This window comes from Oncorhynchus mykiss, chromosome 27 (genome assembly GCF_013265735.2).
Source record: "Oncorhynchus mykiss isolate Arlee chromosome 27, USDA_OmykA_1.1, whole genome shotgun sequence".
In the NCBI taxonomy this organism is placed as follows: Eukaryota; Metazoa; Chordata; class Actinopteri; order Salmoniformes; family Salmonidae; genus Oncorhynchus; species Oncorhynchus mykiss.
Window position 1 is genome coordinate 16,627,418 of NC_048591.1, and position 121,896 is coordinate 16,749,313.

The 121,896-nt window shown below is 43.9% G+C and overlaps 8 protein-coding genes and 4 non-coding genes across 18 annotated transcripts; 5 read left to right on the forward strand and 7 right to left on the reverse strand.

Moving 5' to 3' along the window:
* The first annotated feature begins 25,120 nt into the window (after window positions 1-25,120).
* LOC110507098 (olfactory receptor 1D2-like) lies at window positions 25,121-26,059 on the forward strand. Its single transcript, XM_036964635.1, has 2 exons — window positions 25,121-25,763; window positions 25,863-26,059. The coding sequence occupies exons 1-2, from the start codon at window positions 25,121-25,123 to the stop codon at window positions 26,057-26,059; spliced, it is 840 nt and encodes a 279-aa protein (XP_036820530.1).
* A 4,286-nt stretch (window positions 26,060-30,345) lies between these two features.
* LOC110507103 (olfactory receptor 6N1) lies at window positions 30,346-31,285 on the forward strand. The gene has a single exon (XM_021586971.2). It carries the CDS (start codon window positions 30,346-30,348, stop codon window positions 31,279-31,281), a length of 936 nt encoding a protein of 311 aa, XP_021442646.2. The 3' UTR covers window positions 31,282-31,285.
* Window positions 31,286-43,657: 12,372 nt separating this feature from the next.
* Window positions 43,658-50,479, reverse strand: LOC110507642 (40S ribosomal protein S3). The gene is made up of 7 exons (XM_021587755.2): window positions 50,117-50,479; window positions 49,518-49,648; window positions 46,729-46,822; window positions 45,927-46,021; window positions 45,132-45,319; window positions 44,462-44,665; window positions 43,658-43,730 (listed from the first exon to the last, which is right to left on the reverse strand). Exons 1-6 carry the CDS (start codon window positions 50,144-50,146, stop codon window positions 44,466-44,468), a joined length of 738 nt encoding a protein of 245 aa, XP_021443430.1. The 5' UTR covers window positions 50,147-50,479; the 3' UTR covers window positions 43,658-43,730; window positions 44,462-44,465.
* On the reverse strand, window positions 44,011-44,157 carry LOC118944800. Its single transcript, XR_005040117.1, has one exon. It is a non-coding gene; the product is annotated as a small nucleolar RNA SNORD15 (small nucleolar RNA).
* Window positions 44,825-44,972, reverse strand: LOC118944788. The gene has a single exon (XR_005040105.1). It is a non-coding gene; the product is annotated as a small nucleolar RNA SNORD15 (small nucleolar RNA).
* LOC118944787 lies at window positions 45,502-45,648 on the reverse strand. Its single transcript, XR_005040104.1, has one exon. It is a non-coding gene; the product is annotated as a small nucleolar RNA SNORD15 (small nucleolar RNA).
* On the reverse strand, window positions 46,269-46,416 carry LOC118944801. Its single transcript, XR_005040118.1, has one exon. It is a non-coding gene; the product is annotated as a small nucleolar RNA SNORD15 (small nucleolar RNA).
* On the forward strand, window positions 50,299-61,003 carry LOC110507104 (integrator complex subunit 4-like protein 2). The gene is given in 18 exon segments (XM_036965679.1): window positions 50,299-50,368; window positions 50,870-52,048; window positions 52,236-52,336; window positions 54,026-54,149; window positions 54,257-54,328; window positions 55,906-56,077; window positions 56,247-56,449; window positions 56,647-56,789; window positions 56,925-57,040; window positions 57,100-57,192; window positions 57,195-57,229; window positions 57,312-57,469; window positions 57,552-57,645; window positions 58,338-58,468; window positions 58,546-58,605; window positions 58,871-59,235; window positions 59,599-59,713; window positions 59,850-61,003. Coding segments are annotated over 14 exon segments (1,788 nt in total). The 5' UTR covers window positions 50,299-50,368; window positions 50,870-52,048; window positions 52,236-52,262; the 3' UTR covers window positions 59,184-59,235; window positions 59,599-59,713; window positions 59,850-61,003.
* LOC110507105 (mth938 domain-containing protein-like) lies at window positions 60,484-63,743 on the reverse strand. The gene is made up of 3 exons (XM_021586973.1): window positions 63,672-63,743; window positions 63,433-63,528; window positions 60,484-60,591 (listed from the first exon to the last, which is right to left on the reverse strand). Exons 1-3 carry the CDS (start codon window positions 63,741-63,743, stop codon window positions 60,484-60,486), a joined length of 276 nt encoding a protein of 91 aa, XP_021442648.1.
* A 4,229-nt stretch (window positions 63,744-67,972) lies between these two features.
* Window positions 67,973-78,405, reverse strand: LOC110507644 (pannexin-1). The gene is made up of 8 exons (XM_021587763.2): window positions 78,197-78,405; window positions 77,926-78,041; window positions 77,557-77,741; window positions 75,175-75,361; window positions 74,964-75,064; window positions 74,671-74,890; window positions 71,407-71,751; window positions 67,973-68,817 (listed from the first exon to the last, which is right to left on the reverse strand). The coding sequence occupies exons 1-7, from the start codon at window positions 78,375-78,377 to the stop codon at window positions 71,410-71,412; spliced, it is 1,332 nt and encodes a 443-aa protein (XP_021443438.1). The 5' UTR covers window positions 78,378-78,405; the 3' UTR covers window positions 67,973-68,817; window positions 71,407-71,409.
* Window positions 78,391-94,060, forward strand: LOC110507643 (spartin). 6 transcript variants are annotated; one of them, XM_021587761.2, is made up of 9 exons: window positions 83,550-83,858; window positions 84,324-85,144; window positions 86,945-87,142; window positions 88,865-89,012; window positions 89,145-89,339; window positions 89,907-90,065; window positions 90,389-90,479; window positions 91,258-91,307; window positions 91,823-94,060. In XM_021587761.2, exons 2-9 carry the CDS (start codon window positions 84,326-84,328, stop codon window positions 91,861-91,863), a joined length of 1,701 nt encoding a protein of 566 aa, XP_021443436.2. In that variant the 5' UTR covers window positions 83,550-83,858; window positions 84,324-84,325; the 3' UTR covers window positions 91,864-94,060. The 6 variants fall into 6 exon arrangements, with proteins under 6 accessions (XP_021443433.2, XP_021443436.2, XP_021443431.2 ...); XM_021587758.2 differs by lacking the exons at window positions 83,550-83,858; window positions 91,258-91,307 and adding an exon at window positions 78,391-78,527 and having other exon boundaries at window positions 91,784-94,060; XM_021587756.2 differs by lacking the exon at window positions 91,258-91,307 and having other exon boundaries at window positions 91,784-94,060.
* Window positions 94,061-98,827: 4,767 nt separating this feature from the next.
* On the forward strand, window positions 98,828-120,263 carry LOC110507645 (serine/threonine-protein kinase DCLK1). Of its 2 annotated transcripts, none has more exons than XM_036965412.1 (16): window positions 98,828-99,168; window positions 99,779-100,141; window positions 102,521-102,873; window positions 110,309-110,408; window positions 110,518-110,652; window positions 110,812-110,906; window positions 111,928-112,015; window positions 112,484-112,662; window positions 113,007-113,126; window positions 115,907-116,053; window positions 117,663-117,796; window positions 117,900-117,977; window positions 118,353-118,443; window positions 118,535-118,615; window positions 118,703-118,816; window positions 119,113-120,263. In XM_036965412.1, exons 2-16 carry the CDS (start codon window positions 99,781-99,783, stop codon window positions 119,374-119,376), a joined length of 2,340 nt encoding a protein of 779 aa, XP_036821307.1. In that variant the 5' UTR covers window positions 98,828-99,168; window positions 99,779-99,780; the 3' UTR covers window positions 119,377-120,263. The 2 variants fall into 2 exon arrangements, with proteins under 2 accessions (XP_036821307.1, XP_036821306.1); XM_036965411.1 differs by having other exon boundaries at window positions 98,829-99,168; window positions 118,347-118,443.
* Window positions 120,264-121,896: the final 1,633 nt, after the last annotated feature.

The window sequence follows — 121,896 nt, forward strand, 5'->3', positions numbered from 1 at the left end:
GGTCCACATCCTGGACCCCAACATCATCCGTGATTTCCATCTCTGCTGTCCAGACTGGCCTGCTCCTCGCCTTAGGGGCCACGGTCAGCCCGACATCGCCGGTCTACTAGCCACCAGTCCTGGCAACAATCATTGCGCACACCTGCTCCCAATCGTTAAGCACATCTGGACATCATCACCACCATGATTACTCTCCCTTCATATAGCCCTCATCAGGCATTTTGGTTTTTTGTTACGTTCAGTACACTTCTCCTGTTTAGTATTTTCTTCATGTTTATTATTATTAAACTCACATTCTGTACCCGCTTCCTGAATCTCCAGGTATACGTTATGCAGATAACTAAAATGACTTTGGAGCTGGCGCTGTTTTGCTGCACAGGGATGTATTATAGGTAATGAATGTGCAGAGGGGGGACTTCTGAAATTCAACAGACTTTGTGGCAAATCAGAAACATCAGTATACCCCAAGTTCAAATCCCAGGTGGGGTCATAATGAAAAGTCAGTTCTAAGTAATCCTGTCAAATATTTGAAAACTATTTTTAGCTGACCAGCGTACCACTTACCTGAACCCCCATACCATTAATTTTATAATGGTTTGGGACACCTGGGACCATCTCGTGGCAAAAACCTCAAGGGGACCATGACAACTTCCCAAGAACGTCTTAAAAATACTCAGGGACATCCCTGGGACAATCCGGGAACTAGAATTCCAGGGTACCATTTTACAACACCCCAAAAACGTCCCCGGACAAACAAGTAGCTAGACAACCTCCAGCAGCCCATGACACAACGTCCTGAGAACTTTAGATGACCATTTTGTGACGTTCCAGGGATGTCCTAACTTTTTTGCTTGCAGGGACGTTGCCTTGGGACCCTTTGCCCGAGAACACTAGTAACCTGCCTAAAGACTACCGACCTGTAGCAGTGTTTTGAACGGCTGGTCATGGCTCACAACACCATAATCCCAGAAATCCTAGACCCACAGCAATTTGCATACTGCCCTAACAGATTGACAGATGATGCAATCTCTATTGTACTCCACACTGCCCTTTCACACTTGGAGAAAAGCAACACCTATGTAAGAATGCTATTCATTGACTACAGCCCAGAGTTCAAAGCCATAGTTCCCTCAAAACTCATCAAAAAGCTAAGGACCCTGGGACTAAACACCTCCCTCTGAAACTGGACTTCCTGACGGGCCGGCCCCAGGTGGTAAAGGTAGGAAATAACACATCTGCCACACTGATCCTCAACACGGGCCCCTCAGGGGTGCGTGCTCAGTCCCCTCCTGTACTCCCTGTTCACTCATGACTGCACGGCCAGGAATGACTCCAACACCATCAAGTTTGCCGATGACACAACAGTGGTAGGCCTGATCACAGACAACAATGAGACAGCCTATAGGGAGGAGGTCAGAGAGCTGGCCATGTGGTCTCAGGACATCAATCTCTCCCTCAACGTGATCAATACAAAGGAGATGATTGTGGACTAAAGGAAAAGGAGGACAGAGCACTCCCCCATTCTCATTGACGGGGCTGTAATGGAGCAGATTGAGAGCTTCAAGTTCCTTGGTGTCCACATCACCAACAAAACTAACATGGTCCAAGCACACCAAAACAGTAGTGAAGAGGGCACGACAAAACCTATTCCCACTCAGGAAACTGAAATGATTTTGCATGCGTCCTCAGATCCTCAAAAGGTTCTACAGCTGCACCATTGAGAGAATCCTCACTGGTTGCATCACTGCCTGGTATGGCAACTGTTAGGCCTCCGACCACAAGGCACTACAGAGGGTCGTACGTACCCAAAATTTGTCAAGGCCCAAAATGTGTCAAAGACTCCAGCCACCCTAGTCATAGACTGTTCTCTCTGCTACCACATGGCAGGCGGTACCAGAGCACCATGTCTAGCTCCAAGAGGCTTCTAAACAGCTTCTACCCCCAAGCCAAAAGACTCTTGAACATCTAATCAAATGGCTACCCAGACTTTTGCATCACCCCCCCCCCCCCCCCCCCCCTTTACACTGCTGCTACACTGTTATTATCTATGCATAGTCACTTTAATAACTCTACCTACATGCACATTTTACCTCCCTTACCTTGACTAACCAGTGCCCCGCACATTGACTCTGTACCGGTACCCACTGTATACAGTGCCTTGCGAAAGTATTCTGCCCCCTTGAACTTTGCGACCTTTTGCCACATTTCAGGCTTCAAACATAAAGATCTAAAACTGTATTTGTGTGTGAAGAATCAACAACAAGTGGGACACAATCATGAAGTGGAACAACATTTATTGGATATTTCAAACTTTTTTAACAAATCAAAAACTGAAAAATTGGGCGTGCAAAATTATTCAGCCCCCTTAAGTTAATACTTTGTAGCGCCACCTTTTGCTGCGATTACAGCTGTAAGTCGCTTGGGGTATGTCTCTATCAGTTTTGCACATCGAGAGACTGACATTTTTTCCCATTCTTCCTTGCAAAACAGCTCGAGCTCAGTGAGGTTGGATGGAGAGCATTTGTGAACAGCAGTTTTCAGTTCTTTCCACAGATTCTCGATTGGATTCAGGTCTGGACTTTGACTTGGCCATTCTAACACCTGGATATGTTTATTTTTGAACCATTCCATTGTAGATTTTGCTTTATGTTTTGGATCATTGTCTTGTTGGAAGACAAATCTCCGTCCCAGTCTCAGGTCTTCTGCAGACTCCATCAGGTTTTCTTCCAGAAGGGCTCCATTTGGCTCCATCCATCTTCCCATCAATTTTAACCATCTTCCCTGTCCCTGCTGAAGAAAAGCAGGCCCAAACCATGATGCTGCCACCACCATGTTTGACAGTGGGGATGGTGTGTTCAGCTGTGTTGCTTTTACGCCAAACATAACGTTTTGCATTGTTGCCAAAAAGTTCCATTTTGGTTTCATCTGACCAGAGCACCTTCTTCCACATGTTTGGTGTGTCTCCCAGGTGGCTTGTGGCAAACTTTAAACTACACTTTTTATGGATATCTTTAAGAAATGGCTTTCTTCTTGCCACTCTTCCATAAAGGCCAGATTTGTGCAATATACGACTGATTGTTGTCCTATGGACAGAGTCTCCCACCTCAGCTGTAGATCTCTGCAGTTCATCCAGAGTGATCATGGGCCTCTTGGCTGCATCTCTGATCAGTATTCTCCTTGTATGAGCTGAAAGTTTAGAGGGACGGCCAGGTCTTGGTAGATTTGCAGTGGTCTGATACTCCTTCCATTTCAATATTATCGCTTGCACAGTGCTCCTTGGGATGTTTAAAGCTTGGGAAGTCTTTTTGTATCCAAATCCGGCTTTAAACTTCTTCACAACAGTATCTCGGACCTGCCTGGTGTGTTCCTTGTACTTCATGATGCTCTCTGCGCTTTTAACGGACCTCTGAGACTATCAAAGTGCAGGTGCATTTATACGGAGACTTGATTACACACAGGTGGATTGTATTTATCATCATTAGTCATTTAGGTCAACATTGGATCATTCAGAGATCCTCACTGAACTTCTGGAGAGAGTTTGCTGCACTGAAAGTAAAGGGGCTGAATAATTTTGCACGCCCAATTTTTCAGTTTTTGATTTGTTAAAAAAGTTTGAAATATCCAATAAATGTCGTTCCACTTCATGATTGTGTCCCACTTGTTGTTGATTCTTCACAAAAAAACACAGTTTTATATCTTTATGTTTGAAGCCTGAAATGTGGCAAAAGGTCGCAAAGTTCAAGGGGGCCGAATACTTTCGCAAGGCACTGTAGTATAAAGATGACGCCGACAGACATGGTAGCTCTGCTTCTAGCGCCTAAGCAACTTTGCAGTATTTTTTTGTGAGTTATTTCTTACATTATTAGTGTTATTACATACAGCCAGAAATAACTTTTGGATTTCAGTGGTGGTAACTCACCAACATTACGACCAGGAATAGGACTTTCCTGAATTGGATTCTTTGTTCCCACCCCCAGGGCAATTGAACTTGTCTCAGAGGCTGCCCCAAGATGCCGCCGTCGGAGAAGAGGTATTCGGAGTGGATTTGTGGTCCGACTCAGGAGGCAGGCACACCATCAGATGCGTCCTAGTGTATTACTCACTAATGTTCAGTCTCTGGACAATAAAATAGACAAGCTCAGGGCGAGTATCTCTTTCCAGAGACACATCAGGGACTGTAACATACTTTGTTTCGCGGAATCCTGTCTCTCTCTGGAAATACCGTCCTCGTTCATACAGCCAGCTGGGTTCTCAGTACATCGCACAGACAGGAATAACGAACTCAGGGAAGAAGAAAGGTGGTAATGTTTCATGATAAACCACTCATGGTGTGAATTTGAAAACTCAAGTCCTTTTGTTCACCCGACCTAGAACACCTCACAATCAAATGCCAACCATATTACCTCCCAAGAGAATAATCTTTGGTTATAGTCACAGCCGTGTATATCTCCCTCAAGGCAATACCATGACGGCCCTAAAGGAACGACACTGGACTTTGTGCAAACTGGAAACCAAATATCCCGAGACTGAATTTATTGTAGCGGGTGATTTTAACAAAGCAAATTTGAGGAAAACACTTCCCGAATTTCTTTCAACACATTGACTGTATAACTCGCTCTGCTAAAACCCTCAACCTACAAGGGCCTCCCCTGCCCTCCTTTCAGCAAATCAGATCAAAACTCCATTTGGCTCATTCCTTTCTATAGGCAGAAACTCAAACAGGAAGTACCCATGCTAAGGTCTATTCAACTCTGGTCTGACCAATCAGAATCCATGCTTCAAGATTGTTTTGATTACGCGGACGGGGATATGTTCCGGGTAGCCTCTGAGAAAAACCTTTACGTATACACGGACATGGTGACTGAGTTCATCAGGAAGTGTATAGAGCATGTTGTTCACCCTGAGGCTATTTAAACCTACCCAAACCAGAAACTGTGGATAGATGGCATCATTCGCACAAAACTGAAGTGGGAACCATCACATTTAACCATGGCAAGGTGACTGGGATTATGGTCGAACACAAACAGTGTTGTTATTCCCTCCGTAAATCAATCAACAGGCAAAATGTCACTACAGAGACAAAGTTGCAATTCAACGGCTCAGACACAAGATGTATGTGGCAGGGTCTACAGACAATCATGGATTACAAAGGGACAACCAGGCACGTCGCGGACACCGACATCTTGCTTCTGGACAAGCTGAGCACCTTCTTCACCAGCTTTGACGATAACACAGTGTCACCGGCGCGGCCCGCTCCCAAGGACTGTGAGCTCTCATTCTCCATGGCTGACATGAGTAAGACATTTAAGCATGTTAGTTCTCTGAAGGCTGCCCGGCCCAGACGCACAGACCAGGTGACTGGAGTGTTTACGGAAATATTCAATCTCTCCCTATCCCAGTCTGTTGTCCCCACTTGCTTCAAGATGTCCACCATTGTTCCTGTACCAAAGGAAGGTCACTGAACTAAATGACTATCGCCCCGTAGCACCCACTTCTGTCATCATAAAGTGCTTTGAGAGGCTAGTTAAGGATCATATCACCTCTACCCTACCTGTCACCCTATACACATTTCAATTTGCATACTGCCCCAATACATCCACAGACGATGCAATCGCCATCGCACTGCACACTGCCACATCCCATCTGGACAAGAGATATACCTATGTAAGAATGCTGTTCATTGACAATAGCTCAGCCTTCAACACCATAGTACCCTCCATGCTCATCATTAAGCTCGCAGCCCTGGGTCTGAACCCCGCCCTGTGTAACAGGGTCCTGCACTTCCTGACGGGCTGTCCCCAGGAGGTGAAGGTAGGAAACAACACCTCCACTTCGCTGATCCAGGGGCCCCACAAGGGTGCGTGATCAGCCACCTCCTGAAGCCACCTCCTAAAACGGTTAAAATAATGTCTGAGACTATAACAGAATTGATATGGCAGGCGAAAATCCGATGAAAATCCAATTAGACATTTTTTTTAAGGTCCCAGGCTCTTATTATGGGAACCTATTGTTTCTATGTAAATCTGTCTCCCAGGTTGCAATTTCTATGGCTTCCACTAGACGTCATCGGTCTTTATTCAAGGTTTCAGGCTTGTTTTTTGAAAAACGAACAAGTATTTGGCGTTTTCGTGAGAAGAGCACCGGAAGAATAGTCTTTCGGCGCGCGAGGGAGAGGGCTTACTAATGTCACGCCCTGACCTTAGAGAGCTTTGTATGTCTCCATTTTGGTTTGGTCAGGGTGTGATTTGTGGTGGGCATTCTATGTTATTTTTTCTATGTTTTGTATTTCTTTGGTTTGGCCGGGTATGGTTCACAATCAGGGACCGCTGACTATCGTTGTCTCTGATTGGGAACCATACTTAGGTAGCTTTTTCCCACCTATGTTTTGTGGGTAGTTGTTTTCTGCACCTGACAGGACTGTTTCGGTTTCCACTTTGTTATTTTGTCCTAGTGTTCAGTTTAAATAAAAGTCATGAACACTTACCACGCTGCGTTACAAATAATTTTCCTTTCCTATTGAACATACTACTTTCCGTATGAAATATTATTGTATATTTACATTTTAGAGTACCTGAGGATTAAATAGAAACATCATTTGACATGTTTGGACAAAGTTTAGCAGTAGCTTTTTGGGCTCCTTTGTCTGCATGTTGAACAAGTGGATTACTGATATCGGGGGCGCCAACTAAACTGACTTTTTGGGATATAAATAAGTATTTTATTATTATATAAGATCTTGCATGTTCATGAATGTTTAATATTACGATTATTTATTTGAATTGCGCGCCCTGCAATTTCCCGCTAGCGGGACGCCTAACACTAAGAATTGTTGACTTGCATAAACCTGGAAAGGGTTACAAAAGTATCTCTAAAAGTCTTGATGTTCATCAGTCTACGGTAAGACAAATTGTCTATAAATGGAGAAAGTTCAGCACTGTTGCTACTCTCCTTAGGAGTGGCTGCCCTGCAAAGATGACTACAAGAGCACAGTGCAGAATGCTCAGTGAGGTTAAGAAGAATCCTAGAGTGTCAGGTAAAGACTTACAGAAATCACTGGAACATGCTAACATCGCCGTTGATGAGTCTACGATAAGTAAAACACTAAAAAAGAATGGGGTTCATGGGACACCACCACGGAAGAAGCCACTGCTGTCCAAAAAAAACATGGCTGCACGTCTGAAGTTCGCAAAAGAGCCCCTGGATGTTCCACAACACTACTGGCAACGTATTCTGTGGACAGATGAAACTTAGTTGTGTTGTTTGGAAGGAACACACAACACTGTGTGTGGAGAAAGAAAATCACAAAACAGCAACATAAAAACCTGATTCCCGACTGTAAAGTATGGTGGAGGGAGCATCATGGTTTGGGGCTGCTTTGCTGCCTCAGGGCCTGGATAGCTTGCTATCATTCCTCATGTGTCACGTTCGTCGTAACGAGGAGACCAAGGCGAACACATTCTGAGATGAACACATTCTTCTTTATTTAAACAAAGAACACTAAACAAAATAACAAAACAAACGTGAAGCTATAAACACGAGTGCTGACATGCAACTACACATAGACAATAACCCACCAAACCAAAATGGCAATCTAAATAGGATCCCCAATCAGAGACAACGATAAACAGCTGTCTCTGATTGGGAACCAACTCAGGCCACCATAGACCTACACATACCTAGACATACCAAAACACCATAGAATACAAAAAAAAACTGGACAAGACAAAAACACACATACCACCCTCGTCACACCCTGACCTAACCAAAATAATAAAGAAAACAAAGATAACTAAGGTCAGGGCGTGACACCATGATTGTTGCACCGGTCTGATCCGCAAATACAGAAAACATTTGGTTGAGGTCAACCTGTTATTAAATCCAAGGTTTCACATACTTTTTCTATCCTGCACTGTAAAGATGTGAAAAAAAAATATTTTGTTAGTTGGTTCAGTGTTTTGTTCTTGATTAAAGAAGAATGTACGCACACCACGCTGCACCTTGGTCTCCTCCTTACAACGATCGTGACAGACCACTTAGAATGAAATTCATTATTTAATTTTTGCAAAAACAGCTATATGCATGTAACTAGAACATATGGTTGAATGTAGGCTACACATTTGGAGTGATATAAATTTAATAAACAAGACAAAAGAACAATGAACAGAAATATCCAATTCTGAATTTCAATTTAATTGAAATACTACACACATTTTTCTCCAATTTGAATATATATTTTATGTACATTTTCTGCCAAAATTGTCTATATTAATATTCTGACAATTAGAAATGATGTATTTTGAATGTCTTATAGGCTATGTTTAGCTTCAAGCAGTAACAGTAAGAGAAACTGTTGGCCCTTCCCTCTGTGATAAAGTAATGGTAGTGTTATCATTCTTTCAATTAGGCTAAGAGGATGAAAACTAGCCTCTATACAGCGCTACATTTTTGTCACGTTCGTTTGAAGCATACTCGGGACTGGACACCAGATCTGGACTGGACATTAGTGCAGAGGAAGGCTCCTGCCATGGAGCAGGACTGGACGCCATATCTGGACTGAGCACCGGTGCAGGAGAAGGCTCCAGCCATGGAGCTGGACCGGGCGCCATGCCTGGACTGGGCATCGGCGCAGGGGAAGGCTCCCGCCATGGAGCGGGACTGGACGCTGTGCCTGGACTGGGCACCAATGCAAAAGAAGACTCTGGCCTTGGAGCTAGACTGGACGCCGTGCTTAGACTGGGCATCAGCGCCGGAGAAGTCTCCGGCCATGGAGCTGGAGGTTCCGGACCATTGACCGTCACAGGACGTTCCGGACCGTTGACCGTTTCAGGAGGTTCCCGACTGTGGACCATCGTTGGAGGTTCCAGACTGTGGACCGTCGTTGGAGGTTCCGGACTGTGGACCGTCGTTGGAGGTTCCGGACTGTGAAACGTCGCCGGAAGCTCTGGACTGTGAAACGTCGCCGGAAGCTCTGGACTGTGAACCATCGCCGGAAGCTCTGGACTGGGGACCATCGCTGGAAGCTCTGGACTGGGGACCGTCGCCGGAAGCTCTGGACTGTGAACCATCGCCGGAAGCTCTGGACTGGGGACCATCGCTGGAAGCTCTGGACTGGGGACCGTCGCCGGAAGCTCTGGAGTGGGGACCGTCGCTGGAAGCTCTGGACTGGGGACCGTCGCCGGAAGCTCTGGAGTGGGGACCGTCGCCTGAAACTCTGGACTGGGGAGGCGCACTGGAGGCCTGATGCGTGGGGCTGGTACAGGTGGCGCCAGACTGGTGACACACACTTCAGGGCGAGTGCGGGGAGCCGGCACAGGACGTACCTGACTGGGGACACGCACTTCAGGGAGAGTGCGAGAAGCAGACACAGGACGTACCTGACTGGGAACACGCATTTCAGGGAGAGTGCGAGGAGCAGGCACAGGACGTACCTGACTGGGAAGGCGCACTTGAGGGAGAGTGCGAGGAGTAGGCACAGGATGCACCGGAATGGGAAGGCGCACTGGAGGGAGAGTGTGAGGAGCAGGCACAGGATGCACCGGACTGGGGACATGCACTTCAGGGAGAGTGCGAGGAGGAGACACATGACGCACCGGACTGGAGAGGCGCACTTGAGGCCAGAAGCGTGGAACCGGCACAGGTTGCACCAGACTTCTAACTGGATCCTCTGGTCAGATGGTCAGATGTTGAACAGAACACACTTGCACAACATCTCCACTCATCTCACTCTCTCCCAACTTCACCATTGCCTCCCTGACAGTCTCTGGCTCATCCCTCTGCTCAGCCACCAGCTCCATGTGCCCCCCCCAAAAAAAATCATGGGGCTGTCCTTGGGATTTCTGTAGCCGCGAACCCTTTCGTCGTCGCTGTCCTCCATAATCTCCTTCCTTCTGTCGCCAAGGAAGGGTTTCGCATCTCTCCATCACTTCTTCCCATGTCCAGAAATCCTTCCCTCTTTGGGCACGCTGCTTGGTCCTGGTTTGATGGGATATTCTGTCACGTTCTTTTTTAGCATACTTGGTCCAACGTGCAGTGTGATCTGGGTTCCACATCTTTATTTAGTGAAACGCACAAAAGCAAGAACGAAACAAACAACGAACCGTAACTAAGAGGTGTAACATACAATATCCCATAAAACACAGGTGGACAAAATGCTACTTAAATATGATCCCCAATTAGAGACAAGGCCAGCTGCCTCTAATTGGGAATCACACCAAACACCAACATAGAAAAACTAAACTAGAACCCCACATAGAAAATAATAACTAGTAAACCCCCCAGTGAAAATTTTGCAATATTGCGGGCAAGGGAAGTCCAACATTCGTTGACAGGCACCTAAACTAGTTTCAGCTATTTTATTTCAGTGCCAGGGTAGGTTGTTTTTTTTTGCAACATTATTTGTTTTGTAACAAGAGTATCACATTTGTCAGTTGTCTGAATTGAGCTTCTTGTTAAAGTTAGTTATTTTGTAGTTATTCACCTGTATTCAGTTACCCCTGGGGGATTTAGCTTTGAATGGATAGATCCTCCAATAAAGACTTCATGCTTCATGTAAAATGCTCACCTGCCATGTATGGCTATCAAGTTCACCAAGTTTGAAAGTGTAAGTTTGTCTTGAGGGGGCAGTGCGGCTTTAAGAAAATATGTTTATTGTGAATGTCAAATAACATGTTAGTTAACAGCCAAAGATATGTGTGTATTGGAGACGTGCTCTGATGTGGGTGTGTCTTGTGTATAACTTGAAAACTAGTCTAACCAGCTATGCTATGATGTCAAAAACAGTCAGAGTGAGGTGTTCTCTAATTTGTGTCAACCTGACGTAATGTAGCATGCATAAAAAAAACATGAGAGCAGTTTCTTTCTTTCTGGTCCTGACAAGAGAAAAAAAACAGTTGGGAAATCTTCCATTGAGACCAGACAGGAAGCTTTCAGCACCTGTTCTCCTCAACTTCTCTTTCGTCTGTTTCTTAACTCTGCTCCACAGTAGACTTGATAGGCCTATGAACAATGTTCCAACGGTACACACTATTTCATCGGTGTACAATCGCATATCAAGTCAAATCAAATTGTATTTGTCACATGGTGTAGACACTACCGTGTATTGCTTACTTACAGGCCCTTAACTAACGATGCGGTTCAAGAAATAAAGTTAATAAAATATTTACTAAATAATCTGAAGTGTAAATAAAAAGTAACACTATAAAATAACAATAACGAGGCTATATACGGGGGTACCGGTACCGAGTCAATGTGCGGGGGTACAGGTTAGTCGAGGTCATTTGTACATGTAGGTAGGGGTAAAGTGACAGCAGTAGCAGCAGTGTAAAATCAAAGGTGGTGGGGGTCTTATGGATTGGGGGTGCAGATGTTAAGGAGCCTTTTGGACCTAAACTTGGCACTCCGGTACCGCTTGCTGTGCGGTAGCAGAGAAAACAGTCTATGACTTGGGCGACTTGAGTTTTTGAATCTGATCTGATGTGCCAGCCACTTTTAAATCCTATTGTGTATGGATTTAGGATGGCTAAAATCAGACAGGCTTATAAAAACATACTACCAGTGGTCTGTATCCTGAAACATAAGCTAGACATTAGTGTGACCTTTTTTATCCTGATTGTTAGATTTTTGTGATGTTGACTTGTGTGTTTTGTTGCTTATACTGTAGGTGCAATAATGAATGGGGGTGAGGATGTTAAAAATAAGACTTGTAAAACATTTGCTGATTTGCATAATATTGTCATTTACCTTTTATTCACTTGCTGATCTCCATTGACTACCTTTAAAGCAGGCCTTAAGACTCATCTCTATGAGCCTAACCTTCTTTCTAGACTTTCATTGTTGCGTTCATGATTTGTTCATCTTTTTTTATGCACTTTGAGATTATTATTTTATAGTGAAAAGTACTTTAAAAAAGTAATAAATTATTATTATAATATATAAGAAATAACAGAAGTTCATTACTTTGAATTCCTTACATTTACAGTTTTGCCAAAGACTGCTTTATCGTGCTGTAAGGGCACAAGTCGAGACACAAATGCAGACACAGGAGGCAGATGGTTGACGCCCGAGCTATTCTCCAGGTACGTTGACAGCGGCGGATAAACGTCTAGGCAGAGGGTACGTTAACCTCTTGCTCTTCTTCTGGGAAGAGAAGAGGCTGATACCCCCTTGAACACTCAAAAGGGGAGAGTCCCATGGCTGAACAGGGAAGTGTGTTCTGGCATGCTCCACCCAGACCAGTTACCTCGGTCGGAGACCCTGTACACTGGGAATCCATGGATCTGGAAGATGTGCTGCACCATAAACTGGGCCGTCTCCTTGACAGAGGGCAGTTTGGGGGGAGGGATGAAATGGGCGGCCTTGGAGAACCGATGTGTTGCCATCAGATGGAGGGAGGCCAGTGACAAAGTCCAGAGAGATATGGGACCAGAGGCGAGGAGGGACAGGTAGTGGCTGAAGGAGGCCAGAAAGAGCTTGCCGTGGAGTCTTGTTCTGAGCACACACAGTGCACGTGGCGACGAAGGCAGAGGAAGGCTAGGGTATGACGGGAACCTGAATGACAGGTCAGCCTGGAGGAATAAGCCCATTCCAGGACACGGGACCGGACTGAGTTAGGGAAAAATAGCCGTTTAGCCGGGCCTCCTTCAGGTTCAGGCTGGTAACGTTGTGCCTTGTGGACCAAGGTTTCAATACCCCAACCCACTGAAGCCGCAAGGCATGAGGTAGGGAGAATGTTTTTGGAGACCGAGTGTGTGGCAGAGAAATTGTATGGGCGGGAGAGGGTGACAGGCTTCACATTTTTGGACCCTGGGCAGTAGGAAATGGTGAAGTTGAATCTTGTAAACAATAAAGCCTTCTGGGCCTGCGTGGAGTTAAGGCGCTTGGCTGTACGGGGATATTCCAATTTTTATGGTCGGTCCAAACCGACCATAAAAAGAATGGCTGCTCTGCTTCTTCCAGCCAGTGCCTCCACTGGTTAGAGAGGTGGAACTCACACTTCTTGGCTTTCACGAACAATTGTGAATTGTCCAGGAGGCGCTGAAGGCCTTGTCTGACATGAAGAACGTGTTATTGGGCAGAAAAAAAATAGGATGTCGTTAAGGTAGACGAATGCAAAACGGTTTAGCATGCCCCGGAGCACATCGTTTAGCAGAGTCTGGAAGACAGTTGGCGAGTCCAAATGGCATGACCAGGTACTCATAATGTCCGCTGGCTGTGTTAAATGCTGTCTTCCACTCATCTCCTTCGCGTATCCAAACCAGGTGGTAGGCATTCCGAAGGTCTAGCTTGGAAAAAATGGTGGCCCACTGGAGAGGTTGAAAGCCGAGGAGATGAGTGGTAGGAGGTCATTTTTGATCATTATATCATTCAGACCCTGGTAATCAATCAAAACACTCTAAAGTTTCCAAAACTGTCACAATATTGTCTGTGGGTATAACATAACTGATATTGCAGGCGAAAACCTGAGGAAAATCCAACCAGGAAGTTGCCTCTATTTTTGAAAGCTCCATGTTCCATAGCCTGCCTTCGCTCCATTTAAAGGGATATCAACCATATTCATTTTCATATGTCTTCCCCATGGTGTGAACAGTCTTTAGACATAGTTTCAGGCTTTTATTTTGAAAAATGAGCGAGAAAGATCACATTGCGTCATTGTATGGCTGGGTGCCAGCAGCGTTTTGTATGCCAAACAGCTTGGAGCAGCCATTTTATCTCTCTCTCCTATTGAAGAAGCTACATTACCGGTTGATATTATCGATTATATATTGTAAAAACAACCCGAGGATTGATTATAAAAAACATTTGAAATGTTTCTACGAACATTACGGATACTATTTGGAATTTTCGTATGCGATGTCGTGACTGCTCAAGCCTGTGGATTTCTGAACATAACGCACCAACCAAATGGAGGTATTTTGGATATAAAAAATAATCTTTATGGAACAAAAGGAACATTTATGGTGTAACTGGGAGTCTCGTGAGTGCAAACATCCGAAGATCATCAAAGGTAAGCGATTTAATTTATTGCTTTTCTGACTTTCGTGACCAATCTACTTGGCTGCTAGCTGTTTGTAATATTTTGTCTACTGAGGAGATGTCCTTACATAAACGCTTGGTATGCTTTCGCCAAAAAGTTTTATTGAAATCTGTGGATGCCAGGTGGATTAACAACAAGCTAAGATGTGTTTTTCTATATTGCACTTATTACACTTACACAAATTATATATTTTTAGTAATTTCATTTGAATTTGGCGCTCTGCAATTCAACGGTGGTTGACGAAAATGATCCCGCTAACGGGATGGGAGCATCAAGAATTAAGGCAATGAGAATGACAAAAACAGGCTCCAACCCAGGATGGAGCTTGTGGTCCAGTCATTAACAGGATTGTGTTTCTGAAGCCAAGGAAATCCCAAAACCACAGGAACATAGGGGGAAATCGATGAGGAGGAACTGTATGTTCTCACTGTGGTTTCCTGATACCCGTATATGAACGGGCACTGTGCTATGGGTGACTCTTCTAACAGGGTGGCAGTCCAGTGCCCTTGCATCCATGGGGACAGAGAGAAGTTGAGTGGGAATACATAATTCAGAAATCATGGTAGCGCCCATAAAAGTTTCATCAGGCCCAGAGTCAATGAGAACCTGGAGAGACTTAGACTGGTCTCCCCACAGCAGAATCACAAAAAAGGTGGGCAGGCGATGGAAATTAGGGGACTCCCAGTTTGGCTCACGAGAGTAGTGTTTTTTAAGAGGGCAAGTGGCTATATATTGTCCCGCCCCTCCACAGTACAGACAACAGTTAGAATTCAGCCTACGTGAGCGTTCCCCAACCAATAACCTAGCTCTTTCCAGTTACATGGGCTCAGGAGTATCCAACTCACCCATCGCCGATGATTCCCGGGGAACCTCGGGTGTTTTCGACTCTCCGCTATCTTCGATCGGTCCGACGGGAACGAAGAGGGCTGGAGTTCGAAAATGAGGGAACTCTGGGAAAGGAATCCCTGGCAGGTACCAGGATCGCATACATAACGCTCCAGAGGAGGTAAGCTGAGTTTTGGGGGATCCGGGGTAGGTTGAACAAATCCACTAGTATTGGAAAGGTTACTGGGTGGTTGGGAGGTCTCAAATGTGGCATGCTGCCTATGAGCTAATTCACAGATTTGCTCCGATATAGCCTTGAACCCGTGGTCATGGCGTTCCGTAAGGGAACAAAGCCCTTCCAAGAGGTCCCAAAGTTGCTCCTCATACCTCCCAATGGTGGCTCCCTGCAGGGAGACAACGTGACGAAGCTGGTCCAAGTCTGCTGGGTCTGTCATGGCCAGTTTGTACTTTAAGGGCAGACACAGGAGGCAGACGGTTGAGCCCCAAATATTTATTATAACAAAAGTAGTAGGCAAAAGGCAGGTCAGGGACAGTTGTGAGTTCATAAACCAGGTCAGAGTCCAAACAGTACCAGGCGATAGGCAGGCTCGAGGTCAGGACAGGTGGAGGTTAGGCAGGCAGGTTCGGTGTCAGGACAGGCAAGGGTAAAAACTAGGAGGGCTAGGAAAAAACAGACTGGGAGAAAGGACCAAGGAAAAGACGCTGGTCGACTTGGCAAAACAAGACAAACTGGCACAGAGAGACAGCAAACACAGGCATAAATACACCGGGTATAGTAAGCAACACCTGGAGGGTGGTGAAAACAAGCACAAGGATAGGTGAAACAGATCACGCCATTACAGTCTAAGTAAGTAACAAATCTAGAAATGCAAAACTGTCTGGTTCAATACACTGGATGTAAATGTGTAAAAGGTAAGACCACTTTATAGCACACCTGGCACCATTCTGTCCATCCCTAATGAAAAATAGGCCCTGTATGGTATATACAGTACATGCTTGGCGATTGTTTCACATTTTGAGAGAGACATCTAGGGAAATAATGTAGCATGAAAACAAACTACACTGCTCAAAAAAATAAAGGGAACACTTAAACAACACAATGTGACTCCAAGTCAATCACACTTCTGTGAAATCAAACTGTCCACTTAGGAAGCAACACTGATTGACAATACATTTCACATGCTGTTGTGCAAATGGAATAGACAACAGGTGGAAATTATAGGCAATTAGCAAGACACCCCCAATAAAGGAGTGGTTCTGCAGGTGGTGACCACAGACCACTTCTCAGTTCCTATGCTTCCTGGCTGATTTTTTAGTCACTTTTGAATGCTGGCGGGGATTTCACTCTAGTGGTAGCATGAGACGGAGTTTGCTGTGTCTGTCAGCGTAGTGTCCAGAGTATGGAGGTGTTACCAGGAGACAGGCCAGTACATCAGGAGATGTGGAGGAGGCCGTAGGAGGGCAACAACCCAGCAGCAGGACCGCTACCACCGCCTTTGTGCAAGGAGGAGCAGGAGGAGCACTGCCAGAGCCCTGCAAAATGACCTCCAGCAGGCCACAAATGTGCGTGTGTCTGCTCAAACGGTCAGAAACAGACTCCATGAGGGTGGTATGAGGGCCCGACGTCCACAGGTGGGGGTTGTGCTTACAGCCCAACACCGTGCAGGACGTTTGGCATTTGCCAGAGAACACCAAGATTAGCAAATTTGCCACTGGCGCCCTGTGCTCCTCACAGATGAAAGCAGGTTCACACTGAGCCCATGTGACAGACGTGACAGAGTCTGGAGACGCCGTGGAGAACGTTCTGCTGTCTGCAACATCCTCCAGCATGACCGGTTTGGCGGTGGGTCAGTCATGGTGTGGGGTGGCATTTCTTTGGGGGGCCACACAGCCCTCCATGTGCTCGCCAGAGGTAGCCTGACTGCCATTAGGTACCGAGATGAGATCCTCTGACCCCTTGTGAGACCATATGCTGGTGCGGTTGGCCCTGGGTTCCTCCTAATGCAAGATAATGCTAGACCTCATGTGGCTGGAGTGTGTCAGCAGTTCCTGCAAGAGGAAGGCATTGATGCTATGGACTGGCCCGCCCGTTCCCCAGACCTGAATCCAATTGAGTACATCTGGGACATCATGTCTCGCTCCATCCACCAACGCCACGTTGCACCACAGACTGTCCAGGAGTTGGTGGATGCTTTAGTCCAGGTCTGGGGGGAGATCCCTCAGGAGACCATCCGCCACCTCATCAGGAGCATGCCCAGGCATTGTAGGGAGGTCATACAGGCACGTGGAGGACACACACACTACTGAGCCTAATCGTGACTTGTTTTAAGGACATTACATCAAAGTTGGATCAGCCTGTAGTGTGGTTTTCCACTTTAATTTTCAGTGTGACTCCAAATCCAGACCTCCATGGGTTGATAAATTTGGTTTCCATTGATAATTTTTGTGTGATTTTGTTGTCAGCACATTCAACTATGTAAAGAAAAAGGTATTTAATAAGAATATTTCATTCATTCAGATCTAGGATGTGTTATTTTAGTGTTCCCTTTATTTTTTGAGCAGTGTATATTCTGTCTGAAATGTTCTGAGGACCAGTTGATCTACTGTATGTAACATGATATCTGTGTGCCAGCTATCTGACAGATGACTAGTTTTGGTATTCCTCAGAAATGTCGAGTCATACCAGAAAGGCAACTACCTGGGACACAGCAGCGCTTCTTCAACCTCAGGAGGCTGAAGAAATTCGGTTTGTCACCAAAAGCACTGACAAACTTCAACAGATGCACAATCGAGAGCATCCTGGCGGGCTGTATCACCTCCTGGTACGGCAACTGCTCCGCCCACAACCGTAAGGCTCTCCAGAGGGTAGTGAGGTCTGCACAACGCATCACCGGGGGCAAACTACCTGCCCTCCAGGACACCTACACCACCCGATGTTACAGGAAGGCCATAAAGATCATCAAGGACATCAACCACCCGAGCCACTGCCTGTTCACCCCGCTATCATCCAGAAGGCGAGGTCAGTACAGGTGCATCAAAGCTGGGACCGAGAGACTGAAAAACAGCTTCTATCTCAAGGCCATCAGACTGTTAAACAGCCACCACTAACATTGAGTGGCTGCTGCCAACACACTGACACTGACACTGACTCAACTCCAGCCACTTTAATAATGGGAATTGATGGGAAATTATGTAAATATATCACTAGCCACTTTAAACAATGCTACCTTATATAATGTTACTTACCCTACATTATTCATCTCATATGCATACGTATATACTGTACTCTATATCATCGACTGCATCCTTATGTAATACATGTATCACTAGCCACTTTAACTATGCCACTTTGTTTACATACTCACCTCATGTATATACTGTACTCGATACCATCTATTGTATCCTGCCTATGCTGCTCTGTACCATCACTCATTCACATATCCTTATGTACATATTAATTATCCCCTTACACTGTGTATAAGACAGTAGTTTTGGTATTGTTAGTTAGATTACTCGTTGGTTATTACTGCATTGTCGGAACTAGAAGCACAAGCATTTCGCTACACTCGCATTAACATCTGCTAACCATGTGTATGTGACAAATAAAATTCGATTTGATTTGATTTGATTTGAAACCTGTTGTCAAATACGGAAAGGTCAAATATCCTAACAAATCCCAGATAATTCCTTGAAAATAACAAATATAGTGCATATTCTTTATTTAGTTTTTATTGCGAAATCAGAGGACCAGATATACATTTACATTTTAATCATTTAGCAGACACTTGTATCCAGAGCGACTTACAGTTAGTATATTCATCTTAAAATAGCTAGATGGGACACCCACATACCAATCTTGTTTTTCCAGGGTCACTGTGACATGTTTGACTCTCCAAATTAAATAATACAGTAAGGTTAGTGAAGATGTATTGTATGTATAACACACATTGGTCATGTACTCCATCCATCCTGTAAAAAGCTGTCGAAAGTTTTGTAGTTCTGTCATAAGAAAGTTGTGCGAAACACCAGTATATTTTTTACTCCATGCATACCTTACAATGTGGAAAACATAAGCCAATAACAAGAGCATGAAAACATGTTTATTGAGTCAGTAGGTACCAGGTCATTAGTCCACTAAATCACCTCGTTCTCTGGGACCCAATTAATGCAGCTATTAACCTGTAGAGACCTGAGGGGCTGAAGGAGAGGCACGGCTGGTCTTGATTACATACCAAATGGAACCCTATTCCCTATGTTGGCCAGAGCCATTATATAGGGAATAGAGTGCCATTTGTGACACACATTCTGTCATTGAAAGTGTACTGAAGGCCTAGGATATCCAAGAGTGACAATAAGGGTCCTCACTTTTACCTCAGCAGGAATAGCTCTGGGCCTACATTTTAAAGTATAGCTATGACTTAGGGTCCAGAGTTACTCTGTTTTCCCTGGTTAGGTTATATGGTCCGGGAAACCGTCCTTTTTCAGAGGCTTTGGATTGGTTTCACCGAACCATTTCTTTCTTGTACAAGGTGCACAATACATAGCACACAAACTCCTGCTAAAGAGTTAATGATAGATCTGATAGCTATGTGAGCCCAGCACATTGGTGATGTCACATACTTCTTCTACAGTGTAAATTACCAGACTAGAGGGTCCCCACACATATAGTTGAAGTCGGAAGTTTACATACACCTTAGCCAACTAAATTTATACTCAGTTTTTCACAATTACTGACATTTAATCCAAAATTCCCTGTTTTAGAACCATTTCTTTCTTGTACAAGGTGCACAATACATAGCACACAAACTCCTGCTAAAGAGTTAATGATAGATCTGATAGCTATGTGAGCCCAGCACATTGGTGATGTCACATACTTCTTCTACAGTGTAAATTACCAGACTAGAGGGTCCCCACACATATAGTTGAAGTCGGAAGTTTACATACACCTTAGCCAACTAAATTTATACTCAGTTTTTCACAATTACTGACATTTAATCCAAAATTCCCTGTTTTAGGTCAGTTAGGATCACCACTTGATTTTAAGAATGTGAAATGTCAGAATAAAAGTAGAGAAAATGATTTATTGCATCTTTTATTTCCTTCATCACATTCCAAGTAGGTCAGCAGTTTATATACAATCAATTAGTATTTGGTAGCATTACCTTTAAATTGTTTAACTTGGGTCAAACGTTTTGGGGTAGCCTTCCACAAGCTTCCCACAATAAGCTGGGTGAATTTTGGCCCATTCCTCCTGACGGAGATGGTGTAGCTGAGTCAAGTTTGTAGGCCTCCTTGCTCGCACACGCTTTTTCAGTTCTTCCCACAAATTTAGGATTGAGGTCAGGGCTTTGTGATGTCCACTCCAATACCTTGACGTTGTTGTCCTTAAGAAAAAAATATTATTTTCAATGACAGCCTACACCGGCCAAACCCAGACAAATCTGTGCCAATTCCACGCCACACTATGGGACTCCCAATTCTCTCAATGGTGCAGCTGTAGAACCTTTTGAGGATCTGAGGACCCATGCCAAATATTTTCAGTCTCCAAAGGGGGAATAGGTTTTGTCGTGCCCTCTTCACGACTGTCTTGGACCATGTTTGTTTGTTGGTGATGTGGACACCAAGGAACTTGAAGCTCTCAACCTGCTCCACTACAGCCCTGTCAATGATAATGGGGGTGTGCTCGGTCTTCCTTTTCCTGTAGTTCACAATCATCTCCTTTGTCTTGACCACGTTGAGGGAGAGGTTGTTGTCCTGGCCCCATAAGGCCAGCTCTCTGACCTGCTCCCTATAGCCTGTCTCATCGTTGTCGGTGATCAGGCCTACCACGGTATAGCATGTCCCGGAGCACATCGTTTACCAGAGCCTGGAAGACAGTTGGCGAGTCCAAATGGTATGACCTGGTACTCATAATGTCAACTGGCTGTGTTGAATGATGTCTAAATGTCACGCCCTGACCTTAGATATCTCTGTTTTGTTTATATTTTGGTTAGGTCAGGGCGTGACTAGGGTGGGTACGCTAGTTTTGTATTGTCTAGGGTTTTTTGTATGTCTATGGTTTTTGTAGGTCTAGGTTATTTGTATGTCTATGGTGGTCTGATATGGTTCCCAATCAGAGGCAGCTGTTTATTGTTGTCTCTTTTTGGGGATCATATTTAGGTAGCCATTTTCCTTTGGTGTTTGTGGGATCTTGTCTTTGTTAGTGGCCTGTATAGCCCTAGTAAGCTTCACATTCATTTTTGTTGTTTCTTGTTTTGTTGGCGACATTCTAAGTAAATAAAAAATGTACGCTTACTACGCTGCACCTTGGTCCGGTCATTTCCAAGATGACGTTAGTGACACTTCCACTCATCTCCTTCGCCTATTCCAACCAGACGGTAGGCATTGCAAAGGTCCAGCTGTAAAAGATGATAGCCCACTGGAGAAGTTCTTGATCGTAATATCATTCAGATCCCTGTAGTCAATGCACGGACGCAGGGTCTTGTTCTTCTTCTCAACAAAGAAAAACCCTGCTGCGGCAAGAGATGCAGACGGACGGATGCCTCCAGTAGCCAGAGACTCCTCTATGTACTCCTCCATGGCCTTGGTCTCCGGGCCAGATAGAGAATATAGCCGACCATGAGATGGTGTGGTGCCTGGGAGGAGATCAATGGCACAATCATAAGGATGGTGCAGGAGAAGAGAAGTTGCACATGCCTTACTGAAGACATCCAGGAGGTCATGGTACTCAGTGGGAACGACAGAGACATCCAAGGCTTTTTTTACGTCCTGAGGGGGACGTCTCAACGACGGCTGTGCCGCTTTAAGGCAACGAGAATGACAAAACGGGCTCCAACCCAGGATGGAGCTTGTGGTCCAGTCAATAATAGGATTGTGGTTCTGGAGCCAAGAAAATCCCAAAACCACAGGAACATGGGGGGAATCGATAAGGAGGAACTGTATGGTCTCACTGTGGTTTCCTGATTCCCGTATTTGAAGGGGCACTGTGCTATGGGTGACTCTTACAATAGGGCGGCCGTCGAGTGCCCTTGCATCCATGGGGACAGAGTAGTTGAGAGGGAATACCTCATTCGGAAACCATGGAAGCATCCATAAAACTTTCATCAGCCCCAGAGTCAATGAGCACCCAGAGAGACTTAGACTGGTCTCCCCACAGCAGAATCACAAAAAAAAAGGTGGGCAGGTGATGGAAATTAGGGGACTCCCAGTCTGGCTCACCAGAGTAGGGTTTCTTACAGTTAACAGGGCAAGTGGCTATATGAAACAAAAATAGAACTGTTTGGCCATAATGACCATCGTTATGTTTGGACATCTCAAGACATCAGTCAGGAAGTTAAAGCTTGGTCGAAAATGGGTCTTCCAAATGGACAATGACCCCAAGCATACTTCCAAAGTTGTGGCAAAATGGCTTAAGGACAACAAAGAGAAGGTATTGGAGTGGCCATCACAAAGCCCTGACCTCAATCCTATAGATAATTTGTGGGCAGAACTGAAAAAGCTTGTGCGAGCAAGGAGGCCTACAATCCTGACTCAGTTACACCAGCTCTGTCGGGAGGAATGGGCCAAAATTCACCCAACTTATTGTGGGATGCTTGTGGAAAGCTATCTGAAACGTTTGACCCAAGTTTTAAAAATTAAGGCAATGCAACCAAATTCTAATTGAGTGTATGTCAACTTCTGACCCACTGGGAATGTGATGAAAGAAATACAAGCTGAAATAAAATCTCTATGATTATTCTGACATTTCACATTCTTAAAATCAAGTGGTGATCCTAACTGACCTAAGCCAGATAATTTTAACTCGGATTACATGTCAGGAATTATGAAAAACTGAGTTTAAATGTATTTGGCTAAGGTGTATGTAAACTTCCGACTTCAACTGTCCTTTTTATTAATTTATTTTCTAGTAATGTCCACCACTTTTCAAACTTATTATGTAAAAGTTTGGGGTCACTTAGAAATGTCCTTTAAAATAACATCAAATTGATCATAAATACAGTGTAGATATTGTTAATATTGTAAATGACTATAGTAGCTGGAAACGGTTGATTTTTTAAAATGTAATATCTACATATCCGTACAGGGGCCCATTATCACTCCTGTGTTCCAATGGCACGTTGTGTTAGCTAATCCAAGTTTATCATTTTAAAAGGCTAATTAATCATTAGAAAACCCTTTTGCAAATATATTAGCACAGCTGAAAACTGTTGTACTGATTAAAGAAGCAATAAAACTGGCCTTCTTTAGACTTGTTGAGTATCTGGAGCATCAGCATTTGTGGGTTCGATTACAGGCTCAAAATGGCCAAAAACAAATAACTTTCTTCTGAAACTCATCAGTCTATTTTTGCTCTGAGAAATGAGGGCTATTCCGTGCGATAAATTGCCAAGAAACTGAAGATCTCGTACAATGCTGTGTACTACTCCCTTTACAGAACAGTGCAAACTGGCTCTTACCAGAATAGAAAGAGGAATGGGAGGCACCTGTGCACAACTGAGCAAGAGGACAAGTACATTAGAGTGTCTAGTTTGAGAAACAGACGCCTCACAACTGGCAGCTTCATTAAATAGTACCCACCAAACACCAGTTTCAACGTCAACAGTGAAGAAGCGACTCCGGGATGCTGGCCTTCTTGGCAGGGTTCCTCTGTCCAGTATCTTTGTTCTTTTTCCCATCTTAATCTTTTCTTTTTATTGGCCAATCTGAGATATGGCTTTCTCTTTGCAACTCTGCCTAGAAGGCCAGCATCCCAGAGTGTGCCAATCTTTAAAAAACAATGACATTTCTAAGTGACCCCAAACTTTTGAACGGTAGCGTAGGTCCAACCGACCTCACATCTGCAGACCACGTGTATGGCATCACGTGGAAGAGTGGTTTGTTGATGTCAATATTGTGAACATGGTGGTGGTGGGGTTATGGTATGGGCAGTCATAAGCTATGGACAATGAACACAATTGATTTTTATTGATGGCAATTTCAATGCACAGAGATGCTGTAATGAGATTCTGAGGTCCATTGTCGTGCCATTCATCTGCCGCCATCACCTCATGTTTGAGCAGAATAATGCACAGCCCCATCTTGCATGATCTGGACACCGTTTCTGGAAGCTGAAAATGTCCAAGTTCTCCCATGGTCTGCATACTCACCAGGCAAGTTTGGGATAATCTGGAAAGACGGGTACGACAGCGTGTTCCACTTCGCGTCAAAATCCAGCAACTTTGCACAGTCATTGAAGAAGAGTGAGGAAATAATCCACATTCCACAATCAACAGCCTGGTCAACTCGATGCGAAGGAGAAGTGTTGCGCTGTATGAGGCAAATAGAAGTCACACCAAATACTGACTGGTTTTCTGATCAACACCCCTACCTTTTTAAAGGTACTGTATATGTGACCAAAAGATGCATATCTGTATTCCCAGTCATGTGAAATCCATAGATTAGGGCCTAATTCATTTATTTCAATTGACTGATTTCCTTATATGAACTGTAACTCGGTAAAGTCTTTTAAAAATGCATGTTACATTTACATTTTTGTTCAGTATACCTTTTCATAACGTTATTCTGCGACCAAACCGGTATCTGTACTGAACGCCCTCTTATGGTCCCGTAGTAAATGTCATGTTTTAATGTTCATTTAATGTTCTCAGAACATCAGTGGGATAACGCCTCGCTGAAACCCTTAAACAGCATTTCCCAAACGTTGACCTGGTGACCCCAAGGGGTGCATGTTTTGTTATTTTCCCTAGCACTAAACAGCTGATTCAAATAATCAACTAATCATCAAACTTTGATTATTTGAATCAGCTATGTAGTGCTTGGGCAAAAAAAATGCTTGTGCAGGACAGAGTTTGGTCAACGCTGCCTGAAATGTACCTAATGGGGACATTGCCTAATGTCTTTTGGACATCCACCTGTTTGCTGGGTTAAAACATAAATAGAGTAAATATAATCCAATTAGTTGCTTGTCATAAACTCAATGTAGATCCATCTCTATGGAGTAGTTACATGTTGACACTGAAACTACAATCCCATGTGATCATACACTACAATATATTTAGAGACTACCAGGACAAGTTATTGAAGCAGTATCCCTCTCTCAAGCAAGAAGACATTTCATGGAGTTTCTGAGCCTAAACAGAATAAAATGATTCACACTTGAATTCATTCACCTCCATACATGCTGAAGCCTTGTAAGGACTACGAATTGCTGCATTGACCAGAGGAAGAAAATTAACAAAAGCTATGGAGAACTCAACCCAAGTCAAGTTATTTTATATTTTTGGCTTACAAGAGACATTTATCAACAAATCGGTCTATTTTACCTTGTCTCTTATCACATACCTTCTCATCATCACTGTGAATCTGACTCTGATCATAACAATCATTCAGGAGAAAGGTCTCCATGAGCCCATGTATATCTTTCTGTGTAGTTTGTGTGTCAATGGATTGTATGGAACTGCTGGTTTCTACCCCAAGTTCTTACTGGACCTTCAGTCAGATGTTCAGGTGATATCTTATGGTGGATGTTTCACTCAAGCCTATGTAATATACACATCTGTCATGTGTGAACTTTCTACTCTAACAGTGATGTCTTACGACAGGTATGTGGCAATATGTAGACCACTACTATACCATAACATTGTGACATCTTTAACTATTAGAAAGTTACTCTTATTGTCTTGGTGTTATCCTTTATTTATAGCACTCATAGCACTTAGTTTAGCTGTCAGAATTCCTTTGTGTGGATCTCGTATTGATAAACTCTTCTGTGACATTCCGTCTATACTGAAACATGCATGTTCACCCATAACCATCAACCAGATTTTGAACAAATTTGTAATAGTGGTTCATGTTTTACAGATACTATTCATTGTATTTTCTTACTGTCAGATTGTAAGTACTTGTGTAACGTCAGCTAAGGGAAGGATTAAGTTCACACAGACTTGTGTGCCACATTTAATAACAATGGTTATTTTCATCACAGTTACCCTGTTTGACACATTGCAAGGATGGAATAGTAGTGTAAATATTACGCTCAATATGCGTAATGCAATGGCTGTGCAATTCCTTGTTATACCACCTGTCTTTAACCCTGTCATATATGGACTTAACCTCCAGCAGATTCGAAGGGCCATTTTTAGAAAGTGTAATGCACATAAAATCATTGATATGAGACGTTAGTTACATGATCTTAAACACCAGGGAGTCTTCCTGAAGTCAACAAAAATAAAGGTCAAATCTGCCAAAACTGTTGCATGGTTAAATGGTGCTTCATTTCTAGATACCTATATCAAGGGGCGCAACTTTGGTTTTAGAAGTGTGGTGACATAATCTGGCAGGGTTTTCTGGGGGTCTATTGCTACTTTCCTGCATTCCTATTGGTCGATCAAACGTAGTCTTTTCTTTCGACCCATCGATTTGTCAATTTTTAAACATGTATATTTCCATATATAGACACACCCTGTGTACCAATTTATATACCATTTCTACCAATTTGCGCGTCAGTTATGATATTCATATGCACATTTTTGTGGTCAGAGTTTAATTTAATTTATAATAGTCTTTGTATCTCAAAATCATTGTTGGTGGTTGATCTACATTCTACAATCTTAATATAAATGAAAATGATCAAATGTAAAGGCAACTTTACAACTTTTAACAGACACATCTCAACATCAACTGTTCAGAGGAGACGGCATGAATCAGGCCGTCATGGTCAAATTGCTGCAAAGAAACCATTACTAAAGGACACCAATAATAAATAGACTTGCTTGGGCAAAGAAACACAAACAATGGACATTAGACTGGTGGAAATATGTCCTTTGGTCTGATGAGTCCAAATTTGACATTTTTGGTTCCAACCGACGTCTTTTTGTGAGATGCAGAATTGGTGAACAGATGATCTCCGCATGTGTGGTTCCCATCATAAATCATGGAGGAGGTGTGAGGGTGCTTTGCTGGTGACACTGTTGTGATTTATTTAGAATTCAAGGCACACTTAACCAGCATGGCTATCACAGCATTCTGCAGCGTTACGCCATCCCATCTGGTTTGCGCTTAGTGGGGCGGCAGGTAGCCTAGTGGTTAGAGTGTCGAATCCCTGCGCTGACAAGGTAAAAATCTGTCATTCTTCCCCTGAGCAAGGCAGTTAACCCTCTGTAGCCTGGGCGCCGAAGATGTGTATGTCGATTAAGACAGCCCCCCGCACCTCTTTGATTCAGAGGGGTTGGGTTAAAGACACATTTCAGTTGAATACATTCAGTTGGACAACTGACTAGGTATCCCCCTTTTCCTATCATTTGTTTTTCTACAGGAGAATGACCCAACACACCTCCAGGCTGAGTAAGGGCTATTTGACGAAGAAGGAGGATGATGAGTGCTGCATCAGATGACCTGGCCTCCACAATCACCCGAACTCAACCCAATTGAGATGGTTTGGGATGAGTTGGACCGCAGATTGAAGGAAAAGCAGCCAACATGTGCTCAGTATATGGGAACTCCTTTAACACTGTTGGAAAAGCATTCCAGGGGTAGCTGGTTGAGAGGATGGCAAACGTGTGTAAAACTGTCATCAAGGCAAAGGGTGGCAACTTTGAAGAATCTAAAATATATTTTGATTTGTTCAACACTTTTTTGGTTACTGCATGATTCCACAGTTGTTATTTCATAGTTTTGATGTCTTCACTATTATTCTTCAATGTAAAAAATAGTAAGAATAAAGAAAAACCCTTGAATGAGTAGGTGTTTTGACTGGTACTGGTACTGTAGATATTTTTTAATCTTCACAAATCTTAATTCAACTCAAAGTTAGGGAGCAACCCTCAAAAATATTCAACTGAATTAGTTACATGATTAAGTATTTTCAAAGAACAAATTCTTATTTTCAATGACGGCCTACACCGGCCAAACCCAGACAACGCTGTGCCAATTCCACGCCACACTATGGGACTCCCAATCAAAGCCGGTTGTTATACATCCTGGATTCAAACATGAGTGTCTGTAGTGAGACCTCTAGCACTGAGATGCAGTGCCTTAGACCGCTACGCCACTCGGGAGATTATGAGATGAGATATGAGATCGATTCCATTAAAATCAAATCAAATGTTATTTGTCACATGAGCCCGAATACAACAGCTGTAGACCTTACAGTGAAATGCTTACTTACAAGCCCTTAACCAACAATGTTGTTAAGAACAATACCTTTAAAAAATAAATGTAACAAATATTTAAAGAGCAGCAGTAAAATAACAATAGCTAGGCTATATGCACGGGGTACAGAGTCAATGACAGGGGGGCACCGGTTAGTCGAGGTAAGAGGTAGGCTCCTGCCACGGAGCTGAGTTGGCCGCCGTGCCTGGAATGGGCACCGGCACAGAGGAAGGCTCCGGTCTTGGAGCGGGACTGGACACCATGCCTGGACTGGGCATCGGCGCAGAGGAAGGCTCTGGCCTTGGAGCTGGACTGGACGCCATGCCTAGGCACTGGCGCAGAGGAAGGCTCCGGCCATGGAGCTGGACTGGACACTGTGCCTGGACTGGGCACCGGCGCAGAGGGAGGCTCTTGCCCTGGAGTGGGACTGGACACCGTGCCTGGACTGGGCACCTGCGCAGAGGGAGGCTCTTGCCCTGGAGTGGGACTGGACACTGTGCCTGGACTGGGCACCGGCGCAAAGGAGGGCTCCAGCCTGTGGACGGTCGCAGGAAGTTCCAGACTGTGGAACGTCGCCGGAGGTTCTGGACTTGGGACCATCGCCGGAGGTTCCGGACTGGGGACCGTCGCCGGAGGTTCCGGACTGGGGACCGTCACCGGAGGCTCTGGACTGGAGACCGTAGCCAGACTGGGGAGGTGCACTGGATGGTGGGAGAGAGCGCATTCTGGAGAGAGATATGCCTTGTGCATCTGAGCCACAATCCCCATGTTCAAAGTAGTTGCATTTCCATGAGCATAGTTATCAGCTGTATGTACGATAGTGAAGTCCTTTTCACATTTTTATTTTTGTAACAAGCCATCATATCGGAATAGTCCACTAGGGACTTTTAATTTCCTTGTGTATTAATCAATGTGTAAGCTATCCTGTTTGTGAATATATATAATTCCATGTGATTATTTAGCTAATAAATAATCAAACCAATTTGTATGTCGCTGATTCATCATTTCTTATAATTTTTTCTTGATTTAACTAGGCAAGTCGGTTATGACCAAATTCTAATTTATAATGACAGCCTAGGAACAGTGGGTTAACTGCCTTGTTCAGGGGCAGAACGACAGATGTTTAGCTTGTCGGCTCAAGAATTCGATCTAGCAACCGTTCGGTTACTGGCCCAACGCTCTAACCACTAGGCTACCTGCCAGGGTTCGTGCAGATGCTAGTGTTCATGCAGATTTGAAGTCAACGACATTCGGAATGAGACTGAAGGTAAATAAGAATGAATTGACTGTAACTGATGTAATAGATCTTTATATCTTTAAGAGTTCATTCAGAAAACGGTAACTCATTAAATCAACTTTTTCTGTGGTGCCCCAGATTACTACTTAATTGTTATGTGGTTAATTTAATAGCGTAATAATTTAAGGTAATTAATTGATTTTATAAAATAACAGTCAAACACAATGACAGGAAAGACAACACAGGTGCACGTCCTTACTCAACATTGACAGGAGAGTTTCAAACGAAAAACAAAAAATAAATTGACAAAATTCGTCAATGGAATGAAATAAACCAAAACTTGGTTCTCACAAGTTTATCGTAGGTTGTGAGTTCTGCAAAACACACTCTGACATTGAGAACGATAAATGATTGCAATAATAATATATTCAAAGCATTAACAGAAATTACCGTAACCATATAAACATTGCGGATTAGTAATTATGATAATTAACAGTAAATGTAGGCAACTACTGGTGATATTTGTAATGGGGATATGATAGACATAGCAAACAATGCACACATTCTGGAGAGAGACCTGCCTTGTGCGTCTGAGCCACAATCCCCATATTCTTGGACCGTGGCAACCCTGCGGCCTCCTCATTGAGACAGGCGCGAATCAGTGTCTCATGTACCATAAAAAATATATATACAGTGGGGAGAACAAGTATTTGATACACTGCCGATTGTGTCCCTAGGACATCCCCTGTTTGCTGGGTTAATGCATAAATAGAGTAAATATAATCCAATTAGTTGCTTGTCATAAACTCAATGTAGATCCATCTCTATGGAGTGGTTACATGTTGACACTGAAACTACAATCCCATGTGATCATACACTATGATATATTTAGAGGCCAGAAGGACAAGTTATTGGAGCAGAATCCCTCTCTCAAGCAAGAAGACATTTCCTGGAGACAGCTTTCTGAGCCTACACAGAATAAAATGATTCACACTTGAATTCATTCACCTCCATACATGCTGAAGCTTTGTAAGGACTACGAATTGCTGCATTGACCAGAGGAAGAAAATTAGCAAAAGCCATGGAGAACTCAAGCCAAGTCAAGTTCTTTTATCTCTTTGGCTTACAAGAGACATTTAACAACAAATCGGTCTATTTTATATTGCCTCTTATCACATACCTTCTCATCATCACTGTGAATCTGCCTCTGATCATAACAATTATTCAGGAGAAAGGTCTCCATGAGCCCATGTATATCTTTCTGTGTAGTTTGTGTGTCAATGGATTGTATGGAACTGCTGGTTTCTACCCCAAGTTCTTACTGGACCTTCAGTCAGATGTTCAGGTGATATCTTATGGTGGATGTTTCACTCAAGCCTATGTAATATACACATCTGTCATGTGTGAACTTTCTACTCTAACAGTGATGTCTTACGACAGGTATGTGGCGATATGCAGACCACTACTATATCATACCATTGTGACATCTTTAACTGTTAGAAAGTTACTCTTATTTTCTTGGTGTTATCCTTTATTTATAGCACTCATAGCAGTTAGTTTAGCCGTTAGACTTCCTTTGTGTGGATCTCGCATTGATAAGATCTTCTGTGACATTCCGTCTATACTGAAACATGCATGTTCACCCATAACCATCAACCAGAATTTGAACAAATTTGTAATAGTGGTTCATGTTCTACAGATACTTTTCATTGTATTTTCTTACTGTCAGATTGTAAGGACTTGTGTAAAGTCAGCTAAGGGAAGGATTAAGTTCACACAGACATGTGTGCCACATTTAATAACAATATTTATTTTCATCACAGTGACCCTGTTTGACAATTTGCAAGGGTGGAATAACATAAATAGTACACTAAATATGCGTAATGCAATGGCCGTACAATTCCTTGTTATACCACCTGTCTTTAACCCTCTCATATATGGACTTAACCTCCAACAGATTCGAAGGGCAGTTTTTAGAAAGTGTAATGCACATAAAATCATTGATATGAGATGTTAGTTACATGATCCTACACAACAGGGAAACTGCTTTATATCAGAAGCAAGGATAAAATGCACCTTGGTCAACCAAGAAGTAGTCTTTTTTTTCAACTATTCGATTTGTCTACATTTTAAAACAGATTTTTCATATATAGACACATCCAATGTGCCTATTTATCTTACCATTTCTACCAACCTGCGATACAGTTATGATTTTCATAGGCACATATTCGTGGAACTGTTTCATTTAATTATTAATAGTCTTTGTATCTCAAAATCATTGTCTGTGGTTAATCCACCTTCTACAATCATCGATATGAAACATTCATTACAGGATCTTACACAACAGGGAGACTTTCTCATATCAGATGTCCACAAAAATAACGGTAAAATCTGCCAAAACTGTTGTAATGTTAAATGGTGCCTTATTTTTTGAAATTGCAAGCAGCGCAACTCTGGTTTTAGAAGAGTAGGGGGGTCTGGGGGTCCTCCCTACATTTTCTGGGGCATCTAATGCAAATTTCCTGCATTTCTACAAGTGCTGTACACGAAAACAACAACAACAACAAAAACCTTGGTCTTTCGACAAATCAACTTGTCAAAATTTTAAAACAGATTTTTTCATATATAGACACATCCAATGTGCCTGTTTATCTTAGCATTTCTACCAACCTGCGAGACAGTTAAGATTTTCATCGGGACATATTCGTGGAACAGTTTCATTTAATTTATAGTTTTAATAGTCTTTCTATCTCAAAAACATTGTCTGTGGTTAATATACATTCTACAATAGTAATCTAAATACAAATCTAAAAGGAACTTTTGGTGCCACTGTCAACTATGTCAAAATAGCCGGCATAAAGCCGACACATAAAAACAATGCATCCTGCATGCAGAACATATACTGATACAATTAAATATCCTATAAATCACATTGGCTATCCATGGCCTGTCTGCAACCATCTAGAAACACTGTATCAACTATCAACTGGGTCAGTTATTTTATGACGTTTCCACTGGATCAGAGCATTACCTTTTTACCTCTCATGCCGAGTGTTTCTCAAAAGGGAGAGAGCTGGAAATATTGTTCAAATACTATTGTCATTCTTAACGGATTCTAAAAACAGACTGTTTACTTGCTGTTTGAGGTGTAGAAAAATTACTTTGAGAAGCTCCACAGTTCATTAGTGGTGGTGAGTTAAGACAATCAGAAATACTATCAGACATATCAGACAAACTTGTTTCTCACAAGTTTATCATAGGTTGTGAGTTCAGCAAAACACAAATCCACTCTGACATTGAGAACAGTAAATTACCCTAACCAAATAAGCATTGCAGATGGGAAATTCGGTGAATTAATGGTAGATGTAGGCAGCTACTGGTGATATTTCTAATGGGGAATTGATATATATATATTTGTGACTGCTTGACAAAAAATACAAATGTTTTCATTACAGACCCCATTTGTCATACAGTATTCCATAAGGCACCCAGACCTTATCAAAGTTGTACAGTATATCCTTAATCTAGTGTACATTATTTGACATTTCTGCCATCCATTGTGACATTGTGGGAGGATGACCAACCTTCCAATTATTGGCAATGCATTTCTTAGTTGCTATACATGCTATGGTTACACAGTTTCTTATTATAACAGCCTCCAGTGTCAACATTTCCAAGCAAACAAAAACAGAGAAAGTGAGACAAAAGAACATAGTCTTTGCCAGAATGTAGCCAGCTCAGATGAGGCATGACAAAGAATTGCCTTGGTGTACATTTATACATTATATTGTTCAATAATTGAAATGACCATTATTCCCAGATTTCAGACTGTAGCCTACCCATCAACTCAAGATGGATATTTGTATCTATTCACTGATTATTATAATAGACTGCAAAATTCACCTGCGCTCTAAAGACTGGCCTTCCCTCGCTGTCTGATCCTGCTAAGACATGATGAGCATAGTGTTGTGTACTGACTGTGCACCATGACAGTGAAGCCTGTAGAGCTGTTTATACCATGTTAGTGTGAAAGTAGGGAATTATATAGGGAAACTGACAGATCAATAATGTTACATTGCTATAATGACTCTAATAAAAACTCACATTGCGCTGTCAAAAAACATCAGAATATCAGTGTTCAAACCTTTGGCCGCTGGTTCCATTTCATACACAAATCCAAAAGTAAAGTTTTTTTTAGGTTATTAAGTTGTGATAACGCATCTATGTCTTTATAACCAGGCCTCCTCAGTGTATCTCTCAAAATAAGTGGATAATCACGACCACTTTGAATAAAATTCATTATTTCATTGATGCAATAAGAATAATATTCATGTAACTAGAAAGTATGGTTGAATATAGGCTACACATTTAGAGTGATATAGTGTAAATAAACAAGATACAAGAAATGCCGAACAGAAATATCACATTCTGAATTTTTTAAAATTTAATCACTACGTTTTTAGAAATCCAAGATGAATGTATATTATATATTCATATTCTGACAATTCAAAATGATGTATTTTTACAGTCTTATGGTGGTATGATTGTTTTAGAAATGTATAGCTTCAGGCAGTATGTCAAATGATTTACACTTGTTATCTGGTCTCTACTCCTCCCGTTACGGGGTCTGAGACGCCGAAGCTTCCCACCATTAGCTCTGACAAATTGAAAACTCTAGTCATTGGCGACTCCATTACCTGCAGTATTAGACTTAAAACTAATCATCCAGCGATCATACACTGTTTACCAGGGGGCAGGGCTACCGACGTTAAGGCTAATCTGAAGATGGTGCTGGCTAAAGCTAAAACTGGCGAGTGTAGAGAGTATAGAGATATTGTTATCCACGTCGGCACCAACGATGTTAGGATGAAACAGTCAGAGATCACCAAGCGCAACATAGCTTCAGCGTGTAAATCAGCTAGAAAGATGTGTCGGCATCGAGTAATTGTCTCTGGCCCCCTCCCAGTTAGGGGGAGTGATGAGCTCTACAGCAGAGTCTCACAACTCAATCGCTGGTTGAAAACTGTTTTCTGCCCCTCCCAAAAGATAGAATTTGTAGATAATTGGCCCTCTTTCTGGGACTCACCCACAGACAGGACCAAGCCTGGCTTGCTGAGGAGTGACGGACTCCATCCTAGCTGGAGGGAGCTCTTATCTTATCTACCAACATAGACAGGGCTCTAACTCCTCTAGCTCCACAATGAAATAGGGTGCAGGCCAGGCAGCAGGCTGTTAGCCAGCCTGTCAGCTTAGTGGAGTCTGCCACTAGCACAGTCAGTGTAGTCAGCTCAGCTATCCCCATTGAGACCGTGTCTGTGCCTCGACCTGGGTTTGGCAAAACTAAACATGGCGGTGTTCGCCTTAGCAATCTCACTAGGATAAAGACCTCCTCCATTCCTGTCATTATTGAAAGAGATCGTGATACCTCACATCTCAAAATAGGGCCACTTATTGTTAGATCCCTTACTTCAAAGGCAATTATAGTCAATTAACTAAACACTGATCATAATCTTGATGTGTTTGGCCTGACTGAAACATGGCTTAAGCCTGATTAATTTACTGTGTTAAATGAGGCCTCACCTCCTGGTTACACTAGTGAGCATTGTGAAATGCTTGTGCTTCTAGTTCCGACAATGCAGTAATAACCAACGAGTAATCTAACCTAACAATTCCAAAACTACTACCTTATTGTTAAGGGAATTTTTATCAATGATGACTAATTATGTATACATTTCAATCAGGACAGACTAATCCGAATACTATTATGTTACTATACATGTACTAATCAGAATACTAAATGTTACTGTATATGTATGAGTTTTCATTCTTGATCCCAGTACTGAAAATAATGTGTGCGTGTGAACGTGGGCAAAAGTTAGAACAATGACGGTCTGTTCCTTGGTACAAATGAATGAACTATCTCCAGACTGTCTAGAATGCTTATCTACACTGACTGACCTTGGCTCTAGGCGAGGAGGGAAGGCTTGAGAGCTATAGGGCCTTCTACCAGTGTCAAGAAGAGACGGAACATTTAGAAAACGCTGACGTCATTTTCAGTTTATAACCTGTGGTAAAATGTGTATGAACTCAGTACTCTCTTGATTAAAGGCTGTTACTTGACTTTTAAGACCGGGGCTCTGTCCATTCCTATAAAATAAGGGTCTTACAAATCCTTATGAATTGACTGAGTGTTTAATTTAATTGGGTATTAAAACAGAGGAATTAAATTCCTTCAACACTTATACACACACAAGTGTAAAGGGATAAAGAATATGTAAAGTAAAGATATGAATGAGTGATGGTACAGAACGGCATAGGCAAGATGCAGTAGATGGTATCGAGTTCAGTATATACATATGAGATGAGTAATGTAGGGTATGTAAACAAAGTGGCATAGTTAAAGTGGCTAGTGATACATGTATTACATAAAGATGCAGTAGATGATATAGAGTACAGTATATACATAAATGAGTAATGTAGGGTATGTAAACATTATATTAAGTAGCAGTGGCTTCTGATGCAATTAAACTTTATGGCAGACGGAGAAGAGCTACAACTTAATCACAGCCTCAATTTTGTTCCGCACATTGAATATAGCTGCAGAGAGTCCCTGGAATCCTAGATTCAGATCATTCAGGGGAGAGAAAACATCACCCAGATAGGCCAGTTGTGTTAGAAACTCATCATGCAATCGGTCAGACAAGTGAAAACTTTAAGCTCATCTCTCAATTAAAAAAAAGTATCAATACTTTGCCCCCCAGAAGGGCACTTCTGTATGTTGTAAAAGCGTTACATGGTCGCTGCCCATATCATTGCATAATGCAGAAAATACACGAGGGTTCAGGGACCTTGCTTTAACAAAGTGAACAATTTTCACTGTAGTGTCCAAAAAGTATTTTCAAGCTGTCAGACATTCCTTTGGCAGCAAGAGCCTCTCGGTGGATGCTGCAGTGTACCCAAGTGGCGTCGGGAGCAACTGCTTGCACACGCGTTATCACTCCACTGGGTATCCCTGACAATGCTTTTGAGCCATCAGTACAGATACCAACACATCTTGACCACCAAAGTCCATTTGATGTCACAAAGCTGTCCAGTACTTTTTAAAAATCCTCTCATGTTGTCCTGGTTTCCAATGGTTTGCAGAAGAGGATGTCTTCCCCCCCATAAACGTAACGGACATACGTATACCAGGAGCTGTGCCAGGGCCGCCACGTTTGTTGACTCATCCAGCTGTAACGCATATAATTCACTGGCTTGTATGTGAAGCAGTAATTGTTTCAAAACATCTCCTGCCATGTCACGGATGTGTCGTGAAACAGTGTTGTTTGATGAAGGCATTGTCTATATAGTTTTTTTTCCCTTTTCCCCCAGCATTGTCCCAGCCATATCCTCGGCAGCAGGAAGAATTAAGTCATCCACAATAGTATGGGGCTTGCCTGTCCTAGCCACTCGGTAGGTCACCATATAAGACTCTTCTAGCCCCTTCTTATTAATGGTACCTGTTTTAATATATAATATGTTTTAATATTAATGGTACCTACCTATCTGTTGCTTTTATACCATGTTTTTATTCTCGCTGAAAAAACTCCCATGGATTATTTTTCAAATTGTCATGTTTAATTTCTAAATGTCTGAGAGAGTAATGTGTGTGATTGGATGTTAATTATTTGACTAGGCTACCTGTATTTGACATTGTGTTATTATACCACAGCCGGACGACGCTGGGCCAATTGTGCACCGCCCTATGGGACTCACAATCACGGTCGGTTGTGATACAGCCTGGAATCGAACCAGGATCTGTAGTGACACCTCTAGCACTGGGACGCAGTGCCTTAGACCACTGCGCCACTTGGGAGCCCTGCTTGATGTTGTATTAATATGGCATTAAATAAATGGAGCAAGCACACATGAGCTCCACCAGGTACCTTTATACACAAACAACTTTTAGATCCTGCAAGGATCTTCATCAGGTATTGTGTTATGAAGTTAATTATGAAAGATACTGCAACATTCATGAAGGGGTTATACAATTATTACATAATGGCAGGGCCCTTCAGAGAGGGGGAGTGACAGTTCCTTAATTGTTTGGCTGTATAACATGGCTACATTAAGGATCTGGCAGTCTCTCCTGATTTCTTCAATTTAATTTAAAACTTGTTTGTCATAGAATGATGCCAGGCAGAGTGGATGTGGATAGATTGAACTTTGTGCTTCATTTGACAGTGCATATCTTTCTGCCAAGAAGTGACAGGACTTTAAGCAAATAAAATCGCCTGTCTATGTAACGTAATACAACACCAGTCATTCATTGAGACAAATTCAGAAGCGAATAAACATTGCTAAAACAATTAAAATACGCAGTCCTCAAAATGACCTTTAGCAGATTATTATGCATTCATTCAGTGTTTCATTGTAATACATGACCTGTATTTAATCAAAAGCAGTAGCACTATTTACATTTCTTATTGTGCGCATTCAGAAAGTATTCCGACCCATTGACTTTCCCCACATTAAGTTATAGCCTTATTCAAAAATGTATTAAATGTACTTATTCCTAATCAATCTACACACAATAACCCATAATGACAAATTGAAAACATGTTTAGACATTTTTGCAAATGTATTAAATTAAAATACAGAAAAACTATTTACGCAATGCTATGAGACTCGAAATTGAGCTCGGGTGCATCCTGTTTCCATTGATCATCCTTGAGATGTTTCTACAACTTGATTGGAGTCCACCTGTGGTACATTTAATTGATTAGACATGATTTAGAAAAGGCACACTGTCTACGTAAGGTTCCACAGTTGACAGTGCATGTCAGAGCAAAAACCAAGCCATGAGGTCAAAAGGAATTGTCCGTAGAGCTCCGAGACAGAATTGTGTCAAGGCACAGATATGGGGAAGGAAACCAAAACATTTCTGCAACATTGAAGATCCACAAGAACACAGTGGGCTCCATCATTCTTAAATAGAAGAAGTTTGGAACAACCAAGACTCTTCCTAAAGCTGGCTGCTCGGCCAAACTGAGCAATCGGGGAAGAAGGATCTTGGTCAGTGAGGTGACCAAGAACCCGATGGTCACTCTGACAGAGCTCCAGAGTTCCTCTGTGGAGATGAGAGAACCTTCCAGAAGGACAACCATCTCTGCAGCACTCCACCAATCAGGCCTTTATGGTAGAGTGGCCAGACAGAAACCACTCCTCAGTCAAAGTTACATGACAGCCCTCTTGGAGTTTGGCGAAATGGAAACCTAAAGACTTTCAGACCATGAGAAACAAGGTTCTTTGGCCTGAATGCCAAGCATCACATTTGGAGGAAACCTGGCACTATGGTGGCAGCATCATGCTGTGGGGATGTTTTTCAGCCGCAGGGACTGGGAGACTAGTCAGGATCAAGGAAAGATGAACAGAGCAAAGTAGAGAGATCCTTGATGAAAACCTGCTCCAGAGCGCTCAGACCCCAGACTGGGCCCAAGGTTGACCTTCTAACATGACAATAACCCTAAGCACACAGCCAAGACAACGCAATAGTGGCTTCGGGACAAGTCTCTGAATGTCCTTGAGCGGCCACCCCAGATCCCGGACTTGAACCTGATCGAACATCTCCAGTGAGACCTGAAAATCGCTGTGCAGCAAACGCTCCCAATCCAACCTGACAGAGCTGGAGAGGATCTGCAGAGAATGCGTGAAACCCCCCAAATGCAACAACTGGGGACAGGGAGACTGCTAAGATCAGGATAGGTCAGAGACAAGGAGGGATAGAGACTGTTAGGGTTAGGATAGGAACAGCTTGGGTTAGAAACTGTTTGGTAAAGGGTTAGGACCTGTTAAGAATAGAGTAAGATCAAGCCCCACTTCACCAATTGTGTACTTTCACTACACAATGAAGCACAAATAAACATTCAATTAAACACAACAGCATGCAAGTGAGAATAACCGTAGCAGGTTAGGAGAATTACGTTAAGGATTAGCTAGTGCTACAGTTAACTAGATGAAGCTGTACTCCAACTAGCCACAATTATACAAACCATCAGTACCATACACCGGCAAAAGCCGATGGCGAAGTCAGTTTAAAAGCGACATCAAGCACGTGGGGTAATGATGTAGGGTCGGGCAGTGCAGAATACTGTTCAATTTGAGAAGGGCACACATTCCTCTGCCTGGTCATGTCATGGGCCATAGCCTGGTAATTGACTACCTCAGTGGCACTGAGGTGTTTCTATGGGCGTGGTCACGTCGAGTTTCAGGTGTCACTATTTCTATGGTTTCGGCCTGTCCAGGCATGGCCCCAGGTGGGTATCCGTGACAGGTTTGTACTGAAGGACAATTTTGCTGTCCCAACGGTGCTCAGTTCAGGGAAAGTGCATTTATATTTTTGTTCAGTGTAAAATGTAATGTTTGGGTCCCATGTTTCATAAGCTGCAATAAAATACCTGAGAAATGTTTCATAAGCTTGTCTCTCAAATTGTATTGTATTGTTTACATCCATGTTAGTAAGCATTTCTCCTTTGCCAAAATAATCCATCTAGCTGACCGGTGTGGCATATCAAGAAGCTGATTAAATAGCAGAATTACACATGTGCACCTCATGCCGGGGACAAAACAGGGCCTCCATAATGTGCAGGTGTCGCAACACAATGCCAAAATGTCTCAATTTGAGGGAGCGCGCAATTGACATGCTGACTGCAGGAATGTCCACCAGAGCTATTGCCAGAGAATGCGATGTTCATTTCTCTACCTTACAACCTGTTTCAGAAAATGTGGCAGTATGAACAACTGGCCTTAGCACATGATTACCATCATGTGGGCGAGTTTTGCTGATGTCAACGTTGTGAACAGAGCCCCATGGTGGCGGCAGGCTTACATACGGGCAGGCTTAAGCGACGGACAACAAATACAATTGCATTTATACGATGGCAATTTGAATGCACAGAAATACCATGACAAGATCCCGAGGCACATTTATTAAAGGTGTTTGACCAACAGATGCATACATATTCCCAGTCATGTGAAAATCATAGATAAGGACCTAATAAATGTATATAAATTAACATTCTCATAGGAACTGGAATTCTAAAATCTTAACTTGTTGCATTCATTTTTGGTTCAGTATAAAATAAGCTACTAGTAACAAGTAAATAACCCAAACACGGGTGCGGAAAGGATAGTATATTCTTTGATATCGGGGTTCATTACCAGAAGAGGGTTCTGTTGTTCTATAACACATCAGGTAATGATTTTCCATGACATCGACAAGAAGTTTTAGAACATGACCATGGGCTAAAACAAGCCAGGTTTATTTAACAATTGCGTTCTCGGTCCTTTGTTGGTACTGACAAAGTTCTGTTTTTATAAGGTATATTATTCTCCAAAAACTAAGGGATTATTAAAAATGTATTAAGTAGTTACTCAGGTGGCATTTCCTTACCTGGCCACCTACCCAGACTCCTTGCTACTTACCATTCACAACTGTACAAGTGCCATAAACCAAACAATTATCAAATTAATGAATTAGCATGGTTGGAACAGGAAGTTCCAACTTCCTGAACTATTAAGAGGCAGAGGAGACCATTCACACGGTCCCAGAACCCACGGGACTGAGTGTCTTTAATTTATCAAGCAAGATATTGAGCCCTGCCCATGTCTCTTTGCTTAATAAAAGGTTATCTTTTGTGCCTACAACCCAGCGTAACGATTTTGATGTTAAGGTAGACATGTTTAAGTTTTTTTTTAGAAACATCCGTTTAAGGGAATACTTTAGCTCCCCTAATTCTGACACTTCTATTGAACCAATAGGTTGCTCTCCTGCACATACTCCGACTCATTTTAGAAGCAAGTTCATTTATACCTCCAGCCAATCGCAATCACTTTATCGAGACATATTGCAGACCTGTGGAAAATGATGTTGGACATCTCCTTAAGAATAAACAGGGATCCAAATCTTTCCATAATTTACCTAAGAATGAAAAACAAGCTTTGCTTGATTTACAATATGTCAGTCCTTATTCGTCCCGCTGATAAGGGTGGGTCGGTTGTACTCATGGATAGGACAGCTTATGTACATGAGTGTCATAGACAGCTGCTTGACAACACCTTTTACAAGAAACTCAGAAGTGACCCCACTTGCCAATTTCAGAATACTATCTTCACTGTCCTAGATGGGTATTTAAGTTCTGGTCAGATAACCAAAAAATAACATGCTTTTTTTGGCTATTCAACACCCTAAAATTGCCACTTTCTATACTTTGCCGAAATTACACAAGAATGTTACACAACCTCCAGGGCGCCCTATTGTAGCGGGCATTGATGCAGTAACGGCCCCTCCATCTACTTTTGTTGACTTTTTTTATTAGACCACTCGCAGAACAGCTCCCCTCCTTTGTAAAGGACACCAGCAGTATGATCGCTGTCATTGAATCTCTTGATCCTCTCCCTGAGAATACCTTGTTAGTTACTTTTGATGTTGTCATTATACACAAATATTCCACACGAGGGCGGTAATTGAAGCTATGGAACATTTTCTTCTGCAACGTGACCCTAATGAACTACCTTCCAGTGCATGCATTGTAACATTGGCTGAAATAGTACTCACGCGTATGTAACGGATGTGAAACGGCTAGCTTAGTTAGCGTGGGCGCTAAATAGCGTTTCAATTAGTGACGTCACTTGCTCTGAGACCTTGAAGTAGTAGTTCCCCTTGCTCTGCAGGGGCCGCGACTTTTGTGGCGCGATGGGTAACGACGCTTCGTAGGTGTCAGTTGTTGATGTGTGCAGAAGGTCCCTGGTTCGCGCCCGGGTATGGGCGAGGGGACGGTCTAAATTTATACTGTTACACGTAACTATTTCATGTTTCTAAATGATTTCTTTATTCAGACGAAAGGTACTGCTATGGGATCCCCCATGGCTCCTAACTATGCTAATTTGTATGTGGGTTACATGGAGAAACAGCCTATTTTCAATCCTCTCAAAAATGTTTTCTTGCCTAACATCATTATTTGGAAACGGTATATTGATGATATTTTTGTTCTATGGAGGGGTGATGTAAAACAGCTCCAGGCATTCCATGCTTTTCTTAACTCCTGTTCTGAGCATCTGAGATTTACTATGCAATCTGATACACGTCAAATCAGTTTCCTTGATCTTGTGTGAAGATAATGTTTTATACACTGATCTTTACATGAAGCCTACTGATCGTAGCAGTTTGTTGAGGGCTGATCGTTGTCACCCACTTCCTTTGAAAAATTGACAGAAATGTGGCTAAGACGCAAAGAAAGTTCATGGAGAGGGGCTACAAGAATGATCAGATTAATATTGCCATTGAGAAAATTCAAAACATTACCTTTTTCAAGGTCAGTCTAGCAAAAAGACGCATTCTTGCATTCTAAGTGCTCTGAACAAATTAAGGGAATTGTTCAAACATTGGCACATCCTAAAATCCGATGATGGTCCGAAAACACATTACCGAGACTTTCTCTTGGTCGTATTCTCGCGGGGCAGAAATCTCAGAGACCAATTGGTAAACTGATTTACCACCCCATGATATTCCTGAACAATGTCTAATTGCACCCCTACTGGATGGAAATTACAAATGTAATGGCTGTGCTCAATGCAATGGCACTTATAAATGTAGATCCTTCAAACACCCACAAACAGGGTAATCGATCCCAATAAAAGGTGTTATTATGTGCTCCACTAAGGCAGTTATTTACCTTATAACTTGTCCTTGTGGTAAAAATTATGTAGGTAAAACAAAGCGCGAATTAAAAGTACATATCTCAAGAGCATCGTAGCACCATTAGGTGTAAAAACTTTACTTATCCAGTTGCGGCCCACTTCTTGGAGGCAGGCCACTCGATTTCGTCTCTGAGTTATATTGGCATCGAACATGTCACCCTCCCTAGGAGAGGGGCTGACCTTGAAAATGTATTGTTAAAACGAGAGGCTGCCTGGATCTTTAATTTAAAGACCCTTGCTCCCTTCGGTCTCAACGTAGACTTTGATCTGAAGCCATTCTTGTGACTTTGCCATTGTAATTGTTTGTAAGCTTATGTAGTCAACTTAATCTATGATCGTATGCTATCCATTTGTTGTTTGTATGCTGTTCTTTATGACATTTTAATATTTGATTATTAACCAATATTAGGCCACTCTTGGCCATGATTACAGACATGTCTTTTGACACTATATGAGTCATCCAGCAGTATTTGTGATTATACCCTGATGAAGACAGCTTGGCTGTCGAAACGTTGGTATTACATTTTTGCATCTGAGCTCCTAGAGTGTGCGGCTCTTTTATTTTCAAGTTTCCTACTCCGCTAGCCAGCACCTCGTCTTAATAGGTGTGCCTTTCTTTTTCTTCTAGATGGAACAGAAAGTTGACAGACAAGGTGTATTTTCCAGGTTTTATTTTTGTACAGAAAGAAAATGCAGGGTCCTGCTTTCATCTGAACAAATGGTTGACACCTGGAGAAGAAAAGACAGAATATCCAACATTAGGACACCATCCCTAACCCTACCAGAATCAGTTTGTGAATTATACACAACATACAGTAGCTTAGCTAAATGTGCAACAGTCTAGAAACATCCTCAGGGTCAATTCCGCCACCAGTATATTGTCTGACTCAAATGGCACCCCATTCCAAATACACTGTACTGCTGTTGAACGGAGCCCTATGGGTCCTGGTCAAAAGTAGTGCAAAATGAAGGGAATTTGAGACGCACATATTTGATACATTCAGGAAGCCCTTCTCAGACAAATGCCTCGATGTCTTCAACTGAAGAGACACGCTGTTCTGGGGAACTGAACCCAGAGACACAGAACGTGACCCTGACCCAGTGACCTCAGACAGGCTGTGTCCCATTCAGACTCGTCATCGTATCATCACAGAAGGGATGCGTAAACTAAACTAAAGTAAACAAACTGTGTATCCCACGCTGAGATAGATGCTTTGAGGGAGCATTTTAAAATGACACAATCATGGGGAGTCCTTTCACTACCACAAGCCTTCTCCACAATTAATACTTCATCAATCTAGATTTAAAAATGATCTCCCAGATTTCATTTGTGGTGTCCCCCAACAATGCAAATTTTGAGTCAATCTGGTTAAATTTGGGTCCTGAGGCAAAACCAGTTGAGACTGATTTACAGTACATTTCTACTATACGGTGGCTGGGTTAGTGTTAGGGTATAGTACCTGTCTATGCGGTGGGTACAGGAGTCGGTGGCATGGCTGCTGGGGCTTCTGGCTTGGCCCCCTTCTGCTCAGACACAGGGGTGGCGGGGATAGTCTCGTCTTTGGGCTCCACAATGCTCACATGGTCTGGCAGAGGCTTCTTGGGGCCGATCTTACCACTGGGGTCCCATGGTAACATGATTTTCACCTTGATGCCCAGCACACCTGACAGACAAAAACACATACATGAACACATCAGTGCCCTCTACCCAACAGTTACGCAGAACCATGAAGCATGTAGAATAGAGTATGAGGGTTAGCCTGTGTGTAGAGTAGCAAGAAAGAGGTTGATCATAATATAACTAGACTTAAGTAATTCCTGGCCCTTCTCAGACAAATGCCTCGATGTCTTCAATTGAAAAGACACGCTGCTCTGGGGAACTGAATCCAGAGAAACAGAACGTGTCCCTGACCCAGTGACCGCAGAGACAAACCGTGTCCATTCCGACTCGTCATCGTATCATCACTGAAGGAAAACATTTAATCTTCATAAGCAACAGGCCAAAGATGATACTGTTGATGACTCACCTTGACAGAGCAGAATAATCTAGGGGTAGGGTATAGGGGTTGATTTGGTATTCACCTGTTTAGGGGTAGGGTAGTAGTGTCTAGGGGTTGATTTGGTACTCACCCTGTCGGAGCAGGACGTGGCGTACAGCAGTGTCTACGTAGTAGTTGACTGGGTCTCCACTGTGGATCATCAGGCCGTCAACAAATTTCATTGACTTGGCCCTCTGACCCCTCAGCTTCCCAGAAACTACCACTTCACAACCCTTAGAGCCACTCTCCATGATGAACCTCAGCACACCATAGCAAGCCCTGGAAGAGGGATAGAAGGAGGAAAGGGATGGAAAGAGGGATGGTGAAGGTGGAGAAAAGACAGCGGGTGGAGGAGGGCGAGAGAGGATGAAGGGGAGGGGGGTGTAAGTGAGAAAGAAAATAGTTTTAATACTCATGGCAACTATGAGATCACATCTAACATTATGAGCAATTTTGCTGGCCCTTCTCAGACAAATGCCTCGATGTCTTCAACTGAAGAGACACGCTGCTCTGGGGAACTGAACCCAGAGACACAGAACGTGTCCCTGACCCAGTGACTGCAGAGACCGACTGTCCCATTCCGACTCGTCATCGTATCATCACCGAAGGGAGACATTCTACTTCATATCATGAGAAAGTTCAAGAAAGTGGACTGTAACAGCAGGGGTATGTTCTGCTCAATGGATTCCTAGAGACACTCATGTTAGCATGCTAAGCTAACCAGGGGCTGCCTAAGACAACAGATATAGAACCTGCTTACCTTCCCAAATCCTAACCTGTACTATTACAGAGTGAAACCTGCTCCTTTACAGGTTAATGCACAACTGACCATGAAGCAGTGTCTAGGTGCAACATGTTAGAGCTCACAGGCCAGGGTTCGTCTTACCTACGTACAGCCAGTCCTCCCAGCAACTTGTAGCGCAGGGACTCAGCCTGAGCAATGGCACACAGACCACGTGTTGCAACCTTCTCAGCATACAGCTAGAGGGAGAGAGTGGGGAAGTTATCCTTCTACACATACAGAGAGCGGGAGAGGCTACACAGCCTAAAGCTTGGTGTGGCTGCTGCAGTGTGATCACCGCGGGACCACCACAGCAGAGAAGTGTAGCCTCACGATTCACGCCGACTACTTCATACATCGCTGACTACCTTCTTCTTACCCAACTAGCCACCTGACTACCTAACAAGAAAACATCTGAATCCACACATTTCCTATACTGGATTGAGTCCTTCTCAGACAAATGCCTCGATGTCTTCAACTGAAGAGACACGCTGCTCTGGGGAACTGAACCCAGAGACACAGAACGTGTCCCTGACCCAGTGACCGCAGAGACAAACCGTGTCCATTCCGACTCGTCATCGTATCATCACTGAAGGAAAGTGGTTCCTGGTTAACAGTCTGGTGCAAAGGCAAAGCTAGAGCTTCTCCAGTCATAGACTACCTTCAGACACACACTTGAGGTTGGTTGTTGTAAGTTGATTAACACATTTAAAATCATCCCCAATGTGGAATTCACACTTGTTTAAATTTAAACTTCATAATCATATTCCTCTGTCCTCCAGAAGCCAAACCTCTTCTGAACCACAGTTGTCAGCTCCTTGATGTTGGGGTTAGGGAGTATGTTTAATGTTTACACGTAAGCAGCTGTAGTGTGTCCGGTGGATGCATGTCAGTAGTGTGCGATTACCTCCACGTTGCCCTCGGGGAAGCCAAACCTCTTCTGAACAACAGCGGTCAGCTCCCGGATGCGACGGCCCTTCTCTCCCAGAACATTCTGGGTCCTGAAACAACAATAATCCATTTCTAAATGTGCTTTGTATGCAATCAGTGTATTTTATCTTTCTGAAAGCTCCAGCCGTATTTAACAGGTTTTTAATATTTAAAAATGTTTGAGTTAGTAAACGCAGATTAGTTTGAATGGTGCAGGACAGTAGCTGGAAGGCGCCAGTGTTCTCATTATGATAAAAACACTTTGGCAAAATGGCTCTTTCTAAAGCAGACCACTTTCGCCAACCCTAACCCACCATATCTCTAACTCGCCACCTAAACAAGATTTTTTGTGTTGAGCAGTTGCACACGAGACAGTCTAATTTGCACTGGTCTCTGTGGACTAAAATACCACTGTCCAAGAAGGGGAGTGTGGCTAAGATGCATAAGAAACATCTAACTCCAGAATGTTTGGTTATGGTGATTTAAGTTAATGCATTCAATTATTATTAGTCGTTTATCGTTCTCATTATGGGAGTTGACACTGTTTGCAGAGCTCACAAAACACGCTACACTTGTGAGAAACATGATTTATGTCATTCCATTCACAAGTTGTCAATTTATTGTATTTTGTTTGAAGCGCTACTGTCACATAGAAGTAGGCCCAGGCTACCTGACCTGTGCCTAAATGTAGGCCATAAATGTGGCCATCTGCGAATGTCTGATAGTTAAGACAATCCGAAATACTCACCACCACTAATGAGCTTCTCAAAGTAATGTTATTCACCTCAAAACTAAATCCGTTTTCGAATCCATTGAGGAACTATTGTCATTCTCGATGCATTAGAAAAATATTTACAGGTCTCTCCCTTTTGATAACCACTCGTCATGAAAGGGAAAAATGTAAAGCTCTGATCTGGTATTTTATGACGTTTCGACTGGATTACTTCTTATTCCTTTCACAAATAGCCTACAGCGGTGTCTGTCCACTAGCACCTTCTGGTGAACACAGTCGATACAATGTTTCAAGTTCTTTCAGAAATGCCATGACCAGCCAATGTGATTTATAGGGTATTTTCTGCCAGCATTCTGTAATGTTTTTATTTATTTGCTTTATGTAGGCTACTATTTAACATAGTTGGCAAAATAAGTTTAATTTTAGATTTCAATTAGATAGAACTTTGATTAACCAAATGATAATGATTTTGAGAGAAAGACCATAATAAAATAAATGAAACTGTTCCACGAAAATCACAACTCATATTCAAAATGGAAATGGTTGCCGACAACTTCAGGAGCATAATGGCAAAATCTGCGGGGCCGGCAGCAGGAGGATGGTCGGGAACAGGGTTCTTAATTATTTAATCAAACAGCATGCTTAAAGCATCAGACAAGCTCAGTAGATAGTTGATTTTATTAAAAGACACGGGGTGTGTCTATATGGTCAACATTTACAAGGCCGCAGGGCCAGACAGATTACCAAGACGTGTACTGCGAGCATGCGCTGACCAACTAGTGTCTTCATTGACACTTTCAAACTCTCCCTGTCCAAGTCTAATTCCACCATGTTTTAAGCAAACCACCATAGTGCCTGTGCCCAAGAACACTGAGGTAACCTGCCTAAATGACTACCGACCCGTAGCACTCATATTGAAGACTCATGTTAAAAGAAACCACCAGCTTTCATATGTTCTGAGCAAGGAACTGAAATGTTAGCTTTCTTACATAGCACATATTGCACTTTTATTTTCTTCTCCAACACTGTTTTTGCATTATTTAAACCAAATTGAACATGTTTCATTGTTTACTTGAGGCTAAATATATTTTATTGATGCATTATATTAGGTTAAAATAAGTGTTCATTCAGTATTGTTGTAATTGTCATTATTACAAATAAAATAAAAACATTCAGCCGATTAATCGGTATCGGCCCCATGGTCCTCCAATAATCGGTATCGGCGTTGAAAAATCATAATCCGTCAACCTCTAGTCCACATCACAACAAACATGGTCCAAGCTCAACAAGATGGTCGGGAAGTGGGCACAACAAAACTTACTCCACCCCCAGGAGACAAACGATTTAGCATGTGTCCACTGGTTGCATCACTGCCTGGTATGACAACAGCTCGGACTCCGTCCGCAGGGCACTACAGAGGGAAGTGTGAACAGCCCAGTACATCACTGGGGCCAAGCTTCCTGCCATCCAGGACCTCTATACCAGTGTGTCAGAGCTTCTATCTGCAATCCATAAGACTCCTGAACACCTAATCAAATGGCTACCCATACTATTTGCATTGCCCCCCCACACCGCTGCTACTGTTGTTATCATCAATGTGCCACCTCACATTGACTCTGTACCAGTACCCCCTGTATATTGTCCCACTATTGTTATTTTACTGGTGCTCTTTAATTACAGCTTACTTTGTTATTACTGCATTGTTGGCTCATTTCACTGTATGGTTGTTGTATTAGGCGCATGTGACAATTTGATTTGATTTTGAAATACAACCAAGTTCTATTTTAGCACCTGCATTCCTTAGTACTTGTTAGCATTTTGTAATCATTATGGGACATACTTTCGGCTTGCGTTTGGGGGAAAATTGCCCCCTTGTGTGCACTACCGGTAATACAGTATATCCCGGCATGGCACGGTATAAAAATCTGGATACCGCCCAATCCTACCACTTACACAAATTAATTATACTACCAACAATCAACCTTTTAAAGCCTGAATAACACCACTAGCTACCAACATACCAGTAACGTTACCTTGTGGCCAGGATTATGATCTCGGTCCTGGTCGGGGTCACACGCACCTCCACACCGGAATACCCATCCTCCGCAAGCTCGCGCGTCAGGAACTCGTTCAGCTCGGCTTTGAAGATTCCGTCCGCGACAAACTAACGAAGGATAACACAAGGTTGTAGGGAACATGCTTGTAGTCACATAGCCACTAGTGAACGTGCATCAGGTAGCATCATTGGCCCACAAGTTACAGAGCTGGTGAACTGTAACGTTAGCGCCAAAGTTAAAATAAAGTATCCTGCCACATGTGTGACTAACATTAGCCAACTAGACACTGACCACTAATCTAGACATCACTTCAGAGTTGTAACTCTATTTTAATGGTGATTTTCTGGTTATGCTTACTCGCTAGCACGGTATAAAAGGCAACCCGTGACACGTTCACTAGCGGGGGATTCCTGTACCCGTAGCTAGTATCTGTGGTAATCCTCTTTAGTCTAGGGGACGAGGACGCCGAGCAATACTACAACCAACTCCGTATTCATACTGCTAACACATGGCATCCGAATTTCCTACAAATGCATCCGTTATAAAGAGCATTTTGAGACGAAATGTGAACTGACCTTCCTCTTCTTTGAGATTTGCACAGCCATCTTACTGGAGGCCGCTGACAGGAAAGAATTCGTTAAGGAACCGGAAGTATATTTATACCAAGAATTGCGTATTCCGTCGACACTTGATGACGATATGTTGGGAGCTTTAAAAAAAAAAAATACTAGTAGCTACCTTTAGCTAAACAACGAACGTTAACTTCGTTGGAAATGGCAGCACATCTCAAAAAGCGAGTTTACGAACAATTATCAGAAGTTGTCCAGGTTGGTAGACCATGATTACGGAAAAAAACTAAACATTCACCTTTAACCAACGTTGTTCTTTCAATAATAGCAAGCCAGCTAGCTAACGTTAGACTGCGTCTGAGTGTTTCGTAGCTAGCTAACAATAACAACACCGAGTTGTTGATAACATCATGCATCCTCTTTTATTAACTTTAGCTAGATATAGATATTATATTGGCCTCATAGAAAAGCTGGGTCACAGGGATCTGAGCAAATGGCCAGTGGTAGCTAGTTATGCTGGCTGGTGTACAATTGCAATCTTGTTCTAGCCTGTGTCCCAGTCTGTTTCTGTTATGATCATGCAAAGGACAGCAATATAGTGGGGAGGAGCACAAATCGATCTGGGCTAGCTTTGTCTAGATCCTAGCTATAGTTCGATCCCTACAGCTTTAGATATGCCGTTTAGCTATCCAGATCCGTATCATCTCATATCACAAAATGAAAAAGAAAAGGTAATCCATTGTCTCTGTTGATCAACAGCTTCTCCAAGAGGAGGCTCCAGCCAAGAAGCTCCGTCTGACCAAACCAATTAAGTCTGCAGCGCTGCACATTGACCTGTGTAAGGCCCCCAACCCCACTGATATCTTGTAGTACCTGCTGCACTTTGCCCGCAGCTCCGTGGAGGCAGAGAGTGTGGAAGGGGTGGTAAGCATACTGCTGGAACACTACTACAAGGTATGGTGTCTTGGCTTTAATCCTTCCATCCCTCCATCTTCTCCTTCCGTCCTTTCTCTTCTCTTTCTATCTATCCGTCATCTCTCTCCCTTCTCTTCCTCCTGGGACACTATTACAAAGTAAAGTAACCCTCCTATCCCTAGCTGCTCTTAGCAATGTGGGTGTATTTACATACACTAGCGTTGCTTTCAGTTGTATTGGGTTGCACAAAAACAGTCAGCGGAAAGACAGAAGTTCAATAAAATATAATGTCAACGTACTGTGCCAACATACTCGCTGCTTACCTTATGTCAAAATAAAAGTCCTGCACATGCGCCATATGTGGACAAAAAATAAATAACTTGTGGGGGACTTTTATTTTGACATGAGAAATGCAGATTAGAAGTGGGTCTTCTACAGACCCACGTTTGGAAAGTCTGTTTAGTAATACAATCTTTTAGATATTTTGTCAAATTCCCCCTGTCATAATGACCAACCTTCCTGCCCACCGGCACAGTAAGTAGAAATGGAATTGTATTTAACTTCTGGCTTCCCGCAAACTGTTTTTGGGCAACCCAATACAATTGAAAGCAACGCTAGTGTATGGAAATAGGCCCGCGTTGCCAAGAGCAGCTATCCTCTCCCCTCCTTCCATGGTCCCTCCTTTCTCCCCTCCTACTTTTATCCTTTCTGCCTCTCCTTCTTCCATCCCTTCTTTCCCTCACCTTGCTCCTGTCTCTTGCTCCTGAATCTCTCTCATACCTCTTTTTCATCCCTCTCTCGCTCATCCTCCTCTCTCGCTCATCCCCCTTGCTCATCGATCTCGCTCATCGATCTCTCTCATCCCTCTTGCTCATCCTCCTCTCTCTCAGCACCTGTCAGACACATATTTCGGCATGAGGAATAAATGCCTGCAACTCCTGAGTTGCCTGGGAAATGTGGACACGCCCCTAAATAAAGACGGACCGGTATTGGTTCCAGCTATGATTGGGGGCGGTGCTTCAGGTGTGTATATTTATTTGCGTTAACCAGGGTAGTTGAGTCAACAACAAAATATATTCACTACATAACATGTTTATACTTAATTTAACCAGACTAGTCCCCTCATCACATCACCATGTCTGTGAGAGATGTGTGTGGGATGTGCACAAGTAGTGTGTTATCAGTGACTATTTTCCACTCTCCCTTCCAGGGGTGTCTGGCGCAGTGTGTGTGAGAGATGCACAGAGCGTCATCAGTGACTACTTTTCTGACCAGGACCCAAGGGTGTGCACGGCGGCCATCAAAGCCATGGTATGACCTCACTTGCTCCTGTTATGTCCCAATATACATACAGTTGAAGTCGGAAGTTTATATACACCTTAGTCAAATACATTTAAACTCAGTTTTTCACAATTCCTTAAATTTAAACCTAGTAAAAAATTCCCTGTCTTAGGTCAGTTAGGATCACCACTGTATTTTAAGAATGTGAAATGTCAGAATAATAGTAGAGAGTGATTTATTTCAGCTTTTATTTCTTTCATCACATTCCCAGTGGGTCAGAAGTTTACATGCACTCAATTAGTATTTGGTAGCATTGCCTTTAAATTAACTTGGCTCAAATGTTTTCGGGTAGCCTTCCACAAGCTTCCCACAATAACTCGGGTGAATTTTGGCCCATTCCTCCTGACCGAGCTGGTGTAACTGAGTCAGGTTTGTAGGCCTCCTTGCTCGCACACACTTTTTCAGTTCTGCCCACAAATGTTCTATAGGGCAAGCCATTTTGCCACAACTTTGGAAGTATGCTTGGGGTCATTGTCCACTTGGAAGACCCATTTGCAACCAAGCTTTAACTTCCTGACTGATGTCTTGAGATGTTGCTTCAATATATCCACACAATTTTGCTTCCTCATGATGACATCTATTTTCTGAAGTGCACCAGTCCCTCCTGCAGCAAAGCACCCCCACAACATGATGCTGCCACCCCCGTCCTTCACGGTTGGGATGGTGTTCTTCGGCTTGCAAGCCTTCCCCTTTTTCCTCCAAACATAACAATGGCCATTATGGCCAAACAGTTCTATTTTTGTTTCATCAGACCAGAAGACATTGCTCCAAAAAGTACAGACTTTGTCCTCGTATGCAGTTGCAAACTGTAGTCTGGCTTTTTTATGGTGGTTTTGGAGCAGTGGCTGCTTCCTTGCTGAGTGGCCTTTCAGGTTATGTCGATATAGGACTTGTTTTACTGTGGATATAGATACTTTTGTACCGGTATCCTCCAGCATCTTCACAAGGTCCTTTGCTGCTGTTCTGGGATTGATTCGCACTTTTCGCACCAAAGTACGTTCATCTCTAGGAGACAGAAAGCGTCTCCTTCCTGAGCGGTATGACGGCTGTGTGGTCCCTTGGTGTTTATACTTGTGTACTATTGTTTGTAGAGATGAACAGATTTCTCTCAAGGATGAACCAGACTCATGGAGGTCTACAATTTATTTTCTGGGTTCTTGGCTGATTTCTTTTGCTTTTCCCATTATGTCAAGCATAGAGGCACGGAGTTTGAAGGTAGGCCTTGAAATACATCCACAGGTACACCTCCAATTGGCTCAAATTATGTAAATTAGCCTATCAGAAGCTTCTAAAGCCATGACATCATTTTCTAGAATTATCTAGGCTGTTTAAAGGCACAGTCAACTTAGTGTATGTAAACTTCTGACCCACTGGAATTGTGATACAGTGAAATAATCTGTCTGTAAACAATTGCTGGGAAAATTACTTGTGTCATGCACAAAGTAGATAAGAGCACCAAATCCATGATGCATTGTGGGTAAATTGTGACTGTCAGGCTGATCTACAAATAATAATGAGTGCTTATTTGTGATGTAAGTCAATTTGTAGATCAGTCAGTCAGCAGTCGCCTGAAATGTTGGCTGCAATGTCAGACAAGCCCAACACTACACACTGAACACAAACTCACTGATGAAAACAGCTGTGCGATGGTGACTAAAGGTGTCATCTGCCTATCCCGTCGTCCAATGAGCAAGTCCGCCTGGTCGACGACTCGTTTGGGAAGATCAGTCACGTGGTCTCTGATGGATCCTGGGTAGTCAGGGTGCAGGCCGCCAAAACACTGGTGTGTACACACACACACACACAAACCATTCTTTCACATCTTACTTTTCAGATAGTCATGGCTCTCCTTTCCTAACACTCCTCTCATCCCTCTCCTCTCTTCCTCAGGGTAACATGTTGCAAGTCAGTCCTCACTTCCTTGAGCAGACTCTGGACAAGAAACTGATGTCAGACCTCAGGGTACGTACAGTGTGTGTGTGTGTGTAAATGTCTCTTCAGAGGAAGCATACAGCATTTTATTTGTCATTTATTTCTAATAACGTATATTTCAGAGGAAATATACGGCTCACAAGAAGGCCAAGGAGCTCTTTGTAATCTAGATGTAATGTAATACAGTATATACTGTATGTAATGTAATCTGTATGTAGTGTAATCTATACATATTGTTATCTACACTAAACAAAAAAATAAACAGTCCGTTCAATGTTTCATGAGCTGACATATAAGATCCCAGAACTTTTCCATATATATGCACAAAGCTTATTTCTCAAAAGAAATGTGCACAAGTTTGTTTACATACCTGTTAAAGCATTTCTCCTTTGCCAAGATAATCTATCCACCAAATGTGAAGTCCAAGATGGACAAAGGGGGCGTTGTTGGGGCTGTGTTTCTGGACCTAAGGAAGGCTTTTGATACTGTTAACCATGAGATTCTCATCACAAAATTGTCCAAGTTCAACTTTTCCCCCCGATGCCTTGAGATGGATGAGATCATACCTTGAAGGCAGAACTCAGTGTGTCAGAGTGAGCAATGAGCTGTCGCCCACTCTTAGCTATGATGTGGGCGTGCCACAAGGGTCAATACTGGGGCACCTCCTGTTCAGCCTGTACATTAATGATCTGCCTTCTGTCTGTACTGGGTCTGAAGTTCAAATGTATGCAGATGATACAGTGATATATGTGCATGCAAAGAGCAAACAACAAGCTGCACAAGAACTCACTACTGTAATGTTCCAGGTTACAAAGTGACTCGTGTTTGCATCTCAATGTGAAAAAAACTGTTTGCATGTTCTTCACAAAGAGGGCAACAGATGCTACTGAGCCAGATGTCTATGTGTCAGGGGAGAAGCTTCAGGTGGTACCTGATTTTAAGTACCTATCTGATTTTAAGTACCCTAATACTTGATTCCAATCTCTTTTAAAAAGCATGTGAAAAAGGTCATTCAGATAACCAAATTCAACCTAGCTAATTTCCGATTTATACGAAATTGTTTGACTACAGAGGTAGCAAAACTGTACTTCAAATCTATGATACTCTCCCACTTAACATACTGCTTGACTAGTTGGGCCCAAGCTTGCTGTACAACATTAAAACCTATTCAGTCTGTCTACAAACAGGCTCTCAAAGTGCTTGATTGGATGCCCAATCGCCATCATCACTGTTACATCCTCAGAAAGCATGAGCTCTGAGTTGGGAAAATCTTGTGAAATACACCGATGCATGTCTTGTATTCCAGATCCTAAATGGCCTGGCTCCCCCTCCACTCAGTATTTTTGTTAAACAGAAAACCCAAACATATGGCAACAGATCCACAAGGTCTGCCATGAGAAGTGACCCCCCCGCGTTCAGGGACACATTATTACATTTCTGTTAGTCACATGTCTGTGGAACTTGTTCAGTTTATGTCACAGTTGTTGAATCTTGTTATGTTCATACAAATATGTTTTCTGAAAATAAATGCAGTTGACAGTGAGAGGATGTTTCTTTTTTTGCTGCGTTTATAATATATATGTACGTGTGTGTTATCTATATTTCAGAGGAAACGTACTGCTCATGAGCGGGCCAAGGAGCTCTATGCGTCTCGTGAGTTCTCCTCTGGGATGAAATGGGCTGATGATGCTCCCAAGGAGAAGGTGGACACCTCCGCTGTCAACCTGATCGCCTCGGGGGCCTGCGGAGCCTTTGTACACGGACTGGAGGAGATGTACGGTAAGTGCGTGTGTATCGGCAAGGGTGTGTGTGTCAGTGTTTGTGTTTGTGGGATGCCTCTGTGTGTGGTGTGATGTTTATTTAATTTTCTCCCGTGTAAAGGCTGTTAGAGGGAGAGAGAGTGTTGTGTGTGTAAATGATAATGTGCCTGTGTGTTTTTTATCTGTAGAGGTGCGTATTGCTGCTGTGGATGCCTTCTCTGCTCTCGCCCAATCATCTGCCAGCTTTGCTGAGATGTGCCTGGACTTCCTGGTTGACATGTTTAACGATGAGATTGAGGCGGTCAGGCTGCAGTCCATCCACGTCCTCAGACAGATCTCTACTAACACCCTGAGAGAAGACCAGCTGGATACTGCACTGGCTGTACTAGAGGTAATACACACACCAACACAGATATGGAGAAATACACACACACACACACGCAGATTCTCACATGCACGCACCAACACACACACGCATGCGCACACACACACTTTTCACACTTACAAGGTGAAAGAAGAACATTTCTAAATGATAAAATATATTTTTTATGGATAATAATAAACAACTGAAGTGTGTAACCTGTGTAGGACTCGTCTCGTGACATCAGAGAAGTGCTACATGAGTTGCTGTGTTTCACCAATGTGTCGACTAAAGAGTGTATCCAACTGGCTCTGCTGGAGCTGTTGAAAAATCTCACCAAGTACCCCACTGACCGCAACTCTGCCTGGAAGTAAGTAAGTGTGTGTGTGTGTGTACGTGCGTGCGTCAATTTGCAAGTGATTCAATAAAAAGCTTTTACAAGTCAACACTCTCTTATCTTCATTGCTATCTTTCTCTTCATCTCTCCCCCTCTCAATCTCTCTAGGTGTCTAAAGTTTCTAGGTTGTCGTCATCCTACCCTGGTATTACCGCTGGTTCCAGAGCTGCTCAGTACTCACCCTTACTTCCACACCCCTGAACCAGACATGGACGGCCCTGCCTGTATCCTACACACACACACCCCCCTATACCTATTGTGTGGTCCTGACCTAGCGTAACAGCTATTGCAGTGTTGGTGCTGGTGTTCAACGCAGCTCAGTCTTGTTCCACCATGACAGCTCTGTTCTCAGACCACACATTTAGACATTACACCTACGGGACAGCCTCTCTCACCTAGTACCTCCTCTCAGGGTAAGACACACACACACACACCCCTTTCAGACAGTAGACCCATGCTGAGACCCAATATGTTGTAATGTATGTGTGTGTGTAGTTACCAGGGAGGAAGCAGGCCCCAGGTGGGAGTGGTATAGAAGGTTCCAGGAGTGTGGAGTCTGCTCAGCTGTTCCTCCAACAGAGTCAGAGCAGAGTTAGCACCATACAAAACCTACAGGACCCCGGGGCTCAGGACCTGCTAAACTTTACTATCAGGTACATATACACACACACACATACTATCAAAACATTAAAAACACATTTTGAAGTGACTATTTTGTGTGTGTGTGTGTCTCAGAGATCTACAGAGACTGGGTGAGCTACAGACAGAGCTGGCAGGGGCTGCTGACTTTTTTGCCACCTACCTCCGCTGCCAACTACTGCTCACCAAGGTGTCTCTGGATAGACAGATTTGAAATGGAAGGGATACAGGCAGTTGGGCGATATGGGTTGAAGGGGGATTGAACCCCGGTCTCCAGTGGGAAGAGGAGCACATACACTGAGTGTACAAAGCATTAGGAACACCTTCCTAATATTGAGTTGCACCTCCTTTTGCCCTCAGAACAGCCTCAATTCATTGGGCATGGACTCTACAAGGTGTCAAAAGTGTTCCACAGGGATGTTGGCCCATGTTGACTCCAATGCGTCCCACAGTTGTCAAGTTGGCTGGATGTCCTTTGGGTGGTGAACCATCGTAGATACACACGGGAAACTGTTGAGTGTGAAAAACCCAGCAACGTTGCCGTTCTTGACACACACAAACCGGTGAACCTGGCACCTACTACCATACCCCGTTCTTTTGTCTTCCCCATTCACCCTCTGAATGGCACACATACACAATCCATGTCTCAATTGTCTCAAGGCTTAACAATCCTTCTTTAACCTGTCTCCTCCCCTTAATCTACACTGATTGAAGTGGATTTAACAAGTGACATCAATAAGGGTCACCTGGTCAGTCTGTCAAGGAAAGAGCAAGTGTTTTGTACACTCAGTGTGTATGTGTCTTCAGCCGGTGGCATTAACCCTAGACAGTAATGTGATATGCAGAGCTTTGTGTATATAATGTCATGTTGTGTGTTTGTAGATGCTGGAGGAGACGTATAAACTGGTGTTCCTATATAATGGTCTGGAGAACAGACAGGTGGCCACCATACACCATGTCAGACTACAGGCTAAGGCCTTACAGCGAGTTCTGACTGCCCGTACTAGGCGAGGGTTAGTACACACACAAACACCCCCACCGTCCATGTCTATAACTGTCAAGCAGCTCAACCCCTCTCATCTCTCTGCAGAGTTGAACCTCTCATCAGTGTCTGTGAGAAGTTCCTTCAGGAGGTGGAATCCTTTCAGAGGTATATTATCTCTTTTTTTTAATCATAATTTCATCTACCAATTATTTCATGTATTTTATTTCATAAACATTTGATATTGTTGAAAACAAAAAAGACAGAATATTTGTCCTATAAAAGAAAAGAAGCAGAAACCGATGCATTTGTAATTAATTGGGCAACTGAATTGTTGTTTTAATTTATCGCCACATGGTGGCAACATTGACCTTGCAGAAAGCACACCCTTTTCTTTTGGTATTCTGATGAATCCTAACCTCTATGCCTCCAGGCTGTTTGTGGTGGAGCTGCCCCACCTCCAGGAAAGTTTTGTGGGGAAGCTGTTGGATGTGAGTCCCAGGCTGTCGGCCTACAAGCCTGGAGAACTGGTCAAGATTCTTCAGACCACACTGAGACAGAGTGGCTTCTTAAACCTTCAATTTCCTAAACGGGTACACAGAACACATACATACACACACAGGTATTTGACCCAGGTGTGGTTTGTATTGGTTGGCAGGTCCAGCGTGCATCAGCGACCATCATTGAGCCGACAGGAGAGTCTGACAACCACCTGCGTTTCACCTCTGGCCTGGTGGTGGCGCTAGACATCGACGCTACGCTGGAGCACGTACAAGACCCCCACAACACAAAGTACAGGTACACAACCTGTTATATAAGGTCTCTGGTACACAACCCGTGGCTGCGTTCCGATTCTCCAAACTTCTCCTAAAATGTGCACTCATACACTCACCTTCATGGATTTAAAAGGAATTAACTGGAATATGGTGTTAACTCCCTCCAGCCATGCTTGCACCAATCCAATGTACATGCACATTTCTGGGTGAAGGGTAGAGAATCAGAATGGAGCCTTTGTTCAGGACCTTAGCGGTATATAACCTGTGCCATCTCCTCTCTCCTGCTCATGGATGAAGTGTTGGTCCCAGTTGTAATAGTTTGCTTTGTCTTTTACACACACACACACACACACACACACACACACACACACACACACACACACAGTATCCAGACGGCCAGTCTCATGTGATTCAGCCTAAACCTGGAGACTTCAGGAGTCCTGGACCACACCGCCACCGCCTCATCACACAGGTCTACTTGTCTCACTGCGCATGGACTGGTGAGGACACACACTGTCTCACAGCACATGGACTAGTGGGGGGCACACCCACACGCATTTTACCTGTCTCACTCCGCATGGACCGGTGAGGACACAAATTTACCCCGGCCCCTTTCTCTCTGTCTTTCTCTCAAAGGCGTATCAGATCGAAGTGAGGCTGCTGCTGGCCTACAGCTCATCTTGTCTCTAAGACAGCGTGGAGCGACAGCAGCATTGAAGGCCTCCAGCCAGCAGAGGGTGCCACTGAGGGAACCATTCTCTTCAGCAAACCTGTCAAGGTCTTCATCATGCCCAAACCTGCCTGCCGCTGACAAACACACCTCTTTAAACATCCATCTCCCTTTCCCTATCCTCTTCCTCTAGTCTTTTCTATCTTGTCTGTTGTCTTCTCCCTCTCACACCCCTGACCTGCTTCTCCTCAGCCATTGGTGCAGACTCAAAGCTGGTCCTTCCTTACTGTGTTCATTTTTACAAAACAATATATTTGTTAGTGGCTGGCTGACTAGCTGACTGGCCTTTATTCTCAACTAGAATGAGAATGCGTCCCAAATAGGTCCCTATTCCATATATAGTGTACTACTTTTGACTACTGTAAAGGGAATAGGGTGCCATTTGGAATTCCGCACGAGACTAAGCCAGAGTATCACTGAGGTCACCTGTCTGATCTATGTGTTGCTATTCCTAGTTGCTATAGTTAAGGACAAACTTTTTTTGAATGAATGAATGAATGAATGAATGAATGAAACCAGATGGTATGTGGTATGATTTCATCAGCAGGTAGAGTGGAAGACGCCACCCACCTTGGCTCCCTGGCCAACCAGGTTGTTGTATTCTGTGATGGCCTTCACGGTCTGCAGCACCCTCAGTTCCACTCCTCTCTGTCACACAAAGTCCACACTTGAGGAAGGGACCTTTTTAAAGAGAGCGTGTTCAACATTGCAGCTGACTTTAAAAGACAAATTCCACCTGAAAACTATCATTTTGTTTTTGTTTCATTAATCCATTGTTGACATAGTCTCAACTTGATTGCTGACAAGCGAAACAACATTTTTTCAAGATACGTAACATTTCCAAATACATAAATCATTCCCTTCTGATGCAATTTGTATCATATTTTGCTGCGGGGATGATTTCTGTATTTTGAAAGTTAAATCGAATAAAAACAATTGTATGTCTTCACATGCGCTGAATACAACAGGTTACACCTTACAGTGAAATGCTTACAAGCCCTTAACCAACAATGCAGTTTTAAGAAAATTCCCCCCCCCCCAAAAAAAAAGTAAGAGATGAGAATAACAAATAATTAAAGAGCATCAGCAAATAACAATAGCGGGGCTATATACAGGAGGTACAGGTACAGAGTCAATGTGCGGGGGCACTGGTGTTGAGGTAATTGAGGTAATATGCACATGTAGGTAGAGTTATTAAAGTGACTGCATAGATTATAACAGAGAGTATCAGCAGCGTAGAAGAGGGTGGGGGGAAGGGCAATGCAAATAGTCTGGGTTGACATTTGACTAGCTGTTCAGGAGTCTTATGGCTTGGGGGTAGAAGCTATTTAGAAGCCTCTTGAACCTAGACTTAGCACTCCGGTACCGCTTGCCGTGCGGTAGCAGAGAGAACAGTCTATGACTAGGGTGGCTGGAGTCTGACCATTTTTAGGGCCTTCCTCTGACACCGCCTGGTATAGAGGTCCTGGGTGGCAGGGAGCTTGACCCCGGTGATGTACCGCAGCCGGAGGCCGAGCAGTTGCCATACCAGGCAGTGATGCAACCCGTCAGGATGCTCTCGATGGTGCAGCTGTAAAACCTTTTGAGGATCTGAGGACCCATGCAAAATCTTTTCAGTGTCCTGAAGGGGAATAGGTTTTATCGTGCCCTCTTCACAACTGTCTTGGGGTGCTTGGACCATGTTAGTTTGCTGGTGATGTGGACACCAAGGAACTTGAAGCTCTCCACCTGCTCCACTACAGCCCAGTCGATAAGAATGGGGGTGCTCGGTCCTCCTTTTCCTGTAGTCCACAATCATCTCCTTTGTCTTGATCATGTTGAGGGAGAGGTTGTTGTCCTTGCACCACAAGGTCAGGTCTATGACCTCCCTATAGGCTGTCTCATCATTGTTGGTGATCAGGCCTACCATGCAATCCGGATCCAGTTGCAGAGAGAGGGGTTTAGTCCCAGGGTCCTTAGCTTAGTGATGAGCTTTGAGGGCACTATGGTGTTGAACTCTGAGCTGTAGTCAATGAATAGCATTCTCACATAGGTGTTCCTTTTATCCAGGTGTGAAAGGGCAGTGTGGAGTGCAATAGAGATGGCATCATCTGTGGATCTGTTGGGGCGGTATGCAAATTGGAGAGGGTCTAGGGTTTCTGGGATAATGGTGGTGATGTGAGCCATGACCAGCCTTTTCAAAGCATTGCATGGCTACAAACGTGAGTGCTACGGGTCGGTAGTCATTTAGGTAGGTTACTTTAGTGTTCTTGGGCACAGGGACTATGGTGGTCTGCTTGAAACATGTTGGTATTACAGACAGGGAGAGGTTGAAAATGTCAGTGAAGACACTTGCCAGTTGGTCAGCGCATGCTCAGAGTACACGTCCTGGTAACACATCTGGCCCTGCGGCCTTGTGAATGTTGACCATATAGACACACCCCTGACCTGTTTAAAGGTCTTACTCACATCGGCTGCGGAGAGCGTGATCACACAGTCGTCCGGGAACAGCTGGTGCTCTCATGCATGTTTCAGTGTTACTTGCCTAGAAGTTATTTAGCTTGTCTGGTAGGCTCGTGTCAATGGGCAGCTCTTGGCTGTGCTTCCCTTTTGTAGTCTGTAATAGTTTGCAAGCCCTACCACATCCGACTGGCGTCGGAGCCGGTGTAGTACGACTCGATCTTAGTCTTGTATTGATGCTTTGCCTGTTTGATGGTCCGTCAGAGGGCATAGCGGGATTTCTTATAAGCTTCCGGATTAGAGTCCCGCTCCTTGAAAGCGGCAGCTCTAGCCTTTAGCTCAGTGCGAATGTTGCCTGTAATCCATGGCTTCTGGTTGGGGTATGTATGTACAGTCGTCCAAATAAGCCCAAGAAGTGAGGAATTTTTGTATTGAGGTCAATGAGTTTTTAATTTGGTCAACAAAAAAATGGAATTGCTCATTTGCTACGTGAGGCTTATTTGATTGTAAGTCATTTTTGTAATGTTTAAGTTGTTACGAATGCAGTGATAAGTGGACGCCTGTGGCATATCGGCAACTTACCCAAAAATGACTATATTGTAGTTGTCCCTGTTGTCATAGAGATATATAGAGGACTCATCATGGATTTAATCCATTTTAGCATGGACATTGCCATTTGAAGGCTTCCAACATGTTAAAGTAGTCAACTGGGTGGGGATTCCTATGAGTTGGGAGAAAAAAATCAGTCAATGAAGAAACATATTGTACTACTTTATAAAGGAGATTGCCATTGAGGCAATGTCTATTGCTGTCAGATGCTATAATGGCACAGAAACAAAGATGAGTCCTCTATATATCTCTATGGGCTATTATTCACACGTATCTGCGCTCTTGGTTAGAATAGTCCCACCTACCTTCCATCTTTGAGGACATTTATTTCCATTGTTAGATTGGTCATTCTAATATCTTGTCAATATAATAAACATTTTTGGGGTAAATGTGTATGGCTAGGGAAAGTCTGTGTGTATGGGTCCAGGCCTAGGGACATACCTGCAGTGCCTCACTCATGCCCTGCCCGATGACCAGCGTCTCCACCCCCTTCTGAAGTACCTCCTCCAGATCTGCAGGCTGCACTCCAGGGTGATGCTACACACAAAGTGTGTAGTGACATTATCATCAAATAAGGTGCAGCCCATGTCCATCTCTATGTGCTGTCCGTCCTATTATCATCAGAACTTACGTCCGTCTCAGTCTCTCCAGTCCCAGGCGCGGCTTCCCCCGGGCCACACCTTATAGGAAGAGGAGCAGCCCTTCACCTTCATGTGTCTCCAGGAAGGGGAAGCAATCTCTGGTGAGGACATAGGGCATGTGTTGTGTCTCAGGTGCTGTAGGCACATTTGGAAACAAATGCAGCGTTTTTAATCTAAAAAGTGGCCTAGCAACAGGAGGCTTGCCGGTTTTGAATCCCAACAGAAACATCTGCTGGGGAATAAACCAGGAACCAGAGGGTACTATCCATGGCTCACAGGGGCTGCCCTGCTCAAACCTCTCCAATCTGTGTGTTGGTGTGTCTTTCAGACGGGTTGTCAACTTGAGAGCAATGCTGCAAGAAATATGGATATATAAAGTATTCTAATAAAACATAAGCATATCTAGAGCCAAGCACGAGCTTGCGAGATCTTATTGGCGCGTTCTAGCATCATCTGCATATTTCCGTTAGGGAACGCCCACTCTGAAGTGCTCGTGTGCGATAACTCATTTCGCATTTGCACTCCTTCTAAACAACGCGATTTAAAAAAAAAACTTTTGCAAAGGGTAAAGTTTAAAACCCGTAGTCCACTCTGTTCATAAAACCGTATTGAGATCAAATGTTTCATCGATGAGAACATTTGCAGAATTTCGGCCAAAATCCATCTTCTCCCACTCCCCGGCATTGGGCTTCTTCTCGCTACCATATTTGGTAGTGCGTGGAATCACCAAGCGGATGCTTCACATTTAACCATCCAGTGAAATATCTGCCTCATTGTTGTGGCCTGACTGCTACTTCCGTGAAGGGGTGGGTGTGTTCCGAATCGTTGTCAAGTTGCTGATGCTGCAGCGTTGTGGAACTTTGCAGACAGAAATGTCATGACTCGAGCTGATGTGATCGCTTATTACATATACCAGAGAAGTATATATGTTCTATATCATAGATATCTATCTGAACGTTGGCCAACGTTGTCTCCTGCTGAAAGTGGCCATGATAAAATGTGGACTGGCTAATGGATAAATGTATTAACTCAACGTTTGAAGCAAGAACTGTTTGTCCCACCGAGTTCATCCAATAACCATTTATTTTATACACTTTTTTTTCTACATGGACTTTTATGTTGTGTGTGTGTGTGAGTCCCTCCCATTTTCTAAAAGGCTGTACTGCCTTTAGGTTCGTTCCCATTCCTCCTGTTGTCACTGTAAAGGGGAATAATGATGCTGCAAATGCATTTGATAAGAACAAATATTTAATTTTGTTTATCCACATTAACATATGAATCACAATCTGGCTTCTGGGCCCAGAAAGCCTATTTCTAGACTAAAAAGGACTTCTCCACACCGCATACGCCACATATAAAAATAACAGTTCTGGGTCTTTATATAAATAATGGGGCCAATGTGTGACATTTGGATTAAGATATCAAAATGGTTTGAAACTAAAATAAAAATTATTTTCAAGCAGTTCCACGTGTATTTAGAGTAATAAAAGTGAATATATGCAAATTGGCCCATAACTCCACCTATACAACAACATTGGACTATAATCCTTTAAGCAGGGTTCATAAAGACATTGGCAAGTCATATTCAAGGTCTTTCAGGGACTTTTTCAAGCGATTAATTGTCATTTTCAAGGACCTCCAATTGTACATAAGGCTTAAAATGTACTGAACAAAAATATAAACACAACAATTTCAAAGATTTTACTGTTCTAATAAGGAAATTAGTAAATTGAAATTGATTAGGCCCTAATCTATGGACTTCACATGACTGGGCTGGGGTGCAGCCATGGGTCAGGCAATCAGAGTTTTTTCCCCACAAAAGGGCTTTATTAGACATGTAAACTCCTCTGAAGAAGCCGGATGTGGAGGTCTTGGGCTGGCATGGTTACACGTGGTCTGCGGTTGTGAGGCCGGTTAAACGTACTGCCAAATTCTCTAAAACAATGTTGGAGGTGGCTTATGGGAGAGAAATTAACATTAAATTCCCTGGCAACAGCTCTGCTGGACATTCTTGCAGTCAGCGTGCCAATTGCACACTCTCTCAAAACATCTGTAGCATTGTGTTGTGTGACAAAACTTCACATTTTATAGTAGCCTTTTGTCCCCAGCACAAGGTGCACCTGTGTAATGATCATGCCATTTAATCAGCTTCTCGATTTGTCAGGTCGATGGATTATCTTGGCGAAGGAGAAATGCTCACTAAAAGGGAGGTAAACAAATTTGTGCACAAAATTTGTGAGAAATAAGCTTTTTGTGCGTATGGAACATTTCTGGGATCTTTTATATCAGCTCATGGGACATGGGACCAACACTTCACACAGTTTTTCGTTCATATTTATGTTCATTGTAGAACCCCTCCCTCCAAAATGCAAAAAGTAGGCCATTGCCACTTTGAGAATAATGCATTTTTTTAGGCCTTGCCAATGCATTAATATTCAAAATATTATTACATAAACTAAATTGATAATGTAGACATTGCATGACTAAATAAATTGGATGCATGCATGGTGATTTTTCTGTAGGCTGTGGCCTGATGCAGGGACACATAATAAATCCCAAAATAGGGGTAGCATTAATCTCACCATCTGTTTTTATAATGAGAATGTAGACTACTTCAAGCCCCTTGTATTGTTTAAAATTGCAGGTGTAATATGGAAAACAATGTACTCGTCATTTCATTACCAGATCATATTACATTGCCACTAGGTTATGTAATTTGTCATTATATCCAGAATGAATAGGAATAGCAATGGGTTTTGCACAATAATCTATCCTACACAATTTCACACAGACTGTGTCCAATCCAAGGCACAAACACATGAACTCATTACCTTAATGCTTTCTCTGTTGAATCTAAGGAGAACCTGCTGTAAATCAAGCAGACAACAGATGATCAACATCAACTCGCGAGGGATATCACCAGAGTAAATATTGTTCTAAATGCATTCTTGACATTCCTCCCAAACACCTTTTTTCCAGCACTTGGGCAGTTGTTGCATCGCATGCGCTATCACAACAGCTGTTCGTCTTTTGACTCGTCATTCATTAAATTCCTTCCTATCATCAGATGATATTTGATCCACACAAAATGTTACAAGTTATATTGCATTTCTGAGATCTCTATAGAAAAGAAAAAAAAACGGTCAAATGGTTAGATCCAGGATTCCTACGGGATTCGATGTCTAATTTAACAGATTAATGCCAATATATCACAAATACAATTTACACTGCCAAAATTGCAAGGATAGAAAAGTAATATTTTATGTTGCATGATTTTGGACAAATCCTCAAGACACCAACAATGATAAAGGGTTAAACAGACAGTTGAAGTTGGAAGTTTACATACACCTTAGCCAAATACATTTAAACTCAGTTTTTCACAATTCCTGACATTTAATCCTAGTAAAAAGTCCCTGTCTTAGGTCAGTTAGGATCACCACTTCATTTTAAGAATGTGAAATGTCAGAATAATAGTAGAGAATTATTTATTTCAGCTTTAATTTCTTTCATCACATTCCCAGTGAGTCAGAAGTTTACATACACTCAATTAGTATTTGGTAGCATTGCTTTTAAATTGTTTAACTTGGGTCAAACGTGTCGGGTTGCCTTCCACAAGCTTCCCACAATAAGTTGGGTGAATTTTGGCTCATTCCTCCTGATAGAGCTGGTGTAACTGAGTCAGGTTTGTAGGCCTCCTTGCTCGCAGACGCCTTTTCAGTTCTGCCCACACATTTTCTGTAGGATTGAGGTCAGGGCTTTGTGATGGCACTCCAATACCTTGACTTTGCTGTCCTTAAGCCATTTTGCCACAACTTTGGAAGTATGTTTGGGGTTATTGTCCATTTAGAAGACCCATTTGCAACCAAGCTTCAACTTGAGATGTCTTGAGATCTACTTCAATATATCTACATAATTGTCCTGCCTTATGATGCCATCTATTTTGTGAAGTGCACTAGTCCCTCCTGCAGAAAAGCACCCCCACAACATGATGCTGCCACCCCCGTGCTTCACGGTTGGGATGGTGTTCTTTGGCTTGCAAGCCTCCCCCTTTTTCCTCCAAACATAATGATGGTCATTATGGCCAAACAGTTCTATTTTTGTTTCATCAGTCCAGAGGACATTTCTCCAAAAAGTACAATCTTTGTCCCTATGTGCAGTTGCAAACCGTAGTCTGGCTTTTTTATGGCGGTTTTGGAGCAGTGGCTTTTTCCGTCCTGAGTGGCCTTTCAGGTTATGTCGAGACAGGACTCGTTTTACTGTGGCTATCAATACTTTTGTACCCGTTTCCTCCAGCATCTTCACAAGGTCCTTTGCTGTTGTTCTGGGATTGATTTGCACCTTTCGCACCAAAGTACGTTCATCTCTAGGAGACAGAACGTGTCTTCTTCCTTTCCTTACTTTCGTGCTATTGTTTGTACAGATGAACGTGGTACCTTCAGGTGTTTGGAAATTGCTCCCAAGCATGAACCAGACTGGTGGAGGACTACAATTCTTTGGTTGATATCTTTTGATATACCATGATGTCAAGCAAAGAGGCACTGCGTTTGAAGGTGGGCCATGAAATACATCCACAGGTACACCTCCAATTGACTCAAATGATGTCAAATAGCCCATCAGAATCATTTAAAGTTGAAAACGATTCCAACCTAAGTGTATGTAAACTTTGACTTCAACTGTAGGTTTTATATCAACTTGTGAATTGTATTGAATATAGCTACGATTTCTTCATGTAATTGCATAATACATTGATAATATTCTGGCTTTTTTTTGTTATCAACAGCTGTATCAAGTTGTCCTGTGTAGGAAATCCTCAGTGGTACCATAGTTAGACCCTTCTGCATACAGTATGCCGCCACCACCACACACAAATACACCTTGGGCAGTATGGCTTTACATATAGGAAAATACCCAGAAACTGCGTGTCCAATTCAAATCCCCGATGACATCAAAGCGACTTCATGACAGTGTTTGCTAGTACCACTGGCGTTAGTTAAGTGTCCCATTGACATCTCTTCTAATCCTTAGTCTGAGTTGTTTAGATAATGGCTTGTTGAGTGTCTGGGTCTTAGAACCGCTCTGGTTCCTAGTGTCCCTCAACCCACTGGGGCTGTTCCTTCATGGCAACGATCAGCTCATTCACTGTCGGACCGCCCCCTCGTCACTCCGCCTTCCATTCCACTGTTGCCTGGCAAGAGAGCAGAAAATTCTGGGGGTCAAATAGAACATTACAAATTTCAAATCCGATATTTGTTTTATTTGTAGAATAGTTTGTAATTTCATTATAATTCCAATTAGCTTCCTCTCCCCTTCCTTCCTCTCCTCCCTGTCCTTTCTTTCCCTGACCTATAATTCCTTACAATCAAATGCCGACCGCATTATCTACCAAGAAAATTCTCTTCGATTATAATCACAGCCATGTATATCCCGCCCCAATCCGACACATCGACGGCCCTGAAAGAACTTCATTGGACTCTGTAAACCACATATCCTGAGGCTGTATTTATTGTAGCTGGGGATTTTAACAAGGCTAATCTGAAAACAAGGCTCCCTAAATTTGATCAGCATATTGAATTGGCGACCCTGGCTGGCAAAATTCTGGATCATTGCTACTCTAATTTCCGCGATGCACACAAAGCCCTCCTTCGCCCTCCTTTCGGCAAATCTGACCATGACTCCATTGTGTTGCTCCCAGCCTATAGACAGAAACTAAAACAGGAAACGCCCGTGCCCAGGTCTGTTCAACAGTGGTCCGACCAATCTGATCACGCGGACTAGGATGTGTTCCGGATAGCCTCAGACAACAACATTGATGTATACTCTGATTCGGTGAGCGAATTTATTAACAAGTGCATCGGTGATGTTGTACCCAGGGGAACTAATAAAACCTTCCCCGACCAGAAACCGTGGATTGATGGCAGCATTCGCGCAAAACTGAAAACGCAAACCACTGCTTTTAATCATGGCAAGGTGACTGAAAACATGACCGAATACAAACAGTGTAGCTATTCCCTTCACAAGACAATCAAACAAGCTAAGCGTCGGTATAGAGACAAAGTAGAGTCTCAATTCAATGGCTCAGACACGAGAAGTATGTAACAGGGTCTACAGTCAATCACGGATTACAATCACGGATTCCAATCCCTAGCCGTGTCCTAAGAGCATGCGCAGACCAGCTGGCTGGTGTGTTTACGGACATATTCAATCAATCCCTATCGCAGTCTGCTGTTCCCACATGCTTTGAGGGCCACCATTGTTCCTGCTCCCAAGAAAGCTAAGGTAACTGAGCTAAACGACTATCGCCCCATAGCACTCACTTCCATCATCATGAAGTGCTTTGAGACTAGTCAAAGATCATATCACCTCCACCCTACCTGACACCCTAGACCCACTCCAATTTGCTTACTGCCCCAATAGGTCCACAGACGACTCAATCGCAATCACACTGCCCTAACCCATCTTGACAAGAGAAATACCTATGTAAAAATGCTGTTCATTGATTACAGCTCAGCATTTATCACCATAGTACCCTCCAATCTCGTCATTAAGCTCGAGACCCTGGGTCTTGACACCGCCCTGTGCAACTGGGTCCTGGACTTTGACGGGCCGCCCCCAGGTGGTGAGGGTAGGAAACAACATCCCGCTGATCCTCAACACTGCGGCCCCACAAGGGTGCGTTCACAGCCCTCGCCTGTACTCCCTGTTCACCCATGACTGCGTGGCCATGCACGCCTCCAACTTAATCAAGTTTGCAGACGACACTACAGTGGTAGACTTGACGAGACGGCCTACAGGGAGGAGGTGAGGGCCCTTGGAGTGTGGTGTCAGGAAAATAACCTCACAATCAACATCAACAAAACAAAGGAGATGATCGTGGACTTCAGGAAACAGCATAGGGAGCACACCCCTATCCACATCGACGGGACAGCAGTGGAGAAGATGGAAAGTTAAGTTCCTCGGTGTACACATCACGGACAAACTGAAATGGTCCACCCACACAGACAGCATGGTGAAGAAGCCGCAGCAGCGCCTCTTCAACCTCAGGAGGCTGAAGAAATGTGGCTTGTCACCTAAAACACTGACAAACTTTTACAGATGCACAATCGAGAGCATCCTGTCGGGCTGTATCACCGCCTGGTACGGCAGCTGCTCCGCCCACTACCGTAAAGCTCTCCAGAGGGTAGTGAAGTCTGCACGACGCATCACAGGGGGCAAACTACCTGCCCTCCAGGACGCCTACACCACCCGATGTCACAGGAAGGCCAAAAAGATCATCAACAACCATCCGAGACACTGCCTGTTCACCCCGCTATCATCCAGAAGGCGAGGTCAGTACAGGTGCATCAAAGCTGGGACCGAGAGACTGAAAAACAGCTTCTATCTCAAGGCCATCAGACTGTTAAACAGCCATCACTAACATTGAGTGGCTGCTGCCAACATACAGACTCAATCTCTAACCACTTTAATAATTGGATGTAACAAATGTATCACCAGTCACTTAAACAATAGCACTTTATATAATGTTTACATACCCTACATTACTCATCTCATATGTATATACTCTACACCATCTACTGCCGCTTACCTATGCTGTTCGGCCATCACTCAGCCATATATGTACACTTGTGTATAAGGTAGCTGTTGTGAAATTGTTAGATTACTTGTTAGATTTTACTTCACATTCGGAACTAGAAGCACAAGCATTTCGCTACACTCGCATTAACATCTGCTAACCATGTGTATGTGAACATTAAAATTTTATTTGATTCAGACTCACCTGTCATCTCAGTGGCACTGGTCTGGCATCAGCCTGGGTCTGGAGAAGCTGGACTGGGGACTTTGGCCTTGCTGCTGGACTGGGGACTTGGGCCTTGCTGCTGGCCTCCCCAGCGGCAGGGTTAGCATTAGCAATATGGCTAGCTTTAGCAATAGGGTTGTCATTAGCTTTAGCATTAAGGCCAGCATTATCATTGGAGGTATTGTCACTAGCATTGGAGGTAGCTGTGTTGCTCCTCTTTCCGTCTGTGACATCAGTCTTCACCAGACACAGCATCTGAAGCAGTCCCATGGCATCAAAGTCCTCGCCCTCACATACCCCCCTCCTTCTTAGCAACTCCAACACCTACAACACAGAGCTATACAGTTATATACACACACACACACACACACGCAAATGTCGTGACGAAGGTATGACATAGCCTCTTCCCCTTCAGGAGGTTGACAAGATTTGGCAGGGCCCTCAAATCCTCAAAATGTTAACACAGCTGCACCATTGGGAGCATCTTGACTGGCTGCATCACTGCTTAGTATGGCAACTGCACTGGGGCCAAGCTACCTGCCATCCAGGACCTCTCTATCAGGCGGTGTGAAAGGAAGGCCCGGAAATTTTTTGACTCCAGCCACCCAAGCCATAGACTGTTCTTTCTGCTTCCACACAGCAACCGGTACCGGAGCAAAAAGTCTGACATCAACAGGCTCCTGAACATCTTCCATACCCAGGCAATGAGACTGCTAAATAGATATTTAATGGCTTCAAAAACCCTTCTATTTTTGCACACTACACACTCAGACTTAATTTGCCCGCACACACATTCATATGGACTCTACACACAGGCACTCACATACAATCATATGTCCTGCTGCTACTCTGTTTAACATGTACAATACCAGTCAACAGTTTGTACTCCTACCCATTCAAGGGTCTTTATTTTTACTATTTTCTAGAATAGTCTAACCAGACACCTAGGTATTTGTAGTTGTCCACATATTCTAAGTCAGAACCGTCTAGAGTAGTGATGCTAGCCAGGCGGGTGGCAATCGGTTGAAGAGCATGCACTTAGTTTTACTAGCATTTAAAAGCAGTTGGGGGCCACGGTGTTGTATGGCGTTGAAGCTTGTTTGGAGGTTTGTTAGCACAGTGTCCAAAGGGCCAGATGTATACAGAATGGTGTCGTCATGCGTAGAGGTGGATCAGAGAATCACCAGCAGCAAGAGCAACATCGATGATATATACAGAGAAAAGAGTCTGCACGAGAATTGAGCCCTATGGCACCCCCATAGAGACCGCCAGAGGTCCGGACAACAGGCCCTCCGATTTGACACACTGAACTCTATCTGAGAAGTAGTTGGTGAACCAGGCGAGGCAGTCCTTTGAGAAGCCATGGCTATTGAGTATGCCGATAAGAATGCGATGATTGACAGAATCGAAAGCCTTGGCCAGGTCAATGAAGAAAGCTGCACAGTACGGTCTTTAATCAATGGCGGTTATGATATCGTTTAGGACCTTGAACGTGGCTGGGGTGCACCCATGACCAGCTCGGAAACCAGATTGCATAGTCTATTAACTTGGCTTTCAAAGATTTTAGAAAGGCAGGGTAGTATGGATATAGGTCTATAACAGTTTGGGTCTAAGGAGAGGGGGATGACTGCGGCAGCTTTCCAATCTTTGGGAATCTCAGACGATACGAAAGAGAGGTTGAATAGGCTAGTAATAGGGGTTGCAACAATTTCTGGGGATAATTTTAGAAAGAGGGTCCAGATTGTCTAGCCCAGCTGATTTGTAGGGATCCAGATTTTGCAGCTCTTTCAGAACATTAGCTGTTTGAATTTGGGTGGAGAAGTGGGGGAGGTTTGGGCAAGTTGCTGCAGGGGGTGCTGAGGTGTTGACCGGGGTAGGGTTAGCCAGGTGGAAAGCATGGCCAGCCATGGAAAAATGCTTATTGAAATGATCGATTATCGTAGATTTATCGGTGGTGACAGTGTTTCCTATCCTCGGTGCAGTGGAAAGCTGGGAGGAGGTGCTCTTATTCTCCATGGACTTTACAGTGTCCCAAAACCTTTTGGAATTAGTGCTACAGGATGCACATTTCTGCTTGAAAAAGCTAGCCTTAGCTTTCCTAACTGACAGAGTATATTGTTTCCTGACTTCCCTGAAAAATTGCATATCGCGGGGGCTATTCGATGCGAATGCAAAACGAGGGCAGTCAAGTCTGGGGTGAACCAAGGGCTATATCTGTTCTTAGTTCTACATTTTTATTTAAGATGGAGAGGAAAGCACTTCTGAAGAATAACCAGGCATCCTCTACTGACGGGATGAGGTAAATATCCTTCCAGGATACCCGGGCCAGGTCGGTTAGAAAGGCCTGCTTGCTGAAGTGTTTTAAGGAGCATTTGACAGTGATGAAGGGTGGTTGTTTTAGCTGTTCTTTCCATAATATGGACTTGGTCTTTTACCAAATAGTGCTGTCTTCTGAATTACCACCCCTGTCTTGTCACAACACAACTGATTGGCTCAAATGCATTAAGGAAAGAAATTCCCCAAAAACTTTTAAGCTGTTAATTGAAATGCATTCCAGGTGACTACTTCATGAAGCTGGTTGAGAGAATGCCAAGAGTGTGCAAAGCTGTCATCAAGGCAAAAGGTGGCTACTTTGAATAATTTCAAATGTAAACTATATTTTTTGGTTGCTACATGACTGTGTTATTTCATAGTTTTGATGTCTTGACTTGTATTCTACAATGTAGAAAATAGTAAAAATAAAGAAAAAACCCTGGAACAAACTTTTGACTGGTACTGCATGTCCTGATGCCTAATCACATTAACCCTATACATATCTACCCCCACCACTCCAGAATCCCTGCACATTATAAATGTGGTATTGGCACTGACCCTGCAACTGACTGTATAAAGCTTACTTACTTACGTTCTTCTTATTTCTTATGTTTTTGTTCTACTTGACTATTCTCTATCGTACTACTGATACTCATTACAGCATTGTTAGGGAAGTGCAAGCAAGATTCACTGTACTTGTGCATGTGACAATAAAAACTTGAAAATCCAACACCTATAACACAGCCCCACACACACACAGCCACACACACACACACACACACACACAGCCACACAGCCACACACACACACAGCCACACACACACACAGCCACACACACACACAGCCACACACACACACACACACAGCCACACACAGCCACACACACAGCCACACACAGCCACACACACCCACACACACCCACACACACACCTTCATGTACTTGTAGGACTTGAGCTCGCTGAGGTTTTCTTCCAGGAAAAGGAAGTAGAGTGTCAGGTCATCCCATTGCCCCTGGGGTAGCGGCAGAACACCGGTGGTAGGCAGTGATTGGTAGGACTCCAGGAAATGGGTGTGTGATTGGAAGAAAGGGCGCAGAGTGGAGTATATCACCACGGGAACCAGCATGGCGTACACCAGCAGGTTAACAAAGCTGAAATCACAATCCAGTCAACTTCATTTAAAAAGGGAACAACAATTACTTGCTAAAAAGGTGGCATAAAAACCTTAGCAAAGTGAAAACGCCCACGGCGACCAGCTTGCACTGTAATTGGTCGGGGATCGAGGTGTCATTGGCCAGGAGTCCGGTGCGTAGGGAACAGCCGAACTGTGGGGATTATCACAATTTACGACCAATTAGTTAGCCAGATAACTGACCCTAATTTATGTTGTGCGTTATGACTAGACCCACTTGGTCAGTGGGTCAGGGTTAGTTACCTGGTCAGTGAGGGATGCGAGGCAGAGGTAGTAGCCCAGGTAGACACAGGCCAAAAGCAAGGTGAGCAGGTTGAGGCCTCGACACAGCAGGTAGCGCCACAACAACACAACACTCCTCCTCTTGGTCAGCAGATACTGCTCCACCACCGGGTACATGAAACACCCCTCAGTAGGGTCGGACGCACCACTGTAGAGAGGGAGAGAGTGTGAGAGAGTGGGTTAGCAGTGATGGAGGTCAGGCCCATAGTAATGTCTGGAATGGAATTAATGGAACAGTATCAAACACTTCAAACGGTCTCCATGTGTATTACACCGGCTCTGACGTTCCTCGGATGTGGCAGGGCTCGCAAACTGTTACGGATTACAAAGGGAAAACTAGCCCTGAGCTGCCCAGTAACGTGAGACTACCAGACGAGCTGAAGGCATTTTATGCTCGCTTTGAGGCAAGCAACACCGAAGCATGCATAAGAGCAACAGCTGTTCCAGACGACTGTGTGATCACGCTCTCCGTAGCCGATGTGAGCAAGACCTTTAAACAGGTCAACATTCACAGACAGATTACCAGGACGTGAACTCAGAGCATGCACAGACCAACTGGCAAGTGTCTTCACCTACATTTTCAACCTCCTGACCGAGTCTCTAATACCTACATGTTTCAAGCAGACCACCATAGTCCCTATGCCCAGGAAAGCGAAGGTAACCTGCCTAAATGACTACCGCCCCATAGCACTCACGTTGGTAGGCATGAAGTGCTTTGAAAGGCTGGTCATCGCTCACATCAACACCACCTTCCCGGAAACCCTAGACACACTCCAATTCGCATACCGCCCCAACAGATCCACAAATGAAGCAATCTCAATCGCACGCCACACTGCCCTTTCCCAACTGGACAAAAGGAACACCTATGTGAGAAGTCTGTTTATTGACTACAGCTCAGCGTTCAACACCAGAGTGCCCACAAAGCTAATCACTAAGCTAAGGACCCTTGGACTAAATACCTCCCTCTGCAACTGAATCCTGGACTTCCTGACGGGCTGCCTCCAGGTGGTAAGGATAGGCAACAACACATTTGCCACGCTAATCCTCAGGGGTGTGTGCTTAGTCCTCTTCTGTACTCCCTGTTCACCCACAACTGTGTAGCCAAGCACAACTCCAACAACATAATTAAGTTTGCTGACGACAACAGTGGTAGGCCTGATCACCGATAACGATAAGAGCCTATAGGGAGGTGGTCAGAGACCTGGCCGTGTGGTGGCAGGACAACAACCTCTCCCTCAACATGAGCAAGACAGTTCCTTGGTGTCCACATCACCAACAAACTATTATGGTCCAAACACACCAGGACAGTTGTGAAGAGGGCACGACAATACCTATTCCCCCTCAGGAGACTGAAAAATTTGGCATGGGTCCCCAGATCCTCAAAAAGTTCTACAGCTGCATCCGAGAGCATCCTGACCAGTTGCATCACCACCTGGTATGGCAATTTCTCAGCATTCGCTACATAGGGCAGTGCGAACGGCCCAGTACGTCACTGGGGCCAAGCTTCCTGCCATCCAGGACCTATATATTAGGCGGTGTCAGAGGAAGGCCCCAAAAAAGTGTCAAAGACCGCAGTCACCCAAGTCATAGACTGTTCTCTCTGCTACCGCACGGCAAGCGGTACCGGAGTGCCAAGTCTAGGTCCAAAAGGGTCCTTAACCGCTTCTAACCCCAAGCCATAAGACTGCTGTAATAATTCATCAAAATGGCTACCCAGACGATTTACATTAACACACCCCAACCCCCCCTCACCTTTGATTTGACACTGCTGCTACGCACTGTTTATCATCTATGCATGGTCACTTTACTTAATTTTTTATTTAACTAGGCAAGTCAGTTAAGAAAAAATAAATCCATTGTTTTTACAATGACAGCCTACCCTGGTTAAACCCAGATGACGCTGGGCCAATTGTGCGCCGCCCTATGGGACTCCCAATCACTGCCGGATGTGATTCAGCCTGGATTCAAACCAGGGACTGTAGTGATGGCTCTTGGACTGAGATGCAGTACCTTAGACCGCTGCGCCACAAATTTTACCCCTACCTACATAAACAAATTACCTCGATTAACTTGTACCCCCAGACATTGACTTGGTACCGGTACGCCCTGTATATAGACTCGTTATTGTTATTTGTGTTACTTTTTTATTTAGTAAATATTTTCTTAACTCTATTTCTTGAACTGCATTGTTGTTTAAGGGCTTGTAAGTAAGCATTTCACAGTAAGGTTGTATTGTTGTATTCGGCACATGTGACATAACACTTGATTTGATGACGTTCTATTAATTCCATTCCAGCCTTTCAGTCTGTTTGATGCCTAATGAATCCAACCCAGTCAGCCTACCTGTCTGTGTGTTCCCCAGCAGTGGCCATGCGTTTAGCCAGAGTGACAGCACGGTTGTAGCAGCGGTCGAGCTCTTCTATGATGAAGCCGAGGTCTGACTGAAGCAGAGGCGAGGCAGAGAAACCCCAGAAAACTGCTGGACTATACATAATTACTGCTACCAACAGCAGGATATAGGGGAAGAACTGGGAAAGGGAGAGAGAGGAGGGTTGGGAAAGGGAGAGAGAGGAGGGTTGGGAAAGGGAGAGAGAGGAGGGTTGGGAAAGGGAGAGGAAAGAGAAGAGAGAGAGCAAGAGGAGAACAGTTAAGTATTAGTTCTCTGTGTTTGCCCTTGTGTAGCCCTATGAATAGTCTGCAAGTGTAGGTTACCTTGTGTTGCCATAACTGTAGTGTTCGAGTGTGTAAGGCTGCCCAGCAGTAGGAGTCCACATATATGCCCTGGCGCCTGGAAAAGTTAGCTGGAGGGAAACAGCTGATCTGAACACCTGAAAGACAGACAGAAACACAAACACAGAGATAATAATCACTAAATGATATCAGCATTTATGATTTAATAATTAATTCATCGCAAACACGTAACCCCCCCACCACACACACACACACACACACACACACACACACACACCCGTGACCTACTCACCCACAGAGACCTCCTGGGCGAAGGCTAGAGAGATGAGGAGGAGAGGGAGTCCCACCGCTACGCAAGTCACCATCTTGTCCACGGCTAGTTCAGTGCGCACGGCGGGGTACCTTCCCTGACCCGGTTCCTTCAGGAGGAAATCACTGAACACATACTCTGTAGCGACGTGGGCGATAGCCATCTCTGACTCTGCTGTCTTAGCAGATCGACCCACGGTTTCGTTTCTAAACTTGTTTACCCTCGCTCAAAATGACAACGCTAAAGTTGAAACTAAAAGACGCACCATTGAAAAGTTGACAACACCTAGCTAGCAAGCTAAGCTAAGCTACCGGTAAGTTAATGTAACTAGTGTGTCACGTGTACGCTTGACCAAACTATATAAATCAATCAAGCCATGCTATGAATTTAGCTAGCTAAATAAAGTATCTGGTTTGGCGGTGCACAACAAGGCAAATGCTGTTAACCAATTAAAATGCTTTGATGTCCCTTCCGGGGTGTCTCAAACTCGGGTAGGACAAACTCGGTTTCTTGGGATCTCCCTACCCTAAACGTAACCGTTACCGTCTCCTTAACCATTTAAAATGTCAACTTCAATGGGAGGTAGGAGCCCAGATAGCAAGAACCCTTTCAGATCCTTCCTTTTTTGTGTGTTTCCAAGCTCTGTGATCTTTCCATACTTCCTTTTTTAATTGTTTTCTTGAACCTTTATTTAACTAGGCAAGTCAGTTAAGAACAAATTCTTATTTATAATGACGGCCTACCCCGGCCAAACCCTAACCCCGACGACGCTGGGCCAATTGTGCGCTACCCAATGGGACTCCCATTCACGGCCGATTGTGATACAGCCTGGAATCGAACCAGGGTCTGTAGTGACGCCTCTAGCACTGATATGCAGTGCCTTCGACTACTGCGCCACTCGAGAGCCCCTTGCTTGCTTTATTCTTTCATTTCCCCCCCAATGTCTTTCACTGTGTTACCTTCACTGAATCACTCGCAAAACGTCTACAGGACACTGCACTAACACAGGCTTGCATGAAATAAACATTTTTTTTCTCCATCCTCTCTTTATGCACTGTAGCTGCATGTTTTTACTGTGTCTGATGAGAGCTGTTGCTCTTCCTTGAGGCCCGAGGGAGAGAGAGAGGGGTCACTGAGTGTCCTCCATCTGCAGACCTCATCACTCAGGCCCCTCGTCCCTCAGGCCCCTCTCTATACTGCCACCTACTCTCAGGCCCTCTCGTCTTTATACAATGCCTTCAGAAAGTATTCAGACCCCTTGACTTTTTCCACATTTTGTTACGTTACAGGCTTTTTCTAAAATGGATTTTAAAAAACAACTCAGTAATCTACACATAATACCCCATAATAGCAAAATGAAAACAGCTTTTAAGGCATTTTTGCAAATGTATTACAAATAAAAAACTTAAATACCTTATTTACATAAGTATTCAGACCCTTTGCTATGAGACTTGAAATTCTGCTCAGGTGCATCCTGTTTCCATTGATTATCCTTGAGATGTTTTTACAACGTGATTGGACATGATTTGGAAGGGCACAAACTTGTCCCACAGTAGGTCCCACATTTGACAGTGCATGTCAGATCAAAAACCAAGCCATGAGGTCGAAGGAATTGTCCGTAGAGCTCAGAGACAGGATTGTGTCGAGGCAAAGATCTGGGAAATGGTACCAAAACATTTCCGCAGCATTGAAGGTCCCCAAGAACACATTGGCCTCCATCATTCTTAAATGGAAGAAGTTTGGAACCACCAAGACTCTTCCTAGAGCTGGCCACCCGGCCAAACTGAGCAATCAGGGGAGAAGAGCCTTGGTCAGAGAGGTGACCAACAACCCGATGGTCACTCTGACAGAGCTCCAGAGTTCCTCTGTGGAGATGAGAGAACCTTCCAGAAGGACAACCATCTCTGCAGCACTCCCCCAATCAGGCCTTTATGGTAGTGGCCAGACGGAGGCAACTCCTCAATAAAAGACCCATGACAGCCCGCTTGGAGTTTGCCAAAGGGCACCTAAAGACTCTCAGACCATGAGAAACAAGATTCTCTGGTCTGGTGAAAACAAGATTGAACTCTTTGGCCTGAATGCCAAGCGTCACGTCTAGAGGAAACCTGGCACCATCCCTACGGTGAAACATGGTGGTGGCAGCAGGGACTAGGATACTAGTCAGGATCGAGGGAAAGGTAAACAGAGCAAAGTACAGCAAGATGAAAACCTGCTCCAGAGCGCTCAGGACCTCAGACTGGGGGAATGGTTCACCTTCCAACAGGACAATGACCCTAAGCACACAGCCAAGACAACGCAGGAGTGGCTTCGGGACAAGTCTCTGAATGTCCTTGAGTGGCCCAGACAGAGTCCGGATTTAAACCCGATTGAACATCTCTGGAGAGACCTGAAAATAGCTGTGCTGCGACACTCCCCATCCAACCTGACAGAGCTGGAGAGGATCTGCAGAGAAGAATGGGAGAAACTCCCCAAATACATGTGTGCCAAGCTTGTAGTGTCATACCCAAGAATACTTGAGGCTGTAATCCCTGCCAAAGGTGCTTCAACAAAGTACTGAGTAAAGGGTCTGTCAACAGGTCTGAATACTTTCAGAAGGCATTGTAGATAGGCTACTTTCTATTATAGTTTTCTTGGTAGCCTATTGGTTTTCGTTGCTGTAAATGGAACTGTAGGTGTTGGAAACGTGTTTATGGTAGGCTGGCATTGCTTAATTGATTATGTGGGTTGAATTTGATTCACAGAAGGGTATTGTGCCATATCACAACGTGTTCCTGAACTCATGAGCGAGTGGGATGATTTTCCATGTTTGAAGCGGGCCCTCTGGCCTATTTATTTGGCAAGACAGCTGTGCACGGCTGCATCTCACTGCTGTGGGCCATGTTTTGGTTATTTGGATCTCCATTCGACTTTTTGTTTACTGTTAATGTAACTAGCCTAAATATAGATTGTCTCATGTCTTTATCGATCTGATATTTAGTTTAATAGGCCTACTCCTTGGTACCGCTGTTTTGATCTGTTTGCATTCGTTAGCTTTCGCAGTTGTGTCAGGATTCTAAGCCAAACTGCTATTCACTATGTTTGTTTCCATGCATGGATAACTACGCTACTACTTTCTGCTTTCAGTTTGCATTATTTTGGTAAGGCAGCTGTGTGTAAGGCTGCATTCACTTAGGCTGTTTGTAATAGGTGAATTGCCCTATCTATCTTGTAGCCTATATTGAATACCAGAACAGCCTAGCTGTCCATTGTGCTGATACAGAGGCTACATATTTCAAAAGCACTCAATGATCTCGGAGTCTCTGCATTTGAACTTTATGTTTATTGTGGTATAGCGTGATTATATAAGTATAATTCAATATAATTCCAATGCATGAACCCCCAAATTGCCCCCTTAATCACTTGACGCCGTGTCTGGGCTATACCCTCGTCTATTGCCTGCACTAACCATGGAATTGTGTGATGACACAGCCAAGTATTGCGCCATCCGTCGGGTTCAAATTGTTTTGGATTGGTCTGCGCTCTGCTCCATAACGATTTAATTAGCCTACATGTCATTTTTATTTATTTATTATCAATTGTTGCTAACAATCTTCAGCAACAACCACATGGCTGTAACTGCGTTTACAGAGGAAGCAAATTAAGGTAAATACAATTATGTAATTAAATGGAATGATAATGTAGGCTAAACCAATTGAAGGGAACTAATAGTACATTGGCAGTTGGATCAATATGTGTTGTTATTAGGCCTACTGATGGTCGATACTGATCGTGGCTAATATTTAACATGATAGAAATAGGAAGCAGAAAGTTAGGTATCGTAGAATTAAGACATTCAAGAGTGACCATCCCTGTAAGTTAAAAGGCTGTACAATTTACATTTCGCAGAATGGCACAGCATTTCATAAACTTTACTGTGGGAAATATGTCGATATGTTTCACTTTGCTGCCATATGGCTGTCATTTATATTTACAATTCTCTTATCCAAACAAATGACTAATTTACCTCATTTACCTAGCTCTTATCAAGTTATACATGACAGTAAATAGAGAATGGTGTTATTTCTAACGGAAAAAACAAAGTACTTGGAACCGCTAGGTTCGTTAGACCTTATTCATGGTTTCCTTGCGCGTAAAGGTGGTGGAATTCTGAGGGAATTAAGTAAAGGTCAGAATACAGCATATCTGTGGACACACCTCAGCCACACCTTCATTTACTCGATCTCAACCCAAAATGCTATTCTCATGCTTAAATTCAAGGTCAGAATATGCATAGAGAGAAAAGTGCATAAAAAGGGAATTATGTTCCATTTATGCGGGCTTAACTTGGGTTGGAATCAGGCCCATGGTGAACCATAGTTTATAGCCTAGGCCAACACGCACAAAGATAATAATTCTGATAATTCTGGATCTTATTTTGACAGGTTGCACATCAAAATATAAATCATGCATTCCCTGAATATGTTATATGAAATAGCTTACTTTGACTTATAAACTACCATCTCAGTTGTCTTACTTAGCACTGGGGGAAAAAAGTCTAGAGCCCTGCCACTAATGTAAAGTAACTGTAAAGTTCAACAGTAAATTGGCCCACACAGTATACTAAAGGCATAGAAATTGTAAATTACTTGGTAATAGGAAATACAATTACTTACATGACAGAATTAAAAAGCCATTTTGGACTGACCATTGAAGACATTTTCAAATACATACAATTTGAAAGTTTTATATCACCAAATATCAACCTGAAATCTTTTGGACATCAGAGCAATGTTGAGGGAATCCTATTTGAGTCAGAAAATGATACTCATATTATAGGTAAGATATACAAAACCTTGCAGAAAGCCTATCCAATTGACAATCTCTTAGTACAAATAAACGATTGAAACCAAGAACTGAGATTGGCACAAGATGGAGTGTTGGAACCTAAATTACAGTTAACAAAAATGTATGCTTAATCCAGTATAAACGAATGTATAGAATGTATTATACAAGAGACAAAATTCAAACATCGTAGAGTCATGTCTTAAGTGTAAAACTAACACTTGACTCAATAATGAATGCATAGCCGCTGGAAGGAAGGGTGCTGAGGGTGCTGCAGCATCCCATGATAAATAACAATTAAAGAATACATGTTTAATGTAAAATGTAGAATAAAATAAACTCACTAAATTAGTGCATTAGGCCTTTATTACTCCTGTATGAGAAGAGGGCACTCCTTCCCGCAGTTATGCCCCCATCAGATTCTCTTTGCTCTCACTTTGTCAGACTGGGGCAAAGTGGAAAACTGTGGCCCTTCTCTCAGGGAAGAGCAACAGCGCCCTCCTCTGGCTCTCATCAGTCTTATCGTGACTTACTTTATGACTTTGAACTGTTTGTCTCTTATACTTCGCCGTAGAAAAGACGTGTAAACACAGAAGATTACAAAACTGTTCCAGAATTCCATCAGTTCAACTCTTTGAGGGTCGGGGATCTCGTTCTCGCTACATTTTCTTTTGTTGATTAGCCTAACATGGTTGTTGGAGGCGCATGACACAGAACCTTCCCTTGCTAGAAAAGCTTGAAATCTAGTTCAGACTGCTAAAAAGACAGACGTCAGACGTTGATCACATTCACTTGACAGGAGCTTGTCGTCTAACGTTAGCGGGTAATGATTTATCAGATTAGATGGCTTTTGATTGACAAAATGTTTAAAGTTTTTTTGTTTTGTTTTTTTGTTTTCATGATAGCTAGCTAGCTACCGACACCCCAAGGGTAAAGTACACACAACTAGCTAACTAATTGGCTTGCTTGCTATTCAAGCAGGGGATTTAGATGTTATTACCTGATAACTAATAAGTTACTCTCGTTGCAAACCTAGCTAGCTAGTTACAGTAATGGTATTGCTTGCCTTTGACTTTATGCATAATTCATGTAAAGAGCTATGCTAGCTAAATAGTTAGCTGTTGTTGAGATTCTCAACTGTTGCTTCCTTGAATTGAGCTATTTAGCTAGCTATTGGTAATTCATTCTTATCATTTAACCTTTGCCAGTTAGATTGCTACTTGTGGTGTGAACAGATCCTCATAGAGATATCTCATCAGATGGATGTATTTTCTTGTCTTCTTTGCAGGCATGGAGGAAGCCAGTCAAGATGCCTTTGACAGAGCCAGGCTGCAGCTGATCAAAGACGGCTATGAGAAGGCCTTTGAGTGCATCAACAGGGGCCTGACCGAGGATGAAGCTGGCCACAAGGCCCAGGCCCTGGCCCAGTACACACAGGGACGCCAGCACCTCCTCCGGGCCATCAGTGTGCCCTCACAGGGGCATGAGTGTGTGGGGTGCTCCTGGGAGTCAGCCCGCCAGATGCAGCACAAGATGCAGGAGACTCTGAACAACATCACCACTCGATTGGCGGTCCTAGAGACCAGCCCAGACCCTGAGTTCCCACCACCTCTAGATGCCTCTAATGGAGTCCCAGGGACAGCCTCTAACTCAAACCTCTACCCCAAACTGGAGAAGGAGAAACCAGAGCGGCTGTCTCCACCCAAGCTGCTGATGATTAACCGCCAAAGTGGAGCTGTGGGAGGCAGTGTGTTTCCCTCCTTGCCTCTTTCTCCCACTAGACAGTCTGTGGTGCCTGGCGAGCTGCCCCCAGCCTACTCTTCCCAGGCGGCTGACGGCCACCTGACTATCTCCTACGGGACAGAGTCTGGAGAAATGTCGCTGGTGGGAGAGGAGTTCTACAGCCACATGTCCCCCTCTCCCCCCTCTCCTCATAGCCTGGGGGAGGATGGAGAGGAACTCTTCTTCCTGCCTCACGGGGTACAGATATTCTTTGTCACACCTGACGGCCAGGTCAGTGCTCCCTCCTACCCAGGGTACCTGCGGATGGTCAAGTTCACCAGCCAGCAGTCAGAGAGAGTGCCCAACCGGCCCCCAGCCTTCCTGCAGGTAAGAGGGATGGGGTGATGAATTCTAGTCACTGTCTACTGTGGGTGTTGCCAATTACAGTGCCCTCAATATAGTGTCAACACTTATTGTATCTCAGTGTTTCAGTGTATGATGAAATCACAGGGTTCTTGGTATCTGTTTCTTTGATCTCTCTCTATCCGTTGTGCACTCTAACACGATTTTATCATAAGTGATTTGCTCTGCCTCTGCTCATAAACTCCCTGTCATACAAAGGTGTGTGTGTGTGTGTGTGTGTGTGTGTGTGTGTGTGTGTGTGTGTGTGTGTGTGTGTGTGTGTGTGTGTGTGTGTGTGTGTGTGTGTGTGTGTGTGTGTGTGTGTGTGTGTGTGTGTGTGTGTGTGTGTGTGTGTGTGTGTGTGTGTGTGTGTGTGTGTGTGTGTGTGTGTGGTTGGTGTTTAGAATAAGATTGGGCTCGTTTATATGTGGGATAGGCTAACTAATGATCTGTGTCCTACATCATGTGATTAGTGACTCAGTGGCCCTAATCCCAGGCAGGAGTTCTCTATGATGTCATGGTGGGAAACCCCAGTGGCCACTCTGTCAGGTTTACAGATACCTGTGTCACAACTAGTTACAGCAAAGAGACAGACAGGGTGTTGAATCTTCCCTGTGTTTTCCTGTATGTAGGAATGTAGGCCTAGTTGAGCCAGATTATAGGGGGACGGTTTCCCTCTTTGGTTTCCCCGTCCCTGTGGTGTCATGACAAGACAGCAGCAGCATAGAGCCAGAGGTCTGTCTGCTGCCTGCCACATGGACAGAATATTACACCAGCACCACTAGTCTTTGAACAGAGCCTGAGATCGATAACACAATCACACAGACACACACAAACACCCCACGCTGTGTGTCTGAAGTGAGTAGGACAGTGGAGAAGGTTCTCCCCTCCTCAGTAATACTGTTCCCATGCTTTCCACACCTCAGCACTGGACCGACTCAGACTAAAGGACTAATGTGACTGAATGGCCCGTTGATGCACTGTAGAATTACATGGCAGAACGTTTATGTCAGACCGTAGTATTTAGCACACATGCACCTGAAGTGTGTAAACATGTACTGAGACTGGTGATAAGATAAGGAAATGGAAATAATACAACTCTTATTAATGTTTCACCAAGGCCTGAATATAATCAACAGCTGTATGGCTATGTGGGAGTGTCAGAGATAGTAACAGCCCACTTGATGTGTTTGTCTTCACAGTGAGTTAACAGTACTGTATCATGGAGTTGGGGTGGGTTGGGGTCGACTTGTCATTGTGGAATATCCCAGTAAGCCTGGTCTGGGGAGGGGGGTTAGGTTAGTTGTTCTGTATAAACTCCCTGTACTGTTGATGTGTTCCAGGTGTGTGATTGGCTGTACTGTTGATGTGTTCCAGGTGTGTGATTGGCTGTACTGTTGATGTGTTCCAGGTGTGTGATTGGCTGTACTGTTTATGTGTTCCAGGTGTGTGATTGGCTGTACTGTTGATGTGTTCCAGGTGTGTGATGGGTTATACTGTTGATGTATTCCAGGTGTGTGATTGGCTGTACTGTTGATGTATTCCAGGTGTGTGATTGGCTGTACTGTTGATGTATTGCAGGTGTGTGATGGGTTGTACTGTTGATGTATTCCAGGTGTGTGATTGGCTGTACTGTTGATGTGTTCCAGGTGTGTGATTGGCTGTATTGTTGATGTGTTCCAGGTTTGTGATGGGTTATACTGTTGATGTGTTCCAGGTGTGTGATGGGTTATACTGTTGATGTGTTCCAGGTGTGTGATGGGTTATACTGTTGATGTGTTCCAGGTGTGTGATTGGCTGTACCCGCTGATGGCCACTGACTCCCCCGTCCTGCTGTGTAACACAGGGGTGTTCATGTTCCCCGACATGATGGCGTCTGCCCCGGGGTCCTACGTGGGCGTTGTACTGTCCTCTGAACTGTCTATAGAAGACAGACAGCTGTTCCAGGACCTGCTGTCCCAGATGACAGACCTCCGGGTGCAGGTGAGCTGCTGAGGCTGTGTTTCAAATGGCGCTCTATTCCCTATATAGTGCACTACATTTGACCATGGCCCGTAGGGTCCTGCTCTCTGACTGGCTCATATGAAGGTGTCTGGTGGTCCAAGGAATAGTAATAGAATATTAGTAATAGAATTATAAATCTGTCTCTCTGCCCGATGCATTTTTGCTGATTTCAGGTGTATTTGAGTCATTGTCACACCACACCATGACATGTTACCTTGTGCAGAAGGTTATATGGACTTTGGATGAAAAGAATGACAGGGTTGCCTACATCCATTCTTAATCAGCAGTTCAGATTCAGAAACAGCGACAGTTTGACGTCATTCCCAAGTGTTGTTCTGTGTTCTCTTATTTCCCAGACAATGATCCCAGTGGAATGTAAGATTCAAATTAGGGATTTATCCCAAAATGGAACCCTATTTTCTGCATAGTGCCCTACCTTTGAACAGAGCCTGGTCAAAATAGTGGACAGCATACGGAATAGTGGTCCATTTCGGACAGCCTAGATTTAACGCAGTAGTAGATTAACATGAGCTATTCTGCTCTCTCTAGCCTCAATAACGATTCAGTCTGATTGGTCAATATTTGATTGGTCCATATTTCTGATGTTACTAATGATGTAAATGCTGCTCTATTCTGGTGTGAAAATGACTGCTTGCTGCTGTAAGGCGCTCTACTTCACCTGTGGGTCTTGGGCCTTCTCAATGTCTAGGGCAGATACTGAGGGTATAGGGCAGATACTGAGGGTATAGGGCAGATACTGAGGGTATAGGGCAGATACTGAGGGTATAGGGCAGATACTGAGGGTATAGGGCAGACACTGTGGGTCGAGGAAGAAATGTCCATGTTTCCCAAATGGCACCCTATTCCCTACACAGCACACTACTTTTAACCAGAGCTCTATGGGACCTGGTCCCAAGTAGTGCACGATGTAGGATATTGGGTGCCATTTGGGATACATACACTAAAGGCTCTACTGCACTGCTTGCTCCCTGAATACGCCTGGCCTCAGCAGTTAGGGAATTTAGAACGTCAGGCAGATGAAGAGCATTAATGTGTGCTAATGCTCTTATCTGGCTAGAACACAACACGGCCTCAGTAGTCACTACAGTAATGGAGTCAGACGGGGGTTCTGTCTCCGAGCAACAGTATTCAGCCAGGTTTTAACTGAGGGCATGTTGTTGATAAACTACCTCTCACATGGACAGCTGCTTCTGGGATGGAATGCAATAAACAAGTAGGCGTTTCATGATCACATATTGAATATATGTACATTTAGGAGGTTGTGTCTTGTTGAGAATAGCAATGATGGTGTTAGAACAATGCCCCTCTGTCTGTTTTCCTCAAGCAAGGAGACATCTGAAATGTCTGGTGACCATTTCTTTGTTTGGAGAAGAATGAGACGTTGTGATCAGAATGGGGATAGAGGGAGAAGAGGCACCCTAGGTTAGCAGGAGGCTACTACTGGGAGGTTACTATGATGTGACTAGGAGAGTTAGGATTATGCACTTGAAGTTACCATGAGGCAGGGTCTACTAGGCTACAGCTAGGCTATCCAGTCCTGTATTTGTTGTAAGAGGACCATGACAACGAAGCAGAGTTAATCAAACTTCTATGTTCTTCTGCCAATGCTGTACATGTACACCACCAGGTGTCATAAAACTGCTGTTTCAAAGCACCATATTAATACAAGTCCTGCTGCAGGCTCCAAATGAGGCAGCAGACAGCATCAACCTGAGCCAGAAGGTGTCTATTGCTCCCCCCGAAGAAGAGGAGGCCCCAGCAGCAGCAGAGGAGGAGGAGAAGAACCTGCCAGAGTGGAGTGAGAAAGTGGCCAGCGGCATCCTCACAGGTCAGACCCAGGGCCCTAACCCCAACAACGCTAACCTTAACCAATGGCATCCTAACCCGAGGCTGTAGGGGTTAAGGTTAGGGAATGTATGCTGTGTTTCACTCACACCTACTGTGTTTTTTTTCCATCCAGGGGCATCGTGGCTGAGCTGGGGCCTGGTGAAGGGGGCTGAGTTCACTGGCATAGCCATCCAGAAGGGGGCGTCCAAACTGCGGGAGCACATCACCCCAGAGGACAAGCCAGCCCACGTCAGCCCCTCTGTCTCCAAGGGATTGCATGTAGCCAAACAGGCCACCGGGGGCGCTGTCCGCGTCAGCCAGTTCCTTGGTGAGAAGCAGCTGAGTGTCTGATTCGTTCTGGTGTTGGAAGGAGTTGACTCTCTGATTGGTTCTGGTGTTGGAAGGAGTTGACTCTCTGATTGGTTGTGGTGTTGGAAGGAGTTGACTGTCTGATTGGTTGTGGTGTTGGAAGGAGTTGACTGTCTGATTGGTTGTGGTGTTGGAAGGAGTTGACTGTCTGATTGGTTGTGGTGTTGGAAGGAGTTGACTGTCTGATTGGTTGTGGTGTTGGAAGGAGTTGACTCTCTGATTGGTTGTGGTGTTGGAAGGAGTTGACTCTCTGATTGGTTTTGGTGTTGGAAGGAGTTGACTGTCTGATTGGTTGTGGATGGGTGTGTTGTGTTAGTAGTTGATGATTTGTATGGTGGTGTGTGTTGTGTTATGACGGATGTGTGTTGTGTTATGAGTGGTGTGTGTTATGACTGGTTGTGTTATGATGGGATGTGTTTTGTGCTATGATGTTGTGTGTGTGTTGCGTTTGTAGTGGACTGTGTGTGGTGGTGTGTATTATGTTATGACGGTGTTCGTGTTGTGTTATGACGGGGTGTGTTTGTAGTGGACGGTGTGTGTATGGTGGCAGGGTGTGTGGGTAGAGAGCTAGCTCCCCACGTGAAGAAACATGGAGGCAAGTTGGTCCCGGAGTCCATGAAGAAAGACAAAGATGGACGATCCAACATTGATGGAGCCATGGTGGTGGCTGCTAGCGGAGTTCAAGGTACATGTGTGGTACCTGTCACTGTTGTGGTTGTTATAGTCACTAGACTACTCATTGTATAGGACAAGACAGAACAACACGAACGTTGGCCGTGCGCAGTAGATCACCTGCTGGCTGTCAACGAACAGTGGAGATTCAGGGGAAATTAATAGATAATGGCGGCCGATGTTTTATGGCCAGAGGCTATAGGACGGCCATTCGCTACTCATGGGCGTCGTTCCTATTGGTCTGTCTTGTCCTTAAGGATGGTTCACATGGATGATGTGCCCCCTATTCTACCAAGTGTCTAGTCATTGTTGTGGTTCCTGTCATCCTACCTGAAGGCTTCGCTACCATGTGGACTGGCTTGGAAGTAGCAGCAAAGAACATCACCGTCTCTGTTGCCTCCGAAACCGTCAACACTGTCAAGCATAAGTAAGTCTTTCTCAGTACACTTCAACCAACGTGTTGTCTGTGCTCTTCTCATTCAACATGTCTGCGTCTCAAATGGCACTCGATGAGCCTATGGGTCCTGGTCAAAAGTAGTGCACTAAATAGGGAATGGGGTGCCATTTGAGACGCCCCCATGTCAAAATAAGTAAAGATGTTGTATTGTCACATACACCGGATAGGTGCAGTGAAATGTGTTATTTTATAAGGTCAGACATAGTAGTGCGGCGCTCATGGAGCAAATTAGGGTTAAGTGCCTTGTTCAAGGGCACATGGACAGATTTTTCACCTTGTCTGCTTGGGTAATCGAACCAGGGACCTTTCAGTTACTGACCCAACGCTCTAACCACTAGGCTACCAGCCGAATGTGTTCTGTGCTCAGCTCATTCACCATGTCTGATTGGCAGTACTACTTGCTTGACTCTACATTTGCTCCTGTCCACCTAGCTCGGATGTGTATGTCTGTTCTTTTGCTTTCTGGACCAGGTTTTGCTGGACCAGGTTTTGCTAGACCAGGTTTTGCTAGACCAGGTTTTGCTGGACCAGGTTTTGCTGGACCAGGTTTTGCTGGACCAGGTTTTGCTAGACCAGGTTTTGCTGGACCAGGTTTTGCTAGACCAGGTTTTGCTAGACCAGGTTTTGCTGGACCAGGTTTTGCTAAACCAGGTTTTTGCGGTGTATCTTGCAAACACTTACTTGTGTTTTATAAGCAAAAAACAAGCAAGCACTTACTGTACATTTCCCTCTTCCACTTATTTTTCAGATTTAGGGGTCTACAAAACATCTTAGACCCTCCTAATGACAAGAAGACATGTATTTAAAGCCAGCCTTTAATGAACCCTCCTTAATAACGAGCAGCATGGCCAAGGCTTAGCCTCTGTTTCTAGGTGGTCTGAATGTAAAGCTGCTAGATTCACCTGTACTCTCTCAACAGGCTACTCTTCTATCCTACTGGGCTATGCTCCCGTAATTCAACATGTGGCTGACACTGATTTCTCTGGTGTCTAACTAACCAACTCTTTTTCCTGACTTTATTGAAAACAATATAACTATTTCTAATACATAATCATAGTATGAATTGATGCACTTATTGAATTGATGTGTATTATCTGTAGAAATAAGTGCAGTCACCAGCCCCACAATATAATCAGTTGTATATTTATAGATTTATGAATAGTCAGACAACTTCAATAATTCTGTTGAATTCATGATCTGCATGGGTGGGGGCTTTAATGCTAGTTGCATGTTGCTGTCCTTGCTGTTCCCTGTAATTGCCCTCCTTCCTGCAGCCCTCCCCCTCTCAACAGTTGGTTGTGTGTGATTATAAGGTATGGCGCTGCAGCCGGCCAGGCCACAGACCATGCTGTGAACTCAGCCATTAACATGGGTGTCACCGCCTTCAACATTGACAACCTGGGCATTAAAGCTGCGGTGAAGAAGACTGGCAAACAGACGGCCGTGGCCATCCTGGAGGACTACCAGCTACGGGACCCTAATACTAACCAGAAACAAGTAGAGAAACGGGACAAATAGGCCCCATCCGGGAACAAGTCTACGTCCCAAATGGCACCCTATTCCATATTGTCACTACTTTTGACCAGACAAAATATAGAGAATAGGGTGCAATTTGGGACAGTCAACACCTAACCCCATGACACTTACCATAGCCCTTACCCGCAGTGCACTGGTGTCGATATGAGAGGTCTGGATAGGTGTAAGCAAATTGGCAACTTCTACCTGCATAGTCTGTCAAAGGGAAAGGCTGAGGTACTACCATATTGATTAAACATATCCTATTCTTTCAGATCTACCCAAGTGCCTAGAGTAGAGGCTAGGTTTGCTTCCAAAATGGCACCCTATTCCTGATTTATAGTGCACTACAAAGGGAATTGGGTGCCATTTGGGATGCACCCCGTGTCCTCTTCCTCTCTTTCCTTTATGAGCTTTAATTACAACACGATTTGTATTCTTCTATAAAGAAATCTATCTATACATATATGCTTTAGTTGACTAATAGCCTCTAGAAATGTTACTAGGGTTTGATACAACTGTTAAGCACTTTAATCTTCATAATGAACGGTATAATGACATTATAATAATGTCAAATATTATAGTAACTAAGATGGACGTTGTGTGTAGGTAGCCTGATGTATAATCGCTAAGTTATTTGTGTTCAATGTTGGTGAGAAGAGGACACCGGAATTTAAAAAGTCACGTAGGTGATATGAATATAAACTGAAAGCAGGATTCTTGTTTAAATTTCAGATGGAACTGTTTGTTTCAAGACTACTGCTGTTGACCTATTGTAGTAACAGTAGTATTACTGCAGTAGTACTGTAGTAATACTGTTCACAGTTAATGTATCTAGAAGTAAAGGTGTAACTGAGGTAAAGTTGCACAATTCTGGTAACTGTCCCAAAATCCCCAGGTTTTCCAGAAATTCTGATTTTAGGAATCTGGATGTTCTGCTTATTCCCACCTAGTCTCTTTCCCCACCCGTAACCTGAGGCCTGCATTGGGTTCTGGGTTTCAAGATGAATTCACTCCTGATTCCTGGAAGTTCCAACCATGATTTCTGGAAAACCTGGGAATTTTGCAAAAGGGGAGGGGGAGAAACCCATCAGCATGCTAACTATGTGCTATAAGAATACATGTTTGGGTTCCTTTAATCAATGAAATAATGTTAATGTGTGAAACAAGACGAAACCCAAGCATGCACAGGAATAGTTATATAGCCGTTGAGGGTACTATATCAGATGGAACAGGGTTCTCTTAAGGTATACTCTTGTCATATGACTTTGTAATGCAGAGGAAAGAGTCAATCCAAACGTAGAAGCAGTGGAGGTTTGAACTGGTTTGAGAATGGTTTATGGTTTGCTTAGTATGCCTTAATAACCAGTTACTACAGGCTGTATGCTACTGTAACCATAGGCCAATGCAGCCACCTTACAGATAGCAAGCCCACGCTACTGTATTGTCCCGTGGTCCAGTTCATTATCTTTGAGAATCTATAACCTATCCTTTCAACTTGGTATCTGATTATTACTTTTTAAAGCTGTGACATTAATTTTCTATGAAAGGACAAACACATTTTTTTTTTCATGTGATGTAAAGAGAATCATATTCAATGTAATTAACATTTGGACAATTGTTTTTAACTATGACATCAAACAAATCATTATGGAAAAATGACAGATATAAATACATTAACAGTTTCGGCACAATTTGAGTGTGTTATGATTAGTGTCGTCGTATATGTGTTATGTTGTCAACATACTGTATTTAACTTGTAATGCTGTCTACCATTCATTATTTACCTTGGGCTGATGTTTTTTCAATGTGAATTGTCTTCAGTAATATTTCCCCTTCAGGGTTAAGTGAAGGCAAACTGTCTTTTTGTGTGAACTTAATCTCATGCAGTCATTAAATACACATCAGCATTCTCACAAAGTGGTTGTGATTTTCCGAATAATGGCTCTGTGCTTCTGTGGCCCTATGTGAACAAATAGTCACATGGTCTGATGATTAACCAAACATCTGATATGTAATAAAAAGCTATAGAAGAATGTGTTGTATATCATCGGTTTGGATAGAGCATGTCATCTGTCTGGGCATTTCTACTTCATAGTAGACCCGACTTAGTCTGGGTACCAGTCTCTGTGTCAATCCTCTCCTACTCTCTATCTTGACAAATGACACGGAATGCAAGGAATGGCATGTAATAGTTGAACAGACTGGCAACCAGGCCGGACTCGGCTATCCCATTAGATGAAATATGGGCCAAAGGTATTTGGCTTAAGCATAATATATCATATTCAGAAATGCATTTGTGTTTACCTAGCATAAAGGAGAATGTTCATGTAGATGCCACTCAAATTACCTGGAAATCAAGTTAGTGAAATAGGATCATTTTCAAATGTTTTGCAGCACGTTTTCCAAGCGATTTGTCCTGAATGCAAAGGAGCTCATTCACATTTGAATTAGTTGAATCACATTCAATCAAAATGTACTTTGAATTATTTATGCATAATGGTGATGATTAGACTACTATTATTATTATTAGGCTGTATTACTCAATCACATAATGTCATATCACTGTATTAGAATTGTTTGAGGTTCAAGCCCTACCTCTATATTATGTTCATGATTTACATATTTGAGTTGCATGTTTTATAAGTTTGTAATCAAGACAGAGATGAGTTGGAGCGCTGAAAGATACCCTGTATCTTTCAGGTTCTTGATAGAGAGCAGAGGGAATTTCCTTCTGCTCAAAATTAAACTATAGGCTACACGTCACACACCAGTGGTCCACCACTTATGACTGAAAAGGTTGAGAGGGTCCATAGATGCTATAATCTCATATTTGAGCTTAACACCCGAAACAAACAAGTCAAAATTCATTCTTGAAATGAGACTGCGTTGGATATTATTTTTGTTCACAGAATTTAAAGGCCCAGTGCAGTCAAAAACTGGATTTTTCCTTTGTTTTATATATATCTCCACAGGGTTGGAATAATAATGTGAAATTATTACAATACTGCCCTTTTATTGTAAGAGCTGTTTGAAAAGACTACCTGAAATTTCAGCCTGTTTTGTTGGGATGTAGTTTCAGCCTGCCTGGCAGGCATCCTTTTTTTCCATACCAAACTTGGCACAAAACTACGCCCACGAGTAACCTACAGTGGGGAGAACAAGTATTTGATACACTGCCAATTTTGCAAGTTTTCCTATTTACAAAGAGGTCTGTCATTTTTATCATAGGTATAACTGTGAGAGACGGAATCTAAAACAAATATCCAGAAAATCACATTGTATGATTTTTAAGTAATGATGTCCCAGATGTGCTCAATTGGATTCAGGTCTGGGGGGCGGGCCAGTCCATAGCATCAATGCCTTCCTCTTGCAGGAACTGCTGACACACTCCAGCCACATGAGGTCTAGCATTGTCTTGCATTAGGAGGAACCCAGGGCCAACCACACCAGCATATGGTCTCACAAGGGGTCTGAGGATCTCATCTCGGTACCTAATGGCAGTCAGGCTACCTCTGGCGAGCACATGGAGGGCTGTGCGGCCCCCCAAAGAAATGCCACCCCGAATTTGCCAATCTCGGTGTTCTCTGGCAAATGCCAAAAGTCCTGCACGGTGTTGGGCTGTAAGCACAACCCCCACCTGTGGACGTCGGGCCCTCATACCACACTCATGGAGTCTGTTTCTGACCGTTTGAGCAGACACATGCACATTTGTGGCCTGCTGGAGGTCATTTTGCAGGGCTCTGGCAGTGCTTATCCTGCTCCTTGCACAAAGGCGGAGGTAGCGGTCCTGCTGCTGGGTTGTTGCCCTCCTATGGCCTCCTCCACGTCTCCTGATGTACTGGCCTGTCTCCTGGTAGCGCCTCCATGCTCTGGACACTATGCTGACAGACACAGCAAACCTTCTTGCCACATCTCGCATTGATGTTCCATCCTGGATGAGCTGCACTACCTGAGCCACTTGTGTGGGTTGTAGACTCCGTCTCATGCTACCACTAGAGTGAAAGCACCGCCATCATTCAAAAGTGACCAAAACATCAGCCAGGAAGCATAGGAACTGAGAAGTGGTCTGTGGTCACCACCTGCAGAACCACTCCTTTATTGGGGGTGTCTTGCTAAATGCCTATAATTTCCACCTGTTGTCTATTCCATTTGCACAACAGCATGTGAAATTTATTGTCAATCAGTGTTGCTTCCTAAGTGGACAGTTTGATTTCACAGAAGTGTGATTGACTTGGAGTTACATTGTGTTGTTTAAGTGTTCCCTTTAGTTTTTTGAGCAGTGTATATATACTGTGGAACTACTCATGGCTGCAAACTTCTTGGATTGTCAACTCAAAGAAATGTAGCTACTGAAACTATTTCTTTTTAATATTTGTTTTGACTATTTAACTTGTTTGCCATGTTGCTTCAGATATAAAACAAATCCGTGAATGATGAGTACTTTGTCAGTGTAACGGTATTCGTCGTCGGAAGATGAGGAATCATCTGACCAAAGAGCAGCATGGTAAGTGTTCATGCTTACTTTATTTAAACTGAACACTATGACAAAGGGAATCACCAAAACAGTCCTGAAAGATGCAAAACACTAAACAGAAATTAACTACCCACAAAAACCATGTGGGAAAAAGCTACCTATGTATGGTTCCCAATCAGGGACAGCTGTCTATCATTGTCTCTGATTGGGAACCATATTGCCATAGAGACAATGATAGACAGCTGTCCCTGATTGAGAACCATACCCGGCCAAAACAAAGAAATACAAAAACATAGAAAAAGGAACATAGAATGCCCACCCAAATCAAAACAAAGAAATACAAAAACATAGAAAAAGGAACATAGAATGCCCACCCAAATCAAAACAAAGAAATACAAAAACATAGAAAAAAGAACATAGAATGCCCACCCAAATCACACCCTGACCAAACCAAAATAGAGACAAAACTCCTTTTCCAACCACTCCACACATTTCTTCTTAACAAACTATAGTTTTGGCATGTCGGTTAGGACATCTACTTTGTGCATGACACAATTCATTTTTCCAACAATTGTTTGATTATTTCACTTATAATTCACTGTATCACAATTTCAGTGGGTCAGAAGTTTACATACACTAAGTTGACTGTGCCTTTAAACAACTTGGAATATTCCAGAAAATGATGTCATGTCTTTAGAAGCTTCTGATAGGCTAATTGACATAATTTGAGTCAATTGGAGGTGTACCTGTGGATGTATTTCAAGGCCTACCTTCAGTCTCAGTGCCTCTTTGCTTGACATCACGGGAAAATCAAAAGAAATCAGTCAAAACCTCCACAAGTCCGGTTAATCGTTGAGAGCAATTTCCAAATGCTTGAAGGTACCACGTCCATCTGTACAAACAATAGTACGCAAGTACAAACACCATGGGACCACGCAGCCCTCATACTGCTCAGGAAGGCAACGCATGCTGTCTCCTAGAGATGAACGTACTTTGGTGCGAAAAGTGCAAATCAATCCCAGAACAACAGCAAAGGACCTTGTGAAGATGCTGGAGGAAACCGGTGCAAAAGTATCTATATCCACAGTAAAATGAGTCCTATAACGACATAACCTGAAAGGCCGCTCAGCAAGGAAGAAGCCACTGCTCCAAGCCCGCCATAAAAAAGCCAGACTACGGTTTGCAATTGCACATGGGGACAAAGATCATACTTTTTGGTGAAATGTCCTCCGGTCTGATGAAACAAAAATATAACTTTTTGGCCATAATGACCATTGTTATGTTTGGAGGGAAAAGGGGGAGGCTTGCAAGCCGAAGAACACCATCACAACCGTGAAGCACGGGGGTGGCAGCATCGTGTTGTGGGGGTGCTTTGCTGCAGAAGGGACTGGTACACTTCACAAAATAGATGGCATCATGAGGTAGGACAATTATGTGGATATATTGAAGCAACATCTCAAGACATCAATCAGGAAGTTAAAGCTTCATCGCAAATGGGTCTTCCAAATGGACAATGACCCCAAGCATACTTCCAAAGTTGTGGCAAAATGGCTTAAGGACAACAAAGTCAAGGTATTGGAGTGGCCATCACAAAGCCCTGACCTCAATCCCATAGAAATGTTTTGGGCAGAACTGAAAAAGCATGTGCGAGCAAGGAGGCCTACAAACCTGACTCAGTTACACCAGCTCTGTCAGGAGGAATGGGCCAAAATTCACCCAACTTATTGTGGGAAGCTTGTGGAAGGCTACTGGAAACATTTGACCCAAGTTAAACAATTTAAAGGCAATGCTACCAAATACTAATTGAGTGTACGTAAACTTCTGACCCACTGGGAATGTGATGAAAGAAGTGAAAGCTGAAATAAATCATTCTCTCCACTATTTTTCTGACATTTCACATTCTGAAAATAAAGTGGTGATCCTAACTGACCTAAAACAGGGTGTTTTTACTAGGATTAAATGTCAGGAATTGTGAAACTGAGTTTAAATGTATTTGGCTGAGGTGTATGTACACTTCCGACTTCAACTGTATATTTGTGTGTGTGTACTGCTTAATCATTATTAGGTTGTTACAGACATGTTTGTGTTTGGTCATCCTGTGTTTGTGTATGCAGTATAGTACACTACTGCGGACACTGCTAGACATCCTCCTCAGCACCAGCATACAGATAGATGCCCATGCTGTCTCATGACTGCTTACCAAATGGCAAACTATTCCCTATGGCACTAATTTAGTCTATCTGCCTTATTGAACAAGCATGTTGCTGAAAAGTCTCGTGTCTGTCATTGCAGTTTAGTGCACTGACAGACTGGTAGAGTAATGACCGCCTGCGCCACGCCCCTTGTCTCAGCGCATCTAGAGGGCTGGAGAGAAGATGAGAGAGAAGGGAGCGTGATAGCGAGGTGAGATGCTTGGTGCTTCCCTTGGAAGACCTGCATGTCAATGAGTGACGGCCAAATGGAAATCACTGCTAGAGACAGAAACCAGCTGCAGCTCGTGCTGCTCACACTTGCTCAATCAAAGAGCAACAAAGGGGCGGATGCTTCTTCTGCCGCTCAGGCTGGCCATCATACTACACATATCAGCACTGACACAGCCTATTGGAAAGCTGATATATGCAATTGCTAAACACTGACACGGTTGACTGCATCCGACTTCAATTAAAGGTAAGTAGTTATTTGCCCAAAACATGTTTTAAAATCCCATAATGTGTTGTTCCGTGTCATTTAACAACAGCTGGGGTTATGTTGTCAGAAATTAATATGATCAAAACAAACGTTACGTTTGATTAGAATCACGGTGCTAATTGGGTGGTGGACGAAACTAAAGAGCATGACATGTGTGAGCGTGCTATGGCCCCCAATCAGATTTTTATGTGCCTCAGAAAGAGCTCATTTTCAGTATGTGACAAACTGCCCACAAGCAGGAGAATTCTATCTGGCTAGAAGCAGCGCCGTCCGTTCAGCACCACGGAGTTCAATCTGACTACTGCCACCGCTATAGACTACCTGTCAGACTAGCTAGCTGCTAGGAGATCCGCACCTGCGGCGCTGTCCATTCAGCACCACTGAATGTCGGACCCGACCTCAGAGTTCATGCCAAAATCCAATTGATTCTACTCTCTCCAGTCTCTCCAGTAGGCCTATATGACATTCAACTAAAACTAAAGGATGACTTATTTATTCTGCAAAGGAAAATAAGTTGCTTGAGGTTTAAATGTTCTCATGCATAATGTCCCCTCCCTGATTTGTCTCTTTCTGTGTAACATCACTACAGTCATGGAGCTGGAGCACTTTGACGAGCGGGAGAAAGCCCAGAGAAACACCCGCAGAGGCTCCAGGAACAACGGGCTGCAGAGCCCCACTCGCAGCGCCCACTGTAGTCTGTACAGGACCCGGACACTGCAGTCTCTAGCCTCAGAGAAGAAGGCCAAAAAGGTCCGCTTTTATCGCAATGGAGACCGCTACTTCAAAGGGATTGTCTACGCTATTTCCCAGGACAGGTTCCGGTCTATAGAAGCCCTTTTGGCTGATCTGACCCGCTCCCTGTCAGATAATGTGAATATGCCCCAGGGGGTCCGGACCATCTACTCTATCGACGGGGCCAAGAGAATATCCAGCATGGAGCAGCTGGAGGAAGGTAAGCTAACCCTTAACCTTCACCCTACCCTAAAGGTTGGGATGAGACAGTATTGAGCAGCTAACCCTAAGGGATGGGACAGTATTGAGCAGCTAACCCTAAGGGATGGGATGAGACAGTATTTAGCAGCTAACCCTAAGGGTTGGGGTGAGATAGTATTGAGCAGCTAACCCTAAGGGATGGGACAGTATTGAGCAGCTAATCCTAAGGGATGGGATGAGACAGTATTTAGCAGCTAATCCTAAGGGTTGGGGTGAGACAGTATTTAGCAGCTAACCCTAAGGGTTGGGGTGAGACAGTATTTAGCAGCTAACCCTAAGGGTTGTGGTGAGACAGTATTGAGCAGCTAACCCTAAGGGTTGGGGTGAGACAGTATTTATCAGCTAACACTAAGGGTTGGGGTGAGACAGTATTGAGCAGCTAACCCTAAGGGTTGGGGTGAGACAGTATTTATCAGCTAACCCTAAGGGTTGGGGTGAGACAGTATTGAGCAGCTAACCCTAAGGGGTGTGATGAGACAGTATTTAGCAGCTAACCCTACTTGTTGGGGTGAGACAGTATTGAGCAGCTAACCCTAAGGGTTGGGGTGAGACAGTATTTAGCAGCTAACCCTAAGGGTTGGGGAGAGGCAGTATTTAGCAGATAACCCTAAAGGATAGGATGGGACAGTATTGAGCAGCTAACCATAAGGGAGGGGACAGTATTGAGCAGCTAAGCCTAAGGGATGGGATGAGACCGTATTGAGCAGTTAACCCCACGGGTTGGGATGGGACAGTATTGAGCAGCTAACCCTAAGGGATGGGATTGGACAGTATTGAGCAGATAACCCTAGGGGATGGGACAGTATTGAGCAGCTAACCCTAAGGGATAGGATGGGACAGTATTGGGCAGCTAACCCTAAGGGACGGGGCAATATTGAGCAGCTAACCCTAAATGATGGGACAGTATGAGCAGCTAACCCTAAGAGATGGGATGAGACCGTATTGAGCAGCTAACCCCAAGGGATGGGATTGGACAGTATTGAGCAGCTAACCCTAGGGGATGGGACAGTATTGAGCAGCTAACCCTAAGGGATAGGATGGGACAGTATTGGGCAGCTAACCCTAAGGGACGGGGCAATATTGAGCAGCTAACCCTAAATGATGGGACAGTATTGAGCAGCTAACCCTAAGGGAGGGGACAGTATTGAGCAGCTAACCCCGAGGGATGGGATAATATAGTATTTAGCAGCTAACCCCAAGGGTTGGGATGAGACAGTATTTAGCAGCTAACCCTAAGGGATGGGACAGTATTGAGCAGCTTAGCCTAAGGGATGGGATGAGACCGTATTGAGCAGCTAACCCTAAGGGATGAGATGAGACAGTATTGAGCAGCTAACCCTAAGGGATGGGACAGTTTTGAGCTGCTAACCCTAACGGCGGGGACAGTTTTGAGCAGGTAACCCTAAGGGATGGGATGAGACATTATTTAGCAGCTAACCCTAAGGGATGGGACAGTATTTAGCAGCTAACCCTAAGGGATGGGATGAGACATTATTTAGCAGCTAACCCTAAGGGATGGGACAGTATTTAGCAGCTAACCCTAAGGGATGGGATGAGACAGTATTGAGCAGCTAACCCTAAGGGATGGGACAGTATTGAGCAGCTAACCCTAAGGGTTGGGATGAGACAGTATTGAGCAGCTAACCCTAAGAGATGGGATGAGAATGTATTGAGCAGCTATCCCTAGGGGTTGGGATGAGACAGTATTGAGCAGCTAACCCTAAGGGATGGGACAGTATTGAGCAGCTAACCCCAAGGGTTGGGATGAGAGAGTATTGAGCAGCTAACCCTAAGAGATGGGATGAGAAAGTATTGAGCAGCTAAACCTAAGGGATGGGACAGTATTGAGCAGCTATATCCTAAGGGATGGGATGAGACCGTATTGAGCAGCTAACCATAAGGGATGGGATGGGACAGTTTTGAGCAGTTAACTGTAAAGGATGGGACAGTATTGAGCAGCTAATCCTAAAGTATGGGACAGTATTGAGCAGCTAACCCTAAGGGACAGGACAGTATTGAGTAGCTAATCCTAAGGGATGGGACAGTATTGAGCAGCTAACCCTAAGGGACGGGACAGTATTGAGTAGCTAACCCAAAGGGTTGGGACAGTAGAAGTCTGAGAACAAATTAAGTTGTGCCTTTTTTCTAGGTTTCCCACTGTACAATGAGTGACCTGCTCCAGTTGGCCTATATAGTAGGCATATAGTATATTTCCAATACGTCTGTAAACTCTATAATCTAAATGTCATAGCTTTGTCATTATGTGGTGCATTCAGTGATGTGAGTCTATGGTTGCTGTGACCATGTAGGCCTATCTCTGTGTGTTGCCTATCTGCAGGAGAGAGCTATGTGTGTGGCTCCATAGAGTCATACAAGAAGCTGGACTACACTAAGAATGTCAACCCCAGCTGGTCAGTTGGGTTGAAGACAGCTGTGGCTGCCTCTGCACGTGGTCCCCCATCCCTGGGCAGCGCCAAGGCTGGGGCCCCGGAGACCAGGGAGAGTAAGGACTTCATTCGGCCCAAACTGGTCACCATCATCCGCAGCGGGGTGAAGCCTCGTAAGGCCATCCGCATCCTCCTCAACAAGAAGACTGCCCACTCCTTTGAACAGGTTCTCTCTGACATCACAGACGCCATCAAGCTGGACTCTGGGGTTGTCAAGAGACTGTACACCGTGGACGGGAAGCTGGTGGGTTATGAATTACGGTTATACTAGTGAATTTACTGCCTGGTTCTCAGGCTTAGCTTCCCCCACAGACTCAGAGGGATGGGCTATAAGGCAATTAGAGTTAGAAGTAGGTTTCTGGGACTCAGTCTGCTGTCTTATCATCCTTTATTAACCCAGTCATTAGGCGTTTCAGGAGCACAGTTTCACTGAGACATTTTCACAATGAATGACCTTTAAATATTTTTGAGGTATAGCCTTCATGACCAGATGACTATATGGTTTAAATCCCATGAACACAGACCTTTAACACAGAGTCCTGAATACAGGATTACTAGAGAGAGTAAAAAGGAGAAGGGATTCAGAGAGGCAAGTAGAGTTGGGAATCATGATGTTTAGTTGCCGTATGCCTATTAATAGTCCGTCTCTCCTCTTTTATATTGGTTCTATCAAAGAAACTCCGATGTAGTTTTTCTTTTTTCTCTCCTGCACGGTTTCTATGGTGATCTGGTTGCCTGGGCTGGTTGCTAAGGAACAGCCTCTGCGGCAGAGTGGTGCAGTGGGAATGTTGTCTGTGTGTGGCTCAGTGTTGCAGAACAGTGTTTATGTCAGTGCTATCGAGGAAGGCTAGAGAATGGTGCAAGGTACTCGTATGGCCCAGACATGACCGGAGATAGTAGCTGTATATTCCATCATCAATATCATGCAGATGAAATGCATTCAGGGATTCATCTGTAATGTCTGCGATTCACCCTGTTCATCCGGTTCAGTTTAACTTCACTGTCTCATTAAATAATGATGGTAGAATTAGAAAGTATTGACAAGAGTTCTCCAGTCACACACTTCCGGTTCAATATCATTGTTTCTCCAGTTGATGATTTATGAGGCTAATATGCTCTCTGTGCTACTAAGTGAGACTAATGGATTTCAGGGTTGGGCTATACAGTAAAGTTCTATACAGTGGGTATCAGGGTTGGGTTACAGAGTACAGTTCAATATAGATGGTATCAGGGTCGGACCATACTGTACACTTCTATACAGTGGGTATCAGGGTTGGGTTACAGAGTACAGTTCAATATAGATGGTATCAGGGTTGGACCATACTGTACACTTTTATACAGTGGGTATCAGGGTTGGGCTAAAAAGTATAGTTCTATACAGTGGGTATCAGGATTGTACCATACAGTACAGTTCTATACAGTGGGTAACAGGATTGTACCATACAGTACAGTTCTATACAGTGGGTAACAGGATTGTACCATACAGTACAGTTCTATACAGTGGGTATCAGGGTTGGACCATACAGTACAGTTCTATACAGTGGGTAACAGGATTGTACCATACAGTACAGTTCTATACAGTGGGTAACAGGATTGTACCATACAGTACAGTTCTATACAGTGGGTAACAGGATTGTACCATACAGTACAGTTCTATACAGTGGGTATCAGGGTTGGACCATACAGTACAGTTCTATACAGTGGGTAACAGGATTGTACCATACAGTACAGTTCTATACAGTGGGTAACAGGGAAGGGCTATACAGTACAGTTGTATACAGGTGGTATCAGGGTTGGGCTATAGAGTACAGTTCTACACAGTTGGTATCAGGGTTGAACCATACAGTACAGTTCTATACAGTAAGTAACAGGTTTGGGCTTTACAGTAGAGTTATATACAGTGGGTATCAGGGTTGGACCATACAGTACAGTTCTATACAGTGGGTATCAGGGTTGGACCATACAGTACAGTTCTATACAGTGGGTAACAGGGTTGGACCATACAGTACAGTTCTATACAGTGGGTATCAGGGTTGGACCATACAGTACAGTTCTATACAGTGGGTAACAGGGTTGGACCATACAGTACAGTTCTATACAGTGGGTATCAGGGTTGGACCATACAGTACAGTTCTATACAGTGGGTAACAGGATTGTACCATACAGTACAGTTCTATACAGTGGGTAACAGGGAAGGGCTATACAGTACAGTTGTATACAGGTGGTATCAGGGTTGGGCTATAGAGTACAGTTCTACACAGTTGGTATCAGGGTTGAACCATACAGTACAGTTCTATACAGTAAGTAACAGGTTTGGGCTTTACAGTAGAGTTATATACAGTGGGTATCAGGGTTGGACCATACAGTACAGTTCTATACAGTGGGTATCAGGGTTGGACCATACAGTACAGTTCTATACAGTGGGTAACAGGGTTGGACCATACAGTACAGTTCTATACAGTGGGTATCAGGGTTGGACCATACAGTACAGTTCTATACAGTGGGTAACAGGGTTGGACCATATAGTACAGTTCTATACAGTGGGTATCAGGGTTGGACCATACAGTACAGTTCTATACAGTGGGTAACAGGGTTGGACCATACAGTACAGTTCTATACAGTGGGTAACAGGGTTGGACCATACAGTACAGTTCTATACAGTGGGTAACAGGATTGTACCATACAGTACAGTTCTATACAGTGGGTAACAGGGAAGGGCTATACAGTACAGTTGTATACAGGTGGTATCAGGGTTGGGCTATAGAGTACAGTTCTACACAGTTGGTATCAGGGTTGAACCATACAGTACAGTTCTATACAGTAAGTAACAGGTTTGGGCTTTACAGTAGAGTTATATACAGTGGGTATCAGGGTTGGACCATACAGTACAGTTCTATACAGTGGGTATCAGGGTTGGACCATACAGTACAGTTCTATACAGTGGGTAACAGGGTTGGACCATACAGTACAGTTCTATACAGTGGGTATCAGGGTTGGACCATACAGTACAGTTCTATACAGTGGGTAACAGGGTTGGACCATATAGTACAGTTCTATACAGTGGGTATCAGGGTTGGACCATACAGTACAGTTCTATACAGTGGGTAACAGGGTTGGACCATACAGTACAGTTCTATACAGTGGGTATCAGGGTTGGACCATACAGTACAGTTCTATACAGTGGGTATCAGGGTTGGACCATACAGTACAGTTAAATACAGTGGGTATCAGGGTTGGACCATACAGTACAGTTCTATACAGTGGGTATCAGGGTTGGACCATACAGTACAGTTCTATACAGTGGGTATCAGGGTTGGACCATACAGTACAGTTCTATACAGTGGGTAACAGGGTTGGACCATACAGTACAGTTCTATACAGTGGGTATCAGGGTTGGACCATACAGTACAGTTCTATACAGTGGGTAACAGGGTTGGACCATACAGTACAGTTCTATACAGTGGGTATCAGGGTTGGACCATACAGTACAGTTCTATACAGTGGGTATCAGGGTTGGACCATACAGTACAGTTCTATTCAGTGGGTATCAGGGTTGGACCATACAGTACAGTTCTATACAGTGGGTATCAGGGTTGGACCATACAGTACAGTTCTATACAGTGGGTATCAGAGTTGGACCATACAGTACAGTTCTATACAGTGGGTATCAGGGTTGGACCATACAGTACAGTTCTATACAGTGGGTATCAGGGTTGGACCATACAGTACAGTTCTATACAGTGGGTATCAGGGTTGGACCATACAGTACAGTTCTATACAGTGGGTATCAGGGTTGGACCATACAGTACAGTTCTATACAGTGGGTATCAGGGTTGGACCATACAGTACAGTTCTATACAGTGGGTATCAGGTTTGGGCTATAAAGTACAGTTCTATACAGTGGGTATCAGGATTGGACCATACAGTACATTTCTCTACAGTGGGTATCAGGATTGGACCATACAGTGCACTTCAAGACAGTGGGTGACAGAGTTGGGCTATAGAGTACAGTTCTAAACAGTGGGTATCAGGGTTGGGCTATACAGTACATGTCTATAATGTGGATTACATGGTTGGGCTATACAGTATAGTTCTGTACAGTGGGTTACAGGGATGGGCTATAGAGACATTTCTATACAGTGGGTATCAGGGTTGGACCATACAGTACAGTTCTATACAGTGAGTAACAGGTTTGGGCTATAAAGTACAGTTCTATACAGTGGGTATCAGGGTTGGACCATACAGTGCACTTCAAGACAGTGGGTGACAGAGTTGGGCTATAGAGTACAGTTCTAAACAGTGGGTATCAGGGTTGGGCTATACAGTACATGTCTATAATGTGGATTACATGGTTGGGCTATACAGTATAGTTCTGTACAGTGGGTTACAGGGATGGGCTATAGAGACATTTCTATACAGTGGGTATCAGGGTTGGACCATACAGTACAGTTCTATACAGTGAGTAACAGGTTTGGGCTATAAAGTACAGTTCTATACAGTGGGTATCAGGGTTGGACCATACAGTGCACTTCAAGACAGTGGGTGACAGAGTTGGGCTATAGAGTACAGTTCTATACAGTGGGTATCAGTGTTGGACCATACAGTGCACTTCAAGACAGTGGGTGACAGAGTTGGGCTATAGAGTACAGTTCTATACAGTGGGTGTCAGGGTTGGGCTTTAGAGCACAGTTTTATACAGTGGGTATCAGGGTTGGACTGTACTGTACAGTTCTATACAGTAAGTAAAAGGTTTGGGCTATAAAGTACAGTTCTATACAGTGGGTTTCAGGGTTGGGCTATACAGTACAGTTCTTTACAGTGTGTAACACGGTTGGGTTATAGAGTACAGTTCTATACAGTGGGTATCAGGGTTGGGCTACAAAGTACAGTTCTATATAGCGGGTATCAGGGTTGGACCATACAGTACACTTCTATATAGTGTTTATCAGAGTTGGTCTATAATGTACAGTTCTATACTGATTTAATTAGCCATTTGCAGTTTCCCTGTACCTTCCGTGTGTAGACTTGCATGGCTTAATCTTTGAGACAAGTATATGGTACTGGCAGGATCAACCAGGTAGCCACAACATAGAGGTTGTACCTTCTATTCAGTGGGTATCAGTTTTGGCCTATACAGTACAGTTCTATCCAGTGGGTATCACGGTTGGACCATACAGTACAGTTCTATCCAGTGGGTATCACGGTTGGACCATACAGTACAGTTAAATACAGTGGGTAACAGGGTTGGGCTATAGAGTACAGTTATCTACTGTGGGTATCAGGTTTGGTGATTGGTGATTGTGCAATCAATCCACACACACACACACACACACACACAAGCGCGTGCTCCTCACCGCTGTGGTAGAGATGTCACTGTTGCCTGAGGCTTATTGTCTGTTGATGTTTGGCTTCAGCAGCTCTCGTCTCCTAAGGTCAGATGATGCTGTTGTGTAATTACTGTTAGAAATGTCTTATTACTGTGCTATTACTGAACATTAAAGCAACACTTGTCGACAATCTGCTATTTAAAGGCAATTTCTAATTGAGCCGACATACAGTGTTTACCGCAAATGCAATATCTGCAAACATGGGGATGTAGCATTTAAAAACCTAATAGTTGACAGTGTTATACAGATTCAATCCCAGCCTTGCACTCATTTGTTTTCTGAACATCAGCTGTGAAGTTGACCTGTTGACGTGATCTGTCTGAGGTGAAAATACAACAACTTACAGCTGAGAATCCTGGACTAACGTGAGTACTGTCAGCAGAGTGGTGAATGGAGCTTTGCTTCATGTAGTGTAGTGTTGCTAAGTGTCTGACTCCACAGTAACTGTGTGTTAGGGAGCTGCTACAGATTCCAAGAACACAGGATGAGATGTTACTATCCTTTGTGCAAGCACTTCCAAGAGTTAATGAACAGTGAGCCTGGTGAAATTTGGGGAGCGCATCGTCAGTAGTATACCTTTGGTTCCTAGGGTGTTTCGGCCTTTCACACTATACACCCTCCCCAAAGGCGGCCAGCGACAGGGTGATCAATCCTACGCTTGCGTCCCATTCCCAATTAGTCATAGGAGTTGCCTTGTTGTTGATAGCCAACATCCCATGGGACTATGCATGGCAGGGGCGTCCTCCTCCCTGAGTCAAGCATTGTTGACCGCATACCTCCTGGCCCTCTCACTTCGGGGCCCAGCTGGGGTCTTTCCTCTTCATCCAGAGCCACTGACTGCTGCCTTCTGCCGCCTCCGATACAGCTTTGATTGCCGATCGCTGGCTCTGGCCCTTAATTCCAAGGTCTCTAAGCAGTCTGGTTGTAGATGTTGCCACAAAACCTCTGCAGCCCACCTCCACTGGTCGGACTTCTGTGTTCCAGCCATGATGCCGTGCTTCGGCAGCTAGATCGGCATAGCGCAGATGCTTTCGCTCATAAGCCTCATCTACCTGAAAATACAACAACTTACAGCTGAGAATCCTGGACTAACGTGAGTACGGTCAGCAGAGTGGTGAATGGAGCTTTGCTTCATGTAGTGTAGTGTTGCTAAGTGTCTGACTCCACAGTAACTGTGTGTTAGGGAGCTGCTACAGAACAGTAATGGAGCGACGTACAGTTGTGCTGACTTCCCGTCTGAAGCCATTCATAATTAATCTCCTCCACTGCAGCTGCAGGCTGTGTCCCAAATGACACCCTATTCCCAATATAGTGCTACAGTTGTAGTAATATAGCAGCCAGCTGGAACTTCTCAGCACTTCATTAACACCCAGTGTGATTTACATACTGGTTATAAGCTCATTTCAGACATTGATTAGTGTTACTACAGAGTTACATTGACATTCTGTTACTGATTGCTACTGTAATCATGTTCAACCTGACGACTACTTGTACATGTTATTGATATGAATACATTCCCTCTCCCCGCCACACGCATCTCTGATAATGGACATTCCTGCTTGACATACTGTAGCAGTCTGTCTAATGTCGCTCAATAATGAATGAACAGATCTAAGACAGATACTAGCCTCTCTCTGAAACAGTCAGTAGCCTGAAACAGCCTGCCAATAGCCAATTTCTTTAAACATTACATTATAAGTAATTTAGCAGACACTCTTAACTGGGTTTAAGTGACTTGCTTGAGGGCACATCAACTGATTTTTCAGCTAGTCTGCTCTGGGATTCGAACCAGCAACCTCTTGGTTAATGGCCAAATGCTGTTATCCACCCGACAGCCTCTCAGTAGCTTGTTTCTTGTACAGCCTGTCAGTAGCTGGTCTCTGAAAAAGTCTGTCTCTGAAACCACCTGTCTCTGGAAGAGCCTGTCTCTGAGTGGGAGGCATTTAATTCCAGTGGTAATGTTGTAGCTATGAGTCAGTATTTTTCTTGTACATGCATTAAGGCTCTTGGCCTATATGACTGTATGGGAGGAGGAAGGAGGAGAAGGTTGGTGAGGGTGAAGACGGGGAGCAGGAAAGGAGGTGGGGAGGGGGGATCGTGGAGAGAGGAGAAGGGATATGGGGGAGGGGTGAGGAGGTGGGAGAAGTGGGGAGTGGAGAGAGAGGAGAGGGTGAGGCTGGGAGGGTGATAGCAGGAATGGGCAGAGATGGTGAGGAGAGCGGGTGAAGACTAGTTGTTTGTGGTGTCCTTGTTCCAGGTGACTGACAGTGTCTAGCTGTCTGTCTGTTCCAGGTGACATGCCTTCAGGACTTCTTTGGTGACGATGACATCTTTATGGCCTGTGGTCCAGAGAAGTTTCGCTACCAAGATGACTTCCTCTTAGATGAGAGTGGTGAGATAATTATAATAACAGTACCAGAATTTCCTTGGAATTAGTGTGTGTGTGAACTGTAGATGTTTATGTGTGTGTGTGTGTATCTGACAGTGTCCTCTCCCTCCAGAGTGTAGGGTGGTGAAGTCGACGTCATATGGTCGGATCTCCTCTCTGCTAGGACGCTACTCACCCAGAGGAGGAGGCTCACCCAGAGGAGGAGGCTCACCCAGAGGAGGTGGCTCACGCCGAAGCTCAGGCTCAGGTATGGCCCTGTGAGTGTGTATGTGTTTTTGTGCATGCATAAGTAATTAATCTGCAGAATCAACAACTTTTTTAGCAATGTATTTGTCCTTCTTATCAGCAACCAACTGAGTGAGGAGTGTTTTTCTCTAACCTCTAACCTCTTGTGTCTGTACTGTAGCCAATGGGACGGTAGGCAGTCAGCTGTCGACTCCTCGATCTGGGAAGTCCCCCAGCCCCTCTCCTACCAGTCCTGCCAGCCTCCGACGACACAGGGTAGGACCAAACAATCCTTTACTAATATAATCACAACGCTTTAACATAAGCCTAGATTCAATCAGATCAAGCGTTAACCGGTGGTAGCCGGCACCCACATAGCTAATGTTTTGGGCGGTGTCGGAGGTATAACTGCATTGGAGCTGTCAAATCGGTGAGCTGCTGCTCTTGATCATTGTCACAAAGCCACACCCATCCCACTCCCATTAGAAGTTCAGAATGAGAAAGTGTAGTCTATAGCCTGCAATTTGAAAATCATTAAAATCATTATTAAAAAATAATTAGGATTTCTATCAGCCTAATCAAGGTATAGATTACACGTCACATTCCAGTGTTTGAACTTGTAAACAAGGCTGCATGGGATTTCTCTTAATGCGACTCTGTGCAGCCAATGGCAATGTTCGCTTTAGATATAATTCCAGGAGCTTGTGGATTTGACAGCTCTAAAGCAGTTCCACCTCCGACACCTTCAAAACAACGCTATGTGGATGTGGGCTAAAATGGATCTGATTGAACAGAGCCCATAGCCTCCTATAGATAGTCACCTATAGACGTTCCCTATATTTATATTTAGTCCCCTATATTTATTTCATTTTTAAAATTTAACTAGGCAAGTCAGTTAAGAACAAATTCCTATTTACAATGACTGCCTAGGAACAGTGGGTTAACTGCCTTGTTTAGGGGCAGAACGACACATTTTTTTTTTGTCAGCTTGTAGATTTGATCTCGCAACCTTTCAGTTACTGGCTCAACGCTCTAACCACTAGGCTACCTGCTGCCCAATATATATAGTCCCCCATAGATGGCCCCTATAGATATGCTCCTATATATAGTTCCCTATAGATAGTCCCCTATTGATAGCCCTCTTTATATAGTTCCCTACTGACAGCCCCTATATATATCCCCCTTTAGATAGTCCCCTATTGATAGTCCCCTTTAGATAGTCCCCTATAGATAGTCTATAGATGCCCAAACTGTGTTCATGTGTTCAAAAAGCATTTATGATCTCTCCCTCTCTCAGGGGTCCCAACACAGTGGCTCATCCCTGTCTCTAGCCTCCACCAAGGTGTGTAGCTCCATGGATGAGGGCGACGGAGCAGGAAGTGAAGGTAGTAGAGAGGACTGTGTACATGTTTAAGGGCAGCTTTTCCATTGAGCATGCTCTAGAAGGCATTGGATGGGTCTCACATTGCAGCCTATTCCCTTTACAGTGAACTGTTTTGACCAATGCAGAAAAAGTCAGTAAACAAAGTAAGTAAAAGTAGTGCACTGTATAGGGGATAGGGTGCCTATTGAACAGAGACTTAGGCCTAGGTGCAATCCGTCTCATGGAAGTTCAGCATTATAGCGTGACTGACATTTGAAGGCAATGTTCCCACGTTCGAGGAGACTGAATTTACGGTAAACGCTGAATTTGTCGGCTCAATTGGAAATTACTTTTACATTTATATTGGGCTATAGCACTGATCTTCCGCAATACAGATTGAATCTAGCTCTTATTAATCTATCTGGGGACTGTGGAGTGGAGAGTGCAGTAGCAGACATGACCGAACTCATCTGCTTGCCTGGTTTGATAGCGGAGCTGAACCTGCTGAGTGATGAATGTCCCTCCGTCCCTCCGTCCATCGCTGAGAGGTACAAGGTGGGGAGGACTTTAGGTGACGGTACCTTTGCTGTTGTCAGAGAGTGTGTGGAGAGATGTACGGGCAGAGAATACGCCCTGAAGATCATCAACAAAGTAAAATGTAGGGGAAAGGTGAGAACTACTCCTGTTTCGGCCCAGTTATACCGAAAGGGAATTGCAGAGCTCTCTTTTTGTGGGTGTGTCTTAGAAATATGTCCCATTTGCTAATAGCCTATCCAGCAGGATCTCAAAGCTAGCTAGTGAGACCCTACCTCTTCCGATCGGTTATCGAGTTCAGCTCATAGTAGCTGACCGATAAGTCACTGAATGTTTCCTCATGTCTTCTCCCCCTATTGAAAATGACTGCATGGTCTCCAGTAGTTTGAAAGTAGTAGTAGTATTATTATATTATTATTACCTGCACTACAGTACTGTTAACATCTGTAACCTGACCGTTCCTTGATGTTATTCCCCAGGAACACATGATCCAGAACGAGGTGTCCATCCTCCGTCGTGTCAAACATCCCAACATTGTCCTGCTGATCGAGGAAATGGACACCTACAGCGAGCTTTACCTGGTCATGGAGCTGGTCAAGGTGAGTTGACAGAACAGTTAGACCATGGGTGTCAAACTCTGGCCCGTGGGCCAAATTTGGCCCGCGGGGTAATTATATTTGGCCCGCGAGACAATAGCAAATTACTACTAGAGCTGGCCCGCCGGTATTATACAGCGCATTCACCACTAATACTACGAATCCCATAATGCTCTGCTGTTTTCACGCGCCAATCAGGACAGGACCCAGAAACGCTCTCTCCTCTGTGACAGTAGTCATAGCAACATAGACGCTACAACTGTCAGCGAGCTAACCCTTCCCAAAAATGGCAAAAAGAAAGGCAGAAAACAGGAGCTTTCTGGACAAGTGGGAGGCAGAATATCTGTTTACATATGTAAAAGACAAACCTGTTTGTCTTGTTTGTGGAGTCAACGTGGCTGTAAGTAAGGAGTACAACATTAGACGACACTATGAAACGAAACACCATGACAAATACAAGGACCTGGACATGACTCAAAGGAGCCAGAAAGTAGAGGAGATGAAAAGAAGTTTGGTTTCACAACAGAATATGTTTAAAAAAGCCACATCACAAAGCGAGGCTGCTGTAAAGGCTAGTTATATAGTGGCAGCAGAGATCGCAAAATCAGCCCGGCCCTTTAATGAGGGAGAGTTCATGAAAAAGTGCATGATGAAGGTTTGTGACCTCGTATGCCCAGAGAAAAAACAAGCATTTTCAAACGTGAGCCTGAGCAGGAACACAGTAGCTGATCGCACATGTGATCTTGCCACCAATCTGTATGACCAGCTGATGGAAAAGGGAAAAGATTTTGTTGCGTTCTCCCTCGCTGTGGATGAGAGCTGCGACGCATCTGATACTGCTCAGCTGTCAGTCTTCATCCGTGGAGTGGACTCAAATCTGTGTGTTACGGAGGAGCTATTAGGATTCAAATCAATGCATGGCACAACCACAGGAAAGGAAATCTTTGAGGAGGTTTCCAAATGTGTAACTGAAATAAAGCTGCCGTGGGATACTAAAAAAAGCTGAAATAAAGCTGCCGTGGGAACTCGTTGGATTAACGACAGATGGTGCGCCAGCGATGTGCGGTAAAAAGAGTGGACTGGTGGGCATGGTTCGGGAGAAGATGCTGGAAGAGAACTGTGCAGGTGAGCTAACTGTTTACCACTGCATCATACATCAGGAAGCACTGTGTGCCAAAGCCCTAAAGATGGAACATGTTATGACCACAGTAACACAGGTAGTTAACTTTATAAGAGCCAAAGGTCTAAATCACCGCCAGTTTAAATCTTTTCTGGAGGAGTGTGGTTCGGAATACGCAGACGTGCCGTATCACACAGAGGTGAGATGGCTAAGCAGAGGAAAAGTACTGAACAGATGTTTCGAGCTGCGTGAGGAAATATGTCAATTCCTGGAAACCAAAGGGAAGGATACAGCAGAGCTCCGGGAGCAAAAGTTCCTGTGTGAGCTGGCCTTTCTCTGTGACATCTCGAGCCATCTCAATGCGCTGAACCTGCAGCTTCAGGGGCGGGGGCGCATCATCACAGACATGTACGCTGCAGTGAGGGCCTTCAAAACTAAACTGTGCCTGTGGGAGAATCAGATGCTGCAAGGAAACCCTTGCCATTTTCCCTGCTGCCAATCCATAAAAGCGCAGATCTCTACCGCCGTGTTCCCATGCGCACAGTTTGCTGAAAAACTCAGTGTTCTCGCCGCTGAGTTTAGCCGGCGATTTGCCGACTTCGATGCCCAGAAATGCAAGTTTGAACTGCTTAGTAATCCCTTCGCAGTTGATGTGGAAAATGCACCAACCAACATCCAAATGGAGCTGATTGAACTCCAGTGCAACGACACGCTGAAGTCAAAGTATGATGCTGTGGGCGCCGCACAGTTTCCACGGTTCATCCCTGACACAATGCCTCAGCTCCGCACCCAAGCTGCTCAGATGCTCTCCATGTTCGGCAGCACTTATCTATGCGAGCAACTTTTCTCCTCGATGAAGATGACCAAAACAACTCACAGGAGACGTCTGACTGATGAACATCTTCGCTCGATACTGAGGATTTCTTCAGCTCAGAGCTTGAGCCCAGACATTGATGAACTAGCATCCAAGAAGAGATGCCAGGTATCTGGCTTGGGCACATCAGATTAGACCAGTGTGCAATAATTAACGTTTTCTTTATGCACTTTTTCTTGCTACAAGGCATGGGCTTGAATGGTTGATTGATTTATTATCATTTTATTTGTAAAATTATTAGCCAGTGGAAAAAGTTTATTTTTGGTATTTAAATCAGAAGGCTGCAAATAGAAAAGAGGCATACAATGTTTATTTAAATTGTATTTATTTAATAAATGAATGCCATTGATGTGTTTTTTCATTTGAAATTCGATTTTGCATGTCTCCACTATTAAATTATATATTGTATGGTAATAAGCGATGCTTGTTCCATATTCAATGTTAAAGCAAAACTTGTTTGGGTCCATATTAAAAGGTTAATTTGTTCAATGTTGGCCCGTGACTTTGTTCAGGTTTAACATTTTGGCCCACTGGGTATTTGAGTTTGACACCCCTGAGTTAGACGAACAGAATAGATTTGGAGACAAGTTTAGAGAGGGAAACAGAGGACAGGGCACAGACAGTCCGGAGCTTAGACTGCTACACCAGACTCGGACAAGCTGGTCAAGATGAGCTGTACCTGGTCAGGTGTTTCATAGATTACACCCTGTTATGGATAGAGTCATGCAGGTCAACACTGTTCATTACAACGCTTCGTGTTGTGAGGTGTAATGTGTGTATGGTCCACAGGGGGGTGACCTATTTGATTCCATCACCTCCTCGAATAAATACACAGAGAGAGATGCAAGTGGGATGATTTATAACCTGGCCAGTGCCATCAAGTATCTGCACAGCCTCAACATCGTACACAGAGACATCAAACCTGAGAACCTGCTGGTGAGTGTGTGTGTACATGATGTTTTTGAGTGTTTGTTTATTTATGTTTATACACTACCGGTCAAACGTTTTAGAACACCTACTCATTCAAGGGCTTTTCTTAATTTTTTACATTGTAGAATAATAGTGAAGACATCACAACTATGAAATAACACATATGGAAACATGTAGTAACCAAAAAAAGTGTTAAACAAATTAAAATACATTTTATATTTGAGATTCTTCAAAGTAGCCACCCTTTGCCTTGATAACAGCTTTGCACACTCTTGGCATTCTCTCAACCAGCTTCACCTGGAATGCTTTTCCAACAGTCTTGAAGGAGTTCCCACATATACTGAGCACTTGGCTGCTTTTCCTTCACTCTGTGGTCTGACTCATCCCAAACCATCTCAATTTGTTTCATGTTGGGGGATTGTGGAGGCCAGGTCATCTAATGCAGCACTCCATTACTCTCCTTCTTGATCAAGTAGCCCTTACGCAGCCTGGAGGTGTGTTGGGTCATTGTCCTGTTGAAAAACAAATGATAATCCCACTAAGCCCAAACCAGATGGTATGGCATATCGCTGCAGAATGCTGGTTAAGTGTGCCTTGAATTCAAAATAAATCACAGACAGTGTCACCAGCAAAGCACCCCCACACCATAACATCTCCTCCTCCATGCTTTACGGTGGGAAATACACACGCGGAGATCATCCGCTCACCCACACCGCGTCTCACAAAGACATGAACCAAAAATCTCCAATTTGGACTCCAGACCAAATGACAAATTTCCACCGGTCAAATGTCCATTGCTTGTGTTTCTTGTCCAAGCAAGTCTCTTCTTCTTAATGTTGTCCTTTAGTTGTCAGTTTGGTGGGTGTAGATTGTGTAGAAAGTCAGGCACAGGAGAGCAGAGATGAGTGAAACAGCGCACTTTACTTGACAGCACAAAGTAAACCATTTACAAAGTGCTAAAAGAACGGTTACCACAAAAACATGGGTGATAAACAGCACCCGGTACAAACCAGCCGGAACATTCCGACCTGAACAAAATAACAATCACACACAAAGACATGGGGGAAACAGAGGGTTAAATACATGACCAGTAATTGGGAAATGAAAACCAGGTGTGTGGAAAAGAGAGACAAAACAAATGGAAAATGACAAATGGTTCGGCGATGGCTAGAAGACCGGTGACGTCGACCGCCGAACACCACCCGAACAAGGAGAGGCATCAAAGTTGTGACATCAAATAGGGCTATCTTCTGCCAAGAGTGTGCAAAACTGTCATCAAGGCAAAGGGTGGCTATTTGAAGAATCTCAAATATAAAATATTTGTTTAACACTTTTTTGGTTACTACATGATTCCATATGTGTTATTTCATGGTTTTGATGTCTTCACTATTATTCTACAAAGTAGAACTTGGTAAAAATAAAGAAAAACCCTTGAATGAGTAAAACTATATATAGCCGGGATTCAATGCAAGGTGTGGTATAACGCGGCACACCACTCAATGCACCTTTTAAACGCCTGAAGTTCAGGAAAATCGCATTTATGGTAAACGCTACACATGTCGACTCAACCATGAATTACTTTTAAAGGTCTGTAACGATTCACTGTGTGTCCCAGGTGTATGAGCATCAGGATGGTAGCAAGTCTCTGAAGTTGGGAGACTTTGGCTTGGCTAGCCTGGTGGATGGACTCCTCTACCTGGTCTGTGGCACCCCCACCTATGTAGCACCTGAGATCATCGCTGAGACAGGGTACGTCTATGTGTGACAGGTGTGTGACAAGGGTTTGTGTGTTGTCCTCTGACAGGAGTGTGTATTCTCATCTGACAGGTGTATGTGTGTTGTCCCCTGACAGGTACGGGCTGAAGGTTGATATCTGGGCAGCTGGCGTAATCACATACATTCTGCTGTGTGGCTTCCCTCCCTTCAGTGGGTCTGTGGTGCTCTATGATACCTAGCTAGACAATACCACTATAACCCTTCAGTGGGTCTGTGCTGCTCTATGTCTTATTTGTCATAGGCCGGGATTCAATCCCAGGCACTCTATCGCTCAATGCACTAGACTACAGACAATAAGCTGTTTAAAGGCTTTTTCCAGACATTTGTGGAGATCACATTCATAGTAAAAGCTTCTCATGCTGGCGGAAGCGTAAATGACCTTTTCAAGTCAGTTTTAGTCTGCTGCGCTATAACGTGCCTTGCATTGAATCCCGGCCATAGTATTTCAGCATACCCAGATAGACGATAACATTATAATGCTGATGATGATAATGACATGAGACTTGCTGTTGTTTTTGTCAAGGAGCAGTGAGGACCAGGAGAATCTGTTGGACCAGATTCTAACGGGACAACTAGCCTTCCCTTCACCGTCCTGGGACAACATGTCTGTCACTGCTAAGGTTGGTCCATGGTTTAATCCCTTCACTTAGTGACAAAACATTTGAATAAAAAAAAAAAAATGAACAAGCTGTTTGATTGGATTTACTGTAGGAGCTGATCACAGGGATGCTGCAGGTGAAGGTGGAACAGAGATACACAGCTCTGCAGGTTCTGGATCACCCCTGGATCAATGTGAGTAACTAGAACGTAGTACTTAGAACATGCAGATGGTAGGTGTGTGTGTGTGTGTTGGTTGACCAGGTTCTGTTTGTGTTCCAGGATGATGGGCGATTAGTGAACGACCAGCAGCTCTCTGTGGCTGGGAAGATTAAGAAACACTTCAACACTGGTCCTAAAGCCTGCAGCACCACTGCTGGGGTGTCTGTTATCACAGTAAGGATCTTACTCAAGGCTGTGTAGGTGTTTAGGACTGTTCCGAATGTGTACAGCCCAAAACATTAGGTTCCTCACATGTAACTCTGACATCTAATGCATGTCCTCTTCTACCTCATCCCCCTCTCTCTCTCTTCTCTCTTTCTCTGCCTCTCTCCTCGCTCCTGATTCTCTCTCTTTGCCCCCTCTCTTTGCCCCTCTCTCCCCCTATCTCTCTCTCTTTGTTTTCTTTCTCCCTCTCTCACCCCCTTCTCTCTCCCCCTCTCATCTCTCCCTCTCTCCTCTCTCCCTTTCAGACCACCCCTCTTGATAAGGAGCGGGAGGTTTTCAGACTAAGACACCAGCAGGGTGTGAGGTTGAAGCCCCGCCCCCGCCTCCAGCCCCATCCCCAACCAACTGGCTTCCCCACTAGCGCCAGTCAAAGCTCCACCCACAGATCCAACAACCCTGCACTTTCTCCCGCTGATTTCACTTCAGAGTCAGAAGATTACTCCCCCAGCCCCTCCCCCACCTCCCCTAGCTCTGCTGACACCGTCCGCTCCCCCACCTCCCCCTTCTAGACTCCAAAGGAAGAGAGAGGGGAGAAAGGAGAGAAAGGAACGAGGAAGGACAGGGGGCACGTATCCCTGTATTCACGACGACAGTCTGTCAAGATGCCTGCCAATTACTTAAACATTGATTTGCCATTCCGGCTACATTGTCAGTTAACCCTAAGATTCACTGGGGTCAGAGCCATTCACAGAAATCAGTTAGGGTGGGGTTAGGGTTAGAGGTTAGGGTCAAGGTTAAAGGTGTATTCTGGATGGGTTCTGCTCTGGCCCTGAGAGATTACTAAGGCAGAGAATCTGTATCTGCTTATCTTTTCTAAGACACCACACAGACATACAGTAGTTAAGCCATTTTTCAGGAAACACTGACTCGTCCGCTGAAGTCTCCTGGTGTTGGGAGATGAGTACTGCAGGGCAACCAACCTGCTAACACAACAACTATGTAAACCTACAGATCAAAATCTTCCATTTAACTTGACGGGACCTCATACGCCCTGAATAGGGCATCTTAAGTATTTCTGTGATTAAACATACATTTTGTAAAATAATAATGATAATAATAATGACGTCGGGTCCTTGAAAAGCACTATATAAATTCAAAAACATTTATTATTCATTTTGAAAATGTTTGCATCCAGTCAGTTATCTATTTCAGTGAAGTGAAATAGCATCCAATTCATTACAACTTGTTCAGAAAAACACTTCCAAGTCAAAAGATGTAATAGTCAGAACATTCAATAAGACATGCTGTATGACACCTGTCATGTAAAGATATAATGTATGTATACTGAACAAAAAATATAAACGCCACATGTAAAGTGTTGGTCCCATGTCCCATGAGCTGAAATAAAAGATCACAGAAATGTTCTATATGCATAAAAAGCTTATTTCTCTAAAATGTTGTTGCCAAATTTGTTTACATCGCTGTTAGTGAGCATTTCTCCTTTGGCAATATAATCCATCCACCTGACAGTTGTGGCATATCAAGAAGCTGATTAAACAGTGTGATCATTACACAGGCACACCTTGTGCTGGGGACAATAAAAGGCCACTCCTAAATGTGCAGTTTTGCCACACAACACAATGCCACAGATGGCTCAAGTTGATGGAGCGTGCAATTGGCATGCTGACTGCAGAAATGTCCACCAGAGCTGTTGCCAGATAATTGAATGTTCATTTCTCTACAATAAGATGCCTCCAATGTAATTTTAGAGAATTTGGCAGTACGTCCAACCGGCCAGCCCAGGACCTCCACATACAGCTTCCTCACCTGCGGGATTGTCTGAGACCATCTGATGAAACCGAGGAGTATTTCTGTCTGTAATAAAGCCCTTTTGTGGGGAAAAACTAATTCTGATTGGCTGGGCCTTGCTCCCCAGTGGGTGGGCCTATGCCCTCCCAGGCCCACCCATGGCTGCGTCCCTGCCCAGTCATCTTTCTAACTATCTAGTGTTAAGCTATTCTCCAGTTCTTGGTGCTGCTGGAGATATAATATATTACACACTTTACAGAGGACCACAGAGGGGAGCTGGAAGCTATCCAGGCATTCTGCTATACCATACTGATGGAATATACACTGCTCAAAAAAATAAAGGTAACACTTAAACAACACAATGTAACTCCAAGTCAATCACACTTCTGTGAAATCAAACTGTCCACTTAGGAAGCAACACTGATTGACAACACATTTCACATGCTGTTGTGCAAATGGAATAGACAACAGGTGGAAATTATAGGCAATTAGCAAGACACCCCCAATAAAGGAGTGGTTCTGCAAGTGATAACCACAGACCACTTCTCAGTTCCTATGCTTCCTGGCTGATGTTTTGGTCACTTTTGAATGCTGCTTTCACTCTAGTGGTAGCTTGAAACGGAGTCCACAACCCACACAAGTGGCTCAGGTAGTGCAGCTCATCCAGGATAGCACATCAATGCGAGCTGTAGCAAGAAGGTTTGCTGTGTCTGTCAGCGTAGTGTCCAGAGCATGGAGGCGCTACCAGGAGACAGGCCAGTACATCAGGAGATGTGGAGGAGGCCGTAGGAGGGCAACAACCCAGCAGCAGGACCGCTACCTCCGCCTTTGTGCAAGGAGGAGCAGGAGGAGCACTGCCAAAGCCCTGCAAAATGACCTCCAGCAGGCCACAAATGTGCATGTGTCTGCTCAAACGGTCAGAAACAGACTCCATGAGGGTGGTATGAGGGCCCGACGTCCACAGGTGGGGGTTGTGCTTTACAACCCAACACCGTGCAGGACGTTTGGCATTTGCCAGAGAACACCAAGATTGGCATATTCGCCACTGGCGCCCTGTGCTCTTCACAGATGAAAGCAGGTTCACACTGAGCACATGTGACAGACGTGACAGTCTGGAGACGGTGTGGAGAACGTTCTGCTGCCTGTAACATCCTCCAGCATGACCGATTTGGCTGTGGGTCAATCATGGTGTGGGGTGGCATTTCTTTGGGGGACCGCACACAGCCCACGAGGTAGACTGACTGCCATTAGGTACCGAGATGAGATCCTCAGACCCCTTG

Excerpts from the sequence above, each read along its gene's own strand:
- LOC110507103 (XM_021586971.2), top strand. The coding sequence starts at position 30,346 with ATGGAGAACTCAAGCCAAGTCAAGTTCTTTTATCTCTTTGGCTTACAA.
- LOC110507643 (XM_021587758.2), top strand. The coding sequence starts at position 84,326 with ATGGAGGAAGCCAGTCAAGATGCCTTTGACAGAGCCAGGCTGCAGCTG. Across the intron at positions 89,013-89,144 it reads GGCCAGCGGCATCCTCACAG|GGGCATCGTGGCTGAGCTGG; the intron begins GTCAGACCCAGG and ends TTTTCCATCCAG. Across the intron at positions 89,340-89,906 it reads CCGCGTCAGCCAGTTCCTTG|TGGACGGTGTGTGTATGGTG; the intron begins GTGAGAAGCAGC and ends GTGTGTTTGTAG.
- LOC110507105 (XM_021586973.1), bottom strand. The coding sequence starts at position 63,743 with ATGTCCTCACCAGAGATTGCTTCCCCTTCCTGGAGACACATGAAGGTG. Across the intron at positions 63,529-63,671 it reads GCTGCTCCTCTTCCTATAAG|CATCACCCTGGAGTGCAGCC; the intron begins GTGTGGCCCGGG and ends CTTTGTGTGTAG. Across the intron at positions 60,592-63,432 it reads GCATGAGTGAGGCACTGCAG|AGAGGAGTGGAACTGAGGGT; the intron begins GTATGTCCCTAG and ends TTTGTGTGACAG.
- LOC110507098 (XM_036964635.1), top strand. The coding sequence starts at position 25,121 with ATGGAGAACTCAACCCAAGTCAAGTTATTTTATATTTTTGGCTTACAA. Across the intron at positions 25,764-25,862 it reads ATTCATTGTATTTTCTTACT|TTACCCTGTTTGACACATTG; the intron begins GTCAGATTGTAA and ends TTTTCATCACAG.
- LOC110507645 (XM_036965411.1), top strand. The coding sequence starts at position 99,781 with ATGGAGCTGGAGCACTTTGACGAGCGGGAGAAAGCCCAGAGAAACACC. Across the intron at positions 116,054-117,662 it reads TCAAACCTGAGAACCTGCTG|GTGTATGAGCATCAGGATGG; the intron begins GTGAGTGTGTGT and ends TGTGTGTCCCAG. Across the intron at positions 117,978-118,346 it reads GGCTTCCCTCCCTTCAGTGG|GAGCAGTGAGGACCAGGAGA; the intron begins GTCTGTGGTGCT and ends GTTTTTGTCAAG.
- LOC110507642 (XM_021587755.2), bottom strand. The coding sequence starts at position 50,146 with ATGGCTGTGCAAATCTCAAAGAAGAGGAAG. Across the intron at positions 46,823-49,517 it reads ATCATAATCCTGGCCACAAG|GACCCAGAATGTTCTGGGAG; the intron begins GTAACGTTACTG and ends TTGTTGTTTCAG. Across the intron at positions 44,666-45,131 it reads CCACGTCCTGCTCCGACAGG|GTGTGCTGGGCATCAAGGTG; the intron begins GTGAGTACCAAA and ends TTTGTCTGTCAG.
- LOC110507644 (XM_021587763.2), bottom strand. The coding sequence starts at position 78,377 with ATGGCTATCGCCCACGTCGCTACAGAGTATGTGTTCAGTGATTTCCTC. Across the intron at positions 77,742-77,925 it reads TACAGTTATGGCAACACAAG|TTCTTCCCCTATATCCTGCT; the intron begins GTAACCTACACT and ends TCCCTTTCCCAG. Across the intron at positions 75,065-75,174 it reads TCGCATCCCTCACTGACCAG|TTCGGCTGTTCCCTACGCAC; the intron begins GTAACTAACCCT and ends TAATCCCCACAG.